We start from the raw sequence: 144,179 nt of genomic DNA, 5'->3' as shown, positions 1-144,179 counted from the left end.
TATCAAAGCACATTAATAGAAAGTTAAGTGGAAGGGAAAAGTGTGGAAGAAAAAGGTGCACAAGCAGCAGGGATGACCGTAGCCTGGAGAGGATTGTCAGGAAAAGGCCATTCAAATGTGTGGGGAGCTTCACAAGGAGTGGACTGAGGCTGGAGTTACTGCATCAAGAGCCACCACACACAGACGGGTCCTGGACATGGGCTTCAAATGTCAAACGTCTTACCTGGGCTAAAGAAAAAAAGAACTGGTCTGTTGCTCAGTGGTCCAAAGTCCTCTTTTCTGATGAGAGCAAATTTTGCATCTCATTTGGAAACCAAGGTCCCAGAGTCTGGAGGAAGAATGGAGAGGCACACAATCCAAGATGCTTGAAGTCCAGTGTGAAGTTTCCACAGTCTGTGTTGGTTTGGGGAGCCATGTCATCGGCTGGTGTTGGTCCACTGTGCTTTATTAAGTCCAGAGTCAACGCAGCCGTCTACCGGGACATTTTAGAGCACTTCATGCTTCCTTCAGCAGACAAGCTTTATGGAGATGCTGACTTCATTTTCCAGCAGGACTTGGCACCTGCCCACACTGCCAAAAGTACCAAAACCTGGTTCAATGACCATGGTATATATATATATATATATATATATACATACATACACACACACACACACACACACACACACACACACACACAGCACAGATTTTTAAAGAGAGAGAGAGAGAGATGTGACCCTTTAACCAAAATCTAAATGTAAATATCAGCAACATTATTTTGCATTAAGTTAGCAAACACTTGCCAGTCTGTTAACATTAATATTTGCAAGCCTCCAAGTTTGCTAGCAAATCTATGCATGATTCCATGGTAAACCAGAGATATTGCATTAGTTGTTTTCCAGATTCGTGTCATTTATCGTACATGCTTCCTTATATTTTTCAGTTTTCAGCTCAGCAACCTCGGTTTTGCATATTCTAAGCTAGCTAGCTACATATTCTGGCTGCTACATTCCCAGTCTTAGCAAACGCTAGCTAGTCTGTTAACATGAATTTTTGCGAGCTTCCAAGCACAGACGTCACACTTTAAATCCTACCTGTTGCCTTTCACCATCCACTTATTAAGCTGCTGTCGCATCCCTTGACATGCACTCTCCTTTTCCCTCTTCCCTCTTTCTTTTTCTGTTTTTAGCCCCCGACAGCTTTTTTGCTATATCCATCTTTGAGTTTTAACGACAACTCACTCCTGCTGCTCACTCAGCGCTCGCGTCGCGATATTACCCTTCTGTCAAAATAAATTCTATGATGGAATCTTGGGGCGCCGGCGCCTACACTAGCCTGTTAGCCCTCTAAATGTATATAACTTTTTTATATTGAACCTATATAACTTTTATATTTTTTTATAAATTAGAATTTTTTTTCGTTTTTTTTTTATTTTTTTTTTACCATCGCTTGGCGCCCCCATGGTGCGGCGCCCCTATGCGCCGCATATAGCGTACCCACTTTTTGCGCCACTGCTTAGATCCAAAAAACAATACAAAATGAACGCAACGTCATTGACCCAATTACTAATGCAATTACATTAAGTTTAAGCGTGATCGCAGATTTGAACTCTGGTTACAGTATGGCTGTAAACTTTATTTTGTAGTTGTTATAGAGGACGAAGATCTCGATGACGCCATGGACAACGGCAATGGAACGCTACCAGTGCCTCTCAGCAACGCGCCGTCCTGAGCACTCTCACATACTTCTGGACCAGCCATTCGTGAAATGCATCCTTCTGCAACGGGACAGTGGGACACTTTCAGCAGGAGAAAATACAGACACCCTTCCCAGTATCAGATTCACACGAGAACCGCATGCGTTTCAGCTGCAGTTTAGTTCCCGCGCACGGCAGTTGCACTTAGCCAACAAACAAAATGCCACAGAGGTGATTTATTACATAGTTAGTAGCTTCTTAGTAGATCAGAACTTTATGTGTGGCATTTGTGCCTATCGGAGGAAGAAATGTGCACAAAAAAGTGCACGAAAAAGTACAGATCACTCAGTACAGACTTGTGATGCACTATTTTAATGATGTTTTCATTCAATTTGGTTTATTTAATTACAAATTTAAATGAAGAAAACTGTACAATGTATTCATGTTTTACTCAATTTGTCTCTCAAAGTTTGGGAAATATAAGCTGCTCCTCTAGAGGCTTTGCATCTCTAGCTCCAGAGGTTTACATGCTTTTATGCCTTATGAAACGTTGCATTATGTGGTTATCACTTTGAAATGCTATGCACATGCTTGATTATTGCCTTGTTAAGCCGTCCTCTTAATTATTATTTTTATTTTTTTACATTATTTGATCAGGTTGATAAAAGTAGCTACAACTTTATTAGAGAATGATAGGTTCACTGAATCTGTGACAGATAATTTATAATGTGTTATATGTTGACTGCATCTAATTTTTTAAAGGACATAACAATAAACTACATTAACCTGAACAATTTCCCCCTGGGTCTTGTCAATGTAAAACCGCTCTATGTATGGCCATTAGATGGCAACAAAACCAAATAAATGAACAAAATACATTTCGTTTGTATTTGCGTTCGTTATTTATTTATTTATTTATTTTTTTGCAACAGTGATACTGGCATTAGACCACGTTTGAAATACACAAACGTTTGATGCATGATAAAATTAATTAGTAGAGAGGGATATAGCCTGGATCTTCACGTCATCCTCACCACACGGCGTGTCTCACCTGTGCATCTGCCTGAAGAAGAGATACAATAGCGGTATATAACCAGTTTAAGGAAGCAACCTACAATTTTGTTTAACACTTCTAATAGGTGAAACATGCGTCCTCTGTGAAGTTGAACAAAGGTTTTATTTATAATATTCAAATGGTATTAAACTTCAATGAAAGCACATCATTCTTTAAATACAGGTAGATGGCTCGACATAATACAAGCATGCTCTGCATGTAGCGTACAATAGGCCTAGCAATGTTTTTTTTATTTTTAACAAACATATTTTAACCCACACTCGTTGATTCCCAGCTTGGTTTCCCCTTCCCATACAAACATATTCTTCCATTACAGATTTATTTACGCTGAGTAGTGTTTGCAGAGATGGCCAGTAGGCTAAATGCAAATGCTGGAATGGCAAAACAGAGACCATGATGACGAGGTATTGACCGAGGTATGCAAAATATACCTTATTCACAGTAGCGCCATATTTAACACGAATGAAATATAGGCTGTGAGGGATAGGCATGCCCTCTCTTTAATGTCATTCACTCTATAAAGCTATCAATAAGCTCCAAGATCACTTCTAATTTTTCACAACTTATGTTGTCTGGAGTTCTTTGTCTACTGATTTATTTTGGAAATATATTTTTCAATGTTTCGTCAATGAAACGATCCAAAAATACACTAAACTACTGTCAAACCCCATTGAAGAGACTGTTCATATATCACTCACAGCCTCGTTGTCATTACCATCAAAAATCATCAAAGATGGCGCTGTTGTGAATAAGGTCTATCCACCTTATTTTTCAGTGAATCTAGTGCGCCATTATCAACCTTGAATGTGGACCATTTCTGGTATAAGCCATTTCCAGCTATTTTAGCTATACAAAAATACTACATTATGCTGCTTTATATTACAGGCTGGCAATAAATGTTGACATATTATTATAATTAATTAGATTTTCATAAACTCATTGGTTTTGAGTGCATGTAGTTCAACCGTTTTTTCGAATTATTCCATCGTTTATTCACACACACACTGTTGCACTGGCAGAATGGATGAAATCAGATGCTTACATGGACATTTCTCCACAAACTTTACACAACCAGCAGAGACCAGAAAGCTGCTGGGAAAATGCTGCTTCAACATTCTTTGCACCAAAACAGCATCTTGTTTCATCTTGGCAAAATAATAAACGTATTACTCTCCGTTCTTGTCAATGAGCATTCTCTCTTTCTTAGCGTTGCATAGTAAACAGACACGCAGATCTCACATTCATCATGGCTTATGTAATAATTAAATAAGGCAACTTTCTCGCATTCAGCGGAAATGCAGCTGCTGCTTACTTCAGCGTTGCAAAATAAGGTTGGTTGAGCTGTTCAGGTTGTAGTCCATAAACCCTGAGTTTTTAGAATTGGCCCTAAGTATCAAGTCAGGTCTGCAGTCGCTGCCTCAATCTGGATACTTGCGAGGGGTTCGCCATGGGTTCCCTCCTGATTTTCCTATATGGGATGTTATAATGTGGTTTTTAACATATGAGCAAAATAAGGTCTGTGGTAGGGTTGGGCGATTTTGTCCATAGTCAGATTGTCCTGTCATCAGCCTGTGAGATTCAAGTTCAAACCGACGAACACCGTTTTTACCACTGGTTGGACGCTAGGTGGTACTATGGGGCAGGGGCACCTGCAGGGTTTAATCTGAGGGTATGCACAAAAATCTGCCTAATAAACCTTATATCTAGTGGGGTCTGGGGGCATGCTCCCCTGGGATAATTGTTTTGCATTTTTGCAAAAAACAACACCAAAGTGTTCAGTTCTGGTGACTTTGAGATTAGCATTTGTTTTATTTTCTCAAGTATGAGCAGCATTAATGTAACTATTGGCTAAAGCATTTCTCCCAGTAACCATTCAGACAGACGTGTTTTTGTGCTAAAAGCAAAATGCACCACAATGAATAGAGCTGAAGGCAGGTGTCTCAAGATGTGTTTTTATCAGCTGAAGAAGTTCTTTTTAACTTGGCACAGCATCTAAAAATACAGCGCTCCTTTGAGAGATGCTAAAAACACAGTAAAACGTGACAAAGTTGTCAAAAGACATCCATCTAGCAAATGTTTACATGGAAAACGATTGAAAAACAGTTCACGCAAAAACATGTTCAGTTGGAACAGCCCCTTGTTCACATGACACAGCACACAGTTACCTCTCAAAAAGACAGACATTTGTTTCAGTTGATTGATGGAACATTTCCACTGTATGCAGCGCTGTTTGTTTTCTGTATTCGTAAATATCCTGAAACTGTATGAGAAACATACATGCTGGATATTCTTGCTTTAGTGATTTTGCATTGAAAATTAAATTCATTTATTTAAAAAGCGAAAAGCTTTTTAATTACGAATCAATTACATTTCTAAATTCAAATTGCAATCCAAACAATATGAAAAAGCAATTAAAATAATGAAGTGATATATATATATACAGGTGAAACTCAAAAAATTAGAATATCGTGCAAAAGTTCATTAATTTCAGTAATTCAACTTAAAAGGTGAAACTAATATATTATATAGACTCATTACAAGCAAAGTAAGATATTTCAAGCCTTTATTTGATATAATTTTGATGATTATGGCTTACAGCTTATGAAAACCCCAAATTCAGAATCTCAGAAAATTTGAATATTACATGAAATCAATAAAAAAAGGATTTTAAATACAGAAATGTCGGCCCTCCGAAAAGTATAATCATGCATATGTACTCAGTACTTGGTTTGGGCCCCTTTTGCATTAATTACTGCCTCAATGCGGCGTGGCATGGATGCTATCAGCCTGTGGCACTGCTGAGGTGTTATGGAAGACCAAGATGCTTCAATAGCGGCCTTCAGCTCTTCTGCATTGTGTTTGCTGGCCAATCAAGCACAGTAATACCATGGTCATTGAACCAGGTTTTGGTACTTTTGGCAGTGTGGGCAGGTGCCAAGTCCTGCTGGAAAATGAAGTCAGCATCTCCATAAAGCTTGTCTGCTGAAGGAAGCATGAAGTGCTCTAAAATGTCCCAGCAGACGGCTGCGTTGACTCTGGACTTAATAAAGCACAGTGGACCAACACCAGCCGATGACATGGCTCCCCAAACCAACACAGACTGTGGAAACTTCACACTGGACTTCAAGCATCTTGGATTGTGTGCCTCTCCATTCTTCCTCCAGACTCTGGGACCTTGGTTTCCAAATGAGATGCAAAATTTGCTCTCATCAGAAAAGAGGACTTTGGACCACTGAGCAACAGACCAGTTCTTTTTTCTTTAGCCCAGGTAAGACGTTTGACATTTGAAGCCCATGTCCAGGACCCCTCTGTGTGTGGTGGCTCTTGATGCAGTAACTCCAGCCTCAGTCCACTCCTTGTGAAGCTCCCCACACATTTGAATGGCCTTTTCCTGACAATCCTCTCCAGGCTACGGTCATCCCTGCTGCTTGTGCACCTTTTTCTTCCACACTTTTCCCTTCCACTTAACTTTCTATTAATGTGCTTTGATACAGCACTTTGAGAACATCCAACTTTTTTGCAATTACCTTTTGAGGCTTTCCCTCCTTGTGGAGGGTGTCAATGATGGTTTTCTGCACAGCTGTCAGGTCAGCAGTCTTCCCCATGATTGTGAATTCAACTGAACCAGACTGAGAGACCATTTAAAGGCTCAGGAACCCTTTGCAGGTGTTTAGCTGATTAGAGTGTGACACTTTGAGCCTACAATACTGAACCTTTTCACAATATTCTAATTTTCTGAGATTCTGAAGTTGGGGTTTTCATAAGCTGTAAGCCATAATCATCAAAATTATATCAAATAAAGGCTTGAAATATCTTACTTTGCTTGTAATGAGTCTATATAATATATTAGTTTCACCTTTTAAGTTGAATTACTGAAATTAATGAACTTTTGCACGATATTCTAATTTTTCGAGTTTCACCTGTATATGTATATATATAAAACATAACCTTTCCATTTACCGTCAGGTAGGTATCCGACTAAACATGTAGGCGGAAAATTATTTGTGAAGACACAAAACAATTATAATGTAAAAATAATGATAATTACTGAAATATAAATCATGGTTCGAGGTGAAGATTTTTTTTATTATTTTATGTTTTAGTCACAGATATATAAGCTACAGAGTATACAATGAACCGCTCTGTGGAAATAAAGTGAATTGAACTCAAAGCAGTTCCTGAGCTGAGATGTCTGAGGTCATTTGCAGCACTCCTAGATGATACTGTTCTTGCAAAATAAATAAATAAATTCAGAAAACAGAACCAAAGAAAGAGTGAGAACCTTTTACATGTTCCACGAGACTGCACGCCTTCATACAAACAACGTTTCATACATGTGCATAGATGGCTTTTCTGTCATCTGTTCTTAACACTATAATAAAATGTGTTTCTTCAAGCATGTGTCTACGGGCAAATTATTTGTAATAATAATTTAATACATTAAATAGGAAAACAAGCCAAATATCATCTTGACATCATCAAAGGCATCTGCTAGGGGATCACTTTGACCATCGTCAATCCCTGAGATCATCATCTATCAGCACAATCCTAGTCTGTGGTAAACATTTCATGATGATATTCTACAACATTTACACACTTTCGTACCTCAAACATAAATTTTGAAGCCCTATTGAATTGCATAATTGTTTTGAAAAACACACTGCAGCTTTAAAATTCACATTTGAGGTATGGAAGACTGTAATTTATGTTGTAGTCAAAATGTTCACGGATCCTCAAGTAAAGTTTACCTTATTTTACTCATAAGTTCAACCACCTCATTATAATAACTTGTAGGAAAACCACGAGGAACCCATGGCAAATTAGACTTCAGGGTTCACCTACAAATTAACGTCACAGCTGTATTGTCAAACGAGAAACTGGCAAAGCGTTCACTTACACATGAAGACAGTGACACTGACCAAGTCTCATTTAAAAAAAACAAACACTTTATTTACATAATATTGTTAATTTGCAAACTTGAACAGACAAAAAGTTAAATATTTGCATAGTCTGGTCACAAAATAATATGACTATTCTAGGTAGACAGAGGCAACCCACCTCAAGCAATTAAAACATGAAGTAAAATTGATTAAAAAAAAAAGTTTAAAAAAGGAGGAAGAAGCATGACCAGGGTCAAATAATGTAGGATCAGTTTTTTTTTTTTCCAATGCTGGTCTAAATAATTGAATGGAAAAAAAAAAGAAAAAAAACAACACTTCACCCACATGACTCCTGGTTTGTAACCAGCTATGATAAAAACAAAGCTCATATCTACAGCCTTTTTTCTCCTGTATGAAATAAGAAGCACTTTGAAAACATTTGGAACTTGCTTCATAAATATACACAATGAGGCCGACACTTGAGAACAAGACACTGAAAAAGTTCAACTTTACAAAAAATAAGAGCCATTCATTTGGTTTAAAAACAGTTGATATAAAAGTAAAGCACATTGCTCATGACAAAGTACAAGTGAAAAAGCATTGATCATGTTGTCAGTAAAAGAAACTGACTAGTCCTTGAATCTCATGTAAAATGTGAACAGTTTAGTGCTTTGATGGGAGTATTTCTAGTCGTAGCAAAACATTTAATTTGTCAGGCAACTCTTATAACAGTAATTTGCATTTATTTTTCATTCTCCCTGATGTTGGTATTACAGCATGATAAAGTTTAACTCTCTGGCAACAGGAACAAATGAGCTGCCTTTTGCTTTTAATAATTGGTTTGCAATAACAGTTGTTATCATGAGCGGAGCTTCCCACAGAGGATGTTGATTTGTTTAAATGAAGTATTGTTTGAATAGAGAAGTTTTAGAGGCAAGTTTTAGTGGAAACTGAAATCCTGTAGCAAATTAACTAGACATTTGCATGACTAAGAGCAAGAGCTCACCTGTTTGTGCTTTGGTACTCTGACATTTAAAAAAAAAAAAAAAAAAATACATTTAAATAGTTATTTTCGTGTAGCCTACCGTCTGGCACAAATAATGACTCCAAAGATGCACAGCAAGCAAAGCAGTGAAGATTAGGACATGACCTTACAGCAGGAAGCAGATACGCACTGTAATTAAGGGGTATGAGTATTTATTTTCCCTGAGCATTGCTTCCATCATGTTCACTAAACATGGCAGTATTATGAAATGAGGAACACACTGGGGAAAGACCCCTCTTTCCAAACTCACATCAGTAACATCATTTGTAATAGACACTTTAAAAGACTAAAATGGTGCTTTACATCAAAGGATAGTAGTGACCTCTTATCTGAGGTGGGATGCTCCATTGGAGCGTCAGTAAAAGTTGCCCTAGAACATTGATCTGACTTGTTTGTCCTATCCTAAGCCTACTTTCAATCACAATAAAAGAAAAACAAATCTAAACAGTTCTCAGGTCAGTTAGCCAGGGAAACTTCTACCAGGACTCTGCAATTCTTTAAGGTCTTCTCCTGCTTGTGAACAATGGGTGTGACTCAAACGTACTCCTTGCTGCTGCTTGGTGGTCTGGAGGACTTGGGATACTTGGGAGATGGTTTACCCTTTGGGCAAGATGAAGCCAACATGACTCCTCCCATTATGTCCAGGAAAGCGCCTGCCCAGGCAATGAAAATGGCTGCACCAAACTCGTACCTATAGAAATATGATTAATTCAGTGGAGAACAATAGCACAATTCTACTTCCCTTTTAACACAATAAAAAGGACATAAACATGTTTGATTATGGTTTGCAGCCATATCTGAACTTACTTGGTATTGACAGGTGTGAAAGGGTTGTAGAAGTCCTTAACAATTTGATTTGTAAACCAGCCACAGGCAACGATGCTACTGAGAGCTGAGGAACAAAAGAAGATACAAATTAGTTCATACTGAATAACAAAACTTTGAAAAGATCCAACAATATCCTCTTGGAAAAAATGCTGCCCTACTCTGTTTCAGCCCACAGAGTGGGGGTGGTGAACATATTTTACATGTTACCTTAGTTACATATTATAATCCAGAGCAATGAGAAACCAGAATGGTCACATTAGGAGAGTAAAGATAAGAGATCCTAAAATGACTTTGAATAGTTTTAACCTGGCAAAAGAGTTCCTTTAACCTTGATATTTAAAAATGTGCAGCAGCTGAAGAAAAATAGTGTATTCTACAAGACTAACAACAATTTAAATGGTATTGAGGCGAACATACCTCCAACTATGAGGATTATACCGCCTGTCATGGCAATGCGAGACTTTTTGACCTTGTCATCACCACCACAGTTTGTGCACTTCATGCCCATGCTGGCCACACCCAGACCCATTACGGTGGCAAGGATCGATACAATCATCAGAGCACGAGTTGCCTGGAGAGCACCTGAAAGAGAGGGTTGGGTAGAGCGAGATTGGTAAATAATTCTGCGGCTACATATTAGAACATTACATTCACAACATGTACATTAACATCTCCTCCTGACATAAAAAAAACAAACAAAAAAGCTATCAGTCATTCTTAATTTGGCAAAGACACCTTATATACTGACCATTGTCCTTTTATTTAAATAAAAACATATAAGGCTGCAGTTATTTTACTTCCTTAATCAGTTATCCAGTGTATCATTGTTAAAGTCAGTTGTGCACCCAAAATGGATAGTGTTTTTTTACAGTACAGTCGAATAAAAGAGATTTAGAAAAGACTAAAGGACTTTGAAACCGCTTGATTCTGCACTGGCTTTAGTTTTTTTTCTCTCCATTTGACACTCGAGAATAGCCCTTCCCCCCTCTACATCTTCAGTCAGGTGCAACAGAGACCGGTTCCAACCGGAAACCTCCTTTGAGAGCTGGGAAGGTTGTACATACATGTTGGCTGCGGTATGCCCTTTAGGTTTACATAAAGAAACTTGTTTAACCAGTCCATGGGAGGCAGTATGAAACATTTGTTTCAATGGAATGATTAATTCACTTTATTTTAGCTCTGAGGGCTTGGCTTCCAAAGTACTGTTCAAAAACTTTTATCATCAAGCAAAACAGATCAATTTATTAGGAAGTTCTTAAATTTGCAAAGTTGCTAAAAATTAACCCCTCAACTGAAGTCAATACCAATGCATACCAGCACAAAAATCTCACAGATGTACAAAATGGCTCCTGGCCATTACGTCACCTGGCCTATTTTTCTTCTCATTTCGTTTTTACAATGGTATACATAATGTCTAATGGTTTATCACCAACAATACTACAGCAAAATATAATTTAATAGCAAAATCTTGTACTTTTGTTTGCATTAGATAATGTAAAACAAACTCCCCGATAAGAATTTGTTAATAACAAGCCATATCAATGATATGGTAGTTGACTAAATTACTTTAGTGCCCTTCAACACACCCATAAAAACAATGACAGGGTGAGCAAAATGAATTTCTTCCATCACTCACAGGTGATTAGACTAAAGAGGTTGAATTAAGGTAGACACTATGGAGTTGGGGGGTGTTCGCTGTATAATAATTACTTGGAGTAAAAGCTTAACCCAACCGTATCACCCTAGGTTTTAGCTAGGCTCGTTCAGTCGTAAAGTTCGCCCCAATGTCAAACTATCAGTTATAAAAAAAAAATTATTTGGAATAAATTCAAAAAGGCTCAATTGGCTTCCATTTATTATTTTTTTTAGATATTCTAGACCCTGCAACAAACAAACAACAACAACAAAAAAAAAAACAATTATAGAACACCACCCAGCTATGCAAGAATTTGAATGATACTGATCAAACGGATTTATTATGACATAAAAACACCAATGTTTCCGAACAAAGTGGATATTTGTATCCACTTACTGCAGCGAACAAGACAAAACACGAGTTATGTCAGAAAGTCATGCAATACAGGTGCGTTTACTTGCTGCGGTAACTTGAGACTATTCGCCGCCAAGTGAGTGTAGGGCGTGGTAAGGAAAAAACTATTTGTGTGCTGGCTTTTATTTTGGCTACTGAAAAAGTCTAGCATCACCATAGTATTATGCAGGTAATAATTTCAACGATATCATTGTGTTGGTCAACACCATTGTAAAGTATTTAAAATTAATAGTTCTAAAGAAAATTAATTACTCATCTCAGTATCACCACAGTGTGAAGACGTAATCTTATCCCACTACTGACAATTACGCGCAATTACTAAGCATTTCTAAAACAGCCCAGACACACTAAAGAAAACGTGAACGTTTGGGAAGTACAACCAGATGATTTGACTTGTGAAGCTTTATATGAGTTTTAACTAACCATCGAGTTGTAGGATGGAGTCATACACCTTGCACTGGATTTGCCCGGTGCTCTGAGAAGCGCACGACATCCAAAGGCCTTGATACATCGCGATTGCTGTGATTATGTTATCTCCAACGTAGGCAGACATCTTCCATTGGGGTAAGATTGTGCCAACAATCAGCCCCATCAAACCGAGAATCGACAGAGCAAACCCCAGAAGCTGCATTCCTTTATTTGCCATTTTCTCGAAGCTTGAAGTTTGCAACTATATCACAAAATTGGGAAGATAGAATTCCGCAAAGACCTCTAGTTGTTCTGAAAAAATGAGAGCAGTTTCCGTAATCCACCGACTTTGAACGGATTAAATTCACCAAAGGAACCCAAATGTCAGAAAATTTTCTTTAAAAATAGTTTTTAAAGCGTAAACAACCCAAAAAATCGGTCCTGAAACTCGTGAGTTGTGGATGCGGTAACTCAGACACCTGTTGCAGGAAGACGCACCTTGAATATGAAATGAGCTGTTGATTTGAGCTTTAAGAGTCTCGTCCTCATAATGGGCGGATACATTTTGAGTTTCGTCTTTGACGGTACGGTTCAAATTGCCAATGTTGTTCAGTAGAGGTTGGGGGTTCGTGACGACACAACGTATCGATGAGTAATGGATTGCGATATCACAATCTAGTAGTGATATATTATCAACGACGCCTTCTCTAGGCAACGATCTCTCGGAACTGACAGATGTGATGTTCTTTAGGAATGGAAAATAATTCTAAAACCACTCTACCTTTAATATTATACTGTAGAAGAGCGTGATTGGATTGTTTTGCTTTTAGTATTTGCTATTTAATCTATTTGGTATTTTAAAAAATACACATCAAGTAATAAATATATTGCCTAAGAACTACATTTGAAGATCAACGTTACTGTTATTTCATAAAATTTAACAAAACCCAGGAATATGTTTCCAAGTTGTGGCAAAACAGCAGTTCAAATGTGAAGTTGGTTGCAATAAAGAATGAGTAGTTAACTTGTGCAAGATTTACAATACTCTAGCTTTAATAATATGTGCTGCTAAATCATCTCTTTTTCTCTCTAATTGTCTTTTTTGTTCTCCCCTGTGCTATTCATTTTGTAATATTTAGTGTCACCCAGAGGTACTGGTTCTTGCCACTGCAGCCCATCTCAGAATTGTTTTACTACTTTACAACCAACCTCATTTCCACACAAACTCAAATACAAACACAAACACAAACACACAAACGTGTCAGATGATGAGGAACAGGGTCATCAGACTTGCATCCACTTCCTATTTCAATGTAAATTATTTTATTTTTTTTACAGACAGACCTTTAGGATTTACAGAGTTGTACTTTCATTCAGTGTTTTTCATTTGTTATTTTAAGTAATGTAAAGTATTATTATTGAAATTTTATTTCAAATGATTTTATTTTTAATTGGCTCTATTCACTTCCATTGTAAGTGCCTCACTACAACTTTGATTTTTGCTTTCTTTTGTAAAGAAAAGGAGGTCTTAGTCAAATACTTTTTGTCACAATCAACATTAAGCAACATATGCTGCCAATTGAGCTTAACTGGTATTGAAACTGGAATATTCCTTTAACATTGTTACATTCTACAGATATAATTGTTTACCCTTTGTCAAATCTACATAGTGTATTCCTGGCCCTGAAATGTATATTTAACCATTGATCTAATAAAAGCACCAGATAACAATGTACTTTAAAAAGATACATACTTATACAATACCTCACAAATAAACACTTTGGTGACTTAATAATTGTGGTACTAAGTCACAAAGGCAACTGAGTCATACCTCTGTAGGATGAGAGGTTACACTCCCCCATCTTAAGACAAGTGGCAAGCACGGTAAGAATGACATTAAAATCTCAGGCTATTAGTTTAGGAGTTATTTTTAGACTCCAATTGTGGCATGTGAGAGATAACTATTAGCCATAGAGAGAAGACAGAAAACCAAATGCCAACTTTTACAGGAAGTAAACCTCACCTTTATACCATTTTAATAAATATAAGAGCTTATGATTGAAGCAGACACAATATTTTTGGCAACATACCTCTCAGTTAAACATGGTGACCAAAAACAAAACAAAAATGTTTCGACTGTACTACAGTCAGTGTACATCTGTGTAGTTTTTTCTGTTTTATGTTCCTGAACATTTCCAATCACCTACTTAATTAAAAAATAACTTTACTGTGAATGAGACATCGTTTTAATGTTTTTTTCAGCAGATACTAGCTTCTGAACTAGACAGAATAACACAGACAGAACTTATCTGATGAAACGGCTAGAAATGTGTGCTGGTGGTTATCTTGATCAGGCATGACGTTGACAGTGCAGACCAGGCTTGATCATTTTATAACCACCAGCACACATTTCTAGCCATTTCTTTAGAAACAGATTAGTTCTGTCTGTGTTGTTCTGGCATTTATTCACTATTTAAGAAGCTCCTATACTTTCCAAAACATGTGGTAAGCTAGACAATTCTTTACAGTTCTAAGTAAATTCTTTGTAGTTCCTCAGATCTCCTGTAGTCATTTACGCCAACTCAAATAGCTTTTCATTGGAATGATCAAACTTGTTTACAAGATTTTTTTCCCCCCATTCATTTTCATTTTCCAATGCACACAAACACTATCACAAACATGAGCAGAGAAAAAGAGAAAAGGGAGTGTCTTTAGTAATGGTACAAACCATGACGTCACAGGTTTCAGTCAGTCAGACAGACAGAAAAAAAGAACAAAATCCTGACTCATACACCTTCATGTATGTGCACATGTGTCCACATGAATCTCCACATAGCAGTAGTGTGTAGAGCTGAAACTACATTTACATCCTTAGCTAGTTTATAAGTATCTGAAACGGTTTAGAAAAGCATTATTTGCTCTGACTCTTGGGGGGAGGGATATGTACTGGTACTGGTCAAACAGGTTTTGCACAACACTGCTCCAACCCTGTGAATTGCCTGGAATCCAGCCACACACACATAACAAAGAGATACGCGCTTTTTATTTCCCTCTACACACACAATCCAATATACACATCCACATATCACATATTCTCTCATACTCTCTTATGCTCTAGTGAGACATTTCACACACCCCACCAGTGACTTTCTCAGCCACATACAGAGAGGACAATTATATCGGAAGTTTATTTTTGACATTGTATCCAAACGCAAACATCCTATTAATATATTCATCATGGTAGTACAAGAATAATCTTTTTATTCCTCTGAGCTTTTTTTTCTGAGGAGAGATTTTAATGTCACCTCTATGTTTGGGGTGGTGGGGACAGGGGTATGGGGGGGATATCTGATTAGACAAACCCCTATAATTGTTTGACTTCCAGTGAAAGTAATTCAAACTGTCAACTGATGGTGACTCATAGCTGGGAGAAAATGGGACAAGTATTGTTTCAGTTGAGAAGCTACTATGCCCAATGATTAATGTGTTGTTTCATATTAATTTTAACTCATCTTATTTTTTTTAGATAAAAATGTATTAACTCTAGGGTGTCTGCATACACATAGCCCTATATTTTGTATCCTGTAGTATCATTATCCCTATGAGTTTTTTTTACCGTTCCAGTGAAGACAGTTTCGTAGAAACTCTCATGCTCGCTTTTTCCTCAGACAGTTTCTACCTTCTACCGCCCCCTATTGGAATGTTCCAGTAGAGGTCAATTCCACCACTAGGTGGAGTCGTTGTCTCAGTAGCTCTGTTCAGGGTCTAAGAGCTCACACAACCCGTGTTGTTTACCTGTCATTTGCGTTGTTCTTTTCTTTATCAGTATAATGAATGCTATATATCACCAAAATGTCTCATTGGCTCTCAGTCTCATTCACCCTCTCTCTTTTTTCGCCATTCTTGGGGTCTAATAAGTACAATAAAGTCAATTTACATCCTAATGAGAACAAGAAGGTGAGACAGATAGAATGACAGAAGAGAATGTGTATGGGAATGAGATAAAAGTGAAATCAATGGTGATGATGCCATGGCCTCAAAGGGAAGGATAATGGAGGACATTAAAGATTAACACTGAGTGTGTTTATGTAGCAAAATACATTCAGTATATACAGCTGTGGCCAAAAGTATTGGCAGTGACATACATTTTGTGTTTTACAAAGTTTGCTGCTTCAGTATTTGTAGATTATTTTTTTCACATGTTTCTATGGTATACTGGAAAACAATGATAAGCATTTCATAAGTTTTAAAGATTTTTATTAACAAAAACACTCAATTTATGCAGAGACAATATTTACAGTGTTGACCCTTGTTCTTCATAACCTCTGCAATTCGCTCTTGCATGCTGGATATTAGCTTCTGGGTAAAATCCTGACTGATGGTGATCATTATTAGTGTTTGGATTTGAGCACAATTCGTGGCCTTCTGTTTCTGGTTCTCTATGGGATTAAAATCCGGGGAGTTGCCTGGCCACGGATCCAAAATCTCAATGTAATGATCTCCGTGCCACTTCATTATCACGCTTGTCTTGTGACATGGTGCTCCATCATGCTGGAAAATGTACGGATCATCACCAGATTGTTCCTGGATCGTTGGGAGAAGTTGCTCTTGCAGGACGTTTTGATACCATTCTTTAGTCATGGCAGTTTCTTTAGTCATGGCATTCTTTTTTGGGCAGAATTGTGAGAGAGCCCACCCCCTTGAATGAAAAGCAACCCCACACATGGATGGTCTCAGGATGCTTCACTGTTTGCACTACACAGGACTCATGGTAACGTTCACCTTTTCTTCTCTGGAATATCGATTTTCCAGATGTCCCAAATAGTCGGAAGGGGGCTTCATCAGAGAAAATATCTTTGCACCAGTCTTCTGCTGTCCAATCCTTTTACTTCCAGCAGAATTTCAGTCTGCCTTTGATGTTTTCCTTGGAGAGAAGTGGCTTCTTTGCTGCCCTTCTTGACACCAGGCCATTGTCCAAAAGTCTTCCCCTCACTGTGAATGCAGATGCACTCACACCAACCTGCTGCCAATATTGAGCAAGCTCTGCACTGATGCTGACATGATTCCGTAGCTGACTCCTCAAAATTTGGGTTTTGTGATAAAGTTTTGGCCAATGAAACTTTTTGCAATTATTTAAAATGCATCTGATCACTCTGCACAATAATCTAGAAACAATGTGAATCAACACCACAACAACTGAAGCAGAAAAACTTTGCGAAACACAAAATTGATGTCACTGCCAAAACTTTTGGCCGTGGCTGTACTATATGTTTGTACGGCTTTGTATATAGTTATGTACAGCACTCGAACAATTAAATATATTTTACTGATTTTCACTGCAGCCAAAGCTGCACACCAAGTTCAACCTCATGTCAGTAATTTGGTCACAAATACAATTTTTTTTTTTTAAATGGGGTCACATGTTATCTCGACTTTCCTTACGTTTGGGGTCCTAAAGACACCAAAAGCTGTATGTCTAATAAGAACGTTTTAAAGAAATTAACTATGTCCCTCACATTTTTTTATTGGTTTTGTCATCATGGTAACAAAGTTGTAAAATTGCATTTGACTTTACACAGAACAAGTTAGTAAGAGATTTTATCACACTAAAATAATTTAAGCACGTATATTGTTTATGTCTTGTGGCTATACTTTTGAAACAATCAGTATTTTAACGTTTATGGATTGGCCCCATTCACTTCCACTGTAAGTGCAACACTGGAACCCTGATTTTTTTCTTTTTTTTAAGAGGGACGAGTAAAATAAATAAATATGATATTAAAAGGAACTCAAGGGTTAAAGCAACACCATAGACAAGAGAGTCTAGTATCAGTTTAACCAAAGAGAAACCTTTAACAAAGCATGTGACCAAATATTTCTCTCACAGTGTGCATTTTCTCCAACAGTTGACGTTCAAGTTGACATGTGGTTGACAATTCAGCGTGTTCTATTTCCACTAGATGGCAGTGTAAACCAGGTCTCGTGCTCGTGCCATTTTGTACGTAGAGTTGAGCCCTTGACAATATTAAGCGGTACTATCTACAGTCTGTGGAGAGTCTGGAGATGTGTTTTCGAGGCCCCAGGGCAGAGCTGGGGGCCTCAGGGAAGAGTTTAAATGGTGTGTATAATGTCAGGTTTGGATGCACACAGTATATAGAGAGAGAAGCTTTGAGAAGATGCCATGTTGGATTAAAATCATCAACTGAGAGACAGAAGTGTGTGTCTGTGAATGTGCTTGTATGTGTGCATGAAAAAACTTGATTCTGGGTACAATATACTTGTAGCCTGTCTGTGTGTGTGTGTGTGTGTGTGTGTGTGTGTGTGTGTGTGTGTGTGTGTGTGTGTGTGTGTGTGTGTGTGTGTGTGTGTGTGTGTGTGTGTTGGCTGAGATGAGGAAGGGAAGCCTCAGTCTGAATGCTGAGCCCAGATGGCAAATGTAAGGAGGAGCAGCATGCTGAGGTGCATTCTCTGACCCTGCCCTCTTCCCTTCATCTCTAGGGACATGTACATGAATAATGCATGGATGAATTATTACTTACATTTTGCTGTATTTCCTCCAGAGCATTGTGAACGCTGCGGGTCCCCAGCAATCTGCATTTTATGTGGTCAGTTGGAAGTCTTGCCATTAGAACATAACCATGGAGAAAAATTCTACTGAGCATTTATCACCCTTGACAGATTTCTGCATGACTGTTTTGGTTTACATTTATCGAGAGAGTTTTGCTGCAGGTGAGGTTTTTTTTTTTTTTTTTTACAACACTGACTCATCATTGACTTCTCTCTTCAAATTCTGCCATTGGAACTCAAAATCAAATTCTGGCAGACTAAAGTTACTGTATGCATATAATTCAATCATATTGCACAGGCACACATACTCTACACAAGTAGCCTACGTGAACGCAATGGCTTAGCACGCAAGCTTAATTTTGTGCATCATTACGTTCCAAAATGTTCATACCACAATTCATAACATAACGCAAATAAGCATTGCAATTTTTTTTTAACATTGACACAAGGGGCGCTGAAGCAGACTTAGGCTAAACTATCCACTTGTACATTTCGTTTTTACTTTCAAGTAAACTACTGGCATGGTAGCGCAACAGTTTTAAGATAATATTTCTGAACAAGTAAGATAATGCCAATATATTTATAGCAACTTACCTAAAAAAATCCAGTTTTCTGGCACAGACTTTTATAAGTAACTAGCCTATTTTTAGAAAAATATTTCAGCTCTGTAGGTCCATACAATGCAAGTGAATTGGTACCAAAAATGTGATGCTCCAAAATGTACATTAAAACAGCATAAAAGTAATCCATAAAACTAGTGGCTAAATCTATATGTTCAGAAGCTATGTGATAGGTCATGTGACTGAATAATTCATTCATAACTGGACTAACCAGTGAACCAGTATCATCACATAGTATCTGTTGGTCATTCTGAAATGCCAGAGCCAAATCCTGTCATAAATATGATCGGCTACAATTGCCTCCCAGAACTGCCTGACATGCTTTCAATCCCAGATATAAGGCATCTGCCACCTATTGCAAACAAACATGAGGTTCATGAGAGTGTTTTGTCTGTGCACTTTAAACTGCAAGTAATTTAATATATTGAACAAAAGAGCCACAGTGCCAACTTTTCCTGGAAAGTGGGAAAAGCTGCTTTATTCAAAATTGTTTGTGCAATATGGAATTTTTGTTTTCCGTGTAAATGAAATACATAATGTGGATGGAAACATGATTGGTGAGATTATTTATTTCCAAATGATCTCCAAAGAGATAAATTGAAAGAATGGATGAAAGTATTAAAACTCCCTTCCCAATAGGTGGCGATATGCACAAATAATAGAAATTGCCATAAACAAAATAAGAATGTGGAGATTTATAGTAAAAAGGACTTAAATATCGATCTGTTTCTCACCTACACTTATATCACTTTTAAAGATATGGATTTAAACACTGGAGTATTATGATTACTTTAATGCTGCCTTTATTTGCTTTTTGGACCTTCAAAAGTTTGGTACCCATTCACTTGTATTGTATAGACCTACAAAGCTGAGATATTCCTCTAAAAATCTTTGTTTGTGTTCTGCAGAAGAAAGTTGGAAATTGGAATTGGTCAAATTGGAAATGAATTGCCTGTATTGAATGAATGACTTACACTGGTGGACAAAATGTATCTTATATCACTACTGTTTACCTAATTTAATATCTCTGTAACTCTGTGCACCTACAGTACTCATACGTGTACAGACTTTCAAAAATCCTGCCTGGGATTTCTACAATGTCTGGGACACTGCTGAATACTAAATTAAACAGAAACTCAACTTCAACAGATCTGATAACAGATACTTTGATATTGACAAAAAGTAGTGTGTACACATGAAATGATCCAATTTCCAATTTTACGCAAACACACAGATGTTGGCGATAGAATCATGCCTTCAATCAGGAGGCGAGAGTGGCAAAAGGGCGGTGGGAGAGAGAGAGAGATGCATGGCTAAGCTTTTGGAATTATCACTGTCAGATCAACACGTGATTAACCTATTTCTAACCAAACTTCTCTCCTTTGGTCTACTCTCTCTCCACTCTGCAGTACGTGTCCAAGGTTATTGAAGAAATCCACTTAATGCCCACAACTCTAGACATTTGCCACTTTGGAGCGGTCTGTAATATGTAGGCCTACAGCAAGTGTCAATCATATTGTCTATGATTGCTTTCTGTAAAAAAGCAACATAGGTCTTTTTCAGTCTTTGTAGTCTCATGTGGTTCTGTGTTTGTCCTATGTTGTTTTATGTTGCACCATGGTCTTGGAGGAACGTTGTCTCATTTCGCTGTGTACTGTACTAACTGTATATGGACTTGAAAATAACATGTTCATGTAAATGCACGATGATGGTAACGATTATCAGTATATTTACACCAGAATCATAGGATTGCATGATGTAAAGTTGCGCACAGTTGATATTAAACAAGTTGCATTAGAAATATGTTAATGACGTGTTGATCTGATAGTGATAATTCCAAAAGCATATCCATGCATCTCTCTCTCCCTTACCCCCAGCCCCTTTGCCACCCTCGCCGAGCTGCCTACTTTGGTTATACGTGCCTGTCCTGAATGCATGCAAGCTTCTATTGCCAACATCCTCGTGCTTGCGTAAAACTGGATATTGGGTAATTTAATGTGCACACACTGCTTTTTGTCAATATTAAAGTATCTGTTATCGGATCTGTTGAAGTTGAGTTTCTGTTTAATTCATCTGCAAAGGTATTCAGCAGCGTTCCAGACATTTTAGAAATCTCAGACAGGATTTTTCAAAGTCTGTACAGGTATGGTTACTTAAGGTGCACAGAGTTATAGAAATATAAAATTAGTTCAACAGTAGTGGTTTTTGATCATTTTGTCCACCCACAGAATAAGTAATACATTCAGTACAGACAATTCATTTCCAATTTGACTTTCTCTACTCACAGGTACATTTTACATTTTTTTTGTACAATTTATATCAACCTCACGATGTCACTGTGGGCTCCAAGCTACACTCTGGAGCACTCTGAGCTCGATTGCTGTGCCTGAAGTGGAAAGCACGCCCTCTCATTACCATACGGATACAGAAATGTAGAAATAAATAAATGTGGATATAAATAAATGTAAAAATAAATACATGAGGAAATATATAAATATGGACATACTGTATATGCATGTAGAAATAAATATATGTAGAAATAAATACATGTAAAAATAAACAAATGTAGAATTTTTTATAATTCTACATTAATTTTTTTAAATAAATACAAAAATAATACATAAATAAGGAAATAAAAGTATAAATACTCATTTATGTCAGATTTGTTACATTTATTATTTATTTATATGTACACTTTTAAAGATATATATTTCTTATATTTTTATCTTGTATTTTGGCAGTTGTGGTCCTCCATAGTTGATATGTGTAGTTATGTGTTATATAGAGTTATTGTTGGTGTTTTTTTTTTGTTTTTTTCATCATATATTTAATGCAGTGGTTTTGTGGTAAATAATTTTCTGAGTGATGTTTTTAACTTTTGGAAAATAAAAATACTTCTCTACAGCAAAATATGCCTTGTGTGTCACGCTAATAGAACTACTCAGAGTGAAGAGAAACGCTTAAAACACAATTCATCACCCAGCTAAATACCTCACATCCCTCATCATTATCTGATGTAAGCTCTACAGGTATGTTCTCTGCCTTTGTGAATTAGTCAAGTTTAATAATATAAACACCGGTAATGTATACATATTAATAATATGTATAAATACTGTAATATTTATACTTGTATATTAAAGATAATACAATTATATTTAGAATATTATGCACATATACTACATGTTATCATCTTTCCGTAAGCATCATAACTGATTTAGCAGTATGGTCCCCTCTTTTAGGATTTAATCTGTTAACATGCTCAGTATGTTTCTTTAACTTGTGATCATTGACTGTTAAAGGGATAATTCACCCAAAATGAAAATTCTGTCATCACTTCACTTTTTGGTACTCAAAAGATGTTAGGCAGAATGTTAGTCTGAATATTCCCTTTTCATTGTATTGAAAAAAAGATTCAGTGAAAGTGAATGGTGACATAGACTGACATTCAGCCGATGACAGAAATAACATTTTTGGGTGAACTATATTTTTAACTACAGGTTTATATATATATATATATATATTTTAAAGGTATCTGCCAAGAACAACAATATAAATGTAAGTCATATATGACTTCATTAAGTCTTGCTGGGAATCAAGTGAATTAAGAAGGGACAAATGTAGGCTGTATATTATAAAATAATTTCATCTGAATAAACTAGAGGTAAGAATTGAGAAAAGTAGACACCAGTGAGATTTAGCTGAGATATTTTCTCACGCTGTAAAAGGGTTTCTGGATATTTAAGAGCACAGAGATCAAACAGAGCGCTGCATGAAGTGGATATTCATTAACAATCGGTTGTGAGGTAACTTTAAGAAACTTCAACTAGTGCTGTGTCACGTGAACAAGTATTTTAGAAATTCTTTTTTAGCAAATAGATACATAAATGTCAATACACATACTGAAGAATATATAAAAATGCCTCTGTAGAGTCACCAGAATTGAACACTTTAGTGTTGTTTTTGCAAAAAAAAATGTAATTAAAATTTAAAAATTCTTACTTGGTAAGGTTCCTGTTCATAACCCCAAATGAGATTCTTCAGGCACCCCTGATAACATGTATATGCAAAGTAAGGAATTAAGTAACAAACAGTAAATAATACAAATATACTTGTATATAAGTATGCAGTGATAATATGCGTACATACAGTTAATGAACACAAACATCCATCCATCCATCCATCGTCAACCGCTTATCCTGTGTACAGGGTCGCGGGGGGCTGGAGCCTATCTCAGCTAACATTGGGCGAAAGGCGGGGGACACCCTGGACAGGTCGCCAGTCCATCGCAGATGAACACAGACAAAATAATGAAAAAAAAAAACATGCTTTTATAGCACTTATATGCCTTGCTGTGAAAATTTGGAAATACTACTTTTGACACATGTGATGGCACCCCTGGTTTGGTACCTTCTTTATCGGTTTTCACTCAAAAAGAGTAGATATTTATGTACAACACACAAACAATATTGTGCTAAGAACATGTTCTCCTAACATTCCGAGATCCTTTATCAAATGCTAATAATGTCATAAGGATGTTCCATTAACATCATTTTAATGTTTGTTCCTAACCTTTTCATAGCTTAAGCCAAAGTTGTTGAATGGTCCTTTTTATATGTGGGTTCTAATACTTTCATCCAGTCTTTAATTTTTATCTATTTGGTGATCTTTTGGAGATAAATAATATCACCAGTCATGTTTCTATCCACGTTGTGAATTTCATTAATGCAAGAAAAAAAATGGAATATTGCACAAACAATTTTGAATAAAACTCTTTTGTTTTGTCACACCTCTTTCTGGGAAAAGTTGGCACTCTGGCTCTTTTGTTCAATGTATTAAATTACATGCGGTTTAAAGGGCACTGACAAAATGCTCTCATGATCCTCATGTTTGCTTGCGATAGGTGGCAGATGCCTTATATGTGGGAACAAAAGCATGTCAGGCAGTTCTGCAAGGTAATTGTAGCCGATCGTATTGATGACAGGATTAGAGATACTATGTGATGATACTAGTCCACTGGTTAGTCCAGTTATGAGTGAATTATTCAGTCACATGTCTTGTTGAGGCAAAGCACATGCCTTTTTGATGCACGTCTAGGAATGTATTATGTAAATGTGATTCCATCGCAGTTTAGGCACATGTTTTCTTATTGAATAAAAATCGATCCGCCTCAAGTGGGCGTATATGTTTTTTTATGTGCATTTTACATCTTAGTGTTTCTTTCCAACATTTGCAAAATTCTCACCAACTTTTATGATTTACTGTATGTCTCACATTTGTAGTCATTTTGTACTTTTCTTAAATAACACACATGCTGCTGTAATCATCCAAGATAAACAACCTGCCTTCGAAATATTCCCAAATATTTTCACAGCAGGAGTCCTTATCTAGAAATTCGTTTTTTGATTACTTTTAGTTAAACAGCAGAGGGATCTGAATTAGATTTTGCTCTCCCACTCTGAAATTCATCTTGAAAACATGCCTTGTGCTTCAAGTTATTTTTACATATAAATGTATCAACTGGCTGTTAATTGAAGTTTGCTTTTAAGAGTTTGTTGGGTATGCAAATGTATCTATGACAGTTATAATTGTATCTCTGCGTGATTATTCAGAAATTACAGGGCCTAGAAGATGATGCCATTTTTTAAAGAGTCTGCATACAAGAGATGGATTCTGTTGTGTGTATTTGGGATTCTGTGGGCTGTGGTTTATATTCCACCCTGCAGTATAAGTTCTCTTGCTTATCTGATTAGGGAGACTTCCTGTTATGCAGTGACATAATGCAGATGTTTGTAGGTGGCCAATGAGAGGATTTGTCAGGGTCTGATGACACAAAAGGGGAAAGTTTAAGCAAGCGTGTTTGTGTGTATGATTGCATTTGTCCATGTGTGCAGCGTGCCAACGCTTCGTGATGGGAGTAGAGGTTGTCTGTCACCTGTCTCTCGCTCTGCTCACCTGTGAGTACATGCAGCTGTCTGTGCCATCTGTTTCCTGCATGCCTCAGATATTATAGATGGTAATTTTTCAAAACCAGGGGCAGACATAAACAAAAGAACACTCAATGACACAATAAACACTTTCTCTTTCTCCCACACACATAATGTGTCTTACACTGTGTCTTAAAGGAATAGTTCATTATTATAGAGTAATTAGTTACTCACTAAAGCTTAAAAAGCACACAAAAGTTTAATTGAAGTGCACAAAAGTGTCAAAAGGTTTTTGATTTGAGCTATGTATACTTAAGTTGATCAACTATTTAATTTGATTTGAGAGCAAATAAAGACTTAAATGTTGGTCTGTACATCATGCATAGCTTATTATATGTACTAGATGAAGACACATTGGTCTCGTAGACTACTTTTGACACATTTTGGGTGCTTTATTAAGCTATAAAGTAAGACATTATCAACCCCTATTGCAAGAAAATATGCGATAGTGACATTCTTTAACCTCCTGAGACTCAAGCTTGACTGCTGTGTGCATTTACCATCCCCCATGATTTGTAATTAGTAACCCCTAAAAAACATGCAAAAAATCTTTAAAATGTTTTTAAAGCGGGACTAAGTTGTGAAATTTTAAATAATTCCAAGCAATGTAAAGTCAGATTGTTTTAAATCAAAGTGTTCATTATGTTTCCAGGAGTGTTAGTTATTCATTTTTTTGAGACGTTACAGATCAGAAATTATCATAATTACTCTTGATTCAAAGTAATGGCCAGCATCATCCAATCACTGACAAGCATGTTAAAATAAAATGTTGCATGAAAACTTCTGAATCTATGTACTGATTACCATTGTCCCATGTCTGCCAAACATGTTGAGTGGCCCAAACATCATCTGCAGCCTGAAACTGAACTCTTGACCGGATATTAGGAGTGAAAGAAGTTGGCTGCATAGGAAAGTTTTAGAATGCTCCCTTATTAGGGAATGACATAGCCTCCAGTGTGCTGCCTATGTACTGCACTGGTCTCAGAACAGTTTGAAATGCACCTTATTTTCATCCTAACTCTGTATACAGCCTCTGAAAGCAACATTTTCCACCTTTAGGATGCATCTATTGACTCTCAATGTGATAAGTATAATTAGCCTATATCCTAGTCCACATATGTGGTAATTGTGTTTAACAGCATGCCGTATCGCAATAAATCTATTACATTGTTAAAATGGCATATTGGATGAAACTAGAGACTCTACATTTATGACTCAAACATGTTTCAAAGTAATCACTTAGTTAAGTTTCTTACCAGATGTAGTTTTGTTGCCGTTTCTCCCAAAGACAAACTCAGCCGAGGTCGCAACATGTTGTTTTGTGACACGACTCGAAAGTGCATAGAATGTTTAACCTTTTAATGAAAGCCTAGAGTCTCCAGAACAGAAATCAGCCTGTTGAAAAGAAATAAAAAATGCTTAGCTAATAGCAAAGCCAAAACATTTTGTCCACGCATGTGGACACGGGGTCTCAGAATGTTTAAATATCTTCTTCTGTGTTCTGCAGATGCAAGAAAGTCGTACGCTTTTGGAACGTCATGAAGGCGAGTACATAATGACAGAATTTCAATTTGTGGTGAACTGTTCCTTTATCTATGATGCAATAAGATTCCAGCAACAAGTAATTTGTCCACACTGAACGCGAAAATGCTGCGCAATGTGACACCAGCCAATTAGAACATATTTGATGTTTAATATACAGTTATGTGGAGCAGGATTTTAGACCAATTATATTTCACAGTGGTGGGGCTTCGAAGCATGATGCTGCTGAAATAGAAACATTGACAAAATGTCATTTGTCAAGGTCACGACTGATTAGGACAATTAATCTCATAATGTCTGGTTAGGGCATTGTGTTACTCATGAACAAACACACAACCTGCACACTTACTTCCAATACAGTCCATCATAGACCTCTTACAATCATACAAATATAACTGTTTTATTCAATAATATGTAATAATATGCCAAGCCACCCCTCCCTCCTCCCAGCCCAGAGATGTATAATTGCTCTAGAAACATAGACAGGGGGCAAGTTCGGAGGCCAGGAGAGGGTGCTAAAGAGATCCAGTGCTCTAGAATAGAGGAGTCCTCTCCTAGTACTTCCATTTAGGGATGCATGCAGTACAAGAGTCCACTCTCCCAGGTGTGTCGGCTTTTTGTTGTCAGAGCAGCATGTCTTGTATCTCACTGCCACACTGCCTTGCTGGTTTGGGGCTCTGAGTGCTTGTAGTCCAAAGCAAATATTGTGAGCAGACAGGCCATTTCTTATTGGATGTTAGGCTATGGTCAGTCCGTGGTGCCATTGAACATGTGTATGTGTATTTCTGTCCTTTAAGTCTCCTTTAAGACCTCCATGCTGTCTGGTGAGGCTGGTGTAATGAACTCTGCCTCCAGTGGCTATCTGAAGAGCCAATTAACTCATACCTGCATTAATTGGTAAGATTGAGGGTGGGGCTAATCAGGAAGCCACTTTCCAGTTGGCAGTTACTGCCACACTCAGACAAGCCCAGGCTAATGGAAGACTTATTTGCATTTTGGAAGACAAGAAGATAGGGAAGAAAGGGATTGGCTTGTTTTCATTTTTGTTTGGAAGACACCTGCAGTAATTCCTGATCGAGAGAAGTGCACTGGCTTTCAGGCTGCAGTTCGAGCAGGTTTTCGCTTACAGCCCTCAAAGTCATTAATGCATCATTCGCTGTGGGTGAGGAGGTTGTAATTAAAAGGTAATTCATTAGTTTGTTAAAAAAAAAAAAAAATCAAAGAAAAGAAAAGAATGTAAATACAAGTCACCACAAGGGAAATATACTTTAACTCAAGCAAATACAAGGTTTCAGCATCCATTTGCATACAAAATAAATACAAATTTAAACTTTTCGTAAATACTTAGCTCAAGGAAGCACCCATAAGGTTATTTTTTTTGTTTAATTTTTTGTCTACTACTGACTCCCTGGATCTTTCTGTATACTGAGGGTAGAAAAATGGCCTTCAGTATTAATTAAAATTACAAGTAAATAAAATTCAATCGAAATAGAAAAAAAAAAAAATCTGTACATTTCCAAAGTCCTAACAATATGGCTCACAGCAGTTTTAGCAAGACCAGGCAGTCTGTCTCCCCTAAAGCACCCACATACAGTACTGTCATCACTTTGACCTTTTTATCATTCATATGACTTTTTTATCATTCTTTTATCTATATACATACATTTTCCTTTTTTACTCCTCTGAGAGATATATAGTATGACATTTTTGTTCATTACAAATATACAGCATGAAAATGTCATAATTGTTCCCCCCTGATCCTTGTGGAACACGCATGTCTGACTCATTTATGCATGCTTGAATTCAGGGCAAATGAAACAGAGGGTGGACTCAATGTGTCTTTGAGAACTTGCCCTGATTTAAAAGAGAGAACGAGAGTCAGGAGAGATCTGAGAACGTAATACTACCAACCAACTTTACACACAGTAAAACCAGGTCTAGGAAAAGAGAGAGGGCACAAGGAAGAAGTTTGGGTTTTAAATAATATTTCACCCTGTGAAAATTCACATATTATTTAGATTGATATTTAAGTTGCTCCAAACCCGTGAGCTTTCTTTTTTCCATTTGTGAATGTTAAGAAGTCTTCACAGGGTTTATTTGGCATATAATAAAAGTGAATTACGAGTCTGGTTTGCCATGCTCGACAAAGGACAAAAAACACCATTAACCCGCAGTAAATGTAATCAATAAGCCTTCTAAAGCAATACAATTGCTTTGTGTGAGGAACAGAATGAAATATAAGTCGTTATTCATTCATAATTGAAATAACATTAATAAAGGCCATTGATCAAAGCGAATAATACCTTTTGTGTTCCACTGAAGAAAGAAAGTCATACGTGCGGCATGAGGTGTGAGTAAAGAATTATAGAATTTACATTTTTAGGTGAACTATCACTTTAAAATTCAAATTGACTCTCTGTCTTAGTATAGTCTCCTCCTACATTTTCACACTGACCAGATAAAGTCTCACTAAAAACTCCCAGTTCATAGTCAGCTAATGTCCTTGGTTTCCTCAGTTGCACAGGGAAATTATTGCTCACAGCGCTGGGCTATTGCTCTCCAGTTTGGCTTTTATTGAGTCAATCAATCGTTACCTCTCTCTCTCTCTCTCTCTCTCTCTCTCTCTCTCTCTCACACACACACACACACACACACACACACACACAGAGCTGGAGGGAAGGTTAATAGCCACTGGCCACACAGGAGAGGGTTTGGGAGACTGCTCAGGAAATGGAGCGTGACTATGGAGCACACATGAGGGGGCATGTTTGCGCCAAATTCGTCCTACCATTCTCAACCGTCTCCATTGGGACAGGTAGCTGGTGTACACATCCACACACACACATATACATCACAATCCCCCATCCTCAAAGGACCCTCTTTCTCTTCCGCTCAATCAGCAAGAAATTTGTTCAGTGTCTAATTCACACACCAGGAGCTCTGCACAGCACTATCTCACTCTCTCTCATCATTAGCACCAAAGAACACGCTGTCCTCCAAAAATCCAACTTAATGATCTTCCAGTTTCCTTCTCATAATCTAATGCCTCTAAAATCATCTTACTCACCTCCAACTTCAATCACTGAGTTGCCCTCAGGACTTTCAGAAACTCTCGCAGCGAGAACGCACTCATACCAAATTTCGTCTCGCATAGCCAAACTTTCTTCAGAGTAATCCATAAAGTCTCTGTCTAGTTACTCATCGACGTACTAGAATTCTCTGTAAAGGAATATTTCACACTAAAATTCTGCCATTATTTACTCACTCTCATGTTGTTCCAACCCCAATTTAATAACTAATTAATTAATTTAAAATAAATTTTAAATAATGTTACGACCGCTGATTTCCATAAAATAACATTTGGTAGTGACTTACTACTTTTGTTTTTGTGTCATGAAGTCTGGTCACAAGATGGACAAGAACCAATAATGTTTGATGTTATTGATGTGTCGCCAATTTGATTGTTTCTTTTCTGTTTATGTGAGTTAATTATTACTTAAATTTCAATCTGTTATTCAACAAAGTGATTGAATGGCTTCAGAAGACTTGGAATAGTCACATGGACTATTTTATAACACTTTCAATAGTTTTTTAAGCTTTAAAATGAGTTGCTATCAACTGCTATTGCATCACAACATTCTGTAAAATATATCTGTATGTGTTATGCAGAAGAAAGATAGTCATATGGGTTTGGAACAACATGAGGCACAGTAGATAATGACAGAATTTAAATTTTATGGTGAACTATTCCTTATGAATTCTTCTTGTAAAAACTTACACTACTACAACTGTCCACATACACATATCATGTTTCAACATGCTAAAACATTCTGCAACATGCACAAACCTTCTTTGACATTTGCTGTACATTCTTCAGACTTTCTATTACATTTTCCTAAATATGAAGTGTATAGCATTTTTCTAGCAAGTCCTTTGATTTAATGTCTGTTACTGTTAATTCAAAAAATGTCATAGTACTTTTGTCTTGTTTTCCAGTAAAACTATCTAATGTTTTTTTTTTTAAACAATTCAAATGCCAAAATCAAAAAAAATGTGTTGAGTTTATTATGCTTTTAACAAGAAAAACTAGAATTAATATCTTGTATGATCATGCTTCTCAAGTGTTTTTTTCTTTTCTTGTTTAAAAGATGTTTAGATAAGGACAAAAATGATCCGTAAGAAAATATTTTTTTTTGCAGAGTTTAGTTGTATTATTTATGTTTCTGTGTTTAGAACAAGGAAGTCGTGCCACAACTCAAGGACATTGGGGTGACCATGACCACACACACACACACACACACACACTCACTCACTCACTCACTCACTCACTCATGAATGCATGACTTTGTTAACACAACACCAGACAAGGTTGCTTACACACCTTTGACTTCTCTGCCGGTGTTGTCTGACATTTAAACCAAAGTACATAAACAATAGCCCGGCGCAGTAACCCTGAACTTCACCTTGTCTGGCAAATGTCACAGCCAATTGGGTCACACATTCTACAGCCCAGAAGTTTCTTTTGGCCATTAAGTGTATAATGTCATAATCAGAGTAGGTCCCTTACCTTAAGGACAAAAAGACACCAGGTATAATATGTGTGAACCACCTTTACACAAATACACACATCGTCACACAACAATTTGCAAACATTTTATGGAGTGGGGTGAGCAGGATGTGAAGTAAGATGCATGTGGAATTACAAAGATCTTGTTTTCTCACAGTTTTCCTTCTGCTTTGATGTCACAGCACTTCCTCTCTGTTATATGTCAATTATGAAACCTAAAGAGGGTCATCAGTCAACATCTCCAGGCAGATTAAAATGCACAGATTCACCTCAACCATTAAAATGATCAAATCTGCCTATGAGCCGAGTTGGGTTGTTTACACACACACACACACACACACACACACACACACACACACACACACACACACACACACACACACACACACACACACACACACGTTGTGTTTCCATGTTTTATGGGGACTTTCCATAGACATAGAGGTTCTTATACTGTACAAACTTTATATTCTATCCCCTAAACCTAAACCTCACAGAAAACATTCTGCATTTTTACATTTTCAAAAAACATAATTTAGTATGCTGTTATAAGCTGTTTTCCTCATGGGGACCGACAAAATGTCCCCACAAGGTCAAAAATTTCGGGTTTTACTATCCTTATGGGGACATTTGGTACCCACAAAGTGATAAATACACGCTCACACACACACACACACACACACACACACACACACACACACACACACACACACACACACACACACACACACACACACAAATAATAGAAGCAGATGTTCAATTCGTGTCATTCTGTCACTTTCACATTCTAACACACTTTAAGCACACACACAGACACAAACAAACTAACGCTTTCAAAAACTACATCATTGATGAGTGCTCCCCAATTTAAATTTGTATATTAAAATCTCTTGTCCACGCTGCTTGAACGAGCTGAACATTTGCGGGAATGGGAGTAAATCATTTAAGCAATCATGGCTGGACTGCCAATGATACTAATGCCACTCTGAGCCCACTAGCCATTAAAAAATAATAAAGTTGTCACAAGAGAATTTAGTTGTTTTTTTTCTTTCATTGATATTGTTTTCTTTTTTGATCTTACAGCCTGCAGGAATATGCCACATATAAATGAAAAATATATGCTTTTGGTTGTAGATTCACTCGAAATTCATTTTCATTATTATCATCATCAACGTAAAACGGCAGATTATCAGTTTATAAACACTTACTTTTCACCCTGTTCCTCAAACAATGCTGTCTTATGACATCAAAACATGTTTACTATGGTCATACATTTTAATTGTTTGCATTACATGACCAGTTGCATTTATAAGCTTGTTAATGATGGTTCAAATTGTGCGGTAGCTCAACTGATAGATTGTTGCACTTACGATGCAAAGCATCGGGGTATGAGTCCTGAAGAGCATGCCAGTGGACATGTGGGACAACAAAATTATGTAGTTGCTTCAGTGATTGCATTTTTCATTTCACATTTGCTTTTTATGACATCATCTGTTAGGTTTAAGGTTTAGGGTAGGAGGTTTGTTCATTTAAAACTCGATAGAACATTAAAATTAAAAACTTCATCAAATTTAAATCGTTTTAAGTGCCACACAGTCGACATTTCACCTTGGAACTTCCATGATACAGTTATGTATAAGGAACCATGTAATAATGTGCAAAAATGTCGCCACAGTCACATCATTTTCATGAGATCAGGCTGAGAATAAAGGGCAGAAGAGCAAAACCACTCTTTTGTTCCATTACAAACTCTGTTTTTGGTTTATAGAATGTGATCCAATCAAAGTGAACTATTTGCTCCCTACTGTCCTATCACAAGTTTGGCCTGATACCATTTGCTCCTCTGGCTGCAGTCCAGCAGAAATCAATCTACACTTGCTGACCAATAGAAATGGATCCTCCTAGAATGGTCCAATAAAAATAATTGTATTGCACTCTCTCCTGTAGTTTAAGCTCTGATTGGCACAGAGAGGAGGCATTGTGATTGCAGGGAAATTGAACCATTAAGGGTATCATCTGCTTGGATCATAATGATGATATTAGGCGATAAACTCTATCTCTCTCTTCTCTCTCTCTCTTATTCTTTCTCACCCAAACAGGGCTGTGTCTAGATGGTTACACCCTAAGTCTCACAAGAGTCTCATTCACTGTTACTAAGTTTAAGTGGTAGGTTTACGGTTAGGTTTAGGGTTTCTGTAGGACTCCAAACACACAATAAATACAGTGTGTGAACATCTTATTCGGCTCTCGCCGGGACGTTACCCTCTAGACACAACCCCAAAACACCTAATTTAAAAAATATCAAGGATCACATATCAAACATATCAAGTAGAAACCTTGATTCTTCAGACAGAATGTATGTTGTTTGCATTTTCCTTACAGCCATTGAAATTTATTGCTGGCTGACACTGTGAGAGAACTAGTGTGGGACGTTTGGGGGCACATCTCTGAAACATGTTTTTGTAGGGGAGTTAGGGGATCATATGGGGGCTCTGGTGGACTGGTTTGCTAGAGAGAGGCTGGAGGTTCCCCTCTCACTGCAGTGAGCCAGGGGCCACGGTCTGATTTTTCCCACTCAGAAACCCACACTGAGCGGCCACTTGTACAGCTCTTCCTGCCCTCGTTGCGTGAAGGAATATGGAGTTCTCGGTGTCAACGTAGACTCTCACCCTCCCTGTGTGCATACCCTGTGCTACGAAGCATCAGCTCTGGGGCCCTCTTTCCTCCCATTCTGGTGGGAGGGGGAGTCTGAAGTCTTTACAGTTTTGCGAGGAGGACTCTGCTCCGCTACAAGCTCATGCAGTGAGGGTTCCTTGTACATGGCCACTGAGGAAGCAAAAGAGAAGAACAAGAGAGATTTATGTTATTTTGGACAACACCAGAAGATCTAGATGAAGTTACTTTTATTTTACTGCTGTTTCCGCTGGCTAAGTGTCAAATTCACTTCACATGCATCCTTATATATGCCAGATTATAACAATCTTCAACATCATTTGATAGTTATTTAATGAATGAATCACTACTGCTATGATTAATATAAAATTTACGCAAACTCTCTTTTCAATAAAATTCAGTTTACACCTGCTTTCCTCGGGCAGTAATAGCACAATATTTATTGCACTGGGCAAATAAGCAGCGAGTTTTGTGAGTGAAGCGTGATCTACAATGAGCTTAATTTACATAGCAAGGAGTCGTGTTTGCATGGAAAGGACTGATAGTGACTTGTGCTGACTTTACGTGGAGTTGGAAATGTCGCTATTATGAGTTCCGAGAACATGGATGACCAAGCAAAGACATATTGTAATGCGTGCAGATGAAGGCAGACGTGGAGTGAGGATCTATTTGCAGGGTTTTATTAGACACGGTGAAAACTAAACAGACAAAACCAGAACAAAGGAAATACCCGCAATGGGGAAATAAAACCAAAACACGGAAAACATAGAAAGGTTGAACAGGCAGGATAAACATAGAAAGAGCACGGAAACAGGCGTCCACAAACATCAACGATCGACAAGGGAATGGAGAACAAACAGGATTTATATACACTGGAGACAAGATGATGACAAACTACAATCAGGTGAGCACAATGACACAGGGCTGGCAGTGATGAGGGCCGGGATCATGGGAAGTGTAGTTTTGGACAAAGACAATTAAAACCCAGGGCAGCCAACAAGGGAATCGTGACATAACCCCCCCTCAAAGGAGCGGCTTCCAGATGCTCCTCAGAAACAAAAAACAAAAAGGGAATACTCAAAAAAACAAAAATCGTCCAAGGAGTGGGGGGCAAACAGACAGACAAGGGAGCACAAGGGGCAAACAGACAGACCAAGGGAGCACAAGGGGCAAACAGACAGTCCAAAGGGGCACAAGACAGGCAGTCCAAGGGGGCACAGAGAGCAGACAGGCAGTCCAAGGAGGCACAGGGGGCAGACAGGCAGTCCAAGGAGGCACAGGGGGCGGTCCAAGGGGACACAGGGAGCAGACAGGCAGTCCAAGGAGGCACAGGGGGCAGACAGGCAGTCCAAGGTGGCCACAAGAGGACTGGACCAGGTGGCCTGGGAGCTGGCCACAGAGCAAAGACAGGTTCAGGAGGCCTGGGAGGCGGCCTCAGGACCACAGCCATGAGGAACTCCGAGGGCGGAGCCAAGGTAGGCGGAGCCGTGGACTGCTCAGGAGACCACGTCGTAGAAGGCTCCGGAAGCGGAGCTGAGGGAGGCGATGACTTAGAAGGCTCAGAAGGCGAAGTTGAGGGAGCCACTGGAGGCGGAGCCGAGGGAGGCTCAGGAGGTGGAACTGAAGGAGGTTCTGGAGGCGGAGCTGAGGGAGGCTCGGGAGGCGGAGACCTGGAAGGCTCTGGAGGCGGAGCCCTGGGTGGCTCGAGAGACTTGAGAGGCGGAGCCCTGGGAGGCACTGGCTCTTGGACGGTCATGGCTGCTGGCGCTGGCTCTGGGACGGTCGAGGCTACAGGCGCTGGCTCTGGGACGGTCGAGGCTACAGGCGCTGGCTGCTTGGCAGAGGTAGGCAGAAGCTGGAGGGCAGAGGCCTTTCCTTTTCTCCTCCTCCTCCTCCGGGCGGATGAGGCTGGCAACGCTCAGGCTTGCTGACCGTGGCTGGCGTGGGCTCAGGCTCGTTGACCGTGATAGGCGTGGGCTCTGGCTCGCTGACCGTGACAGGCGTGGGCTCTGGCTCGCTGACCGTGACAGGCGTGGGCTCTGGCTCGCTGACCGTGGCAGGCGTGGGCGCTGGCTCGAAAGCCGGAATCAAGAGGGGTGGTTCCTCGGCAGCGAGTTTCTTCACAACGAGACTCACATACTCCCTCCACATGTGCTCTCCGGGTTCCGGCGCTTCCCTCCGCCGGCATGATGGTAACCCGACCCAGTAGATGGATTTCAGGGAAGCGTCATCGAACACGGTGTAGATGGCGACCGTGGAGAAGAGATGTGAGTACTCGCGAACGGTCAATTCTGCCTGGGCCAGTTCGGTAAAACCGCTGCTAGATCCATTTTTGGTCGATCGTTCTGTAATGCGTGCAGATGAAGTCAGACGTGGAGTGAGGATCTATTTGCAGGGTTTTAGTAGACACGGTGAAAACTAAACAGACAAAACCAGAACAAAGGAAATACCCGCAATGGGGAAATAAAACCAAAACACGGAAAACATAGAAAGGTTGAACAGGCAGGATAAACATAGAAAGAGCACGGAAACAGGCGTCCACAAACATCAACGATCGACAAGGGAATGGAGAACAAACAGGATTTATATACACTGGAGACAAGATGATGACAAACTACAATCAGGTGAGCACAATGACACAGGGCTGGCAGTGATGAGGGCCGGGGATCATGGGAAGTGTAATTTTGGACAAAGTCAAGTGAAACCCAGGGCAGACAACAAGGGAATCGTGACACATATTTACAAGTGGGAAACTCAGAATTCTAGATGATACCTAAGTTGCTGAGTTGTGACATTGGAAGAGGCTTGTGGGCATGAAAGATAATAGAAAGTAATGATTTTGCAAAGTTATTTCAATGTTAGTGCTTCATTTCAATATATTTTTTTGAAATATGCCAGTCAATTATCGTAAATAACTCATCTGTCGTGGTTTGTTTCATGCAAATGAATTAATAAGTTGTTACCATGCATTAATAAATCACATAGGTCTTGTAAATGTGATTGAGGTGTATTCAATTGATTATTCACAATATAAAAAGAGCTTTTGCCATTGTTCATTTTCTACTTGTTTAAGTTAGTTTAAGCCTCTTTCTTTTTAGTTTCTGACTTAAATGCATGACATTTCATAATATCAAATGCCCGACATGGAGGTAGGAGCTTCCCTGATGCACTTAAGGTGTTTAAAATTAAATAATTTAAATACTCAAGACAGTGTTATTTAAGCTCTGATTGTGCCTGCTTAAAATAGATTGGGGAAGTTAGTGAAAAAGATGCTGGTTTTTGCACCGAAGTACAATGTGCAAAAGTGACGTAACTGTTTAGTGAATTGGCCCCTAAGAATCTGCCAATGAAAAACCCATAGTAGTTGACCACTTATCTGAATATTGGGGAAAACGTGTACCCCTCCATTTCTATAGACCATTTCAAAGATGTAAACAATTACAAAGGAATTATAAAGTTACGGCACATGTCTGGCCCAGAAGCATTTCCAGTAGCAGCATCCAAGAACTGTCAAAATAAAATTACTAGTACATCTTTAGCTAAAACAGAACAAATGAGATATTAGCAAAAAACAATGAGGTATCATATCGTTACAAATTTTCTCAAAGAATATTAAACGTTTACCTGAAGTGACTTATCTAGTCAAGTTGTTGATACTGAGCGCATCTACGCAAGAGAAGTGATGAAATTGTATTTTAGATTAGATGCTCACAATTATTCCCTCAGTGGGGAAATCGGGAATATTGGATCGCTCCTTTTATAATCAATAAAGCCGTTCAATCAAGCTGTCTATGTGACCTGCGGACAAGGAAAGGATTTATTTTTTAATGATAAAAATACTTTTCTTGTCACTTTCTTCTGGATAAAAGTGTCTTCTGAATGAAGTTAATGACTTGTGCTGCTTCATTCATTATAGTCACTTTTAGAGCTCTACCTCTCAAACTTTGTATTATTTGGCATAAATGTAATTCACCTACCAGAGATAAGATGTGTGTGACAGTTGTTAATACAGCACATATCCATCCAACCTTCTCATTTAACCGAATCGGTTCATGCATCCGTTTGTCTTTGCATTTTCTGAGGTCTAAAAATTCTGACCTGGGCATCACAGGAACTGCGCTTGGATTGGTTGAGTCATACCTCGTTGGAAGATCTTTCAAGGACCCCTGGAGAGGAGAGGTGTCCAAGTCACTCCAGCTGACCACTGGTCTTAATCAAGGATCAGTGCTTGGACCCCTCCTCTTCTCAATATACACAACATCACTTGGACCTATCATTGAGTCTCAGCTTGTATCTCTGCCTGCCTCTCAGACATTTTGGCCTGGATGAAGAATCACCAACTTCAGCTCAACCTGGCCAAGACAGAACTCCTCTTGATCCCAGCCAACCCATCTGTTGACCACAACCTCACTATTCATCTTGGTTGATCATCACTATTCAATGACACTAACACCAACTAGAACAGCTCAGAACCTGGGAGTGATGTTAGACCAGCTTAATTTTACCGCCCACATTTCACCATGTAATTTCAAATCTTGCAGTTTTGCGCTCTGCAACATCATGAAAATCAGACCTTTTCTGTCTTATTATGCTGCACAGTTCCTGTTTCATGCTTTGGTCATTTCAAAACTTGACTACTGTAATGCTTTGTTGGCTGGCCTTCCAGCTAACATAATTAAGCTACTGCAGATGCTCCAGAATGCAGCAGTGTGTCTTGACTTCAATCAGCCAAAAAGGGCTCATGTCACCCCACTCTTCTACCTGTAACTGCCCACATCAAATTTAAGGCTTTGACTCTAGCCTTCAGGACAGCCAATGGAACCGCACCCTCGTACTTCAATTCACTTCACCAGGTCTATGCTCCACCTCGCTCTCTGCAGTCTATGAAAAAGCTGCGCCTGGTGGTCCCATCACAAAGAGGCTCAAAGTCTATTTCACGATTGTGCACTTTCTCTGTTCCACTGTGGTTAGGTGGATACCATCTCAACATTCATGAACCAGGTGAAAACACATCTGTTCTGTGAGCACTTAACCAATCCAAACCAATTGCACTTATTATTGAACTTATCTTGTACTTACTGTACACACACACACACACACACACACACACACAAAATAATAATTTTCTGTCTCTTTCTTCTGTGCTAGCACCTATACTACTCCAGCCACCTTGAAAGATTGGCAGTACAACACTGTAGATGTTGTTTAACTTTGTATGACATTTTTCTTGCAATGTAAGTCACATTTTATAAAAGTGTCATCTAAATGATTCAATGTAATTTCGATTAGTTCCAGGTATCCAGGGAGCATTCAGCAACCTAACAACATGTTCCACATTTTGATAATGGCATTTTATGATAATCGTGCCAATGTTAGTAATGTTAATCGTGTTAAAGTTACTATAAACAAAGCGCCTCCCACTGTTGTTTTGAATGAGGGTGTGTTCCATTCAGAAGTGATTATCCCAATGCCCTATACCCTTCGAAGACTTTACCATCCACTGTGAGAGCTTTGAAAGTCTAAAAGGTGTGGGGCTCAAAAATAAGTGTCATTCAGAACTCACTTTTTAAGTCATTTTTATTCAAAATTCAGTTTGAAGCGATCTTACAGCATGACTATTCTCCCTTCAAAGTGCCATTCGGAGGTTGATTTGTCCACTTTCAAATGCAGTCTGAGTTCGGGTGTAGCAGGACATGTTCAAGGAACAAAAAGAGGTTACTTAATTAAACCATCTTGAAATGGTCTATTATGGTTATGTCCCTGCTAGATTGTGATTATATCCAAAGATATTGTAGTAAGTAATCAAAAATATAGATTACTTCTTACCGTAGTATGTTATGATGTAATTCTGTCCTAACTGTATTTCTGCATTTGACAACACACTGGTAATACGCCATTTTAAAATGGTTTGCATGTCTGGCTTGCAGAATTTTGAGCACCTGGTCCACCTAGGAAACCAGCTGGCCGACCAGCTAAACCCCGCTTGGCCAGACCGAGAGAGCAGCTAAACCAGCTTAGACTGGTTTAAGATTTTTTTTTAAGTCTATTTGAAGTCTATTTAAAATCCATCTGATCTTACCTTCAATTACTTTTGGTAAGAAGTGTGCTGCCGCTTTGGTCTTCTTCACACGGTTACCCTTCATCACTTGGCCATCCCGGTTGATGCCGATGTACCACAAGCGTCCCGACTGGCTCTGGCGGTACAGCATAGAACAGTATGTCACGTAGTAGTTCTCAAATACACTCTCTTTGAATTTGCACTCTGGGTTGAAGTTCTCCTACCAAAGAATAAGGGACACAAAAACAAGCTAATAAGTACAGAGTTCTTTCATCTAAAATGTATGCACATACATGTGTGTAAAAACAACAGATAAAGATAAAGATATAGTTACAAACATAAATAACATCATGCTGTACTTTGATTGGTTGGGCCATGCCAGTGGAGAGTAAAGTGAAATCTCATGATGGTGTTTCTTTGAAAGCTATGTTCTCCAGAGAGCAGTATGCACATTATTCTACTCATCAGCTATGCATTCATTTGAATGACTGATGAACTTAGCGCTGTCCCCAAAGGTACTCTGAGTGCAGAGAACTGGTGAGCTCTGCTTAACATACATGGTGGAATGCAAATATAAATATGTGTGAGTCTCATAAACTCAAAAGCAGAACCCACAAATCCACGGATACTAAAAATTTCACAGCCTGAAATGAAAAGAAATGCATTATACTTTCAATTTAAAACTTTAAATCGGCCGTTTCAGAACACAAACTTGTGTTTCCCATTCATTTCTCTTAAGCTTATAGTCTTTCCCACCAATCCAAGCCACTGTAACTGGGTGACTGTAACCAGGAGCAACATGTGTACATCTCTCGTAGTCTTTTTCAGGGTCCTTGCCCTGTCACGGAGCAGACCCAATCACCAGGATTGATTTAGTGAGGGTAGCCAAACAGAAACGGCTTACTGAAGCCTTTGGGCAAGCCAGCGGAGACTGAGAGAAACAGACAGAGAGAGAGAAGATGCTGGGATCTGGAAATGAGTTAAGGGAGCTTTTTTCTTTTTAAATATATTAAGCAGCTCAGCTCAATTTGAGAGTGAAAACCAGCAAATACAACCACATTTCTGCCTGTCTGCTTTTAGTCTATGCAACGCTCTGTATTTTTTCTTGGATTTGTCTTCATCAGCTCTCTCGATCTTTTTTGTTTTCTCACTCTTTATCCAAACCACCCTTCCTCCCTCCTTCTGCATCAAACTAAGCAGCAGTTGGCTCATGTATTTGATGTCCTTGGAATCTCTGATCAATAGATGATCAGCCTCATGGAATACTAATAACAATCTACTCATGTGAAGGTCAACATCATCTCCAACCTTGCATATTCAATTTCATACATCCTACACATGACCTAAGACATACAAAACTTAGGTTTTGGTGGGACCATCTTTTTAAAATATTCTTGCTTTAAAAAAAGCACTTAAACCAGGCTAAAATGGTTTGCAGGTCTTAGGTGGTCTAGGCTTTCTGTTTTTGAAGGTGTTAGGGACACATGTCAGCTGATCTGGCAGGGAGACCAGCTATCTGACCAGCTGAACACCAGGCTCCAAGACCAGCTTTATGCAGTTTAGGGTGGTTTAAAATGTGTTTTTCAGCAGGGTTTGTCCTGCCAGAACTCTGCATAAAGCTTAACTTGACCTCCTCTCTTAAGCCCAAGTTGGACATTGACTCCATCTCCCAAGGAGTTTTCACATGATTAGAGGGCCAAGTGACCTGCAGGCAACCTAGATAGTTACCACCCATCTGTGCGTGGGAGAGTTCACATTGACCACTTTTGATTATGGGCTTAAATCAAAAGTTCTTTCAGCTTCCATGTCCTGATGGAATGGGCTGCAATGAGATGTTGAGAAAGATGTAATTTCTGGTCAGCATGCAGAGAATCTTGACAAGTGTGCCAGCTTCTTTATAATGCAGAGCAGCTCTCCGACCTTCCCCTGGCTCCACCTCTTCTTCTCCTCATCTTCTTCTCCTCCTCTCTGCCTCCCTCCATTTCTCTCGATCCATGTGCCAGTTGTCTGATTGAATCTATTTTACCTGGTCATAAAAAGACACACCCCTTTTTGAGCCTCAGTATGAAACAGATTAACTAGCCCTTTAACCCTGAATACTTTATCCTATTCACAACTCCACATCAGTTCCCCCAACCCACTAACACACTCATGGGCATCTGACTTCCAACCGTAATGGAAAAACGTCTGAGCAAACATGATATGGTAATCATATACTTGTTTTGCACCTATTATAAGGAATATATGGCTACATAAGATGTATGATTAAAAATCTTTACAACTTTTTTTAAAGTACGTAATTACAGATTTATTGACCCATTTTCCCAAAATGTTTTATACTTCAACAGCATTCGCGGAACAGACATGAGAGCAGACTTTTACACTAAACACCTTGATGAGATTTTTGAATAACAGTGTGTATTCAATGTTTTGTTTATTGGATCCGTTTACATTCCTTGTATGTGCCTTACTGCACATGATTTTATTCTTTAAAAAAAGAAGGATAAATCTAAATAATAATCATTTTTGGAAGTAGCTCTTGACCCCTTTCTGTCATCCCTCCTTTCCACCCCTGTAGCCGTCCACTTTTTACATTTGTGCATGCCTATTCAGAGTCTTTTTTCTGTCTGAGGTGTGAACGATTGGTGCTGAACTTGGGGGGTTTCATGTCACTTCAATGTCACCATATTCATTTTCATACAGTTAGCACAGTTTGTGGCCTAATTTATGGTAACACATGATAACGAAACCACATAGCCTACCAATCACAATTAATTAAGTAATCTGAATAGTGGCACATCATACAACTCAAAAATGGACCATGAACTTGGAACTGTTATGAAAACATACAAAGCAAAACCATCTTTACCTTAAAATGTCATTCAAAGATGTTTTGGTTTTTCCTGGTTGAGAAAACCACGTCATCACACAAATGCCCACATAATAGGTTGTTCAAAAAGTACTGTACAGTATATTAAAGTCATAACATATGTAACAGTCTCTTCAAAATAAAATCTATTTAACTACAACTAGCTTCTGTATTTCACATAGATTTCTAGAATCTACAATGTTGCTTAAAAATACGCAAATATTTGTGCTGTTTTAGTGTTTTTCTTGATTTTATTTAAGTGTGCACTCTACAAACAAACATGCAGACTGAACAAAACACATGCCCACACTCCACAGCCACCATAGGGATATGAGCTATTTTCTGAAGACATTTTGTAAACTACTTCTTACAGTTTTTGGTTCAGAGAGCATGAAATTGACAGACGGAGGGTTTGGGATCCGACTGCTGTGTTGTTTCTATCTCCCGTTGAAGTGGAATTAATGACCTTGTTATTGCCACATGGCAAACTTAGAAATACTTTACTTGAGGGCAGTTTACAACACTTGCTGAAGTGCCACAAAGAGCAATCCGTAATGTTTCAGAAGGCCTGTCACACCTTTAATGCTTGTCACAACAATACCTAAAGCAGGAGGAAACATTTTACGGTGAAGTTAAGCTAGCAATGATCTTTAAGACAAGAAAAGCACACAATATAGCATTTTTTTAATCCTCTTTAATGTCCACAAGAGACTATATAACAAGACACATCACAGAGCTTGTTACAGAGGCTTATGTTGAAATTGGAAACAGTTGGAATTTTGCAACACTGCTACTTAGAATTCTTTTTTTCTTGACATTTTTGTTAGAATGAAACAAACATGAACTCTATCTCCTTTAGATTCTCAGCAGAAAGTTCTGGAACGTAACACAATGCTGGAGACACAGTTGAATAATTGATATCAATTATGCTATTTCAAAGACACATTTATTATTCAGTGAAACATTGTATTAGTCAAAAATCCATGACTACAGCTACAGGCGTTCTATTGAGGCGTTCAAAGAAATTGCCCTTCATTTCAATATCATGCAAAATTCACAAAACGAGCATCTAAAAAAATCAATAAATAACAGGATGCCCAAGCTATAATGCAAGCTAAAATTAAGTAACATTTTTCATGACCACACTAGGCACAGTGCAACGTCTTTTTATTATTTTTGATTAAGCACAAGTGGGCATGGGTGGGAGTGTTTGCACTATCTTGGGGTGTATGCGCAAGCTGTGCATGTATTGTATGTTAATGAAGTGGCATAAAGCGCAATTTGCTATTTTCTTGAGTAATAATAGGTCATTGCGCCAATACATTTTAATAGCACGTCTGATTTCAGTGCAAAGTCTAATCTCAGTTCCTGCATTTGCACTTTAGAGATTCCACCTGCAGGTGGTAATTAAGTTCATGCCCAAACAAATATAGGAACATCAAATCATGTCCCTGACAATCACTTTTGTAGCTGTTCCCCAATATAGCCAAAAAGTTATGAGATTTGTGTTAAAATTTCTAAAGGTCATGGCTTATTTGCAATTATTATTATGTTTGTATTTACAGTTGTATTTATGATCTAATTTGTATTGGTATATTTCCACCTGTTGTCATAGATAGAAGTCACTAAAAAAAGGGCTGGTTGGATAGGGTAAAATGATTGGATTTGGGGAGGTGGTTATGTAAGATTTCTTGACCAATTATTTATTTTTATTATATTTTCGATTCATTTATATTTTTCGTTTCATATATATTCTTGTGTTGTAATAAATTCATTTCATTTTTAAAGCAAAATCGACTGGCAGAAGTGAAGTGCATGACAAAATCCCTTGATCCACTGCCTAACCTAAAGGCAGACACAATCACGGTTAATGCTAGCCATGATTTATTTGTCAGTTGATAAATATGATTCATAATTCTTACATTCCCTATAATTGAACAGAGCCTAAATCCAAATCCTGACGAGAACCACATTTTTATGCATATAAAAGGAGCATATCACTGTCATACAAATATGTCTTAATGCACAAGATAATGTAAGTCCATATTATCTATTCTTCTAATTAATTGCATACAGCCCATTTACACAACCAACATCTTTTGAATGTGCTGTCTTTGTTTATATTGCTGGTGCACTTGACCCAGCCTATTAGCACTTTGCTGGAAACCAGACACCACGTCCTTTTAAGTCCTTAAGCGTGATGCACCATTCAGAGAAGTTGGTAAACATTGCTTGAAGATATTTGGAATAAAAATGTACGTTGCTAACAATTTGCTAGGCAAGGGCCACAATGGTTTTCCATTTCATCACGCAAGTACATTCACGTGCTTGTTGTATTAGTAGTCCTTATTGTGGCAGGGCGGACGGCGGGGCTGGGTCGTGATGCTGCACACCCAGCCCCTAATCAGACTAATCAAGCCTCCGAGAGGGATAAAGGCCGACTGAGGGTGGCAGTGCGAGAGAGAGAGAGAGATTTACAGACAGATGTCCGACACGTGTGTGTGTTTGTCTTTTTGTTTAAGGAGGACGGAGGAGTCCAGCCGCCTGGAAGCGGAAGAATGGCCACCGACCGTGAGGGGTGGAGGGGCTCCCAACTAACCGCCTGGAGCGGTTACCACTGCCAGGGGCGGGGGAGACCCCTACTGTTCACCAAAAACGCGGCGGGGTGTTCCGTCCGCCAGGGGCCGGAGGAGTGGCCCAGGACAAGCTACGGTGTATCAGAGAACCGGCGAGTAAGTGTTTTTTTCTTTCTCTCCTCTCTCCCTCCCACTGCCGTCCTCGGTTGGCCCTTATCCCTCTTGGAGGCTTGATTAGCCGGATTAGCCCTGAAATGCATGCCTAGGTCAAAATTGATCCAACCACCTACTTTTTAAATATATTACATTTATATAGATTTTTTTTTATTATACGAAAGTTTGCATTGGAATTAAATAAACGATATATCAACCAATTAAAAAAATAATAACAATCATTAAAATTATCTTTGTAAATCATTTTCCTTGAAAAAAAATAATGAATTCTTGTTATTTTCACCTGGGTCATTTCTGACCCACATATGTATTCTAAGGGGGTAAGGCCATGCATGCATTTTACGGTTTATAAGTCAATAGTTGTTGATCATTGGCAATGCTTCATGCCATGAGTAGTTCATTCCATCACACAAGACATTAAAGGGATACTGTACCCAAAAATTTACATTCTGTCATAATTTACAATTTACTTTTTCTTGCCATATACAGCTTGTGCATTCGGCAGATGTTCAGTGACATGCTACATTGCATTAGTCTATAAAGCATGCAAGGCTACATTGGGACACATCAATGGATGGATGAAACAAATTCAGACAATTCCATAATCCATTTAAGCTCTGCCTATGGTGACACTTTACTAATGGCCACAGAGCTGCTGAGCGTGGGTGCGGTTATAATGACATTCATCTTTGTTTTGAGTGACGAATGGAAAGTCACTGTCAATAAGATTCATGTTATGGAATGTTATGTGACATCTCCTGTTTAGGTGATTGATCAGTGAAGACCTTTATGACAGGCCCCTCCCCCAAACTATTACTAATAAGCGTGGCAAAGACAAAGGGGCCATGGAATAAGGCGAGTACCATGGTTCATAACTGGGCTTATGGGAAATGGAGGCAGATTAAAATGCCGCAGAGGGTTTATGGGGATGAACGGCTACAATCTGCAGTTAATTTCCTGCAAGGGAGACAGGGATGATTACTGAATCACTTATTCTTTCAGTCTCTCTTCTCCCCCTTCTTTGGGTATCTACATATTACACATTTTAGGGGTGATTCTCATGAAAATAAAATGCTGTATTTTACTCCAAAATGAACAAAAAACAGTAAGAAATAATATATTGCACATATATTGAAAATTAAGCCTATTGTTAGGGCCATAAAGTTTGGGCTATTTCTGACTTGGTTATTATAGTATTTTTACAACAATGTGAAAATATATCTTATATTATTAAATTAAGTATTCATACATCTTTGTTATACTCATTTGCCTTTAATTTGAGCTTATTTTAATAATAATAAAAAAAGATACCTATGTCAGAGTGCATTGAAGTCAAAATTAGTTTAAAAAATGTCAAAAGTTTCTCCACTTAGGGTTGCATGATGGGGTGTCACTCTTCCAAACCCTTGTGTTTTTCATCTAGTCATTGTGACGCACTATCCCCATTGAAATCAATGGATTCACAGCGTGCTCTGACGCAGTGTAAACTCCAGTATGTATGCGCTGTTTCTGTTTGTAAGGGAATGCTGGGAATGAGGTGTGTTTTTTAAAGCAATTACATGTGTTCTAGTTTGGATTCATATCAATATGTCTCTGGCTTTTCATTTACCTTTACAAACTACATCACTCTCTCTCTCTCTCTCTCTCTCTCTCTCTCTTAGTCTGCGGTGTGATGGTTGTGATTGCATCAGGAACGAGAGCATTTTGAATCTCAATACCATCTGTGGAGGGAGAGAGCAGTCTATTGAAACCATTAATCAAAACTGAAATAAACACACAGACACACACACACACACAAAACACTGTGCACTTCTTCCTAGAGTTCACACACATGCACCTGCGTTCAGACATAATCATTATACCGCAAGTTCACTTTGTTTTGAGCAAGCTGTCCTAAGCGGTGTTTAAACTGAGGAGCACCCTAGAACCCCATACGATTTAAGAGAATCCGTATGAGACAAAAAAGACCTGTGTATTATTTTTTCCCCCTTTTTTCAACTTCATATGGCATCCAAGAGTCAAACTTGATTTTCTGCAATAAACTTTTGAACACACCCACAGCACACTTTTGTGACTGTCCTCCAGTCGTTATTGCAAAATAAACCCAGACAGTTCTTGTTTAACCCCAAAGGAGTTTCTTTTTTGCAAAAAAGACTGTACATTGTCATGCTTATTACAAAGCTACCTACCAAAGAATTAATAAATGGACATTAAATATTTGGGTTAAAATTATGTTATTATGTTAGAAGTAAGAAATTGCAGAGTCTCCAAAAACAGCTGAATTTAAATGTAAATTTGTGTTCTATTGGTGTTTATTTGACAAAAATGATCATCTGACTGCTCATTATCCAGCTTATTACATGGCTTATTACAAATAAATAAATAGTAGAGCTATCAGAATTAACGCATTAGTGCGTGCGATTAATTAAAAGTTAACGCGTTAATTTTTCTTTATTGCAATTAACGCATTTACCATTAACACAGTAGAAACAATGGTGTGAAGGGTGGAAATTTTGTAATGTGTCTGCACGGATTCATTACACTGACGCACACTTCACAAACACAGCACCAGAGCCCTTCTACCAAGATGAGACTACAAGCCTAGCACAAAACAGCATAATGTGGCGGTCCCATAGACATTGTATGGCCGGAACCTTTATAACACGCTAGTTGACCGTTACAGTCTCTCCTGTGATAGAGCTGCAGAGGTTGTTATCTCATTAAAAAAAAATATCTCTGACGGTGATTCCCTGTTAGTGATAAATTGATGGCTAAAGGACATCTTACTGCTATTTGATGTACAAAACAAGCCTATCTGGGACTTGTGATAGAAATCAAGTATTTTTCAGCCTTTGTAAGGCACATGTGAATTCAAAGCGTTGCACAAAAATGGCTTTGCCGCCCTGACCCGAATCATGAATGCAGCTTCACGATTGCTGTAGGAAAAGAGATAGCCACAGTCATCCAGCAGATTAATATTGTGGGGGATGAGGGTGTGAGAGATTTAATAACCATTTCAATGAATATGCAACCTATGGGAAAATGAGTTCTTTCAATTTGTCAACCTCCCAATTAGACTTTGGGAAACGTTTGATGTGACTTGAATAGGTGATATTTGAGTGCATTTAAACTGTGGAAGGCTTTGTTTGTAAAATATTAATAAAGCATTATATTGCTATATATTGTTTTGTTTTCTTCCTAAGATGGCAATAGATACATTTTGACAAGAAAATAAATATATACTGTATAGTATAAAATTTCAGCTCTTTTAAAATCAGCTAAAACATTTTTCGACTAACAGCACTAATAAACATGAAATATTGATTTTAATTTTAATATTTATTTGCCTACTTATGGGAAGATAGTTGACTTGCAATACCCAAATGGCCTGGTGAAATATCACTTTATCCCCAGATATGAGGTCATTATTCGGAAATATCAGACTACTGGATGGCGCAACTGATCAGTGAGAATCGAGTATTCCAGGGAGCCATGCAAAAATGCTACTTTCCTCTGCTTTCAGTTTTAAATTAAAAATGAGTTTCCTACTCTGAAGTTGCACATAAACACCCCCTCAAGTCGTAAGTACGACAGGTATCCCACACAAGTCCATACAACTCCCCAACTGCAAACCAATAATGAGGAGGTTCCCTCAACAGTCCGTAAAGGTACAGTCCGTACCTAACCCTAACCCTAACCCTAACCCTAACCCTAACCCTAACCCTTCTATGTTAAACAACCATCAAAAGTGTAGCTAAATCTCAACAATTATTGTTTTTATAGACATGCCATATTCATAAGTGAATAGTAATTGAATGTTGTCATAATTGCAAATTTATAGGATTTTAACCTTTTAAATCAGTGCAGCTGAAATGCCCCTTTCAGATCAGATGGAGCATTTTAAATCTTAATGGTCATTACATGCTTTTCAACAAACACTGGATGAGGACATGAGGAATGTCTGCTCAAAGAGATGTATGAAATCCATTATATGGCAGAAGAGCACAATCCCTGAGGCAGCTCTTCTAATTTACGTGGGTTTATTACAATGAGATACTCACAGAGCTTGACAATATAGTGGCATATTATGAATGACCTTCTCTTTAACTGCAGTGAGGAGAGGAGGGAAGGGGGAACAGAAGGTGTGCAGGAGAAAAAAAATGCTCCGGGGAGAGAGGTGTTTCCCCATTGGATGTGGTGACCTCCGAGTCTCTGAGCTTCTCTCTCACCTCTCATGCATTTGGGGGGTACTAAGCAGATGATCATCAAACAAACACATTTGCACTCACTTACAGTATAAACCCACTAAGACAATCTGTAATTAGACAAACAAACATACAAACACAGAGAAGTCCTTTGTACATACACACGGTGATATAATAAAGCCCTGAAAGTATTGCAATGATTTACTGCATCCAGATGTCAGTTAAGCACCATTGTAAACATAAATATAATTCACAAATTAATCCACTTATGTAACCCTTCTGACACTGATTCAAATAAAAGGATCCCATCACACACAATTTTACCTAGAATTTAATCTAATGTCGACTCTACTTTCTCTAATATCACAGGAAGCAAACAAATATATTTGTCTGAGGGCCAAAGACTAGAAAAGGGCATAGAGAGGACAAAACAAGGAGAACGGTTATGGTAGCACAGTAAGGACAAAGATGGCTGTTTAGGACGCGTTCAAATCAAATTAAATGGTCAAAATGACAGGGACAGGACAGGAGAAGGACAGATGGACCAGACCAAAAATGAGAGAGGGAGGAGGGACAGTTTTAGGATAGCATTGACAGGACAGGATGTCCAATGCTCACAGTGCATCAGTAAGCTACACAAGGGTCTGAATTAGATACGTTCCCTTTGAACTAAATGCTGCACTCCATTTCTGAGAAGAAAATCCCCTCATTTCTCAGTTCACAGTGAAGCAGGAGACAAAAACTCTCTCATCCCCGCTTTCTAATCACCAGCTCTGGGATGTACACTCACATACACACATATAGAGTAGATCAAGCTTAACAAACACACACACACAATATCTCTTTCTCTCTGAGAGCTGTCTCATCATGCTCTCGGTTCTCTTTATCCTGCTCTACCCGTGACACAGTCTAAATATCTGCTCCACCTTGCCTGGTAATGCTGCTGCGTTTCCACTCTACCCCACATCAAACACAATTCGGGTAATTGGTCACACTGCACTGGCTAATCCTTTGTTATTGTTTTTTATTTAAATGGGAAAGCTTGACCTTTGGGAGTAGTAAAAGCATGCATCCAATGTAGCAAAAGGGTCTCTAATATACTTTACAGAGGATTCGAAATGCTCCCAGAGCCACTAGAGATTTCTGATTATCCTTTAGGAGTTTGTATTCTAATTTTGTTTCTTTCCAAGTCAGCTTAATCAGTAACAATTTACAATAAGGTAGTATTTGGTACATCTGGACACAGTTTTTCTTGGTTGTTGGCAGATAAGATGTTCCAAGCTTCTTGGAGAATTTGTCTCAACTGCTTTTGTCTCTTTGTGTAATCTCAGAATGACATGATGTTCAGTGGGGGGCCCTGTCGGGCCATGACATCTGTTGCAGGGCTCCTTGTAATAAAGAATGTAATAAATTCAGAGACATAGATAGACTAAAGTTGCCACCAAAGAGATAACCTGAGGAATTCAGTAAAACCGAGAGAACTCAAGGAATATAGCACCACAAATAAAACCTAAAGGTTTCAGTGCCATGGAGAGAATCTGACAAATTCAAGACCCTTGAGAGAACCTGAGGAAGTCAGCACTATTGAGTGAATGTGACAATTTGACTCTATGGAGAGAACCTGGCAAATTCAACACCGTTGAGAGAACCTGAGGAAGTCAGCACCATTGAGTGAACGTGACAATTTGACTCTATGGAGAGAACCTGGCAATTTCAACACCATTGAGAGAACCCGAGGAAGTCAGCACCATTGAGTGAACATGACAATTTGTCTACATTGAGAGAACCTGGCAAATTTAACAGCGTTGATGGAACCTGAGAAATCCAGCACCATGGAGAGAACTAAACTAATTCAGCACCATGTACAGAACCAAAGAATTCAGACCATGGGCAGAACCACATGAAATTCAGCACCATGATCAGGACCACACAGAATTCAGCACCATGGACAGAACCTGAAGATTCAGCATAAAGAACTAGAGGAAAATTTAGGACCAAGGGAAAAGCCTGAGGAGAATAGCACCAAGGACAGTATCTGCATAATCCTAATTACCCTAATAACATCGTGTTTCACACCAGTTTATTTGGCCAAACTCTTTAATGTGAGAAGAGTACTTAAACTCACTGCATAATTATTTACCTCTCGAAAAGCTGCACATCTTCAATTATATATAAACCTTTATTATAGAGCTGCATGGAGGGCACCAGCATAATAATTCTAATTATGATAATCATTGCAATCTTTAAAAGAGCATTCAGTCACTTACGGAGGTGTAGAGGTATCCCTCACTGTTCATGCCCAGGTAGAAGCCAGTCTTCGCTCCCTGAATTGCAACTATCCGCAGGCCCACAGGAATCAAGTTGAACTGTGCTGTGGGACAAAATCAGAGAGAGTCATGCTTAGAAAATGTTTATAAAACACTGGATGAAGAATAGGAATTGGTGGCAGGTATTAGGGAAGTCCCAGACCAACCTATAGAATATGTATCTAGAAATAATAAGTATAGTGGGGACTTTAGGGTTAATTCATATTATATTACCATACAAGTCTGTCGAACCAATATTTTTATGAAATGGAAAATGGTAAATATCACAGTTATTAAGGTTTCCAGAAATGCCACATGTCAGATTTTTTGTTGAGCCAATCAGAAGACATTGAGGCGCATTCTGCCGGCCAGTAATTTTGCACGTTCACAGGGCAGTCCACATATGTGAAGCAAGAATCTTTGGTAGCTGGTTATTAAAGTGTATGATTCAAGTTTAATGCCATATTCAGCTTCATACAACATGATTACACAGGAAGCCGACATGCTGCTTCCGAATGTTCATGTTCTCTGAATTCAACCTCATTCTGCCAAGTTGCTGAGAAGTGGCATCTTTATCAGAAATGTTTGCATCAATTCAAATGTGTTGATCTTTCTCCATGACACTACTTATAGCAAGTTGCATATACAACACTTCACTGGTCCCATGGAAACATGGAAAAAGTTTACTCCGAGTCATGGATTGAAATGGTGAGCGAAATTCAGAGGTTGCATTTTCGCTCTAAAATTACATTTTTATTTCACTGACAGTTGGGTTTAGGGTCGGGGTTTGGGTTAGGAAGTAGGGTTAATAAAATATGCATTCCAGGGGCTTGGTTAGCTCAGTAAAGATGCTGAATACCACCTCTGGAGTCACAAGTTCGAATCCAGGGCGTGCTGAGTGACTTCAGCCAAGTCTCCTAAGCAACCATATTGGCCCGGTTGCTAGGGAGGGTAGTGTCACATGCAGTAACCTCCTCGTGGTCACTATAATGTGGCTCTCACTCTCAGTGGGGCATGTGGTGAGTTATGCGTGGATGCCGCGGAGAATAGCGTGAAGCCTCCACACGCGTTATGTCTCAACAAGTCACGTGATAAGATGCATAGATTGATGTTCTAAGACGTGGAGGCAACTGAGATTCGTCCTCCACCACCCGGATTGAGCCAAATCACTACACAACCATGAGGACTTAGAGCGCATTGGGAATTGGGCATTCCAAATTGGTGAGAAAAGGGGAGAACTTTTTAAAATAAAGAAACAATAAAGTAAAATAAAATATGCATTCCTGTTGACTGTATTACATCATTTGCAACTACAAATACAACTTGCTTTTGGTGCCACCCTGTGGAAATTTCACCTAAACAACACTTCCAGCTTCAACAGCATTAAACATTCTTTGTAAACACACCTAAATGCCATTTCATATCCAGCTTCTGTGCCACCTTGTCAGTGTAAAAATAGCTTTACAGTGTAAATATTTTAAACAAAATGGCATACGATGATACGGAATAACAGAGATGAAAAAAGAGCAACATAGAGAAAGGATGGAAAACTGTCAGAGATGTCAAAAGATAATGGCAGGAGGGAGGAGGGGGTCTATCCAAGAGAGACTATCTGTACTCTGTCTGTTGTCCTTGATAGAAATATGTATTATGTTTGATATGGATCATTTAAAAAAAACACATCAGAGTTAATACTTCTTAGAGAGAGAGAACAAGAAGATAAACAATATGGAATATAAAAGACAATGAGAAAGACTAAGGGAGCAAAAGAATTATAGAAAAAAGAGAAAGAGAGAGGATATTAAGTTAACCCAAAAATGAAAATTCTGTCATCATTTACCTATCTTCATGTCATTCCAAACCTATATGTCATTCCTTCTTCCATGGAACACTAGATATTTAGCAGAATGTCCTTGGTCACCATTCACTTTCATTGTCATTCTTTTTTGTCTAGATAACTATGGAAGAAAGTGTTTGGAGCTACAAGAACAACTATCTCTTTAATTCTCAATGAAGACTAAGGAGCACTGCCTAAATAATGTTATAATTAGTCTTAAGTGAAATGTCCTGCCAGTGTTTGACAGATATATGACAGCATGTAATTGGTGTTGGACAGTATCATAACGATTTAAATTCCATCCTTGAGATCTAATACAACACCATCAATTTCACTCAGTGGGCATGAAGTGTTTAGGATGCTTGTCAGAGCACCCTGTCACAACGTTCATATAACGCTGCAGTTGTATTTTTATTTAATATATGCAACAGTCATTTCAACAGACATCCGTGACATGTAAGCTAGTCCTTAACTGCTCAGACAGGAGTGTGCAATGCTAGCATACCCTCATAACTGTCATCCTGACAAAATACGTCTCAATCTGTTATAGGTACACCCGAAAACACACATAGAGCTACAAAAAGCACAAGGAGTTCAAGTGAACTCATGACACTTCACATGTCTGATCTTGTTGGCATGACTTTCTCTGTCTCACTCTATTTCCCTTCTTGAACAACATGTTATGGTGACTCAACATAAAAACATCATTATCATCACTGTACCAACCAGAGAAGAACTAAGACCTCATGCTGAATTTATACAAAAGACATTGCCATAAAAAAGGCTTCCAGAAAAGCACACGTGTCATAGGTCCAAAATCTTTTGTACAGACGGGTCCTGACAATATACACTCATGTCCATTTCATTAGGTATACCATGAGCAAAATATGTTATCTCAGCGACTGTGGCATGATTGTTGGTGCCACACAGGCTGTTTTGATTAATTCTCTAACTGCTGATCTCCTGGGATTTTCATGCACAACACTCTCTAGAGTTTACTTAGGATGGTGCCAAAAAACATCCAGTGAGCTGCAGTTCTGTGGACGGAAAGCCTTGTTTATGAGAGAGGTCAACGGAGAATGGCCAGTCTGGTTCAAGCTGACAGAAAGGCTGTGGTAACTCAGATAACTCCTTTATACAATTGTAGTGGGCAGAATAGCATCTCAAAATGCACAACTCATCAAAGCATGAGGCGGATGAGCTACAACAGCAGAAGACCATGTCGGGTTCTATTTTGTCTAGCCAAGAACAGAATTGCACAAATTCCCTTAGAAACTAAACTATGACCTTGGTATTGCTAGCACTGCGCACTTCCAGATGAGCAACAGGAACATGATGGTTTTCATGTGGCATCAGGCTATTAAACCCTTTTCAGTTTTATTGGAACATTTACATTTCAGAATTTACAATCGCTTGCAAGTGTGAATCACTTCCAGACATCTGATCAATATTGGTTGTGTCCATTGAAAAATATACTATGATTTTAATCAGGTTATGGAGTGTGAATTGTCAAACTGGCAACAGTGATCATGGGCTAAGTGTTATCCACCTTGCCTGACATACCGGACATACTGTGTGCCAACACTAGGCTCTCAAATTAATTACATCAGACAGATAAATAGAAGATGTGGGTGAGAGACTGGAAGACAGAGAAAATGAATGAGAAGAACAGCAAACACAACGGCCCAAAAAATATGTTTGGGACAATGGAACACCTAAATGGAATGCTTTAACTCACACTTTTCACAATTATATAATTGCGACAGCTGTAATTGTTATCTCGATAATTTTTTAATTAATTTATTACGTTTGATGATGTATTTTTACCTTAATTTAGGTATATCACTGCATTAAAAAGAAAAACAGTAAACACTGCTGAGATGGGGGTTTAAAGGTTTAAAGGGTTACAGTTGCTTAGAGCAAATGGAAACAGAGTAATATTTGCTATGGTCTCCCATTTACTTCTACACATCAGCGATGACAGTATACCAGTACTTTACTATTGGCTACTGCCTGGCAAAGGCAAAGCTCAGTAACTACACAATTTGTCAAAATTAAGTTGTGACTAAAATCAGATTATTTTAGGTTTGACTGAACTATGCTCAGATTCAGAAAAATATACTGATGGAGACTATTTTATAAGCCACATTTGGATGGACAATCAATAGTTTACTTCTGCATGTAAAAGATGTAAAAAGTTAAAAAGCTGTCCATAATGGCCCAACAACTGTACAAGCCGTTTTCTTTTCTTTTTCCGCTTGTCTACATCTTGCATTTCAACTGTGTACATATGTTTTCTTCTCTGTCCTTACACAGATTATTGCAGTAATCTCATACATATGCTGATCAGGAACCTCCACAACAACAGCAAACAATTGCGTGAGGGATTCACATTGATCTCAAACCCTTGCTGCTCAAGAACCATAATAACACCCGCTCATGTTATTGCTTCCTGCATTGCATGCTACATGTTTACTACAGCTTCTTCTGCCAGCAGTGAGGGATTTACATGTGTTAATTGTAAGGAATTAGTCAGGCTGACGGAGAAGGTTAATGAGTTAGAGACACGCATATGAACGCCAGTGGAGGTCAATGAGAAAGAGAAGTCGGTATAGACTTTTTCAGATGCAGGTAGAACAGCGAGCAACACACACACTTTGTTTCTGCTGTAGAGCCACCACAGCAGGTCATTTGGGTGAAATCTCATGTTAGTGTTTCCAATTGATTCTCTCATCTCAGTGATGCACCCACTGAGGATCGTGTTGAAAGTGCCCTTGTTATAGGTTGTAAGGAGCGTGGAAATAGAGACTCCAGCCACTATTGTTCATTACATTTCGGGTGCTCGGGCATCTTACATCAGATCAAATTTACAAGTGCTGGCTAATACTAAATGCAGATATTCTAAAATGTTTATTTATGTCAGCACTAATGATGTCTGGCTTCACGTGTAGGAGATCACTAGAGATAATGTTGTCAAAAACGATATCAGACACTGCAATATGCTCTGGCCCTCACCCTGCTCATCATGGTGACAAGATTTATTGTAGATTAGTGTCACTGAATGGCTGGATGTCTAAGTGGTATTCGGAGAATAGGATTTATAAATATGATTTATAGACAATTGGAAGAGTTTTTGGGGTAGACATGACCTGCTAAAGAGAGAAAGACTCCATGCCTCCAGGAAAGAAGGTGCCACTCTCCTCTCTGGTAATTTGGCTCTTAGTCTTAATAGTGATAGTATTTGACCTACTGGGGCCCAGGTCAGGAAGCATACAAACTGGCTAATCAGTACTGCTGCCTTGAGACATTACACAGGTCACATAAACTACAACACATAGAGACTTTATCACCTAGATATCTAATAGAGACTGTGTTCTTTTCCCCAAACTACCAATTTTTTTTTAGAAAAAAATTGATTAATATAAAACTTGAAAATAGCAAAGAAAATGTAGATAAACATCTTATAAAGTTGGGATACTAAACATTAGATCTCTTTCAACCAAAAATCTAATTCTAAATGATAGTATTACAGATCAAAGTTTGGATGTGCTCTGTTTGATTGAAGCCTAGATTAAAACAGATGAATATATTAGTTTAAATGAGTCTACTCTCTCAGATTATTGTTATAAACATGAGCCTCATCTGAAAGGTTGAGGAGGAGGTGTTGCTGCAATTTACAGTGAAATTGTTGGTGTTTCTTAGAGGACAGGATATTTGTAAATTTAAATCTTTTGAAATAATAATGCCTAATCTCACACCGTCAGATAAACAGTCTTTGTCATCTTTTGCCCTTGCTACAGTATATAGATCACCCGGGCCGTATTCTGATTTCCTTGGTGAATTTGCAAATTTTATATCAGATCTAGTTACTGTGGGTAGAGCTTTGATTGTTGGTGACTTCAACATTCATATAGATAATGAAAATGACACATTGGGATTAGCATTTATCGATATTCTCAACTCTCAGACAAAATGTGAGACAAATGTCAGACAAAATGTGACAGGACCAACTCATCGCCATAATCATACACTAGATTTAATTCTGCCATAAGGAGTTGTTGTTGATACCATAGAAATTCTGCCACAGAGTGATGACATCTCAGATCATTGCCTCGTCTCTTGTATGCTGCAATCAGCTAATGTTACTCAATCTACACCATGCTATCGTTCAGGTAGAACTATTCCTTCGACCACTAAAGATGCTTCACCAATAATCTTCCAGATTTATCTCATATACTCAGTAAGCTAATATGTCTAGAAGAACTTGAAGTAATAACAGAAAATATAAATAGTCTTCTCTATCACTCTTCAACACTCTTCGGTGTTGCCCCATTTCGATTAAAGGAAATTCAAGGAAAAAGCCACACACCATGGTACAATGATCACACTCATGCTCTCAAGAGAGCAGCTTGCAAAATGGAGTGCAAGTGGAATACTACAAAATTAGAGGTATTTTGCGGTGCATGGAAGGATAGTGTCTGTATCTCCTGGTCAGCATATTTTAGCTAAATCATAGAAAATAACCACAACATTCCTTGGTGTTTATTCGGTACTGTGACTAAATTGGTTTGGAATAAAGCCTAGACATAACCAGATATTCCATCGCAGCACAATAGTGACTTCATGAAATTCGTTACTGATAAAATTCAAATCATCAGAAATAAAATTTGAATTAAGCATTCGTCTGTCACAGTACCACAGAAAACAGTGTCTCATATTTTTCCCCACGAGCAACATCAATCCACTGCTGTCATAGATCATGAAGATCTAACAAAACGTATCAAAACATCAAAACCCACAACATGTATGTTAGATACAATACCAACTAAATTCTTAAAAGAGATGTTCCCAATAATCTCAGAACCTCTTCTTTTTTTTCTCACCAATTTGGAATGCCCAATTCACAATGCGCTAAGCCCTCGTGTTTACACGCTGTTTTAATTACAGCGGAAACAACATAAAATTCTCTGTCATTTTGGCGCATACAGATAAGTGTAAGACATCATTAGAGACTATAGAGAGTCTACTTTTATTTGTGTACACTCACAATAACAACAAAACCTTCTGCTTTTGTAAAATAATGAAAATAAAAAGGGTGAGCTTTCAGCAGTCTCTGTGTTCACGAGCATATATCTGACATCACAAAAATTTACTGAAACTCCGTGAATACTTATTACACAAACATGAAAAATATGTCTAAAAAAGCTTAAAATGTCTACTTTTAAATAAAACTATTCAAATTCAGAACAAATATTCTCCTGCAATGCAATCTGTATGAAATTTAGCGAAGTACAGTTACTCCTGGCTCAGCTAATTATCCCTAATGTGATCACACCCATGGGCAGAGGGCGCTATTCATACGGTAATATGCTGAGACGATCAATGCAAATGGTGAACGCCCCGATTGTGTCTTAAAAAGCATCTAGTTCTTTCACTTTTCTACGCATTTGGAAGATTGCACGATACACAGGCAAGAAAGCTCCTGGATTGTAACGAATAGTTAACATTTTCCTCAGAAGAAGAGCGGGACTCCGATGAACGTTTGCATTTTTAAGAGAGACTTGATCCAGCCGAGGATACAATTTCGGATGAGTAAGTCCTTTAGTGTTGCTCTTTTATATAAACATGTACATATTTTACTAGTGGGACTGTTTCCAGACTTGCCAGCCAGGATTCAGAGTATTGAAATTTGAAATATGTCCTAATAGGCAAGTTTTAGTTACATTTCAATGTTGTTTCGGCTAAAGCAGGCATTTAAATTGTATGGTGTATGATATAAATATTATATGAAATATGGTATAAAAATAATATGAATGTTTAGATTATATTTTAACTAGTGTTTATGCTGCCTCATCATCAACAAAGCTTGTGCTTGCAAATATGTGTTCAGGTTAAATGAGTAAAATGCACTTTAAATATGGCCATAGAAAATCAGCATCTTATAATGATTTCTGAATGATCATGTGACACTGAAGACTGCAGTAATCATGCTGAAAATTCAGCTTTGATCACAAATTGCATTTTACAATATATTCAAATAGAAAAATGTTCTTTTAAATTGTAAAAAGAAAATGTATAGTTAGATTACTTATTTTAACTTAAAACTTGATTTTGATCATTAAGTCTCCTCACATTCATTCTCTTTTTATCACATTCCTCAGTGATAGGTCCAGGGAGGGTTCTTTTTCTCCTCATGTGTGAATTACAATCAATATTCATGATAGTTCACGCCTCCTCGCATATGACCTTTCTAACACTAAAAGTGTCTTACAAAAGTTAAATTACTATATTGTTTTGTTTGAATGAGTGATCATGATGGGTTTCACATCATTTTGTAGCAAAAACTCTACACTACAAAATCCAGTTCTCAAAAGATTTGTGGACAAATGTTGAGTATGAGTTATATGGCCTTATTTCAATGACTTAAATTTTTTATTTTTTTAAAAACCATGCATAAACGTTATTTTCTCAATACAAACATGTGCGTACATGTTGCTCACATATTAATGTAGCCTAGTTTGTGGTGAATACAGTGTTATCAGACATTAGCCATTAATATGTTTTTAAAAATGCACAAATGTCAAGGCATGTCAAAACTTCGCCAGGGCCCAAAACACACTCAGACACCAGAGGGTTAAACACTGGCCCTTAACACTTACTTAGTTTACTAATTTTAAACCATGACTTGCACTGCTCATAAATAACTAATATTGGCATTATATTCATGCTGTTTAGCCACAGTGAGCCTTATTTCTCCCAAGGTTATTTTTCTCCATTAGCCAACATCTTATGCAGTTTTGTGTTCCTTGCCACAGTCGCCTTCGGCTTGCTCACTGTGGTTCAAAATACAATTATTATTTAGTTATTTATTTTTATACACAATTTACAATCATATTTAATCAAACTACACAATGATGACTCTAACACTTTATAGATATTACAGTTTCATTTTCTGTTAATGCATGATTTGAAACACACACACACACACACGCACACATGTTGGTGCGGCTATCCTTATGAGGACTATCCATTGACATAATGATTTTTGTACTGTTCGAACTATAGATTCTATCTCCTAACCCTAACCCTACCCCTAAACCTAACCCTAGTTTTTTTAAGCGATTCAATTTATGGGGACACAGAAATGTCCTCATAAATCACATGTATAGCATAATACTCTTGTGATTACCAGTTTGTAACCTGAAGCCAATGTCCTTTTAACCCACACTTACAGAAGCAGCAGTTCTCGTCCCTTGTGCCGTCCATGATGCCATCCGGTAGCATCTGCAGGTAGTAGCCATGCTGGCTGTACAGGCGGGTGACGATGCCTTTTAGCTGTGGCTCTGCTGAGAAAAAATGATCACAGGCACACACTGTTAGCCCAGGGAGAAATCACAGCATTTACTGTACATGCATGACAGAGTACATCAACAGTGCGTAAAGTTACTTATACTGCACAGGGGGCAAAACTAAAGTACACATATTGTGCAACATTTCTCAGGAAATAAACTGTGTTGGGATTAAGAACAAACTCCTCAGTGAAAAATAAATATTAAAACATGCAAAAAAAAAAAAAAAAAAAAATAATAATAATATATATATATATATATATATATATATATAGATATAGATATATATATATATATATATATTCACTCACACACACACCCTTTCATGGGAGTGTATAGCTTTCATATAGTGCTATACTGTTGCTATGTTATTCTGTTCTGGGCATTTGCTTGACATAATACATTCACTAAAATGACATTGGGAGCAGTTGGTTAAAGCAGTCATGACATGCCATATTTTTTAGATATGTTCTTTAAGGTTCACCTATAACACTTGTAAAGTTTTTGGAAAAAAAAACAGTCAATTATTTGTAGAACATGATTATTTCCCACCCTCATTCTGACCCTCTCTGGTTTTTGTGCTGCTTTTCCTTTATGACTTGACAGTAAACACCCACTGTTATGATTGGCTCTCTGCTCTTGACTGACCTGCTCTGCTCACCGCTACTGGGAGGCGCTACAAAAGTGATTAAAGGTAAAGTAGGTGTTGATGTGTTGTTGTGGGGGTGGTCAGATGCAAATGTTCACCACATGTGACATCACAATGTTGAGGAAGTAGAGAACGAGATGTTTAGAGTTCTGAAATTTACAGTATGTTTATATAGTACAATAATCTCTTAGACAAAAGATAAGGTAAAGATAAAAGCTAAAATTTTATTCTGCATGTAAAAACACATTTAAAAGTAAATGCGAAATGAAGAAAAGTGGTAAGAAAAGTGTTTTGTTCAAGTTTGTTCACTTTTCTTACCACTTTTCTTTCATGATGTTCTGTATGTGTAGATGTGACTTGGGATTTTTATCTACAGGTTCCCACACTTTTTGGCCAATGATTTTCCATGACTTGTATAGTCATTTATGATTTCTGGATAAGGATTTTTAGAAACCATTTAGATTCAGACTGATTTGCTAATGAATCAGTTAGATCAGTTTGTAAAATAGTTTGCTGCTGACAAAAGAGATTCATTCAGATTCAGCTTTTTGTTGCACCTATATGCCAATAGGTGGTGACAAATGTGTGTAATGTCAGTTATTGAATAATTGATTCAGATGATTTGTTGAAATTCAAAAGTCGTTTACGTCACAAACAAATCAGTTGTTATGTTCGAGTTCATGACACAGATGCAAAAGCATGAGATATTCCCCAGTAATTTACTCCATAGGCATTTAAAAAATATATTTAATAAATATTTCTTTGCCTTGACTCAAAAAAGAAAGCTCTATTATTAATTAACGACATTAATATTTTTATTTGAAGCAACTCATTTTCACACCAGGTGTTTACGGCCGTCATAGTTATGATCACCGGACACCGAACATTTACGGCAGGCATGGCACTGTGGAGGCGGGCCCACCGCCCCTGCACTCCCAGCTGCAGCACACACACACACACCCACATCCAAGCGGTTGTGGCGAGTCACGAGGATGGTCTACTTCCTCCCCCATCGCTGATCGGTCCTATGGTGGGTATAGGGAGCAAGGTAAGTGCTTCGATGTTCCCCTCAGCAGAGCCATGAGCTCAAGATGCGAGGCTCCTAGATATGTCTCTTGCTCTGCCCCGCCGCGAGGCCTCACCTGCAGGTACGTCAGATGCGATTGTTGTATCTTCCGTGGTATGGTTTCCTCATTGGTAAATCCGCATATTCCTTGGGCAGAGTTCTCTCTGCCACCGGTTGCCATGTTTGTAGAGCTCCGTCCCCTCTGTGAAGGACCTACCATGGGGACTTCCTCCACATGCGATACTGCCGGTCGGTAAGTCCATGTGACATATTTCCACACAATTACGCAGACGCTTATGGCCCCAGCTGAACAATTTTCACTTTTAGGGGAGAAAAAAAAGAGCAGAGGCCACAGCTGGTGTGACCTGTCCCCATTATGTGCAGTCGGCTTGTCCCCGAGGTGCGGGGGACTGTACGTTAGTGCCGAATGCTAGCTACGAGGCATGCAGTGGCTTGCCCTTACCTGCACCATCAATCCATGTAAAACAGTTAAGCTAGTTGTGGCATTTCATATAGGGACCCCTAGTGACACTACATCGACACAACGTTGGGTGAGTGACAGATAAGGAACGTCTTGGTTACTGTTGTAACCTCCGTTCCCTGATGGAGGGAACGAGATGTTGTGTCCCTCTTGCACAACACTGAACTGCCCACTGAAATGGCCAGGTCCCTGTCTCGGCACCTCAGCTCAAAACCTGAATGAGTGGTTAGGAGCCAGCTCCTTTTATACCCGTATGTCCGGGGGAGTGGCATGAATATTCCACTCGCCAATTCCCATTGGCCTTTTCTCAAAGATCAGAGGTGTTGGGGCTCCCGAGAGCGACCCCTAGTGTCACTACATCGACATAATTTTTTTTTTTTTTACAAATACTATTTTTTAGACTAACTTTTCAAACTGCAGGTTATATGTGGACACATTAGAATTTCTTTCTGTTCTGACTGCAGACGCTTTAGCTAGCACGTCCACATTAAATTTTTACTGTAACGATGCAAACGTGCATATGTTCACCATGTGTGAGTTTATGGATTTTTTTCATGAGGGCATCCACATATTAAGGCATTCTTCACAGCAAATTTCTTAAAATACGGGAGAGGTTGGATATGCAATGTTTATTGCTGCTAAGGTTTACAACGGTCCCATTTTTGCCAGACGGTGTCAGAGTGCAACAAAAGGATCCAAATGCAAAAGGTAACTCAAATCAAAGTCTTTAATGGTCAACAACAAAGGAAGTCTGTAGTGGATAACACAGAACTGGAACTCAAATGATGCTCCCCAGGAAGACAGCTACACAGAGGATACTTGTCAGGAGCAGAAAGTTCACTCGAACAGAAGGTACTGGTCCTTGTAGAAAGTAGCTTGAGCAGAGTAAGCCTTGTAGAAACTCACCACAGCAGATAACAGGATACACTAAGACGAGCGCAGCTACACATGACAAGACGTGGTGAGTAACTGCTGACAGACGAGAGAGCATTACACAACGCGTAACACACACAATAATCCGACACAGAACAGAGAGAGCAAACACCACAAGTAGACAGAGTAATCAGACAAGACTAGAAACAGGTGTCACTGCAAATCAGCGCGAGCGCTGATTGAGATGATCAACAGGTGATGCCAGAGTGCAAACATGTAAGTGTGTGTGTGCTGGTGTGTGAGTGAGATGAGTGTGTGAATGAGTGTGTGTAGTGAGAGAGAAACAACCCAGATCCTGACAGACGGCCTATATTTTATCCCATAGAGGATGCCTTACATCCTGTATTGAAATTCCCGGTTCTCCCAATGGCCAGTCCACCCCAGGTCAATTGACAAATATCCTTACAGTCAACAGTCATTCTAAACTCACTTTTTAAGTAATTTTTTATTGAAAATGATCTTGTAATGATCCTACTCTGTTGCCATCATTATAGTTTTCAATTTGAAATGCACTGTGAAGGCATAATTTATGTCGTTTGGAACACTGTATACTGTATGTTTTCTCGTCACACCTGACAAACCAACCAGTTGCCCACAACGAATGATGAAAAAGCACATAAAAATCTGTTCTGTTTATTTTAATCGTTGGTTGGTCATTAGGGCATCCATCAGCAGAAACATAAATCGGCAGTGCATGTCCTTTGAATTTTGCAATGAAGCTGCAAAACAAGATACAACAAATGTGAATGGTGAATAAGGCTAACATTCTGCCTAGCATCACCTTTTGTGTTCCACAGAAGAAAGTTGTACAGGTTTGGAACAACACAAGAGTGACAAAATGATGGCAGAATTTTCACTTATGGGTGAACTATACCTTTAAACTTGTTAATCTAGGACTGCTTGAAGACATTTTTTATCTCATTCTATGTGATAGAGCAATTTTACCTTGAATGCCCTGTCCACCCTTAAGCATTGTATTGACTTTCACCTTGTCTTTTTTTTTAGAGAAGCTTTGGTCACTGCAAGACTAACGGAAGTAAAAGAATGTGTATCCTACTCTATAAAAGATTTATTTGTATCGCACATTTATTTATGAGACTTGAGGAGATGAACCAAAGCTGAATGTTTTATTATTACAGTCCCTCATGCCTACTTTGTGTTCATTTGAGAAATGAGTTGAAAGGGAACGCTGAACAGATTTTATTTGTTTTATTCTGTCAGAAAAAAGGTTTTGGAATATGTAATTGTCACCAACCAAAAGTGTGTGATTACAGTTTTGTGTAAGCACACTAGTTTCAAAAATATGTTGCTGTATCGGTAGTGACAAGGTAAGTTATTTTTGTTAGGATTAGCTGATTTGTTCCCCTCCATGAAGTTCAAATGAAACAAATCTCTCAGGAAAGAGAGAGGTCATTTAAAAGCAGTTATCTGGAGAGGTAGGTTTGCTTACTGTATTATACATTTCCACCTAAAAGGTTTGTATTGAATAATTGTTAGCCTGGTTGAATTATCATCTGCAAGAGTTTGAAATATACACCATTACCCATTCTGGTGTACTATATTAGAACCTTTAAAGGGATAGTTCACCCAGAAATAAAACTTCTGTCATCATTTACTTGCTCTCATGTTGTTCTCTACAATAACATTTTCTTAACTGGATTACAGAAATTGCAATGCTCACATAAAATAAACACCATATAATATTTAGTTTGACCTTCCGAGGTGCCCAAACAAATCTCTCAGGGGCATTTTAAAAGTAGTTATCTAGAGGGGTATTATGAAGGATATTAGTCAAAGGTTTGTATTGCATTATTGTTAGTCTGGTTGAAATATGTGAATGTTTAATACTCCCCTGATTTGTTTAGATCTTCCACTTCTTCCACACTATGTGTGTGTGAAGGACTACATTCTTGAGAGTGTGTGGCCTTTCATCTCTATGTTGTCACTACACCTTTAGCGGTGCAGAGGACTGTGGAATCTTCTGAACTCTTTTCAGGACATGATAAAAGCTTGTATTGATTTCACCCCCACAAATCCTGATAAAAAAAATGTATTGACACAAAGAGGATGCAAAGCTCAAAGTTTGAGTTTGTATGCTAGTCTGCTGCTGTAGTGTTCTCAGATATCAGCAAATATATTATACCTACGTTGTTGCAAAATTATTTTTATGTGGCTCATTGAACATACCACTGCAGTTCCCTGGTGAAATGAACACTAGAGGCACTACACAGCCTGATCTCATTAACCTAGAAAGCCATTTGTACGCTAATATTTGTAAAATTTAAATGTATATGTTTTTACATTTGAATAGACACTAAAACATTCAATATGGATGTTTGAAAGCATCTAAAATGCAAATAGTTTACATATTTACAGCTTTAGAGACTTAAAATATTGAAAAATCCATGACAAATACATTTGAAAACATGAATCTATTATAAATATATTTGACATTTTTATTGTTTTATAGATATATTTTATCCCTTAAACCTACTCCAACCCCTAAACATAACCACTTTTCAACAACATAAAAAGGTGAAACAAGTAGATTAATGTACAGTGACAATCATTTTTGTTACAATATATATACATTTACATACTTTATATTTTACAGTCGCTAATACCAACCCTACTACTAAACCTAACCATGACCATTTATTGAGAATATAAAACACGTAACAGGCTGACAGGGTTTGGAGGGTTACTTTTAAAATGTAATTTGTAACATATTCTGTTAGATTATTCAATTATGAATTATGAAAATTAAATTAAAGCATGCTTGTTGATGCTTAAGGTGGGTGCTACGGCGGATGGAGACAGAAATCGTTGAATAAAAGGCTTGAATTTGGGTATATTCCTCAAACAATTCTATCAGAAGATTTATATTATAAGGAACTAATTAAATTGATAACTTTTATTATTGTTTTATGGTGTTTTTGTGTGAGGGTTGGTCTCCGCCAAGGCTGCGCTTTGTCACCAATCCTGTTTGTGATATTCATGGACAGGATATCGAGGCGTAGTCGGGGTGGGGTAGGTGTGCGGTTCGGTGGGCTGGGGATCTCATCGCTGGTTTTTGCAGATGATGTTGTCTTCATGTCATCATCGGTCCGTGACCTTCAGCTCTCACTGGATTGCTTGGCAGTCGAGTGTGAAGCGGCTGGGATGAGAATTAGCACCTCTAAATCTGAGGCCATGGTTCTCAGCAGGAAACCGATGGAGTGCGTACTCCAGGTAGGGAAGGAGGTATTGCCGCAAGTGAAGGAGTTCAAGTACCTCGGGGTCTTGTTCACGAGTGAGGGGACAATGGAGCGGGAGGTTGGCCAGAGAATCGGGCAGCGGGGGTCCCCCAATCAGAGCTGGTTAATGTGGCTCGGGATAGGGAAGTTTGGGGCCCCTTGCTGGAGCAGCTGCCCCCGCGACCCGACTTCGGATAAGCGGTTGAAGATGGATGGGTGGGTGTTTTTGTGATTTATTTATTTATTTTTTGCATATTCTTAAAACTCCTTTTACCCCTGGTAAACAAAATTGTAATTAAATGCTTAATGAATGAATGAGTGAAGAGTTTTTATTCATTTGAAGATTTTAAGGTTTAGTCTTGGTTAAAGTGATATAATCTTTTAAAACATTGTATAGGGCAGCAGAAATCACACAAAATTGAAAGAAACTTTAAAAATGTCATATTATAATATCAACTGTGTTAAATAAATAACTAATCTAATTGATTATAAATGCAATGCAATTAACTGATTAATTCCATGATTTCATATTAATCGATTAAAACTGTACTCGTTAACATTTGTACCTTTCTATAGGTGTTAATATGTAAAATGAAGATGTTTATATGCTGTGAATACGTCAATATTGTACGTTTCATGTCTGTGCAAATGTAAGAAACTCGTACCAAACTTACATAATACGCATTCTCAAGTTGCGTACAACTTTTATTCTTTTTCACACAAATCATGAGTAAAACGGCAGATTATCAGTTCAAAAACATTTACTTTTCGCCCTGGTCCTCACCCAGTGCTGTCTTATGACATTTAAACACTTTTACTGTAGTGCATGACTTGTCACACCATACATTTTAATGTTTGCATTGCATTTACATTTGCATTAGGTTTAGAGTAGGGAGGTAGGTTTTGTTTATTTAAAATTCTAAAGAACTTTAACCTCAACAACCTCAATTGTTTGTGTGAAAATGTAACTAGTTTTTAGCGCCACATAGTACGAATTTCAGCTCAGAACTGCCGCAATGCGTGTAATGAACCACTCAATATAATTTTGCAAAGATGTTGCCAGTCACATAATTTTTATGAAATCTCTCTCTTTTACCCCAAACTCTCACTCAATTTCTTATAATCACCAGTGTCGCATAGAACTATGATGCATTAAAAAGGGAAAGCAAGTGATCACTTGCCAGACAGGGTGGGGGATGGGTGCATTTTGCATCATTTCTTTAGAGAAAATGGCTTTATATGGTATGTGTTCGATAAACATCAAGTATTTTCTTACCGCCTAATTTGATGAACTGCTCAAGTATGACATGGCTTATTAGAGTCTCCTCTGCATTCCACTGGATCGGCACTGATGGTTCATTTTAGAGTATAAGTGTAACTGTCAAGTTGCAAACACTATCACAGGCTACTGGTAAACAGCATGAAACTGGGGTATCCCAGCTTTTGACCACAGCATCCACTAACTGACATGGCATATCAAACTGACAGCACACATACAGTGATGAACTCTAGCATGTTGTTTTTAACTGTTTTTAATGCAGTATAATATTTCATCATGTCACCTTTCTGTGTTTTGTGTAGTCCTTTTTTTGTGTGTGTGGATGTGTATTTTTTAAGGATGTTGATTTAACATGTTAATTCAGTGCGATTAATTCTATAGAAATAATGTGTTAAAAAAATGCATGCAATTATTCATGTCCACAGACCGTAATAAGGAATATTCCTACCATCAGAGCAATTGAAGTTTAAAGTACCACCTGTTTTCTCCAGGGGCCGTAAGTGAATCTTCAGCTGTATAGGCAATGTGCAGTTTATACAGAGAACAAACCACACTCAGCGAACAGCACAACATGAAAACTTACCACTTATCAAGCACAGCTTGTTTTAGACATGTTTTATACGTTTCAAACTATGTTTAACTTGACACAGCGACCTAAAATCGGTATGTTTATTATACAATGCAACCAAAGTGAGACACTCCAAAAGCATCCATCTGACACAGGTGTATACTGTATTGACGCATCCTTAGAAAGCCCTTATAACAAATCTTGTACTGATTGACGAATTCAATTGTAAAATGGATTGCTGTGAACTGTAGGCCAAATATTGGCTTATGTTCAATAATATGGAAGTAAACAATACCTTGGATTCTAAGCCACATTTTGTATTGTCTTATTAGTGCTTTAATCGTCTTCCACAATAACATAATGCATTTTTAGAATCTGAATATTATAATTTTTTTGAATATATATATATATATATATATATATATATATATATATATATATATATATATATATATATGTATATTTTTTATTTTTTTTAAATAAATTATTTCATCATTATACATTGAATTATTGTTATTTTAGGAGCTTTCTCAGCAAATATGTATACGATATATGTAATTAGTTTGATTAAAAAAAAATCGATTAATAGTAATTTCGATTGTAAAAGTAAAATTAATTTGTAGATGGTATTATTGGGAAAGCATGTCATTTCTTCACCACCAATGGCACCAAATGGAATTGCAAAAACAATATTTGAATAGTGCTGATATTTAATGCATTAATTTAATGTGAAAACGTATATGAAAAAAATAATACAATAAAAATAATCATGCCCCCGACCTGTACGTACATTTTGTAATTAGGAGTAATCCCACTATCTGAGTAATTTAAGCTTGATGTACCACATTGATACAGTAGGGAGCAGTCAGCCCTCCAGCTGTACAGGCAACATGCCTCATCATACCAACGAGCAGCTGGCAGCTCAGCCTTCCACAGAAGCTTCTTTAGCGCTCACTGACATCTGGTCCAAGCACAACAGAATGCATGGATCTCAAGATGCTATTTTCAAAGTTTCAAACTACGTTTAGCTTCACATAGCCTCCTAAAAACACAGCACTTACAACTAGAGGTGCTGAAAACCAGTGAGAAGCGACACAATCAAAGTGAGATGCTTTAAAATAATAGGGTTATGCTCAATGAAATGGAAATAAAACAAACAATATTTTCTCTTTTTGTACTGTCTAAGTGCTTGTCTGTTGCCACAATATAATGTAATGTATTTAAATTATTTGAATTATAATATTTATTAGGCATACACACTTATTGAGCACTTTATTAGGAACACCTGTACATTTACTTATTCATGCGATTATCTAATCAGCCAATCATGTGGCAGCAGTGCAATGCATAAAATCATGATGTTCACATCAACCATCAGAATGAGAGACAAATGTGATCAGTGATTTCGACCATGACATGATTGTTGGTGCCAGACGGGCTGATTTGAGTATTTCTGTAACTGCTGATCAACTGGGATATTCACACACAACAGTCTCTAGAGTTTACTCAAAATGGTGCCATAAACAAAAAACATCCAGTGAGCGACAGTTCTGCAGACGAAAACTCCATGTTGATGATTGAGGTCAATGGAGAATGGCCAGACTGGTTTGAGCTGACAGAAAGGCTACGGTAACTCAGATAATCACTCTGTACATTTATTCTCTAGTCCTTGGTCGAGTATTGTTAATGTAATTTTGTCAAGTCAAGTCAAGTCCTTTATGTTTGTTTTGTTTTGGATTCATGTTTTTGGATTTATTGGACTTTCTAAAATAAAACTTGGGTTCTCACTTCATCATCATCTCGTCCTCGTCCATTTCTGTCTTCAGACTGTCCTGCCTTGGCCGAACGTTACAGTACAATTGTAGTAAGCAGAATAGCATCTCAAAATGGACAACATATCAAACATTGAGGCAGATGGGCTACAACAGCAGAAGACCATGTCAGGCACTTTATTTAGACCACAGTGTTCCAAATAAAGTGCTCAGTGAGTGTATGTATACAGTATATATATGTTCTATTTTTTTATTTTTAAATGAACATGATTGACAGCCCTAATTTTCATACACATTTCTTAAAGACTGCCCATCTTCCAGTGGTTGACAAACAAATCCCGCTCCAAACTCCAATGTTGCTGTGTTGGGCTGGTTGGGCTGGTTGGGATGCTCCAACAAACAGAGCAAAGATTTGAAAGTGCAGCGGTGTTTATATTTTGTAGGGAAATCATCCTACCAAGGGCTTACTAAAAGTTGCTTCTGCATATTAAATGGAGATAGAAAAAAGTATGCTAAAGAGAAAGAGGAAAGAGGACCGTTCTCTGTCTCCCCTCGGGTGCTGTTTATCTGGTGGAGGTGAGGTGTGTGTGGGGAAAGGTAGTGTGTAGTGTCTAGTTCCAGCTTGATACAGATGGTAATTTTGTCAGAAATCACTGAGCTGCTGCCAACTCCACACTGGAGATACAGCAAGTGACGGCTGGTGTGCTGAGCAGAATCCACTCTGCAAGAACCAGCCATCAGCTTTCATTCTCTCTCTCTCTCTCTCTCTCTCTCTCTCTCTCTCTCTCTCTGTGTGTGTTGTTTGCTGGGAGTGGGTTGAGAGTGGTGTTGGGTGAGATCTGAGCTGTGTGAATTCCCCTTGCCTTAATTACGTTTTTTCTATTTATTTTTCCTTGCATGGTTTAAGTTTGATTTAGACTCAGTTTGATTATTATTGTGATTATTGCACAAGGAGATGGCGTCTCACGAGGAGACGCCGTCACTGTCCTTGTGCAATGGCTTCAGGTGTGTGCCAGAGGACGGTGTCACAGTTGAAGATGTGCTCATTTCGACTGGCGAGAAAGTAGGACATGAAAATATTGTGTCCGCTTCTCACATGAATAAAGCCATAGTGGTGTTCTTGAAAGAGCAAAACCTTGTTAATCATTTAATCGAGAATGGCCTTGTTATAAATTACAGTTTTGTTCAGGTTACCCCATTACATGCTCCGACAGCGAAAGTCACGGTATCGAATGTTCCACCTTTAATTCCAGAAGACGCATTGGAATGGGAATTAGTACAGTTTGGCAAATTTGCCAGCGCTTTCAAAACTATAATGCTAGGCTGTAAACACCCATCTCTAAAACACGTTAAGTCTTTCAGAAGACAGGTGTTTATGTTTCTAGATTCCCCAGAGAATACGCTGGATGTTTCATTCCGAGCACGATAAGAAGGGAGAACCTACATGGTGTATGCAACAACTGGTTTTAAAAAGAAAATTTAAAAAGGCAGATAAAAAGAAGTGGCTAAAAGCATTCTTATAAGTGATTAGCCATGCATCACATGGTGTTGTCTTTTTTCCTACTGTTTTCTTCTGCTGACATCTTTTCTCTATCCTTCCTAAACCTATATATGGATCTTTTGAGGGTGGGTGCATTAAATATTAACGGTGGGAGGGATAGACATAAATGAGCCTTAGTGTCTGAAATAATGCAGAATAAAAAGCTACACGTCATTTTATTGCAAGAAACCCATAGTGATATGGACAATGAAACCGAGTGGGGAATGTGGTGGAAAGGTCAGCATATACTTAGCCATGGTGCAAATCTGAGCGATGGAATTGCTCTCCTTTTTTCTCCAGATAGAAGAGTTAGTATTGAGAAAACAGAAGTATTTGTAAAAGGTCGCCTTGTCCTTGTTAAAAATATTATTGAAGGGAACATATTTTAATTTATAAATGTTTATGCACCAAATGTGGGACATGAACGACAACATTTTTTTTAGTATACTAACTAATGTGTTAAAACAAGATTTTAGTACTGTTTCAATGTTGATCTTAACAATGAAGAGCCTCATATGCTTTCCTCCAACTATTGGTCAAGATTAATGAAAGAGGCTGAACTTTTAGATATGTGGAGAATCAAGCATCCAGTAGACAAACAATATACATGGGTTAAAATCTCTGATAATAGAGTTAGTGCTGCTCGATTAGACAGAATCTATGTTTCTAAATTTTTTAATAACAGGGTTATTGATTGTTGTATTTCTCTTATAGGTTTTTCTGATCACCATTTGGTTTTTATTTGAGTTAATATGGTACAGTTTCCAAGAAAATCTTCTTATTGGCATTTTAATGCTAAATTGTTGCAAGATAATTTTTTTCTCGAAACTTTCGTGGTATTTTGGAATTATTGTATGGAAAAAAAATTGAATTTGAAAACTTAAAACAATGGTGGGAGGTTGGTAAAACTCAAATAAAACTATGCTGTCAACAGTACACAGCATACTACCACTCAAAGAGAAACTATTCAAGCCCTGGAAAGAGATATAGAGTCTATAGAGACAGAAATGTTTAAAAAACATGACCCAACCTTTATTAATAACTTACAACAGAAAAAGAAACAGTTAAGTTTTCATTTGAATGAGAGGGTATAGGCAGCTTTGGTGAGGTCACAATTTACATCAGTCACTGATATGGATGCCCCAAGTGCCTATTTTTTAACTTAGAACATTCAGTGGCACAATATAAGCAGATGACATGTTTATGTCTTCCAGATGGGAAGATTACAAATGACATTATAGAAATGCGTCACAATGCTGTTGATTTGTATTATTGTCTCTACAAAGCTGAGCATTGCAATTCTGGTTGTGAAGCACAACTTTTGCATGAACTTCCTCAAATAGACTCTGCTTTGACTGCTTTGGACATGAAAATTACCTTTCAAGAACTCAATATTGCCGTTGGACAGTTAAAATCTGGTCGTTCTCCTGGCATTGACAGGTTGACTCCTGAATTTTATAAACATTTTTGGAAGCATATTGGAATGGACCTTTATGAAGTCTTTTATGAAAGTTATAAAGATGGCATTCTACCTGTTACATGTCAACGTGCTGTATTGTCCCTAATACCTAAAAAGGGAGACTTGACTTTGTTAAAGAACTGGAGACCTGTTGCTCTATTAACAACAGAATACAAAATCCTATCCAAATGTCTTTCTAATAGACTTAAGAAGTTTTTACATTTGATAATTCATCAAGACCAAACCTATAAGATATCCAAAGAGATCTGTAATGGATAATATTTTTTTGGTGAGAGATACCTTGGATATCTGCAAAATGATTGATGCAGAGGTTGGATTGGTCGCTTTAGACCAAGAAAAGGCATTTGATAGGGTCGATCATAATTAACATTTTAGTCTACTTGCTGCTTTTGGGTTTGGTCAGGATTTTATCAAATGAATACAGTTGATATATACTGGAGATTCTTGTATGGTTAAGGTGGGGGGTGGTCTAAGTCAGCCTATTCTGGTTTCAAGGGGCATTAGACAAGGATGTCCTTTATCAGGGCAATTGTACAGTATTGCTATTGAACCATTACTTTTTAATATAAGGAAATTATTAGTTGCAAACTCTTTAGATGCAAACAATTTGGTCGTTTCTGCTCTGTGGCATAAATGTCTTAGACCTAGATTAGTTCAAGGCATTGAAAAGATGTTGGTGAACTTTTTTTGGTCAGGACTGCATTGGGTCTGATCAGCTGACTTTTTTTTGCAAGTGCAAGAAGGGGGACAAGGTCTGGTAGATATCAGATCTAGACTTATGCCTTTCGTCTACAAGCTGCTCAGAGACCGCTGTATAACAATGATATTACTTGGTCTAAAATTGCAGTTGCACTCCTGAGAAAGGCAGGCAAAATGGGACTTGATAAACACTTCTTTTTAATGAACAGTTTTAACTGAATAATTTTAATAGACTTGACTTTTTCTATAGATCTGTGATGGAAGCCTGGAAAGTTTTTTCTGTCTCAAGACCTGCTGGAATACATGCAGGTTTTTGGCTGATGGAAGAGCCATTGTTCCAGAACCCTTTTTTACCATCTAGACACATATGTTCTGCCAATTTGTCATTACGGCTGATAGCTGCTGGATGTGTAAAACTTGGCCACATTTTAAGTATCAGTTTTGATACCCTGGGAGAGAGAACTGGGATCAAATTTATTCTATTTTTGAAACTTACTGATGAAGTGGTTGGAGAGCTGAATTTTGATCATCGACTCTTTATCAACAACTCTAACCATATTAAAGAATGGATAGCTGGGTGTGACTATGATTTTCCATCCTTGAAGATAACTGCTGACGTAAGAGAATGGCATGAGGAGGAACGTCTTATATTGTCTTTTAAAACCCCTCAGCTGGATAGTTTTGAGACTGCTGGAAAAATAGCTCTGTATGTGACTTGTGTGAAAGTGACCAATGCACATCTTTTATATGGAGTAATGTCATCTAGATGGACTGAATTTTTTGGAGTGGACATCTCTCCCAAAGGTAGCTGGCGGTCACTGCTCAAATGGCCAATTGATAAACGGTCTGGTGACTTACAGTGGAGGATTGTACATGGTGCAATAACTACAAACAGACATGTGGTGCACCTCAATCCAAATGTAAGGATGGGTTGCCCTTTTTGTTCTGAAAAAACTTTTTGTGCAATATGTACATTTGGGTAATTTGTTTTCTTTTTTACTTCAATGGGTATCATCTTTAGGTGAAGATTTATCTCATCAATTGTTCATTTTTGGGCCAAAATAGTCTGCTAGTCATACATTCTTTTGGGTTTTATTACATTTTGTGTTTGGAACTGCCAAACTCGCATTTGGAAAACAAAGAAAAATAAGATGCTTGGTAAAGATACTTTAGATCCTTTATTGATGTTTATGGGTTTGGTAGCATCAAGGCTTAGGATAGAATATGCATATTACAAACTGGTAGTGTGCTTACCAATGTGTGTGAATACTTGGGCCATAAGTGGGTTGTTATGTACAGTTAATAGAAAATGATGATTTACTGTTGAGTTTTTAAGTTATAACGTTGTGTTTGTTGTTGTTATTTTACTTTTTAAATCTTTGTTATTTTATTATTTTTCCCTTTGTATTTGAGATTGTGGAATGTAGATCTACAGTATCTCTCTCTCTCTCTCTCTCTCTCTCTCTCTCTCTCTCTCTCTCTCTCTCTCTCTCTTTCTCTTTCTTTACACTAAGAAGCACTGAATAAAATACTGTTTGCAAGGATTTACCAAACCAACTGGAAACTGCAATTAAAGAGAGACATGGTTTAAGTCTGTTTGTTTTTATTTAGTTGGTCTTTTATAAGTTGTTTTCTTTTATATTTCATCTTTTACCTTTTTTATTTGCTGTTGATAAAGGTAAAGTAAACTTGATTGTAATAATATTAGTGCAAGTGTGTAGAAATAGTTTGGCTAGACAACAGTGTGTAAGTTTGCATGTGTGTGTTACATATGCAAGACATTATTTGGCATTGACATTAACAGTGCTTCCTTTTATCATGTTCCGCAACACTGTGGTAATCTTCTGAAAACTATATTGTAGGCCTATGTGTTCGTCATTAGGACTCTTTATATCTCTTTAACTTTCATTTAATTTAAAGTTAATTTTTGTTGATTAGTGTGGTTTACAATTAATTAACTGTACATTCGTCAATAACACATGACATTATTAATGAAATATTGAAACAAGAAATGTATGTTAACATTTTTGTTGATATTATGTATAGTTAATATATCACTGTAAATGGAAGGTCAAGTCAAATACATTGCATTGAACTAGTATTCATTTCCCATTGCAGTGTGCTCTGCTGTACTGTAAAGTTTTTTTTTTTCATTTAGTAGCGCATATTCTATGCATACAGAAAGTTTGCATTCTATGCAAAGTTAACATGTACTCAGAAATTGTTTGAGTAGTGTAGTAGTTTACTTCTCCAAACATAACAAGTATCAAGTTTTTCAACTCTTTCTATTAGTATCAGAACTAAATGCTTTGTGCAGTCTCTACAATGTTACAGATGTCATATTCTCAAATTAGTTTTTGGCATGTTTTGACTTAATTTAAAATATTTAAACACCTCCTTTTCTTCTTTCCTCAGCATCTCGGCACACACCTTACAATGATCCCCTTTTTAACTCTGGCTCTGTCTAATTTAATCTCTTGCATCAATAACTTTTAATTAGAATGATTGGCTGAATGATTTTTGTACTGTTTCATTGTTTTGTTCTTGCTTGCTTATGTCACCCCTCAGTAAAGCAATTAAACGGCTAACATAAATACATGTGACTTACAGAACCACAAATCCTATACTCTATATTTCCCCCTGGGAGCAGAATTGAGCAGTGTTGGTATTATTAGTAAAGCATTGATATTTTTCACATTCTTTGCTGCTGCATTCTTGCTTTGTCTTTATATTTGATTTGTATATTTTTGCCCACTTGCAAAATCACCATGCACTCTGTAAGATGTAAGCTATTTTCTTGAAAGGAGGGGGATGTCCTCTCCAGTTTTTTCATATCAGGAGCTTGGTCTGTTTATTTAAATGCAGCACTGTCCACCGTGGCTCCTCAAAGTCAGACAGAAAATGCAATAACCGAGTCTGAGCCTCCTGTGTGTGTGTGTGTGTGTGTGTGTGTGTGTGTGTGTGTGTGTGTGTGTGTGTGTGTGTGTGTGTGTGTGTGTGTGTGTGTGTGAGCATGTATTTATCACTTTGTGGGGACCAAATGTCCCCATAAGGATAGTAAAACCCGAAATTTTTGACCTTGTGGGGACATTTTTTTGGTCCCCATGAGGAAAACAGCTTATAAATCATACTAAATTATGTTTTTTGAAAATGTAAAAATGCAGAATGTTTTCTGTGAGGGTTAGGTTTAGGGGTAGGGTTAGGTTTAGGGGATAGAATATAAAGTTTGTACAGTTTAAAAACCATTATGTCTATGGAAAGTCCCCATAAAACATGGAAACACAACATGTGTGTGTGTGTGTGTGTGTGTGTGTGTGTGTGTGTGTGTGTGTGTGTGTGTGTGTGTTGAATTATATGTGTGCAGTTTGATTGCCACACTGTACCAGAGCCAAAAGTTGCATTACATTTTTTTCTGATCATGTACAATACAAAGGCTGTTTTGCAGGATCGATAGAGGTTAACTGTATGGTAACCTTATGTGTATGTGTGTGTGCATGCATGGAGTGAGTGTTTGAGTGTTATAGTGTGAGTACGGCACTGAGATGGAGTGTAATGATGTCTGCTTTATAGCTGTGATATGCAGGCTTACTCTGTAATGATAAGAGAGTGCAGAGTAATTACAGGTGCTGCTTCAGCAAGCAGCCAAGGGCATCTGAGATTCCCTTCCCTGAATAAGGCCAAACTACCAGGGCTTCCCTCAACCTTTATTAGGACTCCCCACCAGTCCCCTCACTTTCTACTGTCAGTCTCTGCATCTCTCAGCAGTTTTCCCAACATATCTCTCTCCTCTCAAACTCTTTCTTTCTTTCTTTCTTTCTTTCTTTCTTTCTTTCTTTCGTTTTCTTTTATTTTCTATCCTCTTTTCCTTTATTTTAATTTCCTTTTCTTTCCTTTATGATCTTTCCTCCTTCCTCCCTTCTTTTCTTTCTCTTCTTTCCTTTATTTCATTTCCTTTGTTACTTTCCTTTCCTTTGTTTTTGTTATCTTTACTTTCTTTCCCTTCATTCCTCCCTTCTTTTCTTTTCTTTCCCTTCTTAATTTCTTCCCTTCTTCCTTACTTTTTTCCTTTCCTTTCAATTATTTTGTCCTTTTTCATAATTTTTTCTTTTCTTTCCTTTGTTTTTGTTATCTTTACATTATTTCCCTTCATTCCTCCCTTCTTTTATTTCCCTTTCTTTATTTCTTTTATTGTCTTTCCTTCAATACTTCCTTCCTCCCGCCTTCATTCCTTCCTTTTTTCCTTTCCTTTATGTTCTTTCCTTCTTCATCCATTCTTTTTTCTTTCCCTTCTTTCCTTTCCATTTATTTCCTTTCCTTTGTCCTTTTCCTTTCTTTTCTTTACTTTTCTTTCATTTCCTTTGTTTTTGTTATCTTTACGTTCTTTCCCTTCATTCCTTCCTCCTTTTCTTTTATCTCCCTACCTTTCTTTTCTTTACCTTCCTTCCATCCTTCTTCCCTCCCTCCCTCCTTCATTTCCTTTCTTTCCTTCTTGCTTCCGTCCTTTTTTCTTTCTTTCTTTCTTTTCCTTTATTTTACTTTGTAGGCTGTACCTAACATTGCCTTTTTTTAAAAACAACATCAGGGTGAGCAAATGATAACAGAATTTAATTTCTGGGTGAACTCACCCCTTTCTCTAAAAACACTATATTTAGAGGGAAATCATATGTTGATAAGAATTTCTTTGAAGCTCCAAACCTAACCCTTTCCCGTAAACTAACCCTAAAATCTGACCATCAAGAATGACGAAATAGAAACATGTCCACTCTGCAAATCATGGTTGGAGGCTATTCTTCACCCATTATCAGATCTTCCCTATCTTTCCTTTCTTTCTCTCTACACATCTCGTCCTTTAACCTCTACTAAAATGTTGTGTTAAGTGTATCCACAAAATGGCAGTAAACCAGGCATCAATGAGACCATATCTAACACACACTGTCAAAGGATTTTCTGAAACTAATACATTTGTCTCAAGTCCCAATTTGGGTTCATGTTGAATTAATCAAGTAATATTGAGTGTATATGAATTACACATTTTGGGGATCAATCACTTGGCGTCTTTCAGTAGTCATTCTGTATTTTTGGTTTAAATGTTTGACATGACCTTGTCAGCATTACTAAGAACTGTCCCTTGAGACAACAGCATTGTCTGGTTCATTCGCCATTTGTTATGAACTGTCAAAATAAGAGAGAGAGAGAGAATTGAGAGTGAGAGAGAGAGAGAGAGAGATTGGAAGTATAGATAAACACTGTATAGCGTACAGTTCAGAGTGCAGAATTTGAATGAAAGGTGATTGTACAGGCTGGTTTGGGTTCGATGCTTGCGGTGGTGGACGTGCTCTGTGTAACCATGAAGCAATCTGACTCACTAGGATGACAGCCCACTGGTAAAGGAGCCAGGCCTACTCATGATGTCAACACCAGGCCCTTAAGTGCTCAGAAATGACTGAGGTTTAATGTCTACCTTTTCTGTCTGCTGCTCTTTATCCTCTGCCCCCTTTAACAAACAAACACACACACATACACACTCTTCCTTTGTGTGCCTTCCCTCTTGTTAGAGGTCAAACTCAATCTGTCCTTGTCAGGTTTAATCAAAGAATCCACAAATTCAATTTCAGCTACTGTGTGAGAGAGCCTATTAAGGCATTCTTTGTCATTCGCAATGTCATTAGAGAGTGAGAAAAGAGGGCAGGAGGTTTCCGATTCTGATTCGCTTACTTATCGTTTTAGGGGTAAATAAAGCCCAAGTCCACTCTGACAGTACCAGAAGGCATCAGAATTCCTTCACTCTTTTATACATGATCTGTAAAGGCTGTAATAAGCACACCTTAAAGGATAGTTCACCCAAAAATGAAAATTTAGACATTATTCACCTTTATGTCGTTCCAAACCCGTATGACTTTCTTTCTTTTGTGGAACACAAAATGAGATGTTTTTCTGAATGTTGGGGTCTGACAGTCTTAGTCACCACTATTCACTTTTGTTTTATGGAAAAAAGATGCAATGAAATTGAAAGGTAATTGAAATGGTCCTACTTAATATTTAGCCTTTTGTGTTCTACAGAAGAAACAAAGTCATACAGGTTTGGAACAACATGAGGGTGAGTAAAATCCGAATGAACATTTTTGGGTGAACTATCTTTTTAAAACAGTAATAATAATTTTTTAGCCATAGCATCAACAAAATGAATCACAAAAGTAATCACTGTTTTTAAACAGATTTAAACCCTCACTTATCTTAGAATTTATTTGTGAAAGTATGAAATTATTGTAACTAAAAATTTGAAATGTAATGTTTGTTGTGGAGTGGTACAACATGCATCTTGCAATATGTATGTTAACATTCTTCTACCATATGGAATACTCAGCAGTCAGTCTAAATTATGTAATTCATACAGTGCTGTGACTAAAGATATTTCCACATTTTGACATTGTACCTACTTCGGTGTTCTGCTTCATTCAAACAATTTATAGCATCCAAGGCTCGCAGAGGCTTGACGAAATCCTATAAAAGGGGGTAAGCAGAGCACCAGACGCATGTTTTGACCGTAATTTGACTGTAGCCAAACCAAAAAGCTCCAAAACGATTAAGCACTCTGTATTCTGTTCTTTCTATGCTCTGCTTCCAACCCTTACATTTAGAAATTTTGTCCCAAATAACAAATTCATCACTGCAATGGTATTTTGTCTTAAGTGAAGTTTTCGTTTAATTTTATTGTCCTTTATAGTGAGTATGATGTCATGCTAGTTTGTCATATCTGTTTAAAGAGGATTTTATCCATTATGAGATGAATCCTATATGTGACTCTTTGCTCCAGCATAAATTGACTCTACTAATCACAAGCTAGTGGCATTTATTTCTATGCTGGATCTCGCTCTGATCTCTTTGAACTGATGGAACTTTCCTCCCATCCGCATGTTAAGTCCAGCGTTCCTGCCCAGGGGCAACATATACACTGCTGACATAACCCCTCAAAACAAAAGCATCAATCCCTTTGGCTTTAAGTATCTTTTCATCTGGAATTAATTTCATGAAAGATTATGAAACCCTTCCCAATCTTCGGTTGTGTAACAGCATTAGCTGATGTTTGTATGTTTGCCGTCTTCATTATCAACAAAGAAGTCTGGAAAACAAATCGGATATTCATTTCATACAGATGGTATTTGAGCAGTGATTGCCAGAGCTGAAATTTGTCCAGATTGGGCTCTCAGGATAGTCAATTTGGAAGATGTTTTGGAGTTTTCAGTGTCCCTGGTGATCCACTGTAGATTTGATGTCTTTCAACAACTTTCAGAGCCTATTGAAAATACCAGCATTGCTGGTCACCAGCATATATTGAACCAACCAGTCCTCATATCTAGCTTAATGGGATAATTCACCCAAAAATGAAAATTTGGTGAGCAGAACTTTGAAGGTCCAAAAAGCACATAAAGGCAGCATAAAAGTAATCCATTTGACTCCACTGGTTAAATCCATATTTTCAAAAGCAGAAACAGACCAATATTTAAATATCCACTTTTTACTTCCACATTCTTCTTTTGATTTTGGTGATTTGAATTATTTGTGCATACTGGGCAGGGAGTAGAATTAATAGTAAAAAAGAAGACTTCTGTTTCTCACTCACACCTATTATATGGCTTCTGAAGATATAAATGTAATCTTTGGAGTCTCAAGGATTACTTTTATGCTACCTTCATATGCCTTTTACCGTTCACATGCATTATCTGGACCAACAGAGCTGAGATATTCTTCTAAAAATCAAACCCATCTAAGATGACATGAGGGTGAGAAAATGATGAGAGAGTTTACATTTTTGGGTGGACTATCCCTTTAAAGGAAATTAAAATTATGTAATAATTTACTCACCCTCATGTTGTTCCTAAAATGTTAATGATTTTTCAGGGACAATCAAATCTGTTGCGCATTCCAGAGTGCATTAGAGAAGCACTAAAAACAAAAAAAACAATGCAAGTTCTTGCGTTAACACGTGTGCCATTGTGAACAAACTTCTCTCATGGAACAGAATGCGTAACAGATGTCAATATTTTCACTGAAATTTTTTTTACATTTTCGGTTGTTTCTCCCCAAAACGTATACCTCTAGAAGAACTACTTTTTCAATACTTTTGGGTACTTTTTTAAAGCTTTAAAGTGAAGCACTGACATTCTATTGAAAAGATGTGTTCTGCATAAGAAAGAATGCCAAACTGGTTTGAAATGGCATTGGTGTGTATAATTATGGAAGTATAGTGAGCAACATGGCTAGACCAGAACCAAACCAGCATGAACCAGCTTGGACAAGCATGGAAGTTACACTGATCTAAGCTGGTCTTTTTAGCCAGGATGAAGCAGAGGGCGTAAGCCATATGATGCATGTCAATAACCGACTGCACTAATTATTCAATTAATAGGGATTGTAAGCGAAACTCCAACCACTCAATTCATTTTGGAGAGCCGTTAGCAGAGGATAGAAAAGATTAATGTTGTTGACTCAGAGAATGCCTTAGCTAATGTTATCACCAAGAAAACATGTGCAGTAAAAGCCATTAGTCACATGCAAGTGTTCTTCTCTGCCACATTTTTAGACTCTTTCAGATGGTCAATCACAGAGCATCCCACACGGCCATGACACAAAGATCAATAGTGTTAACCGTCCAGTAACATGATGCCTTGACGTCTTTCGTTTCTGTCATATTCACTTTTCTTTTTCAATATCTCTATCCACTTCTTCCACTTCCTCAGAGCTAAAACCACAACAGTTCATCTTTGTTCCGATTGACCAACCAACTCGTTAATTTACTGCAACTTAGTACATTAATTACTTGATTAAGTGCTGTGTGCAAGCTCAGAGAGAGAGAGAGAGAGAGAGAGAGAGAGAGAGAGAGAGAGAGAGCAGTTTGTTTGTCTGTACCAGCAATTTGATTGTCAATCCAGAAATATTTTTTTTTTTTGCAGAGGTTGCTCTTTCTTAGCTAAGAGACATAATGAACTGCATTTCAGATCAGTTCTTCCTACAAATCATTGAGAGAAATTAAAATGGATATTAAGATATTATTTCTCAGGAGAAACATTTTAATAGCAGGATACATTTGTTCTCCATTTAATCAAATTTTTGTGATATTAAAGAGGTCTCATTTGTAATTTTTCTTTCAGGATTCTATGTTCATACTAGCAGGGGCAGGACTACCTATTTTTGAGCAGGTATGCAACACTAACTTTCATGCCCCTTGTATCTGTCAAATGGGGTGGGGGGCGGAGTGCCAATTGCGCTTCCTTTAGTGAGCTGTAGGAACACTCCTTTACATGGCACCCCTATGTGTTGCATACCTTGCATATGTGCTTTTTGCACCTCTGCATACTAGTTGCAGGACTATGAAATGATTACAAACTTGACTGTAGTATGATTTCTCATTGCAGCAGCAAAGAAATACAAAGTTGCTATCGAAATATGGACAGCCGTTTTAGCAGCTTCCATACACTCTTCTGTATTCTGTGATGACTCGCTTTTTGTCTTTCTGTTCTGTTTCCACCTGCTTTTATCCATTTGGCAGTGCAGATGGTGGGGCCGGATCGGGATGCTACACACCTGGCCCCTAATCAGGCTAATCAAGCCTCCGAGAGGGATAAAGGCCGACCGGAGACAGCAGAGCGAGAGAGAGATTTACGGGCAGCGTCCCGACATCTGTGTGTGTGTGCTTGTCTTTTTGGTTTGGTTTATTAGTAAACTATTATTTATATTGGCAAGCCAGTTCTCGCCTCCTCCTTTCCCTTTTATCCCTTTACAATCCTCTTTCTCCTTTCCTTTCCTCTCCACTCCTCTACCTCTTCCTTCTCTGCCTTCCTTCCTCTTTGCATTACTATCTCTTCCTTTCCTCTCTCTCTCTCTTTCCTTCTGACCCCTGGCACTCTGAGTACATAGATGAGAGGCTACCTAACACTGTGCAGTGTGATCAGGTGTTGTTGAGTAAGCGAGATTGACAGCCCATCTTCAGCGGTCAGCTTAATGCTGTCCTCCTCTAGTGCCACGTCCTCGTGCCCTGAGCGACTCCTTTAGAACGAAGCAGCATTCTGCTTCCTACACATCTGCAGACCTTCTCTCTTACTTTATCTCTCTTTCTTTTCAAAATTTCTGTCTTGTTAATGGAATAGTTCACCTAAAAAGGAACATTATTTCATTATTTACTCAACCTAATTTCGTTCCGAACACTTATAAATTATAATACATTATAAAGGACATTTGTTCACTTATTTCAAAATAAAACTCATATTAAAACTTAAAAAATGACACAAAAGTGCAAACTATAAATGTACTGAAATCAGCAAACAGAATATCCTTTGAAATATCTCCTTTTGTGTCTCACAGAAGGAGGAAAGTCATGCGGGCTTAGAAATAAATTAGTGTCATTAAATATTTTACAGAATTTAAAATTTGGGGTGAACATTTCCTTTCAAAAATGTAAAAAATTGACTTTTGTGACTTTTATTTCGGTTAGATTTGAAGTCATCTGTACTAGTGGTCTCATAAAAATGACCGCAATGTTGCCATTGTCACGATCTCGAAGTGAGAAAATGACCCTTCCACGAAAGCTGTCTCCGCGTGGGTAGCGCCCAAGCACGTGAGGTAGCGATCGTGGCCATCGGAAGCGGAGAGGTAACCAAAAGGCTTCTTCAAAAAGACGCTCTCCATGAGTGCCACAAAATATATTCTTTCAGAGGAAGAATATACTCTTTTAGTCTGCTGAAGTGCCCAGGGTGTTCTCTGCACTCTGAGAGGGGGAGAAGCCACTGTATTGCGCCATAAATCCAACAGTTTTGTGTTGTTGAATGGAATTTCTCTGAAGAGAAAATCTGAATGAGTGGTCCAGGGGAGTGGCATGAAAATTCCACTCGCCAATTCCCATGTGCCTTTTCTCAAATATCAGAAATATCAGAGGCTCCCAAGACACACCGACACAACGTCGAGTGAGTGACAGATAGGGAACGATAATTATAACCATGAAGTTTTACAAATCATTATAACTGTAATAGAATAGCCACACCACAACACATCTATAACAATAAAGACACAGAGGAACGTAGCATTTGGATAACTCTCAGAGCAATATTTTTCTATCTGATGAACGATACAAATATTCACAGCCAATCAAAATACAGGTACATTCTACTTCAAATGGCACGAGCTTGTGCTCTCATTTTCAAAATATTCCAGCACTGGATCGCCACTTATTACACACACAAACAAAATGGAAACTCCAGCTCAAGAACCGGCAATGTTTTTTCTGCATTCTTCTTCAGTATCAATGGAAATTAGATAATGAAAATCTAACGCAAGCTGGCAGCATAAAATTACCTCACGTATCCAGTGCTAATTTTGTACAACATTATCTTGTCTCATTTGAAGTTGTATCCGGCAGTTTTTCTTTTGGTTTCTTTGCAAAATGTAGAGCAGTAGTAGGTCATCCACTGCACAGCCATTTTCTTTAAATGTGAACAAAATGTTATTGTCCGTTGTTGTGGATGCTAATATACTAGTTATAGTTATAGTTCTTGGTGTCAATGGGCCTTTACAGTGAGGCACTTACTGTCATGTATTACCCTGTCGTGTTTCACCTTGCTCCTTAGTTTTCACTTTTGTCCTTTATTTAACTCCATAGTCTCCTTGTTAGCGTTCGTGTTCACTGTCATTGTTCTCACCTGTGTCTTGTTTGTAATCATCCTGCCTTGTGTGTATATAACCCTGCCCGTTCCTCCATTACCTTGTCGTTTGTTGAATGTTGTTGATGTTTGCTTCCATGCCCATGTTCCAGTGTTCCAGTGTTCCAGTGTTCCAGTGTTCCAGTGTTCCAGTGTTCCAGTGTTCCAGTGTTCCAGTGTTCCAGTGTTCCAGTGTTCCAGCGTTTTTGTGTTTTGCTTTCATTTTACCCATCGTGGTTGTTTTGTTTGCTCCTGTTTTGCCTGTTTATCAATAAACCTGCTTTTGGATCCTCAACCTTTGTCTGCCTCCGTCCGCATTCGTAACAGAACAAACGACCAACACTATGGATCCAGCGGTTTTACAGGCCAACTGTAACCTTCGCAGCCTACTGCAGGGAAACCATCCGGTGGAAGAGCACATCCGCGATTTTCTCGCAATTGCCAGTGCCTCCGACTTCCCTGATTCCTCCCTGGTCGTATTTTTCTGGGCTAACCTGAACAGTGCACTCAAGGAGCGGTTGCCACCGGCAACACGCGGCTGGACGCTCCGCACGTTCGTGGAGGAGACTCTACTGACCTGCGGTTCCTCGTTCACCGTGGACATCGTCGAGGAGAACCCCGTAGCTCCTCCCGAAGTGGTAACCCTCCATTCGCCCGTGGTTCGTCCCTTCACATCTGCCAGCGAACCAACCTTCATGTCTGCCGTGATCAAGGAGCCAGCTTCGTCCGCCCGGAGGAGGAGGAGAAAGGCTTCCGCTCCCCAGTTCACGCCTTCTACGGTCTGCGAGCCAGAGCCCACGCATGCCACGGTGAGCGAGCCTGAGCCCTCGACTGTCCCCGAGCCAGCGCCTGTAGCCTCCGATGTCAGTGAGCCAGCGCCTGTAGCCTCCGATGTCCCTGAGCCAGTGCCAGCAGCCATGACCATCCAAGAGCCAACGCCTCCCGAGCTTCCCAGAGCTCCGCCTCCCGAGCCTCCCAGGGCTCCGCCTCCCGAGCCTCCCAGGGCTCCGCTTCTCAAGCCTCCCAGGGATCCGCCTCTCAAGCCTCCCAGGGCTCCGCCCCTCAAGTCTCCCGAGCCACCCAGGGCTCCTCCTCCCAAGCCTCCTGGGGCTCCGCCTCTCAGGGCTCCATCTCTCAAGTCTCTCGAGTCTTCCAGGGCTCCTCCTCCCGAGATTCCCAGGGCTCCGCCTCTCGAGCCTCCCTCTGCTCTGCCTCCAGAGCCGTCCAGGTCTCCGCCTCTAGAGTCTCCTACGGTGCCACCTCCATCGGCTTCGCCTCCAGAGCCTTCTAGGTCTCCGCCTCTAGAGCCTCCTACGGTACCACCTCCATCGGCTCCGCCTCCAGAGCCTCCCAGGCCTCCGCCGCTAGAGCCTCCTATGGCGCCTCCTCCCCGGTCCCCCAGACCTGTCCTTGCCCTGTGGCCAGCTCCCAGGCCTCCTGAACCTGTCCCTGTCCTTTGGCCGCCTCCCAGACCCCCTGAACCTGTCCCTGTCCTGTGGCCAGCTCCCAGGCCACCTGACCCAGTCCCCGTCTTGTGCTCCCCTTGGAATGTCTGTCTGCCCCTCTGTGCCCCCGTGGACTGCTCGCCTGCCCTCTGTGCCCCCTTGGACTGTCTGTCTGCCCCTTGTCCCCCCCTGGATTGTCTGGTGTCCCCTTGTGCTCTCCGTGGTCTGCCAGTCCCCCCCTCATTCCTTGGACGATTCTGTTTTTTTTTTGTTTGTTTGTTTTTAGGATCGTCTGGGATCCGATCCTTTTGAAGGGGGGCTATGTCATGTATTACCCTGTCGTGTTTCACCTTGCTCCTTAGTTTTCACTTTTGTCCTTTATTTAACTCCATAGTCTCCTTGTTAGCGTTCGTGTTCACTGTCATTGTTCTCACCTGTGTCTTGTTTGTAATCATTCTGCCTTGTGTGTGTATATAACCCTGCCCGTTCCTCCATTACCTTGTCGTTTGTTGAATGTTGTTGATGTTCGCTTCCATGCCCGTGTTCCTAGTTCCAGTGTTCCAGCGTTTTGCTTTCATTTTACCCATCGTGGTTGTTTTGTTTGCTCCTGTTTTGCCTGTTTATCAATAAACCTGCTTTTGGATCCGCAACCTTTGTCTGCCTCCGTCCGCATTCGTAACACTTACAATGGCCAATTTTTGGAGGGTTTAAAGGCAGAAATGTAAAGCTTCTAATTTTATAAAAGCACTTACATTAATTCTTCTGTTTAAACTTTTGTAATATTTTAGCTGTAAAGTTGTTTAAATCATCATTTTTACACTTGTGTTAGGGTTGTTGACATTTCATCGTCATAGCAATTTTAAAATAGGATTTTATTCCCTTTTCTCCCCAATTTGGCATACCAATTTCCCAATGCTCACTAGGTCTTCATGGTGGTGCAGTTGCTCACCTCAATTCGGGAGGCGGAGGACAAATCTCAGTTTCCTCCGCTTCTGTTTCAGTCAGCTCACTGGGGCTTGTTGGGCACATTACCACCAAGACTTAGCGCATGTGGAACTTACCACGCACCCATCGAGAGTAAGAACCACTATATCATGACCAAGAGAAGGGTAACCCATGTGACTCTACTCTCCCTAGAATCCGGAAAAAATTGGTTTGCTTAGGAAGAATTGCTGGAATCACTCAGCACACACTAGATTCAAACTCGTGACTCTAGGGGTGGTAGTCTGTCTCATTGCTTGCTGAGATACACAGGCCATGAGTATTTTAAGTTATACAGATTGGCCCCATTCACTTCCATTGTTAGTGCCTAACTGGAAACCAGATTTGTACTTTTTTTAAGAAAAGTAAGTGCAAGTAAAATTTTATTTTTGTGGTAATCAATATTATGCCACATATGCTGATGGTTGAACTTAACTTGGATTGAACCTGAAATATTCCTTTAAGGCTATTGGCTATTAAACAAGCCCTTAAATATGTCCCACCCCAACGTTAAGAGGATGGTGTGTGTATAAGTGTGTGGTTTATGTTTCTATACCATCTCCACCTTGAGTGAAATTGATTGATCAGTATACGTTAATGAGCTGCATCGATCGCGAGACCAGTAGACTCAGCTCTGACCTGAGGGGGTGCGAGACTGCACCGCCATCTTAGAGTGGCGAGGGAACCCAAACCACCAGTCTCTATAGATTCAGAGAGACAGGTGTGAAGGTTGTTCCAGGTACAGCAGAGGCTTGACATTCTTATGATCTATACGGATCACTGACCTGACAATTCAGTAGTATGCTTGTTTAAGCCAAAACTTCACTAAATATTTAGAGTTATGGTTAAAATAATAACAAATTCAAGATAAAAGGGACCCAGGATAGTTAATGAGGAACACTTTTAACTCAAGTAAATTTTTGGCAGGGTAGATTTACTTTTGAAGCCACATAACTTAATGTCTAGACTGCATAAAAGCATCTGAACATTTCCACAGTTATTGCCCAGCAAAAAAGATACTGTTCATTGAATGCACATTGACCTATTTTCTGAAAACAAGACTTAATATCATGTTTAATTTGCTGCTGAATTAAATTGATCTTGTTTTTCCTTGAAAACAAGACAAAATACAAACGAAAAAAGAAAAAAAAGAAAGTTCATTGAGGTATTCAGAAGCACCTGGAAAGAATGAGGAAAAAAACTGGGTAAAAATATCACCTGAGATAATGCAATATTATTTGGAGTTGCCTGAGCCTGATTTTGTGTGTGTTTGCATGTGCAAAAACACATTTGCATTTCAGTGTGCCCCTTAACCACATTATCTGAATGGTACTGCAGAGTAATGTGATAATGTGTTTGGTAGATATCAAAGGAATGTAAATATTACAGAATATTGTCCCAGGAGCACGTTTGGGCTCTCGGCAATACTGCCATAAAAATACACATACTCTCTCACTCTCACTCACTCTCTCTCTCTCTCTCTCTCTCTCTCTCTCTCTCTCTCTCTCTCTCTCTCTCTCTCTCTCTCTCTCTCTCTCTCTCTCTCTCTCTCTTTCTCTATCTATCTACAGTTGTGCTTGTGTTTTGGCCCTGCAGGTTGGCATAAGAATCACAGGGCTTCTGTCTCAGTATCAGTCTGTAATGAGAGAGCACGCAGTTTCCCCCCCTGTTTGGCCATTGGCAAGGTTACTGGAACTACAGCATGGCCGGAATCCAACTTCCAATCTCATGGAGTAACAATCTTACATGAAACACAATTAAAAATGAAGTAGAATACTGTATTAATATGCAGCCATGTGTGAACATCGAGGAGATAGTGTAATAATTATCATCCTTAGGGCAGGTCCTAAGCAACACAGAATAGCCCATGCATGTGGGATACTATGAAAAATGGCAAATCACACCTTACAAAGGACTCGCATCTTCCAGCCCTGTTCATGTCACAAAAAAAGCAATCAAACCCAAATTCCTCCCTTTTAAAAATCAGTATAAATCCCTTAACCCTACCACTTATTGAGTTTAGTGGTTCTCTCCTTTATGTGAGCTATGAAACATTACTTCAAAGAGACAAATGTATTTCAGACCTGACTGTTTTTCCCTGTTTCATCCTTACATTCGTATCACAGCGGATGTAAACTTGAGCCTGACTGGGAAGTCAATCAACCAAGTAACCTTAGGCCAGAACTTTTTACGGGTTACCTTTCATTTTTCCATTGGTAGATTTAGTTCCACCTTTTATAAGTGGTTGAAACAAGAATAAAACGACAGATGAACCTACCCGGTCTTTTGTCGGTTCTTCCTCTTCGGCCGCCACATAATCGAACTTTTGATATGAGAACGAGAATTTGTTTCTGGCAAAGGGACTTGTTGCTCTTGGGGCACGGCTTGCGTTTGTTGGCTATCGGCCGGTTGGCCTGGTCGTCCTTGACTGCCCGTTTTTGTCTGATTAGAGAACTGGCAAGAGCTGCCATCTTCCCCCCTCTCACCTTCAGGAGGGGGGTCTCTGTCTGCCTATGACACTCTCTGGAAGTTCTTGTCTTGTCAAAAGAGTCAAAGGTCAAACCTTGCACGGCAAGCAAATAATTCGGGTAAGCTCCTCACGTGTCCGTTTGTTTCCCTCCAGAAAGGGAAGAGGTTAAGCTCTGGTCCACTCGCAACCTGTCCATGGTTTGTCCTTCATCATGTTTGTTTTGCTAAATACATATTGACACTGACACAAATCCGTCAAACATAAATGGACTCTGTCACATTTCCATGAAAAGATATGTGATGAGGCTGACGAAGTCATCATTGCGACATTGCCGACATATTTGCCCCCCACCGTTCCTCTCTCTTTTCCCCTCCCCTTGTGCCTTCTTCCTGAAGACGAAAACACAGACAAAGCTAAAGTTTAGTGCACGGTTTCGAGAGAAATGATGAGCTTCCTCACCAACACACAGCAGAAAGTTCTTCACAGACCAACAGCAAGATTATTTCGACTCAAATCAGGAGCAGATCCTATCAAAATCAGGCAGATGGCCAGACCGCAGTCCCTATGGCTAACTTTGATCGAGCTGAATAAAGAAATAGTAATAATGATTTAAAGCAGTAATCCAGTGCTCACCACGTCCAGAGGCACTTCTGCTTCAGATGCTGGGATTGACTAAGCCCTGAGTTGCAGAATGGCAGCTGGTAAAAGAAGGATGGACTCCGAGAAATTTCCCTTCTGCCTCTACTGGCACACACTATCTCTCCCCACAGCCCTACATCCTCCCCCCCCCCCCACCCCAAAGCCAGTGAGAGCGTGTGTACAAGTGTGTGTGTGTGCAAATCCAGCGGCTACCACCAGTAAAGGTGACATTCATGAGAGAACGAGGGAGGGAGAGCGAGAGTGATCGAGAGAGGGAAAGAGAGCGAGTGAGTGTAAAAGGGAGAGGGAGAACAAGAATGATGAATGAGAACAAGGGAGGAGAGAAGAGAGAGATGAAGGGAGAGAGGTAACACTTCAGTTCTGCCTTCAGTCTGCCAACCAATACGTCTGTCCTTGATGGGTAGAGTGAAGGAGAGAGAGAAGAGGTGCCAATGGTGACAGTTTTCAGTCACCATGGAAAGAGCATCACAGTGGTGCATTCAGAGTCAGTTATCACTGCCAAAATTCACACACGAACACTTGTCTCCCTCAAATGTCTCTCGCTCTCATCTACACACACTCAGCCTCATGTACACAATCACTTTTACCGGATTCGAATTGTACCACTTTTATTGGTTTAGTGTTCAGTTTCGCGCGGTCCTTGTGCTGGGAGTGCTTCACATTCACTGACGGAATAAAACGCTTTTATCTTTTTTTCTCTGTCATCCTCGCTTTCTTTTTTCTCATTTACTTTATTGCTCTGGATTCTTTGTCTCAAAGCTATTTTTCCCTCAGTGTCCCATCCCCATTCTTCTTTCTGACATCACTGCAGTTTCTCTTTATCTGAGAGTATTTTCCAGTCTCTTGGCACTCTGCAAATACAGCATGTGAAATGAGCGGGAACTGAGGGGCGGTTTACTTAAAGAGACAGACAGGTACTACGTGTGTGTTGTAAGGGGGAAGGGCGATAAGGTAAAGGAGGGATAGGGAAGCCACCCAATTGGCCCACGGACGGTATCCAGTGGCGTGGCTGAAGGTCTCCTGCATGTTCTGTCTTATCATTCGCTTTCACTTTAAGTTATTTAGTTTCTGTTAAATAACAATTATTAATTTTATAATTCTCGTTTATTTGATCTGACTCCAATTATAAAAGTTTGTAAGGATATGTTAATGTTCTAATCTTAGTTATTATTATTAAATTTGATGCAGATCTTAGGTGAGTTTGAAGTGATTCTGAGCTGAAGGGGAAGGAGGAGTGGGGGCGGCAGATGTTTGTGAGTTTTAGGAGAATATGCCTAAATTGGCCTGATGTGATATTTGTGTTTTATTGTCTTTGCTCAGTAGGATGTGTTGACTCAGGTGAAAATGTTCTTTTGTGTGAGAGTTTTTATGAATTGGTTCTCGCAGAGTCCTTTGACTTTTACGACATACTAATGTCAGCCTTACAGTGTTAGGACAGGCACCGTTTCTCTGTAATAATGACATAGACAGGTAGAGACAGAAATAAGTCTCCTCTGTGCCATGCCCTCGGCCATGACAAACATGCTAGATGCCTGTTAACACGAGTACAAAATGAATTCACAAATACTTACACATATAGTACAGACCCGTAAATGTACCGTAATTTCCGGACTATAAGCCGCAACTTTTTTCCCACGCTTTGAACCTCGCAGCTTAAACAATGACGCGGCTAATATATGGATTTTTCCCGCTTTCAAATTTTATTTAAAAAAAAAAAAAAAACATTCTGTGACGTGCTCAGTTTTTTGGCGGCATGAAGCTTTCATTAGACCAATTGAAATTGCCGAACGGGTTAAGGTCAAACAACTTTTTTGTTTACTGTTTAGATTAAATCGAGCGTGCTCAAACTTCCCATCATTCTGATTACGGTAGTCATTTTGTCACCCTCAAGACACGGAGAAATGCATATGATGCAGCTTTCAAGTTGAAGGCGATTGATCTGGCTGTTGGAAAAGGAAATAGAGCTGCTGCACGGGAGACATTGGAAACAGCAGCGTGATGAATTGACTCAGTGCAAAAAGACAACTAAAGCTGAAGCTATTCAACTCCGATACCGAAGGAGATGACTTCAGTGGTTGCATGTGCACAAGAGGAAGATAGTGACTAATGACTTTCTTGCTAGGCTACTGTTTACTGCTAATTTTTTATTTTTGTTACAAGCCGTGTGGCAGCGGGGGCGTGGTCAAGCGCCCGTCCGGGAGAGAAAAGTGGTAAGGGCGCTTACACCTGAGCTAATGTCTAACACCTGTGTCTAATTTCAGTAAGCGTGGGGAGAGCGGCATAAAAAGGCAGCAGAGAGAGTGTGAGTGAGTGAGTGAGTGAGTGAGTGAGTGAGTGAGTGAGTGAGTGAGTGAGTGAGTGAGTGAGTGAGTGAGTGACAGACACACGTCAGTCTAGTGTTGGCGCATAGAAGACCAAGAATTGAGAAACTTTATAAAATTGATTTTAAACATTGCTGTGGCCATTAAAAGCCTTACCTGGAACGTCAAGTGTCCTGCTTCACGTGTCCTTCTTGGGAAAACTGTCACACTGGCACCAGTGAAAAGTACCGCTTTTCTCTCCTGGACGGGCGCTTGACCACGCCCCCTCTGCTACACCGTGTTTCGTTAAAGCCTATTTATTTTTGTTACAAGCCGTGTTTCGTTAAAGCCTATTTATTTTTGTTACAAGCCGTGTTTCGTTAAAGCCTGTGTAAAGTTCATTTGTTTCAATGTACCGGTAGGCACCTGCGGCGTATAGACATGTGCGGCTTATTTATGTTCAAAATAATTATTTTTTTTAATTCAGTGGGTGCGGATTATATTCAGGTGTGCTCAATAGTCCGGAAATTACGGTAGTACATGTTCTTGGATCAACATCTTTGCTGGTCCCAAAGCAATGTTCCCTATCAACCAGTCAGATTATGGTTAGGGTTAGGTTTGCACCGTGTACTTAAAGTGTTGGCAAAGGTGATAAAAAAGAGATAAAATATATCTTTCATTTAAACTATAGACATTTTTTTATAAAAACCAACAGCGACTTGACGAGTGGCAGAATGTATTGTTAGTTGCTTGGTTTCTGTTTCTTCACCGTTATGCCGGGTAGTGCTGACCACTTTCTATAACATACTGTATATTAAACATCACATTCATTCTCTGTGCTGTAAATGTGTCACATATAACAGCAGTTCCCCTTCTGTCACTCACTCGACGTTGTGTCGATGTAGTGACACTAGGGGTCTCTCTTGAGAGACTTGAGAAAAGGCCAATGAAAAATTGCCAAACAGAATTTGCATGCCCCTCTCCCGGACAGACGGGCATAAAGGAGGGCGAATATGGCTGTTCATTCAGATTTTTTCTTCGGAGCCGAGCGGTTGTGTGTTCAGCAAGCTGATTTTTCTACTACTGTTCCACTCACCTCTGCAGAGCTTTGCTGTTGGATCTTACGGCACGTTACCAGCGGCTTCTCTCTTCTCTGCACGCCAGTGCAGTCTACGGCCCTGGGCTTCGACAGCGCTTCTAAAAGAGCAAATAACCTCTAAAAGAGTATTTTCTCTAGAAGAGTACACATTGATGTTGAACGTCTTTTTTGCTTAATCTGAGAAATGCTTATGACAGGGCGAGATGCAACAGTCAAACATCTCCACCTACTGTTAGGGGCTGTTCACACCGAACGCTTTTGCAACCATCCATTTGTTTTTCTATGTAAAAGCATGCTTTATTTTTATTTATTCTGTGTCAGGTGCAGGAGCGCTGTTTTTTAGATGCTGTTTCTAATTAAAAATAACTTTACAAAACTCTTGAGACATTTGCTTTCTGTTAAACTGTATTTTTTTGCACTGTGTCTCCTTTTTTTTTAGCACAAGAATGTGATCAATTTGAAGTCATTATCAGTGTTTGGCACACTTGGATCTTGGAACAGTGCAGTGTGTTCAAATGCACAGTTTTAGCATTCAAATGTGCCTTTTTTTTCTTAAATTCAACGAATATAAAAATTTCGAATTTTCCTTTGACAGCCCTATTCCAAAGAGATGAGGTTTTTAAGGTTAATGCTGTATCGAGGTTTAAAAAAACAAAACCTACCACCTTACTTACATGTATATGCTTCCCCTGGGAGATATTATCAGGAATCGTGGAATAAGTTTCCACTGCTATGCTGACGATACACAACTTTATATTTCTTCAAAACCTGATGAGATTTCACAATTCTCAAAATTAGCAGAGTGTATCAATGAAATAAAAGATTGAATGGCCAGAAATTTCCTTCTACTCAATTCTGACAAAACAGAGGTTCTAATTATTGGACCAAAAAACTCTAAAAATAAGCCACTACAATATAATTTGACACTCGATGGATGTACTGTTACATCATCTTCGACAGCGAAGAACTTAGGTGTTATATTTGATACCAATCTGTCTTTTGAAAATCAAATTACAAATGTTTGTAGAACAGCATTCTTCCACCTAAGAAATATTGCTAAATTAAGGCATATGCTCTCGGTTGCTGATGCCGAAAAACTAATTCATGCGTTCATGACCTCAAGACTAGATTATTGTAATGCATTACTGGGAGGATGTCCAGCAAGATCAATAAATAAACTTCAATTGGTTCAAAATGCAGCAGCCAGAGTGCTGACGAGAACCAAGAAATATGATCATATTAGCCCCATTTTATCGTCGTTACATTGGCTACCTGTTAAATTCCGTATTAATTAAAAAATTCTGTTAACTACGTACAAAGCATTGAATGGTCTAGCTCCACAGTACTTAAGTGATCTTCTACCACGCTATATTCCAACACGTTCATTAAGAATTCCTATTAATAGTTCCTAGAATATCAAAATCCACTAAAGGAGGAAGATCCTTTTCATATTTGGCTCCTAAACTATGGAATAGTCTCCCAAACACTCTTCGAGATGCAGACACACTCTCTCAGTTTAAGTCTAGACTAAAGACTCATCTATTTAGCCAGGCATACACCTAATTTATCCTCCAACCCACAATTAGGCTGCTTTAGTTGGGTCTGCCGGAACCAGAAACATTGAGCATGATCTCTAACTCTGCAATAAATTAAATGGCATCTACGCTTACATCTTTTTATTTGTTTCCCTGTCTCAACCTCGGGACTCCTATCCTGAGGTCACCAGAACCGGCTGGATCCAGCACCATTCCTGCTTCATGTTGGACTCCACTGCTACATGTCGCAGAATGATGATGACTAAATGCAGCCGGTGCCAGCCTAACATCACTTCAGTCTATTATGACGGACTTCAGAGGATGAAATGATGCCAACTCTAACCTGCATCACCTCGGTCTATTTATGGACTACGATCTTGAAATGAAATGCTTAGACTAACTATTGCCAACAAAAGCCTTCATCAGCCAATTAACAAGGACAATTGCATCTATGTGAACTTCTGCAATTAATCAAGATGGACTTCAAAGACTTTGGTCATTAATCTTACAGTTCAAACACAATCAATGTTTAATCACTGACCCTTAACACTTAGTTTAATCATTTTACACCATGATTTTACCTATACATAATTAATATTTACATTCATGATGTTAGCCAGAGGGGAACTGGCCCTCACAGTGAGTCTGGTTTCTCCCAAGGTTATTTTTCTCCATTAATCAACATCTTATGGAGTTTTGTGTTCCGTACAGCTTGCTCACTGGGGTTATTAATACAATTATCATTTAATTATTTTTAAAACACTATTAAAAATCGTATTTTATCTAAATTACACAATGATGATTAATCGACTTTATAGACATTACAGTTGTATCATCTGTTAATGCTGATATTCTGTAAAGCTGCTTTGAAACAATGTGTATTGTTAAAGGCGCTATACAAATAAAATTGACTTGACTTGACTTACTCTAAACCTTAAATCCAAAACCAACCAACAGCGCAATAAAAGGCAAATATGAGATGAAAAGACAGACGAGTTTTTGAAGTTCTATTGAGTTTTTAAATCAACAAAATACCTAGTCCCATAGAATAAACGTTACTATAACTAAATTTTAGCAAACTGAAATTTTTCTGCTGTTTCCTGGCAAAATTAACAAGTACAACTGCTGGCCATGACTTTAAAAGCACTTATTCTTTGCTTAATTTCTCACCCTGCTATGTAATCATTTGAAAAACTATACATTTTAGAGACCCACCAACATTTACACACTTATTCCAATGTGATTTCCTTTTGTGGTAGCTCACCTGATAAAGTGTTGTCCTTTGGACTCAGAAAACCGTGGTTCAAGCCTAATCAAGCACACAAGCTAACAAGTGACCATGTGTCATAGAAGTGACACATGGTCTGCCTCAGAAAATGTACTTTTCATGTCGTGTTTGATTTGAGAACACTATCGGTTCGGTTTAGGTGTTGGTTTATTATCGGGATGTCAGTTTTTTTCACCTCTTATTTTTTTTTTTAAACACTATTGATTAGGTTTAGTTTAACGTTTTAGGTTAGAGAAGTGTTTTACTCATTAAAACCTCTGACTAATATTCACCTGAAAAACCTCTTCTGAATACAACACCATTTCACTTGCTTTTGGTGCAACTGGGAAACTGCAAAACATGTAATGAAGCATGTAATTTCGTTCTTCAAAAATATTGCCACAGTCACATAATTTTCTTGAGATCAGTCTACAAAATCTACCTCCCTAAACCTAAACCCAACCGATAGTGTCATAAAAGAAAAAGAGATGAAAAAATGCAATTACTGAAGTAAACAAGTCATTTTGTAGTGCTTCTATGACACTTCTGACACACTTGTTAACTCACGGGCTATTCTGGATTCATACCACGGTCCTTCACATTGTTGGCTCTGTAATGGAAAATAAAATATACATGTCAGGCGCTATAGTGTTTTGATGTCATAAGATAGCATTGTGTGAGGAATAGAGTGAAAAGCATTTATGAACTTATAATGATTTATGTGAAATTGAATAAAAGTTATTGTTGTTTTTGCTCAACTAGTGTTCATTTCGCAATATGTGCATGGCACGAAAAAATATATTTGTTTCCCTATGTAAAATGAAGATATAGTAATGTGATTCTATGAGACCATGTTGCAAAAACTTGCTCTGTCTCAATGCCCTCTTACTTGAATAAATCACTATGACCTGGTAGGCACAAAGACCCATATCCGTGCACAAAAACCACAAACTACTGTCATATAACAACACTCTAGAGATGCTCCCTGAGGGACAACCCTCTACCATGATCTCTGAGCCTAATTGCTTTGTGATTAGCATCGATTTTATGGATATGCAGTGCTAAGAAGTTTAGAATCTCCTGGCGATTGCAAGATGCTTCAACAACATAAACACTTGCAGCTATTTAGCGCAATCTAAATAAATAAACTATTCAAGGGGCAAGTCAATCAATCAAATTTGATTTGGCATCTTCTCAAAAACCTGCTGTGGAAGCACCTAGAAAGTGCCGTATTGATTTACCATGCATTCAGAAATGACGTTGCCTCAACAAGCAAAGTCACAATCAGTTAATTGCTGATTGTCACGTGAAAGCCAAAGTTCCTGGACGTGGAGGAGGAGGGATAAAATGCAATAATTGAATTAGCATTTTCTTAACAGCTGTAACTGACTAGACTGTAACTCTAACCCCACACCCAAAAGCTCTATAAAGGAGGGAATGCAACACTTTTATAGAAAGGGGTGATCATCTATTTAAATTCTTACTCGCTGTTCTTGATTACTTTTGGCTTTGACCAAAAACTGGCCACAAGCCAGTTTGAGTTCCCATTATGAATACATAAGTATGGCAGCCAACAAAAAAGCAGTTCACTTAAAATGTCATATTTAATTGAGCTTTTCTGAGTTCTACTACATGGTTGTCCAAGGGTAATTTGCAGGAAATTTGTGTCACCATGACTTTAATGTCAAGATGCATCAAAGCAAATTTGATGTCAATGGCAATCAGTCAGAAGACACTCTAGTATCAATGACGTTTGATGTTATTGACCTCAATATATTTTGATGTGCCATTTTAAAATTTGAGAGACTTGAGAATACGTTTCAGTGAAAAGTGATTTGAATTTCAGTCTATACAGGCATACAGGTATTCAAGTTATTGTATACAGTAGCTTCAGGAGAATAAAAAATTAGTGAGTGAGTCATGGACCACTTTTATGATACTTCTATGCAGTATTAATCTCGTCAACAAGAGAAGGCAAGACAAAAAAGACACATCATGACGAAAATCAAATGGTTTTAATTAAAACATACTGTTGACAATATTACAATGGAAAAATATTTTTAAATAATATTTTATCTGGTTTTCAGGACAGGAGTTTTTCTTATGTTGTTTACTATTAACAGTGTTGGGTTACTAAAAAGTTGTAATCCACTAGAAATAAATAAATCACATGACTAATTACTTTACTTTTAAGTTACTATCTAAAACACTTTTCTGCAAAAAAATCTGTATTTCTTGATTATTGTTCACACAAGTCATACACTCAGCACCTCACATTTCTCCTTCACAGTGACTCGTTATGGGGCATTTATCCATGTATTCTACATAAATAATATATTACATATAAGAATAACCCTGTAATGTACTAAAAAGTAATTAAATTGAAGTCAGTAAATGTAATCTGATTACAAGAATTTAAAATGTAATCATTACACTACTTTTTGAATAAAATGAATTAGATTACATTAAATACTTTGTAATTGGACAACACACAACACTGCATATTAAACAGAGGCTACTAATCTTTTATACAGTGCATTCATAAAGTATTCAGACCCCTTCATTTTTTTTCTCAGTTTGTTATGTTGCAGTCTTATGCTAAAATAATAAAAAATCAAATTTTTTCTAGTGCTGTCGCGAATAATCGCATATGTGCTGTGCAAGGTCAGGGAGGACGAGGAGCAAGTCACCCTAGTGGCTCCCTACTGGCCCACCCGGGCCTGGTTCTCGGACCTCGTACTCCTTGCAACAGCCCCTCCCTGGCAAATTCCCCTGAGGAAAGACCATCTTTCTCAGGGACGAGGCATGCTCTGGCATCCGCACCCAGACCTCTGGAACCTCCACGTCTGGCCCCTGGATGGGACCCGGAAGATCTAGCTGGTCTACCACCTACCGTCGTAGACACGATCAACCAAGCCAGAGCCCCCTCTACCAGGCAACTTTACGCCCTGAAGTGGCGCTTGTTTGCGAATTGGTGCTCTTCCCGGGCTGAAGACCCACAGAGGTGCGCAGTTAGGTCAGTGCTCTTATTCCTGCAGGAGAGGCTGGAGGGGAGGCTGTCCCTGTCCACCTTGAAGGTGTATGTTGCTGCTATCGCGGCCCACCACGACCCAGTAGGCGGCAAGTCTTTGGGTAAGCACGACTTAATCATCAGGTTCTTAAGAGGTGCCCGGAGGTAAAATCCTTCCCGTTCAGGCCTGTTCCCCTCCTGGGATCTCTCAGTGGTCCTTTCGAGCCGCTAGAATCAGTTGGACCCAGGGCCCTCTCTCTAAACACTGCCCTGCTGATCGCGCTCGCCTCCATCAAGAGGGACCTGCAAGCGTTCTCTGTCAGCGACTCTTGCCTGGAATTCAGTCCGGCAGACACACAAGCGATCCTAAGACCGCGAAAGGGCTACGTGCCCAAGGATCCTACCACACCCTTCAGAGACCAGGTAGTGAACCTGCAAGCGCTGCCCCAGGAGGAGGCAGACCCAGCCCCTTCGTTGCTGTGTCCGGTACGTGCCTTGTGTACCTACTTGGACCACACGCTCACTTTTTTTCTGAGCAGCTCTTTGTCTGCTTTGGTGGACAGCAGAAATGGAACGCTGTCTCCAATCAGAGGCTTTCCCACTGGGTAGTGGACGCCATTTCATTGGCCTATCACACCCAGGCCGTGCCCCCCCCTTGCGGGTCCGAGCATACTCAACAAGGAGTGTTGCGTCCTCATGGGCACTGGCCAGGGGCACCTTCCTGGCAGACATATGTAGAGCAGCGGGTTGGGCAACATCTAATACCTTTGCAAGGTTTTACAATCTCAGGGTTGAGTCAGTATCATCCCATGTTTTCTCAGGTCCGAGACAATAGAACTCGGTACACGCTGACGGACTGACCAGGTGGATCACTTGCACTTAGCGCCCATTCCCTTGGCCGAGGTAAAACCATGCGCTTTCTCTCCTAGGAGATCAAGTTCATTCGGATCCCTGGATGACTCCTCCCAATCCACTGCGGGTACTCAAATCTACCCTGTACTGGAATAGGTGCTCCACAGGCTGGGACTCCTGCATGGACTCCTCCTGTGTGTATTTTCCACAGTACGGTCCCCTTACTAGTGGACCCGCGTCTCCCTTAGGCTGTTCCAGCTGCCCTCCGGTCGCCGTGTTGAAACAACTCCCCCTCCTTGAGGCTGGATCTACCACCGCGCCATTTTCCCACATGCGACTTGAGTGGCTCATGTGATGTATTTTGCCACTTTACCTCCCCCTTCCTGGGTAGGTGTGGTCTCCACAGAGTCTTATCTCCCTGAAAGAATAGGAAACTGGGTAGGACCTCCTTCCCACAATGCATGTAAGGGCCCCAGCCATTTTTTGGCTCTATGAGAGGAACATAGAGAGAAAAGAGGCCTGGCGAGGCTCGGCCCATTCCCAGGTTGGCAAGCGTCACCTTGTTCCCCTGTTAGGGTAACCAGAAGGATTCCAATGACTTTCCTGGAGCATTGGGGAAGGGTACATGCAGTCTGACACCGCTGGTTGCCTTTGCACGTGAAATACCTGCCCGCTCCTGTGTCAGCAGTACACTTACATGGCTCAGCGCATGGCGTGATTTAAATTGGACCCCTAGTGTCGCTTCTTCGACACAACCTCGACGTGAGCGACAGACGGAGGGAACGAGATGTTGTGTCCTCCCGGCCACGTCGCTGAGCTGAGCCACTGTGGTGGCCGGATCATTTCCGGCGCTTCAGAAAAATCCTGAATGAACTCGACGTATTTCACTGCTTTTATACCCGTATGTCCGGGGGCAGGGTATGCAAATACTGTCTGCCTACTTCTCATTGGCCTTTTTCATAGATCAGAGCACTCAAGAGTGACCCTTGTAGGTGACTTCTTCGACACAACGTCTCGTTCCCTCCATTAGGGTACGGAGGTTACATTTGTAACCTAGACGTTTTCCCATAGATTGCATATTCATTGAAATGGGCATTAAATATCTTTTACTCTCATCCACCACAATATGAATCCGCTAGTAGACTGTGGTTATCCGCTTTGTTACAGCAATCATGAAGATGTGTTCATGATTTGTTTCAGGGCATCAACGCCAGCGTCGAGCAGCACTTTGAGCTCTTGCTGACAATTATTTAACACTTACTTCTGTGGTAATTAAAATGCACCTTTCAATTATTTTATTTATACATAACCTCTGTGGCTCTATCATAGGAGAGTATTACAACAATACCATCCACAGAATGTCTAAGGGACTGCCACGTTAAGCTATTTTATGCTAAGCTTGCAGTCTAAACTTGGTAGAAGGACTCTGGCGCTGTGTCTGTTTGTGAAGTGTGCGTCAGTGTAATGACTCCAGGCGGACACATTACAAAGGTTCCGCCCTTCAAACAAGTAATGCTATATTAACGGCAAATGTGTTTTAACTTTTTTAAACTTAAAAAATACATTTTTAAAGCATTTTAGCATAAGGCTACAACATTACAACATGTGAAGGAAAATGAAAGAGTCTGAATACTTTATGAATGCAAAGTATGTTTGATACACGTTTAAATAATTAAGTAGTTTTTCATTATATATATGGCCATATAGAGGCCTTTTTATTATTATTATTTTCAAATGTTCTTTGATTTCATCTCGAAACTTTCACATTACATTACATTTTGCTAATGGCAGCATACTTTTATGTGATACCAAAATTGATGATAATCGTTCTGTTTTAAATTTAAAATGATATTGTACCAGTTGTAATGCTTCGAAGGGAAACACAAGAGCAGGATCTAGGTGTGGCTTAATATGTTTAATAAAGAAACAAAGTGAAGTATATATATTAACATAGAAAACTCAGGAACATGGCAGAAAAAAGAACTGGGGAATAAACAAAGCATCTATGATGGGAACTAGGTATAACTGAACGGGAGAGAAACACATAACAACTGACAAGGACTGAACAGAAATCAGGGCATTATATACAAAAAGACTAACGAGTTAATGAAACACATGTGAGGAACAACGGGGAACAGCTGGAGGTGATCAGAGCAGCGAATTATGGGAAGTGTAGTCCAGGGGAACAGATGACGGGAGAAACACAAGGCAAATAACAGTGAATCATGACAGAACTGTCTGGTCAGTGAGGAAGGCCCAAGATGGAGCCGGAATCCAAAGTGGCCAGAACAGATCAGGTGGAAGGCCAGGGTACCCAGGAGACCAGAGCAGACACAAACGTGGCTGTGACGTGGCATGGAGCAGACTCAGACGTGTGAGGCTCGGAAGCCAAGATCAGGACAGAGAGGAGGATCCACAGAAGTGAGAGTTTCCCGAGTTAACCTCATGTACTCCTTCCATGTGTGGTCTCCCATCTCAGGCAATTCCCTCCATCGACGAGCTGTTAAATCAGTCTGGTATATTGGCTTGAGATGGGAGTCAGCAAAATCTGTGTGGCAGGCAATGATGCAGAAATGGACGGAATACTCCATAATGGGTAAGTCCTCACGGCTCAACTGAATGAACATCGCCACTAGATCCATTTGTGCTGTCAGTTGTTCTGTAACGCTTCGAAGGGAAACACAAGAGCAGGATCTAGGTGCAGCTTAATAAAGTGTGGTATAAATTGACATAGAAAACTCAAGAACACAGCACTGAGGAATAAACCAACAACAATGGGAACTAGGTATAACTGAACAGGAGAGAAACACATAACAACTGACAATGACTGAACAGAAATCAGGGCATTATATACAAAAAGACTAACGAGTTAATGAAACACATGTGAGGAACAATGGGGAACAGCTGGAGGTGATCAGAGCAGCGAATTATGGGAAGTGTAGTCCAGGGGAACAGATGACAGGGGAGAAACACAAGGCAAATAACAGTGAATCATGACACCATTATATCATGCAACCATAACTCCTTTTATTCAACACTTTGTACAACCTCCCTTTGTCAAGATAACAGCTCTGAGTCATCTCCTATAATGCCTAATGAGGTTGGCGTACACATGGTAAGGGATCTGACATCAAATTCTGAGGTCCACGCTGGTGGACTCTCCTCTTCAGTTCACCCCACAGGTATTCTATGGGGTTCAGGTCAGGGGACTGCGATGGCCATGGAAGAACCTTGATTTTGTGGTCAGTTAACCATTTTTGTGTTCATTTTGATATATGTTTTTGATCACTGTGTTGTGTAGAAGATCCAACCATGCCCCATTTTAAGCTTTCTGGCAGAGGCAGTCATGTTTTGATTTTTTATTTGATGGTATTTGATAGAGTGCATGATGCCATGCATCCGAACAAGATGTCCAGAACCTCTGGCATAAAACAGCCCCACAACATTAAAGATCCACCACCATATTTAACCATGGATATGAGGTACTTTTCCATATGTCTACCTCTCTGTGTGCACCAAATCCATCTCTGGTGTTTGTTGCCAAAAAGCTCTATTTTTTTTTTTTTATCTGACCATAGAACCCAGTCCCATTTGAAGTTCCAGTAGAGTCTGGCAAACTGAAGATGCTTGAGTTTGTTGTTGGATGAGAGCAAAGGGATTATTCTCAAAACCTTCCCAAACATCTTGCTGTGATGTAGGTGACGTCTGATTGTAGTTGTGGAGACCCAAGACCCAACCAATTACTGGAATTCTCCAGCTGTGTTCCTTGGAGAATTTTTGGGCACTCGAACCATCCTCCTCACCTTGCTTGGAGACAATATATCCACACCTTCTATTCCCAGACGATTCTTAACATCTCCAGTTGAATGGATCTTTTAATTATTGCCCCGATGGTGGAAATAGCTATTTTCAATGCTTAAGCTAATTTCTTACAGCCACTTCCCATTTTCTTAAGCTCAACAACATTTTGCTGTACATCGTAACTTTATTCTTTGGTTTTACCCATTGTGATGGATGACTAAGGGAATTTGGCTTGTATGTTAAATTATAGTTATACCCCTGTGAAACAGGAAGTCATGGCTGAACTATTTCATATTCTTAGTCACCCAGGTGTACTAAACGATTTAACATATGAATGGAAATATACTTCAGATATATTTTACTCAGAATTTGTAGTTGTGCCAATAATTGTGGCAAACGTGTTTTGGAGAAAAATATTTATTTAATTATGAGATTCCCCTCCCCCTCCAAACAGTTCACTCAGTTTACTCATGTAAAAATTACATTTTTGTGAATATTTAGAATAAAAGATAAAAAGGATAAACAATAAAGACATTTTTCATACCCTTCTTTGCTCATATTTGCCAATATGTTTGGACACAACTGTTGTCCCCATCCCCATTTGCTTTCATTTGATGGAAATGTTTGGTTAGTCTAAACCTCTATCCAGAGATGTAGTGGAGGCTAAACGCACGTAAACGCCGTTTATGCACCTCCCAAAATTCGGAAATAGCGTTTACCCACCTCCAAAGTGGGTTTATCCACCTCTAAATTGCGTTTATCCACCTCTAAATAGATAGTTCCTAAGACATTTTAAATTAAGCTTATGTCGTTTTAGTTTCATATTGTTCATTATTAGTTTCATAGGTTGTTAAACCCTAAGACGAAGTCTTTCATAATGCGCTGCTGCCAGTGTTTCCCATGCGCGTGCATCGATATTGACTACTACCAGCTATATACAGCGTGCTGACCTCAAAAATCCAGCTGTATTCTAACAATAACTTAGCTCTCCTTATTAGCTAGGCTCCTTGCATGCTGGCTAATAAGTAATAACTGACAGTGCTGTGTTGGACAGATTTATGCAGCGGTGTTCCATGATGGAGAGAGAGTGCGAGAGGTACGGGTGAGACAGAGAGAGAGAGGGACGAGCGAGAGGTAGCCTAGTGCTGCGCGAATGCGCTACGGCTCTCTGCAATCAAATATGATTTTAAATAGGCTTAGTAAAAAATAAAAAATAAATCGAAAATCAATGTGTGGCGGTCAGCGTTGATATTGTGGCGGGCCGCCACAAATAAATGAACGTATGGGAAACCCTGGCTGCATTACTGTCAGTGTTGACCAATCAGCAGGAAGCAGCAGACTGCATCAAGATTCATCCGTCACTCACTAGCCCAAACGTCTCATGTAGAACCACTGTATATTATTTTGTGTTCAAAATGGAACTTATATTGTCTTTCTTCTGTTAATTACAGAAACTGAGTTTCTTAAAATTAAAATATGTGGCACCAGATTCATTCTTCTGTCGTTAATCTGCACTATTTTACTATCTAATCTATTTTGATAATCAATTAGTCGGGTTGAGTAATTTTTTAAGACAAAAGTAAAAAATTATTTGATTCCAGCTTGTTAAATGTGAATATGTTCTAGTATCTTCTCTCCTCATTGACAGTAAACTGAATATCTTTGAGTTGTGGACAAAACGAGACATTTGAGGACGTCATCCTCCTGGGCTTTTGGGAAACACTGATCCACATTGTTCTGACATATTATAGACCAAACAACTAATTGATTAATCGAGAAAATATTCAACAGATTAATCGACTATGAAAATAATCCCAAATCCCTAATCATTATGTACAAGTGCATTGCATTAGAAGCCCTGGATATAAGCCTCCCTCTCTATCTCTCTTAAATATTTTTGTTCTCTCTGTTTTGTCATTTAGTAAACTTTATAGATTTCAACCATATTATTCCTTCTTGGGTCTCTTTAACAAGAACTTAGATTAATGTATGAATTGAATAGTGATTGTGTGACCTATGATGAGGGAACAACCAGTGATACTCTTGGTAGTACCATCAAATGATAGCCTATAGCGATGTCATCAGGATACACATACACCGGTGGCAGTGGCCCACCTTACCGGGTGACCACATTGTGGTCCACCAGAATTTATAGTTTACCCACCTCTTTTTTTACCACTACACCTCTGCCTCTATCCTATGCATCCAAGTCCAGTGCGGTTTATTTTCAAGATTTTGGAGTAGTTTCTGCCATAACAGAATATGATTTTAATCTTCCCTTGCTTTCCCAAGCAATTATTTTCCACAAAGGTCTCCCTGACCTCTCTGACAAACACGGACAACCTGCCTCTCCTCTTTCCCCATGTGCCTGCATGGCTCAGCCCAATCCAGCTGGCCCAATTCTGTCTTTCTGTCTCTCCAAGTTTCTTTTCTCTCCTACTGTCTGTCTCATCTTCTCTCTTTTTCTTTCTCTCTACTCTATTCATCATTGCCTGGACAGATGACAGGAGGTATTCTTCTGTAATCCCCTCTCCCATTATGTAACCGTGCAAAATATCTCCTCTACTTTTTTTCAGTTTTGGAAATTATATTTGTAATTTGCATTACCTCCAGGTCACCATATCATTAGTGAAGAGTGGTGGGAGATGCTTTTCATTTTGATTTGCCACTGTTTATTCAGACAAGCTTCTAATTAGACTTGAGTCCTGCAAGCTGACTGTAATATCAGCAGTGCATGTGTTTGTGATACTGTTTAATTGAGAGTTTTCATGCATGTTCATGTATGGTATATTTATAAATTGCTCTCTCTCCATTATTCTAAGTCTTTAGTGGATTTAGTGGTAGTTTACATCTCCGATGAGCATATGCAAGCACCAATTTCGAATTCATGCATCACTTTTGATTGCGCTCTTTCGAAAGGACTTGTCCACAAGGAGCAAACGTCTTTGAAAGGGTGGAAGTCTGTATTAGTAGCATATCTCTCTTGTAATACCCATCCACCAACCCCCAGACCTCTATTGGGGCTTTTCCACCGCATGGTACAACTCGACTCAACTCGACTCTGCTTGCTTTTTTGGTGTTTTCCACTGTGGATAGTACCTGGTAACTGATACTTTTTTTAGTACCACCTTGGTCGAGCTTCCAAGCGAGCCGAGCCAATACTAAATGTGACGTCAAAACCCTGCAGATCACTGATTGGTCAGGGAGATTCGTCACTACCAGCATCACTGGATTTCCGACACGCGACATCAACCCACTAGTTTTAAAGTTATAAACAGTGATAACGGTATAATTTGTTCACGCGACTTTGGAATTGTGAAAAAAAAAAATAGATTGCTGTGCGCAAAACCATAACATGGTCAATAAACGATGTGCAGACAGTCCATTCGTTAGCGATGAGCGAAACGAAAAAGTCTCTCAGGAAGTGTATCAGCTGTTGGCTGGACACGGCTACCACCGGACCTACCAACAGTGTAGTGAAAAGTAAAAACAAAACTTAAAAGTGACTTCAGAACCATCAAGGAAAAGTGGAAGTGGTTCAACCAAATGGATGCTATCTAAACCAGCAAGCAATGCGAGGGAGAGTGCCCTGGACTGGCGTTGATCCACGATGGAGTATGGTATGTTTTGTTATGTTAACTTTATACTCTGCTTGAAAGCTTCACTTTATTTAGTTGACCAGCTACTGGAAGCTTGCTTCTAAAACAACCAGGCCAATTTAACTGTTACACTTGTGTAAAATCACCATGCAACAACTGCTTTATGCAGCACAATGAGCTATTAGCTAACAGCTAGCGGTTGTGTTATTGTTTTGGTCAGTTTGTGTCGTGTTTAAGATGATGTCACAGCAGTAGAGGCAGCGCAACTATGATGATCAGCCTATAATCCCACCCACGCTGAGGTGGCACTAAACTGCTACGGAAATGCAAGCTCAGAAAAGCGAGTAGAGTTGAGGCAAGTCGAACCGTAACGTGCATTGGAAAAGTGCCATAATAAGAGGCAGATGATGAATCTGCAGTAATTCAGTCACTAAATGTGATAAATAACCAAAACTCTGTTGCATACTAAATAACTTAGTACAGTAAAATTACATAAGCGTTCTTTGACTGGTGTCCATTCTAAAAAATTACAAAGGTAACTATATTTTCAGCCAAATTACTACAATGTTTATACATTGATACCACTGCCATCAGAAAATAAATGAAAGCTACTTACACTGTTTTAAGATACCATGTTACTTATCACAACTTTTACACAGGGCTCTATAGTGTGACAGTTTTGCTCGAAATTACAATAAAAAATTATAATATGCGATGACAAATGATGAATGTCATTTTCTTGTCAAAGATGTCCTTTCCGATTGTCCAATCTCAAGCACTCTAACTTTAGTGCGTTGCTTTAGGGTAACGTGCATTCACTCTCAAGAGTCAATCATCAGTCTACACTCAAAAAAAGACTGTTTACTGTACATGAACACCAGAAAGCAGCTTATTGTGAGAAATCAGGTTATTGCGAGAAAGTGCTGTTTACGTTTACATGCATTGTATATAAGTGGTGTACTCTTTACTCCCTTATACATGCGCGTATGCAGTCAGTGAGCAGCTTTCGCAACAGCAATGTAATTTCCCTGCGATGCTTGTTTAAATAACAAACATGGCATTCATGGAACACTTTGCTATTTTATGCTCTGTTGCTTCACTTTATTTTCCAGATATTCCAGTTGTTGTTGCCGTTTTTATTTTCTTAACTTTGCATTGCGACATGCAACTGAATTGCACTGCAATAGTGGGGATTCCCTTGCGCTGTATATACTATAACAGATTTGTATTTAAATTTGCACTACATATGTGTATGTGTATATATATATATATATAGTCTTATTGTGTATTCTATATATACTTTATTTTCTATAAAATGTTTATTTTATTCTATTTTTGTTTTATTATTATCTCCATCTTGTTGCTGTATTGTATTGTTGTGCACTGGATGCTCCTGTAACCAAGACATTCCTTGTATGCGTAAGCATACCTGGCAATAAAGCTGATTCTGATTCTTATGCAGCAAAAGGAAATCAGTCTTCTCGTGTACATGATATTTCAGAACACCACTTTCTGCAAAAACCCCGGAATAAACCAATTTTATAAGTGCATGCAAAGAGAGCTGCAAAATCTGATGCAATCTGATGCAATCCATAAAACCATGAGATATTATTCTGTTAGCCCTCAAAGTCGGTCAGCATCTACAGTAATTGCTTGATTTCTAGAAGTCAATCTTTAAGAGTAGTGTGCATTTTAATCAGAAATTCAGCATGTTTCTGAAATTCAGATAAGCACCACAGTGAGTCACGTTCCTCTGATACAGGGGTGAGGAACCTTTTTCCTATCAAGGGCTATTTGAATATATACAAAGTTATTTGTAGGTCATACAATTGCTTGCAATATCTTATTGTGGGTTGATTTAAGGTGCATTCTGTCATGCTCCCGCATCAAGAAAATTCTGTGCATCCTCACGCACCAAGAAAAATGGTCATATTTATTCTGTTGGTTCTTGTTTTCATGTCTTTTATTTTGAAAATCTAGTTCCTGTTTTATGTCATGTTATTCCTGTTTCCCTCATGTGATCTTGTCATGTGTTTCCACTGTTCATGTGTCTTGTTTTCATTTGTTCATTGGTTGATTATTTTTGTTTATTAGTCTTGACTTTTCATTGGTTTAAGTTAATTTAGTCTTGTTATCTTGTTTATAGTTTAGTCTTGTGATTGGCTGTCTTGTTTACTTGTTAACCATGTCCATGTATATAATCCCTCATGTTTTCCATTGTGTTTTGTCAGATGTTGTGAATTTATCTGTTGTTTTGGTAACGTCAAGTAACGCCAAGTAACGCCAAGTAACGCCAAGTAACGCCAAGTAACGCCAAGTAACGCCAAGTAACGCCAAGCCTAGTTTTAGTCAAGTCCTGTCAAGTCGTTCATGTTCATGTTTTGTTTTGTTTTCATTCACGTTTAATATTAGGGTTATTGGATTCCACGTTTGAAAAATAAAACTGCACTTGGGTTTATCACGTCATCTTGTCCCTACCGGTGTCCAGCAACGTTACAGAATACCTGACCGCCGGCCATGAGCCCAGCGGTCCGACTCCTGCGCCTACGTCAGGGGAATCGATCCCTGGAGAAATGTGTGAGGGACTTCTGCACTCTGGCCAGTGAGGTTGACTTTAATTAGGTCACCCTCAAAGACTGTTTCCGTTTCGGAGTGAGTGAGCCAATCTCCACCTTGATGCCTGGCAGTCGCAGTTCCCTCAGCCTGGCTCAGTATATCGACCTTGCTCTGTGGATTACCGGTTCTACGTTCACTGTGGGGGAGGTGGTCGACGAGCCAGCGTTCCACGTCATGGTCGACGAGTCAATGCCCACGCCTGCAACGACCAATGAGCTGGAAGCCTCATCCATCCCAGTGCCAGCGTTGCCAGTATCATCTGTCCCAGAGCCTGCGCTGCCAAGTTGGGCCTCCTGGAGGAGGAGAAAGGCTTTTGTTTCCAAGTCTCTCCCCATGTACAGGACCACGGAGGTCATTTTCAAGTCTCTGCCCATGTACACGACCACGGAGGTCATTTCCAAGTATCTGCCAATGTTCACGACCACGGAGGTCGTTTCCAAGTCTCTGCCCATGTACACGACCACGGTACTGGATGAATGGCCTCATGGGCCAGGTAAAAGGGACTTGCGGCCCACCCCTGTTCTAAAATCTAGATTAGTGTTTTTCAGTGGTGTAGGATCTTATGGGCAAAAGAATCTAACATATCTCCACACTGAATGACTTACAACCATGAATGCGGACTGGTCAAGTAAAGTTATTTTTATTTGTATAGTGCCTTTCACAACACACATCGTGAGTGAGCTACCACTGAGCTTTACAGAAAATCATGCATTAACAGAAAATTAAACTGTAATATCTATAATGTCTTAGAGTCATTATTGTGCAGTTTGATAAAATCTGATTGTGAAATGTGTATAAAATAAGTAATTAAATAATAATTACATGGCTGAATGGATCTGCATCTGGCCATTAAATTTGTCAGCGAACAAAGGGAACTTGTCCAGAAGTTTACAGACCAGAAACCCCTCAGGTTAATAATCAATCACAAGACCATCTACAGCATGGGTGTCAAACTCAGTTCCTTGAGGGCCACAGTCCAGCAGAGTTTAGCTTCAACCCTAATTAAACACACCTGAAGCAGCTAATCAAGGTCTTCAGGAGTGCTTGAAGATCACAAGGAGGCATTTTGGAGCAGGGCTGGAACTAAACTCTGCAGGGCTGTGGCCCTCCAGGAACTGAGTTTGACACCCCTGATCTACAGGATACTTCCAAGAGATCTCAGATGGATCTTATTTCCACATTCCAAGAGATAGATAAAGAACCTTAGCCATGGAAAGGTAAGATACTCCTTTGTCCTTCGACTTAGCCATTTTGGCACACTTAAAGTAAGACATTTCCTGTGGAATGCCTGACTGTCATATGCTAAATACCCAACCAAGACAGAAAGAGCTTGATGACATGAAGAAAGAAGGCTTTCTGTGAAATGATCCTTTGGTATTATCTTTTAGCAGGACAGAAACTACTGCTCATAAATTCAAATGTACAAATTAATTTTTCAAGTGTACTGTATCTCAGGACATCTCATCTTAATCTAGGAACTTTGACAGTCGCAAAACGTACTTTACCATAATTTTATCCTGCACATACTCTGCCAAAGTGCCTAGAATGCTCATTCAAGGTTAACCTGATAATAACCCTGATAATTATGTTTTTGTGTTTAAAACTAACAAACTAATTAGCAGGAAGTTTTATCATGCACTATAACTGAATTTTATCGAACTTTTATAAGAAAGTATGTCATGTTTAATATGAAAATACTTGCCCGTTTATGTAGAGAATGTTCATGTTAACAGATGTCATGACTCTTACATCAATTTTATAATATAAAATGTATGATTAAAACATGTACTTTTTCGAGCAGGAAATGGGGCAAAGGAACATTAACTCCCTTCAGAAGGACGGACAGAAAGATGGACACATGGTATCAGAAAAGGCACTTACTGGTTGGCTCGGGATATCTTTGGGGTGTGGCCAGCCTCAATAGTATAAAGCCTACCTGCCTCGGATGAATGCTCTCTTCTTCCTCAGGTCTCTTCCTCTTCAGCTCTCTTCTTGCTCTTCCTTGTAGCCTTCTCTGGCACCCCTCAAGTTCAGAAGAAGCCCTTCTCTTCTCTACGCTAAACTCATCAACATGATGGGTAGTCGCAAATCTCCCTTGTGGAAGGCCTCGCTTCAAAGCCCCACTTCATCATCCCAGCAACAGACATCCATGATCTTAACAGAGGTCCAAAACATTGACAGAACAACCAGAACTTTCTACTGAAACAGCCAAATAACCAAGCAACGCAAGGACACGTAAGTACATCTCCAGACTTTGAACTATAATGTAATTTGAGTTACCCGAGTGCAAATTAAGTTAGACTGAATCAAATATCAATGTTCTCAAAGCATTATCTATAGACTCCATAAAGTTCAATTTCTCTTTGCACATTACAATTTACTTACCAACCTGTGTATCATGTTTGTCTATGTGTTTAGATTAGCAATAAAGTATTGTTGGTATTCAAAAATAATTTGACTGTGGTATATTTTGATAAATAATCTTGTCACTTGATTTTAAGACTGCATTCCGAAGCTTGAAATATATCTATACATATTTTTGATATTATTTTAAATAAGCCATTAGAAAAGTATTTCTCCAATAAGTTAATTCATAAAAGCTTATTCCTTAAAATAGAAATTGTGAGTAGATACAACAAAAATGTTGTATTACATTTTAATGATGGAGAATTTTGTTCAGACAAATAATCTAATTATTTGTCATTTATCCTTCTCATAATGGTGGTTGAAAGTGGCTAATTCCATTATAAAATTCCCTACATGTTATGGTGAAGGTACGCTGACACTTTAATCCACACTGTGTGCATTTATACTACTACATTTCCTTACAGTGGTCTGCTCTTAAACCATTTAAATGAACATGTTCATATTTCCTTGTACATATTTAGATAAAATACATCATGTCAAATAAATCATTCAAAATATGAAATTGCATCAAAATTGTAGAAGTAGTAAATAAAAAAAAGTAAATAGTAAAAAAAAAACAATAGAACAATTGCAACCATTCACTTAGCAGTGTGGTAACAAATTTTGGCAAGTAATAATTACAATAATGTTAAATCTCAGTCAGACAGTATTACATTAAGAACATTAAGCCAGACAAAGATGTAGTCCCAGGCCTAAGCTTATTCCTTGTCTAGGCCTCTATATATATAGATACGCAGTATATATACTGTATATTTACAATCATTGTGCATGTTAATTGCCTCAATCTTACCTGACTTTTAGAGGATACATCAGGGAAACACCTTAACTGTGACCAAGTTTTTTTTAAATGTAAGTTATTCGAAGCAGATACAGTTATATTAGATGCTTTAAATCTAAAGAATCTGGGATGAAAGAGTTCAGACACCATTTAGCAAGAATACTATACCCTGAGGTTACCAGCATCTGTGGTTTCTAATCCTTCATTCCCTTCTTTAGCCTCTCTCTTCTTTTCATTTAAATTAAAGAATTTTGTAAAAAAGAAATTGAAAAAGTAAATGTGAGTGATCAGTTTGACTCTTAATATTCAAAGTCAGCATACAGAGAGGAGGTGCAGCAGCTAACGGACTGGTGTAGAGCCAGAATGTGGACAAAACAAAAGAGATGGTGGTTGACTTTAGGAGACGGTTCCTCTGTGGAGATCGTCAAGAGCACCAAATTCCTTGATGTGTCCTGAGTTGCACTTTAATTATTGTCACTTTATACCTGGCTGCTACCTCAATAACTGCTATGTGCATATAACACAATCTCATAGTATGTTATGTTTACATTTGGCATTTTTAGAAACTGTCATCTTTTGCACTACTGTGTACTGGTTGGCGCTGCACTGTCTCTTACTGAGTCTATTGTCCTGTTCATATTTAGTAATTTATTGTACTGTCCCGTACTTTTTGCACAAGTTTGCATATGCACATTATATAGGCATGTTATTTAGTCTGTGTAGTCTCATGTGGTTCTGTGTTTGTCGTATGTTGTTTTATGAAGCACCATGGTCCTGGAGGAACGTTGTCTCATTTCACTGTGTACTGTACTAACTCTATATGGTTGAATGACAGTAAAAACCACTTCACTTGACTTGACTTGAAAATGGGGAAAAGCCTTCTTTAGTGTGTATGATGTCTCCATTATCTGGGTAAATCTAGAGAGAGGGGCCTTTTATCCCCTTCAAACCACCCCAGCAAAATACAGATTGATATAGAAGAGAGGAAGAACAAGTTAAGCCCCATGGGTGGAGATGTGTTAGTGAATGTGAGAGAGAGAGAGAGAGAGAGAGAGAGAGAGAGAGAGAGAGAGAGAGAGAATTAACACACCTTTATTACAAAAAACCTATACTAATACAATCATTTCCTACCTATAGAAAAAACAAAATATGCACATTCAGTTCAAAACAAAAAAAAATAAAATGTTTGAGCCGAGTCATTTTAAAACATGTACAAATTGTAAACTCTCATTAAAGATTTCACACAAAGCCCTCTTATAGCACCAAATCAATTCAAAAGATATAAGATCCCCCATAGCCTTGTAATACTGAAAGTCTATTAGAATTCTGGATTTCACTAGGTTAAGAAACATAGTTTGTAGATTGATGCTTGAGTTTCGCTCAATTTTTATCTTCCTGGAGTCATAAATAGCCTTCTTTGCTTGACCTAATAGAAAGTTTAGCAGTTGGCAACAGAATCGATGACTCCGAGTATATTTAAAACCACAAATAAAAGTTTCCAAAGAGAAAATCTCATCAAAAAGATCAAATAAACTCTCTAAAATCTGAAACAAAGGTACAAGCCTGTTGCAATACAGAAAAGCATGAAATATATTCTCTTTCTGAAAGCAGAAGGGACACTCATCCTAGTTACGGGGTTTATAACCGAAACAAGAGCATTCACTGCAATAGCCCCATGAAGAATTCTCCACTGTAAGTCCCCCACCTTCTTAGGCAAAGGTGACTTGTATAAAGCTCTCCATTCTGGTTTCACATTCTCCCCTAAATGGAGGACAGAGCGCCAAGGCGTGTCTACTCTTTTGTGTAAAGACTGCTTGTTCAGAGTTTTGACACAGTTCATGTACAAGACTTTTCCAGATACTGGATTTGGACCCATTAACATCAACATGCTAGTTTGTAAAAAAGCACTTTCACATTCTTCAAAGTCCGTCAACAGGTATAGATCAGGAAAGGGGTCATTACAATTTGGAGTGATTGAGCCTTCAGTATACTCTTTTAGTAGTTTGAATTCATCTGACGTGAGTGTTAGCTTCCACTTTTCAAGTAATTTAGCTGTGATGCGTTTTGACTTTATTCCTAAAAGTCCAGCAACTGTATCAGTGTCCTCAAAAGCCAGTCCAGCCAGATTGAGTAAATGTCCAAGTGTTAAAACTCGGGTTTTAAAAAGAATGTCAGAAATTGCAGGAAAAGTCCAGGCGCGATCCATAAATCAGGGGTTCCTGTAGTAACCAATGCAAAGAGCTCGTGGTGCTTGTTCTCTGCACCTTAAACAGAGACCAAACTTTAAAAAGATTTTGGTAAAAAATGGGCAGTTTAGACAGATCCATCTTTTGTGGGTTCAACCAAAATAAGGATCTCCCAAAGTCCAGACATCTGAAATTCCGCAAAATGGCACAAGCAGCGAATTTCCAGCTTGAGTCTACTGGTCCAGTCAAAAGCCTTTGAACAAATTGAACCCTGAAAGCTGCTATCCGGCTCTGTATGTGGATTAAGCCGTGCCCCCCTTCTTCTTTGGGCAAGTACAAAACGGCTTTCAGTACCCAATGCATCTTGTCCCAGAAAAAATCAACTAAAATTGATTGTAACTTTGGCAACAGGTTTCGCGGAGGATCCACACAAATGAATCGGTGCCAAAGAGCAGAGGCAATTAAATTGCTGATAATCAAAATTCGTCCTTTATATGACATTTTAGGGAGTAAAAAATTCCACTTGTTAAGGCGACCTTTAAACTTCTCAACAATTCCATCAAAATTCTTCTGCATGAATAATTTGTCCCCTAAAAACACTCCCAGATATTTAAAACCATCCTTGGTCCAGGATAAACCTTCTGGGAGCCTTGGCTCCATATTAACCCAACTTCCGACTAATATTGCTTCACTCTTGGACCAATTAACTTTTGCGGCAGAAACTCTTTTAAAATCATTCAGAATCTCCAACAAAACATTAACATCTCTCTGTCCCTTGATTAAAACAACAATATCATCAGCATAAGCCGATAACTTAAAAGCATAAGAACATCTTGGGACATGTAAACCATACAACTCTGCTCTTATTTTGTTTAAAAGGGGTTCTATGGCCAAAGTATACAGCATACCAGACAAAGGACAGCCTTGTCTGATACCTCTAAAAACTCTAAAAGGGGCACACAGATTCCCATTAAGTTTCAAAACGCTTTCAACATCATTGTACAACACTTTTATCAAGGAAATAAAATCATTAATAAAACCAAAGGCTGTTAAAACATTCCAGAAGTACATGTGCTCCACTCTGTCGAAAGCTTTTTCTTGGTCGATGGACACTAGACCAAAATCTAATTTTAGGCTTTTGCCAATATCTAGAACACCCCTAATAAAAGAGATATTATCAGAGATTCGTCTCCCTGGAACACAATATGTCTGGTCAGGATGAATGATTTGGCTAAGAACTTCACTTAGTCTATTTGCCAGAACTTTAGAAAGTAATTTGTAATCAGTGCATAACAAGCTCACAGGTCTCCAATTTTTGATCTCATTTAGATCGCCTTTCTTTGGCAGTAATGTGAGGACTGCCCTTCTACAGCTTAAAGGTAGCTGTCCATTGACCAAACTTTCATTCAGTACCTGCAATAGATCTGGGCTCACCTCTTTCCAGAATGTCCTATAAAATTCAACTGGTAGCCCATCAATTCCCGGTACTTTTCCACCTTCCATGTTTTTAAGTGCTTTTTCTAATTCCTCTGAAGTTACAGTTTTACTAAGTACAGCATTGGCTTCTTCAGGAACTTGGGGCAAATTTTAAAAAAAACTCACATCCGTTTCGCCATGTGTTAATTCACTCTCATATAATTTTCTGTAAAAGAGAACTGCCCTGTTTCTGATCTCAGAAGGTAATGACAACAAAATTCCCGACTCAGAGCGTAGAGAATGTACAAGCTTTTTTTGCCCATTCTTCTTTTCTAAATTAAAGAAGAATTTAGAGGGTGCATCCATCAGTTCTATGTTTTGAAATCTTGACCTGACCAGGGCTCCTTGCGTGGTTACATCTAGTAGGTCATTTAAAAAAGTCTTTTTCTCCTTAAAACTCTTAAAAAAGGTCAAATCACCAGTGATATCAGCAAGTAAATGGTTTAATTCTTTTTCTAACATTTCAATCTCAACTTTTCTATCTCTTGTGGTGTTAAAAGTATAATTTTGACTCAGCTGTCTGACTTGTATTTTAGCAAAATCCCACCACTGCTGAATAGACTTAAAAGAGGATTTTTGGGATCTAAAATCAACCCAAAATTCTTTCAAAAGACCTTGGAAAAAGTGATCACACAAAAAATTCTTATTTAAGTGCCAATAAGCACTTTTTGGCTTAACGGAGCTCACTGTCACAGCACACTTAACTAGACTGTGGTCAGAGAAACCAACTGGGATAATAGAACATTCCCTGAATATATTAAGTTGATGCTTGTAACCATAAAATCTGTCCAACCTAGCTAGAGATATTAGACTTAGATATTAGTCTTGAACATGAGCCCAAGTATACTGCCTCTGAGTAAAATGAAAATTCCTCCACACATCAATAATCTCATTAGATTTCATCAATTCAATAAGTCTCTTTTGCGATGGCATATGAGGCTCTACGTGATTTCTGTCTGTGAAATTTTCAGTGCAATTAAAATCCCCCCCTAAAATCAAAACATCCTCTGTGTTACAATTTGCTAAAACCTGACTCAAAGTATCTAAAAAACACATTCTTTCAACTGTTCTGGTAGGAACATACACAGAGATAAGAACAAAAAAACAATTCTCAAACTGAACTCTGACTTTTAAAAGTCTACCTTTTACAATCTCTTCCACTTGATAAGAGAGGGGAATAAATCCCTTGGAAAATAATATAGCAACGCCTCCACTGGTGGAGCTCAAATGACTTAGTATAGATAAGCCATCGAATTCTCTTGCCCAATCACTTGCGTTGATTTCATCACTATGAGTCTCTTGAGCAAATAAAACATCAACCTTTTTCTGTTTAAAGGTTTCAAAAAGATGAAGTCGTTTTTTTCCTTCTCTTGCTCCATTAACATTCAAAGAAGCAATGCATATTTCTCCCATAAATGAAGAAAGCAAAAAAACAATTAGACTCAAATAAAAACTAACATGAATGTATTTCTCGTTTTTCATTGCTAGTATTGGACCCTGATTGAACATTGAGTTTAGCAAGTATTTTCTTCAAACGAAATATTTCTACATTGCTAAAACACCCTTCACTCCTGTAGGCTTTAACTTTGTCAATGAACTGTACCACATCAGGAAAATACTCTTCAATACGGACGTTTCTAGCATTCTTTGTTGCTTTTAAAAAGGATTTGATATCCTCTGCACTATAGTCCCTATTAGAAAAGCCACTTAGTGGCAAACTGCACGTTACATTAAAATCCGAGAGATCACTTTCGCTTTCAGTGTCCGTTTGGCTCAGATCACAACTAAAACCTCTTTTCGCCTGCCGCTTTGAAGGACGATGTTCTAAACTTCGCTTCTGCGGCGTCTTAAAAACACACTCATCCAGCTCAGTCATTATCACTGCTTCATCATTAACAGAAAGTAAGTCTGCGGCATCAGCAACAGCGTCTCTATTCACCACTTCACTCTCTTCACCCACAGTAACCATCATACGTTCATCTTCCACAGAGCGAACTACCTGCTCTGCATCCACTGCCTCTGCAACAATCACAGCAGCTGCTGTCTGCACTGAACTTGGTCCAGCTACCTCATTATCAGTGACAGTCACAACAACGTTCTGATTTTCAGTAACATTCACAACATCTCCGTCATTTATCACCTGTGCAGGTCCCTCATTAGGCCTATCTTGCTTAACGTTGCTTGGGCACGCACGAATCAAGTGCCCCATCTCGCCACAGTTAAAACATTTCATGTTGTTTGTAGTGGCGAAAATAACGTAGTTGAAATCTTCATACCGAAAACGGTATGATAACGTTACTTTCTTTGAAGGTGTAGACAACGGCAGCACTGGTGTAAAAACACCATTAATCACAACACCGTTTTGCACTAGCTCATTTGCAATATCAACAGTTTTCACAAAAATAACAACAGCGCTGTTCATACGGGACGCCGTCACAATGTTCTCATAACCAATGACTTCTCCCACCGCCAAACTGCATCCCTCCACACCAGCAGCTGAAACTATTTTTACACCATTATGCCTTGTCAGGGAGTTAAAACTCCCGCTACCTGGGGCAGCCATGCTCCCGACAAACGGGGGCTGACACCCCAGCTAAGATACAACGCTTGCTTTCCTTTTTACGAAGTAAGTCTACACAAAAAGAAAACTACAATCTGTAACTAAAGAATGGCAAAATAAAGAAGAAAAAAAGAGATAGAGAAAAAACACTCGTACCTCACACAACAGCTACACGCTCACTCCAAACACACGCTCTCCACAGTCACACCGCACATGCGCGAGAGAGAGAGACAGAGAAAAAGAGAGAGAGAGAGAGAGAGAAAAAGAAAGATGGAAAGGTGGTGTGATCACAGAATGCTGTGTTGTAACTCAGAGCTTCTGTGATGCTTCAGTGTCTACAGCAAATGCAGTACATCTTAGGCAGACAGACAGATCAAGAGATACCATATACTTCTGAGACAAAAAGTAAAAAAATATACCATAATGTGAGAGTGACATAATGAACTTTTGAATGAGCTGTTCTGTGATGCTTAAAGTGTGGATGTGTATGCTGCATAATGTTTCAAAGAAACTTAGTCATCATAGACCAATTTATCAATTTAGCAAGTAAAAGTTTTGTCCCATCAACCCAACTTTATAATCATCACGAACATCAAAATGTCTTTGAAAAATATCTGTACTTTGTCAACAGACTGCATCAGATGACAAAATAGACACTTGCTAAATTGAGTATTATGACAGGCTGTTACTTTATGATACATTTATTGCTTGTCTGTAAAAATGGTTCAGTAAAACATCCAATAAATCAATTTCTTCCCTCTGCAGAAAGAATCAGTTAAACTGTAATTTAAAGGTGCACTCAGTCATATTTTTCATATGAAAAAAGTTTTGCTCCTAAAAAATGTAATAGTACTTTTGAGATATAAGCTATATAATCATGAGCACTAACATGAGATGAAGACTCCAGTTACATCCATAAGTTTATAAATGCTGTTTAATTCTACATGGAGAGGGTCCCCTCATGGGGTCCACCCTGGTTTTTGGACACTTTAACTCATAAATTACAATTTTCATGGCTGACTGTGAATAATACATTTTTACACTGGCATAGATAACTAAAAACGTCTCATTTACTGATGTAACCTCCGTTCACTGATGGAGGGAACGAGACGTTGTGTCGATGAGTTGACACTAGGGGTTGACACATCTCTGAACTTGAGAAAAGGCCAATGGAAATTGCCATGTGGAATTTGCATGCTACTCCCCCGGACATACGGGTATAAAAGGAGTGATGCTTCAAACACACATCAGGTATCGCACTGAGGAGCTGAGTAAAAGACCGAGTAAAAGTTGGTTCAGTGTTGTGGCAGGAGGGACACAACGTCTCGTTCCCTCCATCAGGGAACAGAGGTTACATCAGTAACCGCGACGTTCCCTATCTGTCACTCACTCGACATTGTGTGTTGATGAGTTGACACTAGGGGTCCCAATGGAAAACGCCACAAGAGCTGAACCGAGTTACACAGACTGGCGGGGCGAGACGGGCAGACCTCTGTGTGCCTCGTAGCCAGCGCAGCAAGCCGTCACATATCTACCCCCAACACACTGGCAGGCATGAAGCAGCCCCCTGCACCTAGGAGAAAAGCTAACTGCTCAGAAGTATAAGGACTGGCTCACCCAGCCATGGTCTTCTCTCTGTCCTTCTCCCCAAAAAGGAACAAAATCGTTTGGCTGGGGGCCAAATATATGGTCCAAGCTGGGGGGTGTCTCTCCAAAGAGGAGGACACCACGGAGACCACACCCGGCCCCTAGAGGGGGGGGTTTAGGTGGAATACAACACGTGGTCTTACCGGTTAGGAGTGAAAGCACATCGTGCAGAGCGGCGTCGTGGTAGGTCCTACCCAAGGGGGGAGTAGTTACTACAAACACGGCGACCAAGAACATAGGGCCCTCTGCCCAAGGAAGAAGCTGTTTACTGACAGAGAAACCATTTTGCGGAATATACATCACACAGGGTTGCCTAGGGGACAACCAGTGCATGTGGAGCACTTACCTCAGTACGGGGGCCTGGGTGACGGCCTGGGGCAGCAGCGAGCCTCTCCGAAGAATCGACGGCCGCTAGGCTAGGGAGGAAGAACGTCCAGGTTCACACTTCTTGCAAATGCTACTGGGGAAAGAGTGCACGTCTTTTCCTCAAGGGAGGGGAAAGGCGCTATGCACAAGCACTACACTTGGCCAGCTGTCCCGAACTTACCTGTTTGTGTCACCTGATAACACAAAACTGGCTCAACCCTGAGGTTATAAACCTTGCAAAGGTGTTAGGTGTTGCCCAGCCCGCGGCTCTTCATATGTCTGTTAGAGAGACGCCATGGGACAACTCCCAAGCAGCTGCAACACCCCTGGTAGAATGGGCTCGTAGGCCAGCAGGGGGCGGCATTGTGATGGCATCGACAACCCAGAGGGCGATCCTCTGTTTGGAGACAGTGCTTCCCTTCCGCTGTCCACCGAAGCAGACAAAGAGCTGCTCGGAGCTTCTAAAGCTCTGCATGTGATCCAAGTAGAAGCGATGAGTACGCAAAGGACACAGCAACGCCAATGCTGGGTCTGCCTCCTCCAGGATTCCTGAAAGGGGTCGTGGGAACCTTGGGCATGTAGCCCGGTCGGAGTCTCAGGATGACATGAGAGTAAGCCAGACCGAACTCTAGGCACAGTTCACTGACAGAGAATGCCTGCAGGTCCCCTACCCTCTTGATGGAGGTGAGAGCCATCAGGAGGTCGGTCTTCAAAGAGAGCGCCTTTAGCTCTGCTGACACAAGGGGCTTGAAGGGATCTCCCCGAAGGCACTGAAGGACCACGGAGAGGTCCCACGAGGGAACGAGGCGCGACCTGGGGGGATTTAACCTCCTCGCGCCTCTCAGGAACCTGATGATCAAATCATGCTTCCCTAAATACTTACCTTTCACTGCATCGTGATGTGCTGATATGGCAGCTACACACACTTTCAAGTTGGAGGGGGACAGCCGTCCCTCCAACTTTTCCTGCAGAATGGAAAACACTGATCCAACTGCACATCTCTGGGGGTCTTCACCTTGGGAAGAACACCACTGAGCAAACAGACGCCACTTCAGGCCGTAAAGGCACCTCGTTGTGGGGGCCCTGAGTGATCGTGTCTACCACCACGGGTAGTAGGCCACCTAAGTCTTCCACGTCCTGTCCAAGGGCCAGACATGGAGATTCCAGAGGTCCGGTCGCGGGTGCCAGATGGTGCCACGTCCCTGAGAAAGATGGTTCTTCCTCAGGGGAAGTCGCCGGGGGGGGGGGCTGTCGCCAGGAGCATGAGGTCCGAGAACCAAAGTCTTTGTAAAATATATATATATATATATATATATATATATATATATATATATATATATATATATATATATATATATATATATTTTTTTTTTTGCTTGTGTAGAAATAAAAAAGCAAACAAGTTAAAACTGTTTAGTTTTAAGTAGTGTATGCTGTGTTTTAACAATACACACTGTAATTGTTTTGTGATTTTTATGAAAAAAGAATGTAAAAAATTATACTGTAATAATTGCTAATTGGTTAACAGGTTAACCTTACCATGTATGGTAAAAATGTTTTTATTTAACAACACAATAAATATAATTTTACTTTAAAATATTGTAAAAATACATGTGCTTTTGAAGTAAAAAGTATGATTTACCTTCTGATTAACTGTAAAAATGTATGTTTATTAAGACAATCCATGTACTTTTACAGTAAAATATTGTTAATTAGCGTAAAAAACAATTACCAGGCATTTCCAGGAATCCCTGCATGAGCCATTAAATTGAATTATATTTTATTGATACTTACCGGTATTTTGACATCAAAAGCAGAAATGTATGCAATGATTTCAATTCTTATGTAAACCCAGTTTTTTGCTTTGTCTGATTTTTTAAATAACCTATAATAAGATAGCTATGAGCATATTGGTGTGCATGTAAACAATCACTGGTTTATCAAAAAATATTCAGACTTTTGTTTGAGGCACTTAGTAGCAACTAGCTAACTAATATTTTGCTTAATTATTTTTAATTGTTGGTGCTTATTACTATTGGACTTACAGAAATTCAAACTGTTTGAATATTTTATGCTAATTGCTCTGGTGTTGTCTGTACAAGCACTTGCACCATTATTAAAATGTGCTGCCTCTTTACTGCTGCCCGGTCTGTTACTGCTGTTTGAATGATTTCAGATTTACACACCTCTAAATTACTGTAACAGAAAAAAAGAAAAATAACAAATAAATAAGTTGCACCAGATTTTATGACGATAGTCAACTACATGTCACTTTGCTCTTCACGTCATTGATTCTTGCCAATAAATATATTCATACTTTATTTTCTGTAAAATTGGTCAACCTCTTCAGGTTGTTTTCACCTCAATTCATTAGATTTAATTTATTTTAATGATATCTTAGTACTTCAATTAACCATTAAAGTGAAGGGTATTGATAGATCCATATTTGGTGAGAAGGTTCCCCTTGAAATAAGGGTGAATAGATATATGGGGTCACAAGGACAGGCAGAAACACATGTGTGTTTCTCACAAACCCAGAACACTCTTAAGCTAGGGAAAAATGTGACAAAACATAATTGTTTAAAAGCATTAGCAACAGGCACACTCAAGCATGACACATGCAGGATTGAAGAGTGTGAAAGCGACAGGAAAGCCAGACTATTGCAAGTCTGGTCAGCATTACCATGGGAGATTAATCTTTATAATATTGCAGCGCATCAGATCGTTCGTGGGAGTGCGGATGTAATTTGACGAAATTGTGCTGGGCCTTAGCTGTAATGGGGGTTTAGACAAGAAGTTCACATCTGTCTAATCGAGTACAAGCATATCTAAATGCCACTTGTAAACACGCCATGGTGCTCTGCTATTAATAGATACAGGATGCTCTCAAACTGTCTGAAACTATCCACCATTTGGTCAGTGTCAACCACCCACCATTTATGCTTTATTTTTCATTAATTAAAGCATTTAAAGTGCATTATGTAAAGGCATTAGCACTTGCCTAATATGGTGAAAAGCCATTTTAAGTAAGATTCTTTAGCAGCAGATGATGTCAGTGACACAAAGGGCTATTAAATTAGAAAAAGAAGCCAGAACAGGCAATTTAATTGGATGGTTCATTCCAAAATTAAAATTCTGTCATCATCTACTCACCGTCAATTTTTTCCAAACCCGACTTTCTTCCATGGAATATAAACTATGATGTTGGGCAGAAAGACAACCATTCTGCCTATCATCTCCTTTTGTGTTCCACAGAAGAAAGTTATTTGGGTTAGGAACAACTTGAAGGTGAGTCAATTATGAAATAATCATCCTTTATTTGTGTTACATCGAAGGAGGTCACAGAAGCAGGATCTAAATGCAGCTTAATGTATTTAATAAAATGAACAAAAGAAACATCCATGATGGGTAAAAACACAGGAACAGCAAAAACAGGAATGGATAGGGAACAGGAGGTCAAAACACCTACAGGTACATACAACAACTGACCAAGACTGAACAGAAATCAGGGCATTATATACACAAAGACTAATGAGAAAATTAAACAGTTGAGGAACAATGGGGAACAGCTGGAGGTGATCAGAGATGAGAGCAGGGAATTATGGGAAGTGTAGTCCGGGAACAGATGACAGGGGAGAAACACAGGCCAGACAACACTGAATCGTGACAATTTGAGCATCAATGCTTCCCAACCTTTTTTGTCTTATGTATCCCCCACAGAGCCATCTGTATATTGCTCCAGTACACCTTTAATGACACCAAAAATGTGTATGAAATCATAAGTATCCCTTTTACTTGCATTTTACTGGATATGATTTAGAATTACCATTAATATTTTTAAAGTGAACTTTATTGCCATGATTTACTTACTGTATAAACTAAACAATCGATACTGTGGGTGAAAAACAGGTTCACCTAGTAGCTTATTCTCACTTTAATGAGACACTTTAGCTTGTCTGTCTTCCACAAATTTCTACAGTTGTGGGGGTAATTGGATCTGGCATTGTTTTACTATAAACAAGAGAGTAGTGCGAGTGAGATGAGTTAAGAGCACTGCAGCAGAAATCGACCACTGTCTGATGTCTTTATAAATACATGCACATATATCTTTCTATGTATGTAATGAATTGCTCTTGCCTTATACTTTTACATATTATTTTGTTTGCTTTCCAGAAAGCTGAATTGCATATTTTCTTGCACCATTAGTGCCACCAAACAGAAATGCATTGCAATTACAATCCAATGACTCCCCCTGTCATTGGTCAAAAAAACAGATAATCCCACTCCAAACTCATGCCAATGGTTAAGCCAATTTTGCTATGTTATTAGGCATGTCATAAAATCTCAATATATCGATTATTGATTGGCATGTTATTTTATCGATATATTTTTGAGGCATTGATATATAATTTTGGCCGACTTTTAAATTAGAAGCGTAATTTGCATGCTTTCCAAATCACTCAGTTGGTCTTCTGTTGAATATCTGGTGTAATAGCAATGGAAACCACAAGGGGGTGATATAACATTTACTGAATCAGGTCGCAAGGCACAGGTATTACAACATAGGATGGGTATTTTAGAGCTGCTTGCACAGGATGCATAGACACAAAATTGACTAAGGTTTTTCTACTTCAAGAATGAAAGTGACGTTGATGAGTTTGCAGGTTAGTGTATGAAACTTGTTTAACTGCGCAAAACGAACAATCAGAAATTATTATGCAATTTCTTTGTATGTCTTAAAAGAGGTTTCATTCAAGCTGCCAAACCACAAAAAGACATACTTGAAACTGAAAATACATTGTGTAGGCTATATGAAGGATACATATACACAATATATCATCCAGTTACACTAGAGTAAATAATCTTTCTCCTTTGATAATGATTTGGGATGAATTTATTGGAAAAAACTATGTGAGTTACGCTTTGTGGCGCTACAGATTTTTGAGCAGCCTCGAGAGACGGCGAGACAAAGCTGTGTATGTATCTTCATAGAAAATAATTGTTTAGAATTTAAGAACACACCATGTCATCCACCAGATGTGTCGGGTGTGCGACCCCCTTTAATTTACCCTACCGCACACACTTTATCAAAGTTGTGTTGAGAAAAATGGCTGAAATCACAAAAAATATTGTGCAAAGGGTAACCCTTTTTTTTTTTTTATTGGGATTTCATTCAATTTTGATGGAGCAGGTCACATATATAGATTTTTAAAACCATTGGCCAATTAATCATTATCAGTCTTTCTTTTCAGTGACTTTCTATCTTGCTCCTGAACAACCATCTAAATCAAGCAATTCTGTAATTTGGAACTAAAACAATCATTTGGCTCCTAAATGTTTCAGTTTAGGGGCCAATGGCACCATAGTTAATTTGAATCCCAAACACATACCTCTGCTGAGGAATCAATAGTAACAGTGGCAATAGAGACAATAAAGTACGAAGCATTGTGATAGAGTGAGGAGACCAGGCAAGTGAAATAGATGAGCAGTAATGAGGAATGGGCATGTAGTGTTGTGTAATTTCACAGGAAGCTCAGGCTTGAATCCCTGGAGTGAGGTTAGAGAACCTGACACTCGTTTATCCTCTCCAGCACACTTTATTCTCTTTGGCTCTCTTTCTTTGATTATGCAGTCACTCTCTCCCGGTCTCTCTCTCATGCCAGCTTTTTACTGTGACTCATGCATGAATAATTCAAAATCACTGGGCAAATTTACCTGGCGTCTCAATTATCACTTATTTTTTTCTCCTTTTCCACTGCTCTTGATTTCTCTAGTGATTCAGTCATCACTGTTATTGGTTCCCCCACCTCGTCCCAAGCTACCTCAGTCATTTGTGAGTCAGTAGAAGATGAACAGTCCTCCACTTTCATGTCAACTGAAACATTGACAGCTTTAGTGTCCGCTCTCTTCTCCCCAGTCATAATGTCCGGACACCCACGCTAGCACTCAGCAGACACTTTGAAACTCAAGGATGGAAAATAAACAGAACAGGAATACTAGCAACTGCTACAAAACAGAAAAGACTATAGACAAACCTGTTTAGAACACTTAAATACTGACAGCGCCTTTAAATAATCGAAAAAGAGGCCAATTTGGAGGATCCCAAGGTTAAACACTGGGAAAAGGGGAATTACTAATTAGCATTTGTGCAGAGTAAGTCTTTTGCAGTTGCTATGGTGCCTTTGAAAATATCACTTTCAGGATTTATCAGTATTGAGGATGCTACTCATCATTTAAAGTGGTTAAACTACAGTTGAACTGCCCTTTTGAAAGGGTAGTTGGCTATACTACAAGCTACTAACACAAATATCAATTTGATTATACAGATGTCAGATTATGGGTGATTCTCAAAAACCTGTGACGAAAATGTCCTGGTACTATTTTACTCCGAAATCAAAAGAAACAAATAAGAAAATTATTTTTGCATATAAAAATGAAGCCTATTTTTAGGTTCATTAATATTGTTTACTTTGTGATATTATTTTCCTGACATTTACACATATTATACCTTCCAATTCTCATTACAACAAAACAAACAAATGTGGCCATTATGAATAATAAAATAATTATTTAAATTGTAATGTACTTTACATCATAGTACTACACCTTTGGTATTGCCTTTCATTTTCGATGATTTTAATTTAATTTATTACCACTGCATCTTTTGTAATCTAATACCTTAAAAATAGACTGTGTTACAATAATGAGAATAATCTGTGAAAATAATGGGAATAGTATAAGTAAAACATCCAGACACTTTGTGGTAATGAGAATTGGATGGTAAAATGAGAGTAAATGTCATGAAAATAATGTCACAATGAGTCAAAAACATAGTGACGAACAACAAATATTTCACAACAAAAAAATGAATCGGTGAATCGTTTTCTAGAATGGATAAGAACCATTTGAACAAACTGATTCACTGAAATGAGTGAGAGAGAACATTTTAAAAGAGCGTGTTGCTACAAGCTGCATGCAAAATACAATCTTACTTGAAAAGAGCGATATAGCATTTTTTCATGCTACGCTGCTACTTGATGAAAAACTTGATTGTATGGAAAATTATGAGCTACTGTCAGCCGACTGTTTTGTTAGGTCAGTAGCATTGCCACTTTTAGTCAGTTAGCCCCTAACAAATATACTTATGGCTAAATTTATCTGTGTTGCATAGGAGAAAATTAAAACATCCGATTTAAAGCGGTCTGTTAAACTGAAACCAATTGCGTGACATGTCTAACAGACGCTGCCTAACATAAAAAACAAACATAATCACCTTTAATCCTGAGTGCAGAGGTGAAATTAATTCCAGACAGACTAACATGCAGAGTGTGTGTTTGTGTGTGTGTGTGTGTGTGCGCGTGTTGATTATTGAGTTGTCCTGCTTTCCGTATACAATATCCCTTCCATCTCCTTGTTGAAAAACTATTACATAACCTTCCATAAACATTGTGTTCAAGTGAGTCACAAAACATGAACAATGAGTTCAAAAAATCTTATGTATCACAACATTTAACAACTGTTTCATGTTGTTTTCCTCCTGTGGGTTTCAGCTCAGATTTCAGTGCCAGAAGGCAATTTCTGTAAATGTACTTAATAGTTGTGCCACTTTTGCATGCAGTATTTTATTGCAGAAAAACGGAATCTTATTCACAAAAAATCTGCATTCCAGTTTAACCTGGTGGTAAATGGGCTGAAATAGCGATGTGCATCATTGGTGCATAACCCAGTTCTTTTTATGTAAAATAGGCGCAGGGCCGGCCCAAGCCTTTATGGGGCCCTAAGCAGAATTGGATTTGGGGGCCCCTCGGTGCCGCCAATATGATTGAATATTGTCAATGCTTGATTAGTCGCACACTATAAATCTAACACACCCCTTAGCAATTTTATTAGTTGTAGCTGTGTTGCTTACAACATACCAATGTCTGTCTGGCATGATTTTACCCTTCTACAGTTTTAATTGTAACAGTAGCACACCTATATTTACCCAATCTTGTTGTCCCTCTGTTACCAGTTTTGTGGACTTCCTAGAGAACAATTTGCAGCAGAAGCAGTAGACTGCATCATTTCTTTTTGAATAAGTGAGCCAGCTCTGCTTGATTTTTTCCCCCATTAATTAATTGTCTGTAGGTGTAGTAGTAGTGGAAGCTTCGGCCATCAGGTTTTTCAGGGAATGTGAAGTTTTCCTTTATAGGCAGTGGCCCTCTGCTTACCAGATCAGTCCTTTCTGAGTCGGACAGGATAGATGACAACTCAGCTGGGTCAACTGGAGGAGCTGCTGATCCATGGCGTAGGCTGGAAGATGCTAAGGGGGTAGATGTGACATCGATCCCAATGACCACAGAAGTAGAAGGAAATATAAGGAAATTACATTAATAATTATAATTAGAAATATTAATCTCAGGATATTCTACAGTAACTGAGCAAATACAAAGTCTGCTGTGCTATTAACTTGCCACATCCGCTGATGTTGAAACAGACATGGAAGGAATAGTAGGATCAGTGGATGTACATGCTGGGAAGTGCTCCTTGCCTGCAGAGGATGGACCTGATGAAAGCTAGCCATGTTAGATGTCATATTAGAAGGTAATGCAACTGTCTGTCAAAAACAAAAAAAGGTCCACAAAAGGCATGGTTTATCCAAATATATTGATCTGGGATTGTTGAAAAATCATCATCAGATGTAGCACTGGCACTCGGGGCAGGTGGCGTTGGTTGTGCCCCACCTCCAAAATATTTAAACAGTACTCCTATAGTGAAATTTCATAAGAGTACATATTTGATAGAAAAGAATGTTATTATAATATATTAAGATGTCAAGGCTATTTACGGATGTTTAATCAAACGTTCCTAAAAAAGAAGTTAACCTACATAGGCTATGTTAACTAACTAGCCAGCTAATGTTAGCTCGTAACATAGCCTAGCTACTTAACATACCTTTATCTTGCTGTTTTTCTCTTCCTCCATTTTATTCTTTTTCCTTTTCACTGCACCAGAGGATATGTCCTTTTTTGTGATATTGCTGTTTTGCTGTCTGAAAGTGCTTGTATCCTGCAGCCCGTTAACATAAATATTGCTTTTTTGTATAATTACCATTGTCCATTGACATAGTATATCACAAAAACAAAAAACTAAATCAAGCTGTCATTTCATCTGCTCTTAGGGGCCGCTTAGTTTGCTTATGCCTTGGGCCGGCTCTGAATAGGCGTATTTATTTAAGATTGTGGTTCGCGAGGGAGGGGGTTCTCCGCTTTGTGGTCCATTCTGCATAACGTGGCGGCTCATTCTCAAGTCTTAACCATCGAGTCTGAGTAAAGTCTCAAGTCGCAGTGCAGACAAATCAAGCAAGTCAAGTCACTTACCTCAAGCAAGTCAAGTCGAGTCCTGCTAAGTATCAGGTCAAGTCGAGTCAAGTCACAGTACCAAACAGAAATAAATAAATGTTCATATTTGGGCTACATATTTATTTTTACCCTGAAAAGCTGAACTTATATACATATCTTTACATAAATGTATATATAAATGATATAGCTACATAGCCTATCTGTGCTAAATTATATTATTTTATTTTCAGATATTAATCAATCTCGCCATCTTGTGGTATTACACTGTATATGAACAACTGCATTTTATCATGGTCTCATGGTAATACGTATGTATTTGAACATAATGTTTCTAGGTACATACATTTTCTTATGCGATTAAAACACGTATACCAAAAGTAAAGACATTTGCAGTTTGCACAGTGATATATATGAAATTATCATAAAAGCTAAAAAAGTATAAAATAGCATCCTTGATTTAAAAATAAGCAATGCAGTGTCATTAAAATTGTGTTTATATTGTTTTCCATCATTGAAAGAAATGAGTAGAGGCAAATGTCAGCTATTTTCAAACATGTTATTAATCACGCTAAAAATGAGCTTGTGCAGCGATACCTGCGCAGGTGCCGATCAGTGGTGCTAGGGGTTCCGTCGTGGCTTTTTTTTTTTGCATAAGAATGAATTAATGCCACAATAATAATTTTTTTAACAAAAATTGAATTACTGTTTATAATAGGGTATTGGAAATGAAAAACATTGAAGTCATTACGAGACACTACGTTCACAGAAGTGATCTTAACTCACAATAAAAACACTGTTTTGTGTATGAAAACTATTGCTTGAATTGGGGGATATTGAAGCAGAATGTTCATGACAGACTTCCTCTGACAAATCTGCAAATATACAGTAGACAAACTTTTTGGCCATCAAAACCACAGAATTTAGAGGGGGGAGGGGGAAGGGGGGTTGCTGTTATTCATACCGAACACGTTTGTGCTTCTGTTCCCATTGTTTTTCTATGCAAACACGTGCTAGAATGGCATTCAAAGCTGATGTCTAATATTTAGTTTAGCAGGTTTGAGACACTTTAACTTCCTCTTGGACAACAATGGAGCACAACAGCTCAACACTCACATCACTGTGATGGAGGAGCCAGTGAAAAGCAGCTACAAAATATTTCCATCTCTTTCTGTTGTCGAGATTTTAAATATATTATTCGATTGGATTGGAATTTAACTGGTGAGTTTGCTATAACTATTTGTTCTTCTTGTTTTTTGTTGTTGTTTTTGTATGTAAAAATATTGCCTACTGACTTTTAGGCTACCCATTTCTTTGTTTTATGTCATGTTTCTCTTTGTAGTTTCAGTCCTCCATTTCAAGTCAAGTCAAGTCATTTTCTTACTTTAATCAAGCAAGTCGCAAGTCCTGAAATTTGTAACTTGAGTCAGACTCGAGTCAAGACATGTAAATCCAGTCCCCCACCTCTGATTTTCAGTAACAAGCATGCCTTTTTTGTGGCTTGACAGCTTGAATGAAAGACCTTTTTAAGGCTGCATACAGAGAAATTGCATAACATACGTTGTGGAGTTACACCAGTTTCACTCACCTGCAAGCTCATCAACGTCACTTTGTAACTTTGGACTGCCATCTGTGCTGCTTCAGCTCTTCCTGAGTGTGTGTGTGTGTGTGTGTGTGTGTGTGTGTGTGTGTGTGTGCGTGTGTGTGTGTGGACAAACGGGTTTAAGTGGTTTACAGGGACTTTTTTTAGGTTATTATGCTATAAATGTGGTTTATGAGGACATTTCTAGTGTCCCTATAATTAAAATCGCTTAAAAAACATACTAAATGATGTTTTATTGAAAAGGTAAAAATGCAGAAAGTTTTTTGTGAGGGTTATGTTTAGGAGTAGGGTTAGGGGATAGAATCTATATTTCATGCAGTATAAAAATCATTATGTCTATGGAGATTCCTCATAATGATAGCCGCACCAACGTGTGTGTGTGTGTGTGTGTGTGTGTGTGTGTGTGTGTGTGTGTGTGTGTGTGTGTGTGTGTGTGTGTGTGTGTGTGTGTTTATCACTTTGTGGGGACCAAATGTCCCCATAAGGATAGTAAAACCTGAAATGTTTGACATTGTGGGGACATGAGGAAAACAGCTTTTAAATCATACTAAATTATGTTTTATTGAAAATGTAAAAATGCAGAACGTTTTCTGTGAGGGTTAGGTTTAGGGATAGAATATAAAGTTTGTACAGTATAAAACCATTATGTCTGTGGAAAGTCCCCATAAAACATGGAAACCCAACACTGTTAAACAGAGGCCAACTGAGGCCCCATTACATCTTGCATTAACATGCATTTCATTTCCGGATAGTATATGGATATTTTTTAGCTGGACTGACCTTGACCTTGCAGTCAAATGAGTCTCCACTGTGATTGGATAGAGAGCCAATTAAAGTTACCCTCGCAAAATGTAAAACACTACTTACATATTACATTAGATCCTGTGGTGACTAAAAATTATCCATCTTTTAGCGAATGTTAAAAACACTGATGGATAATTCAAATGCCTTCTATCACTTTAACAGTCAGGATTTTTTCTTCACTGAACATTTTTTGCCATACGAAAAGATACATTTCGGGTGGTCAAAGCACATCTAATGATATTCGTACCACGTTCTGTGCTTTGTATATAGCCTGCTTTCATACGGGACGTGCATTATTAGAAAATGGGAGAGATGCAAGCAGGTGGAAATTTTAGGAGATTGAAGTGATATTCCAAGTGTATTCCAATGGACTAATTCATGGAATTTTGTTAATTGTTTCATGCAACAAGACTGCAAGATGGCAGTGTCTGTTGTGTTCTTCACATTACGAAGGTTGAATTAACAGAAAAAGGTAAGTATGCACAACACAGAACTTTACCAATGGATGACTGTAGCACAAGTTCATCAAATAATGAACTACTCTGCTGCCTTGTGCCTCACAGAAAACTGGCTGAGTGAAGCCATTCCGGACAGTGCATTACATCTGCCAGACTTTCAGCAGTTCAGAGCAGATCACATTGCGGAGTTTAAAGGGAAAACGAGAGGTGGTGGAACATGCTTTTACATCAATGAAAGTTGGTGTACAGATGTAACAATGTTAAAGAACATGTACTGTCCAAATTTTAAAGCGCTCTTTATTAACTGTAAGCCTTTCTACTTGCCGAGGGAGTTTTCCTCGTTAATTCTGTTGAGTTTTTATATTCCTCCACACGCGTGTGTAAATGCAGCGCAGCAACATTTGGCTGATCAGGTCACAGACACGGAACAACAATACCAGGACTCACTTATTATTATTCTCTGTGATTTTAACAAAGCTAACCTCACTCGTGAATGGCCAATATACAGACAGCACATTACATGCCCCACCAGGGATAGAAATATACTGGACCACTGCCACACAACATTAAAGGATGCATATCGCTCTGTCTCTAGAGCAGCTTTGGGACTCTCCGATCACTGTCTCGTTCATCTTCTTCCAGCATACAGACAGAAAATTAAATCAGCTAAACCTGTAGTAAGAATTAAAAGAGATGGACCAATGAAGTAGAGCTGGAACTACAAACCTGCTTGACAGCACTGATTGGAGTGTTTTTTAAGCTGCAGACACCAATCTGGACAAACTCACCAATACTGTTACATCATATATCAGTTTCTGTGAGGATATGTGCATTCCTGCTAGGACTTATTTAACGTTCAATAACAACCTGGAGCTCATCACACTCAAAACAGTGGAGATGATTGCTGACTTTAGGAGGAACACCCCAACAGTGACCCCGCTCACCATTCTGAACAGCACTGTGGCAGCAGTGGAGTCATTCAGGTTCCTGGGCACAACCATCTCACAGGACCTGAAGTGGGAGACCCACATTGACTTCATTGTGAAAAAGCCCCGCCACAGGTTGTACTTAATTTGCCAGTTGAGGAAGTTCAACCTGCCACAGGCGCTGCTAATCCAGTCCTACTCAGCAACATCAAAAGACTACAAAGGACAGTTCGGACTGCTGAGCAGATTAGTGGTTGCCCCTTGCCCTCCCTTCAAGAACTGTACACTTCCAGAGTGAGGAAAAGGGCAGGTAAAATCACTCTAGACCCCACTCACCTAGCCCAATACCTTTTTGAACTGTTGCCCTCTGAGTGCCAGAATCGTCAGGCACATGAACAGTTTTTTCCCTCAGGCTATCCATCCCATGAACAGTTAAAACTATACTATAATTAAGTGCAATACACAGCTTTGTCAATTGTATTATTTAACATATCCTACCACTTCTGAATTGCATTCCCTTGCACTGTATATAACAGATTTGTATTTGTACATACTATATGTATATTTTTGTCTTATTGTGTAAGTTATGTATACTAATGTTTCTATTTGCTTTTTTAATTATTATATCTGTCTTGTTGTTGTATTAGTTGTACACTGGATGCTTCTGTCATCAAGAAAAATTAATTGTATGTAGAAGCAATAAAGCTCTTTCTGATTCTGATTTCTCATTCTGATTACGTAGTTGTGTCCAGATGACGATAATGCATTTGCATTTACACCTTCTTTGAATGTGGTCAGAATCCATTCCTGACCACCTCCAAATGTGGTTTCAGCGAACTGATAACAATCATATTCACAATGCATCTTGTGTGAATTTACACCTGTCATTTAATGTGTTCAAGTGCAATCCGATCACTGAAAGCACATGTTAATGCAAGGTGTTAATGGAGCCTGAGTTAATTGGAAAGCACGCCAACTGGGCTTCTAATTTAAATGTCGGCTAATTTTAATATATACATGCCTCAAAAATATACTGTTAAAATAACTTGCAGATAAATAATCGATATATCAATATTTTATGACATCCCATCCAGGCATATATACTTATGCGCTGCATAGTCTATTTGGTGTACTTTCAGCATTTTAAAGATATTCAGGGTCTGGATTGCAATGCTGTCCACTCAAGTCTGCTACATTCTCCACAACGTAGCAAGCTGATCTCATGAAAATTGCATGACTGTGGCAACATTTTACAAAATTATATTATGTTGTTCCTTACACAATGCGGCCGTTTTGAGATGAAATGTCCACTAAGTGGCACTAAACTTGTAACGGTAAGGGAATGGCAAGGTGGCAGCGGGAATAACCAGTCAACAGTCAACATAAACTTTTAATTACATAAATTAACCCTCCCCCCACCCCATCTCTGGAGGGGAGAAGCTGCCCTTCTGACCATTCTGCCAGCCGATTGTTCAACCCGTCTCCTGGGAACCTGGGGAGAGACCAGGGGAGGGAGAGGGGAGAGGGGAGAGGGAAAGGGTGAGGCACAGAGAGAGAGGAGAAAAACTTGCTCTTGTTCGGGGCCCAGGAAAGTAATGAGCTCTCGAGCACATCATCGGAGAGCGGGCTCGTCCAGTCAGACATGGAAACCTCGGCTGGGCTTCCCCCTTCGGGTGCGGTCGCCCAGTCACAGGCTGACGCAGAAATGATGGACATGCTTTCCCGCAAGCGTCAGGCTAGAGTGGAACCCTCCGCTCTCCCCTGAAACTTCGTGGCTTGATGATTGGTCCCTGGGCCAGCGGACGCATACCTCTACATCTCAATTCCACCTCGACGCAGACCCTTCCTGCTGTTTGCGCTCTAGGGCCGGGCGTACTAGTACAAGTCCTCCCTTTCGGCCTGTCCCTGTTCCCTCGCATCTTCACGAAAGCTGCTGAGGCAGCTCTTGCCCCGTTAAGGGAAGTGGTCATTCGCATCCTCAACTATCTCGACGACTGGCTAATCCTAGCACTCGCGCTCGGGATGTGTTGTGTACACACAGGGACCTGGTGCTCACGCACTTCAGCCGGCTAGGGTTTCAGGTCAATGAGGAAAAGAGCAAGCTCCTCCCGGTTCAGAGCATCTCTTTTCTCAGCTTGGAGCTGGACTCAGTCTCGATGATGGCGCGCCTCACGAACGGACGTGAACAGTCGGTGCTGACCTGTTTGAAGGCGTTCAGACAGAAAACAGCGGTTCCACAGAATTTCTTTCTGAGGCTCCTGGTGCATATGGCATCCTCAGCGGTGGCCACACCACTCGGGCTGATGCATATGAGACCGCTTCAGCACTGGCTCCAGACTCTAGTCCCGAGATGGGCATGGTGCCGCAGGACACATCGCGTGGCCATCATGCCGGTCTGCCACCGCCTCTTCATCCCTCGGACCGACCTCACATTCCTATGGCAGGTGGTTACGACGGATGCCTCCAAAACGGGCTGGGGCGCTGTATGCAACGAGCATGCAGCCGCTGGCTCCTGGACGGGCCCGTGGCTACGTTTGCCTATCAACTGCCTTGAGTTGTTGGCAGGAATGAACAGGCATGTGCAGGACAGTTGGCCGGGTGTATCGTTTGTGCATAGCGCCTTTCACCTCCAATGAGCTGAAGATGTGCACTGTTGACTCCCAGTGGTGTTCACAAAATGTTTTTCCTGGATGACTTCCTCCTAGCCCTGTGACAGACGAGTTTGCGGAGAAAATCGCTGCCAGCTCAGTACACGTGCTAACTAAGCCCTGTACTGGTGTAGGTGCTCCGCATGTGCTGGTTCCCCGTAGGTAGCCTCATGTGACGTATATCTTCCGCTAAATCGTTTCCCTGGGGAATTGTCCCCTGGAGGATTACGCTCTGGCATGCCATGTGGACTGAAATGAGGTTGCTCTCAAAGACATATTTAGTTTTGGACTGATTGAGTATATCTCTTTGCTGATGCCAGGCAGTCAGAGTACCCACAGCCTGGCTCAATATATCAACCTCGACCTGCATATCATCGGTTCCATGTTCACTGTGGGGGAGGCGGATGCCGAGCCAGAGTTTCATGTCATATCCGCCGAGCAAGAGTGCCACGTCATGTCTGCCGAACCAGAGAAGACACTTCATGTCCGCCGAGCCAGAGTGCCACGTCATGTCCATCTCACAGCCCTGCCTTCCACTGCTCTGCCCCTCGAGCCTCTTAACCTCATAACCAGCAGGGGGGCGTGGGCGAGCCGTGGGGGCGTGTTTATAATTTTATTACCTTTGTTTTATAACAAATATTCAATCAACTATCATAAACTATGCATCATTTGAAAGCTAAAACACTCAAGAATCATGTTCTGAACTTGTTTTTGCAATCAATACACCAGAGAGGAAAGGGTTAAATTAAATGCTGACAGACCGACCCTGTAAATATGAACAAAATGAACGGCAATACTTATCTTTCATCTCCTATGGTTCAGATCAGTTCAGACGAATCCAAGAAACACCAGCATACATTTCAATGTAAGGGTCTACTCTTCAAAATGCATCCCACTTTTTAATCCAAAACAACAAAAAAATAGGGAAAAAAAGAAATATCCTCCTCAGTTTTCATGAGCTTCCAGTTAGAGTAATCCATCATGTTCACTTTCAATGAAATATCGATTCTAATTTGTATTCCAATGTTCAAAACCATCTCTCCCCGTAGTTTGGACTGTTTCCGATAAAATGAGCCATTCCCTGTTTCTCTCCTTCAATCACAGGCTCTGTAATGACCAAAATATGAAGGAGCGCAACAACAGGCTGCGGGACCTGTCACTCTCGCACCTCGGTTTTTGACTGGATAAAAGCCACCCAATGTCTGGTCAGTAAAATTTTGATGGATGGGAGTATTAACCAACTAAAACACGATTGCAGTGATTGACAGTTTGCTTAGTTTACCTCAGAAGATCTGTCTAATACATAGGTCTAATACAAGTGCGTCCACTCGCATGCGCTCTTCGTCATTTTACGCACAGCGCACAGTTTTTACCATTGTTTTGCTACACGGAGCTCGTTTCAACGCGCAGATTTATTCTAACATTATATCTAACAATCTACATCATGGATCGTCGACTGAAGAGGAGTTTTTGTGGTGTTGAGAGTGTTTTGGAGGTGGTAATGAGGAGTAGCGACGAAGAACAGCAGAAAGACGCAGAAACAGACATCTTAGACAGAGAAAGCATGGTGTCGAGTGTCGATTCGGCTGAAGAGGAGATGTTTCTCCATGGACTCGATCCCGTATTAGATCGGTAAGTTGAAACACATCGTCTTGAGTTTTTATGTTTATGAAGTATTGGCAGTTTTTCTGTTCATATCATGTTTTTGATTATAAAATGACTAGCAAAGACACGAGGCTACACGAGTAGCTGGGTGATAGCTGTGTATTATACATAAAGACATAATATTTATATCACACACACACATTATATTTATGATGCATATAATATAACAAAAATGGAAGGAAAGGATTACAAGAAATCAGGTGAAGATGGTTTTGATTATAAAATTACAGTGGAGAAGACTAGCAAGATATGAGATTATAGTTCTAGGTGTATATGAATAAATGTTTTGTTTGTTCCTGCTATAGTGAGCTATCATATGCATTTATTCTATTTGGACTTTGTTTGTTCTGCTTGGTTTTGTTCTGCTTGTTTGCTCTCTCTTTCTCTCTTTCTCTTTCTTTTGCAGTGGGTGTCTTCTGATTCGGCGCCATTGGAGCAAACGTAAGTACTCACACATGCATACAGTGTTGTAATTTTATTTGTTCTGCTTACACACTTTATCTTTCCTGTCTTTCAGTGGCTTTGGTTTCCAGTTGGTAACAAACCTTGTTAGTGACTGCCTTGGATCAACATAAATACTGTAAATACTGTAATTGCTTTTTTTTCTTTTTAGTAATTGGATATTTATTATAATTATCAGTTTATTGTAATTTATTTGAGTAAAAAACACTGTTGCAATAACAAATGTTGTTTTCTTTTTATATAATTTATTAATTAGTTGTAAAACGATCACTTTTGAAATGCATACATGAAGTGAGTTTTTTTGTTTCACTGTTTTTGCTATCAGAATTGTTCAAAATAAAGAGTATTTTGTTAAAATGTTAAAATGTTGTGCTGAAATAATTTTTTCTTGTGTGGTTTGATGAGCAGAACAGTTCTGAATTGATATACATGTATGTAGTATGTAGTGTTTACTCCTTATGTCATTTGGTTACCAGATGTCCATTTGGAGTCTCCAAATGGCCTTTTGGAAAGGACGCCTAGACTTTCCCTGAATAAAAGCTTACAGAAACTACATTTTTGGGAGTATCATCTTCAAATTTGAATCAGAACATGGTCAGACATTCAGTTTTATCTTTATAGTGTTTTCAGGCCTTTAACATAAAAGTCTGATACATTTTTCCCTAAATGAAGTTCATTCATAGAAATCGTGAGTCACTTTCATGTAAATTTGACCTTGTTTTACTCTGTTCCTATGCTACTTTTGAATTAATATGACTCTTGGGTAACAAAGTTTCAAGTGTCTAGTTTAAAACAATATCAGAGTTATGAATGTGGACCATATGGTTTAGGAGCTACAGACATTTGTATTTGGGTATGTCATTTTCAGAAAATTCTTAAAAATAGGGGTGCTGGTCAATGAGTTTCCATTGACTCTGCCAGCCTCTAATGCCCTCTAGGACATTCTTTATGCACAAGTTTAGGCACGAGTTAACACAAACGGTAAACGCAACAACTCGAAGAGACCCCAAAGAGTGCTAAAGGCAGTAATGTGTCTGGATTCTTCAGCCACAAAGCCTTGATGGTAGGCGCTACTTTGATCAAGAATTGAGAACCATGTAAATCCACCTAGACTGTCCAGCTAATCTTGTATTCTTGGTAATGGGTGTCTGTCTGGAATGTTCTTGCGAATAAATGCCCAGATGTCAACACATAGCCACAAACTACTGTCTTTTTTCTGGACACAGACAACCGGTGAGGAGTAGGAAGATGACAAGTTCTTTATCCATCCTCTGTCAAGAAGGGTTTGGATATATTCTTTAACTTCTTTGTACAGTGGTTTGGGAATGGAATTGTAACATTTATGAACTGGACAGTTATCTTTCAGATTTATCTTTACTTTCAGACTTGGGATGCAGCCTATGTCTCCATCTTCTTGGTTGAAAACATGAGATTCTTCATACAGCATTTGCCTTACAATTTCCTGTTCCTTTTTAGACCAATGTTTTAAATCTACAGGTGGGTGCCATTAGACAGCCTCAATAGGTAACTGGCTTTCATCACTCTCTCCACTCACATAAACTGCACTCTCTCTCTGGTTATTTCCTCTTTCAACACCACAGTTCAGAGTTACTGGAAGGACTTCAGATACTGATGTAATGCTACCCAACACTGTTGGCTGAGGAAGACAAATGTCAAATTGAGTGCAATTGTGGATGGGAATCTTGATGAGTTTAGAGGCACCAATTTCACTGGATTTGTTACATTGATGACAGAGACCATGTCATTTGCAATACTCTGTCTTACATGCATAGTCTCACTTAGCAGAGCAGTCAAGTTTGCGGCCCTATTTGGCTGGTTGATGGTTTCTCTGATCAGTTCCTCAACAACATTAAAGCCAAGTTCAAGGAGTACTTCTATCCATTCATCAAATGGGATGTCAGGGCCATTGGCAGCAGTAATTTGAAACTGGTTGTCAGTAAGCAAGCTTTCTATAGGGTTGATGGGAAAATGTTTAATACATTTTTGACCCACCTCTTTCCGACTTTGCTTACTTGAGCCCCTGTTTCCAACAGCATTTCTGTAGGAACTCCATTTATCCAACAGGACTGCATGCATATTCTGCCAATCAGTTGGGCTGTCAACGTTTGTGTTGTTTACTCTTTGTCAGAGTTGACTTTGCTGGGTTTTGATTAGTAACACAGTTTACTTAAGCATGGGACAGACAGCTTAAAGTTGTCAATGGTTGTCCCTCAACAGTGACCCTCTGGCGTTTCCTATCTTTGGTTCCTTCTTGAGGCAGCCAACTGCTCTATATTCTGCCTGGCTGCTGCAGACACAATGGCAGCAGCCCTGATTTCAGAGCTGGACAGTCATCACATCTACTATCAGGTCTATCTGGGACATTAACATTTGTTAATGGTGGAATGGTTTTAATTCCAGCATTGACACCTGGCTTAATACTTTTTTCAATGTTCTTGAGAAACTTGAGCAGTCAGTTCCACTAAAGCAGTTCGATTTTCCCTAACTTCTACCTCTAC

The 144,179-nt window shown here is 39.1% G+C and overlaps 2 protein-coding genes across 2 annotated transcripts; both read right to left on the bottom strand.

Moving 5' to 3' along the window:
* Window positions 1-7,673: 7,673 nt before the first annotated feature.
* cldn7b (claudin 7b) lies at window positions 7,674-12,474 on the bottom strand. Its single transcript, XM_052118039.1, has 4 exons — window positions 11,977-12,474; window positions 9,921-10,085; window positions 9,483-9,567; window positions 7,674-9,366 (listed from the first exon to the last, which is right to left on the bottom strand). Exons 1-4 carry the CDS (start codon window positions 12,197-12,199, stop codon window positions 9,210-9,212), a joined length of 630 nt encoding a protein of 209 aa, XP_051973999.1. The 5' UTR covers window positions 12,200-12,474; the 3' UTR covers window positions 7,674-9,209.
* A 21,200-nt stretch (window positions 12,475-33,674) lies between these two features.
* Window positions 33,675-91,896, bottom strand: fgf11b (fibroblast growth factor 11b). The gene is made up of 5 exons (XM_052118035.1): window positions 91,386-91,896; window positions 61,172-61,282; window positions 52,064-52,167; window positions 39,994-40,192; window positions 33,675-34,067 (listed from the first exon to the last, which is right to left on the bottom strand). The coding sequence occupies exons 1-5, from the start codon at window positions 91,576-91,578 to the stop codon at window positions 33,934-33,936; spliced, it is 741 nt and encodes a 246-aa protein (XP_051973995.1). The 5' UTR covers window positions 91,579-91,896; the 3' UTR covers window positions 33,675-33,933.
* Window positions 91,897-144,179: the final 52,283 nt, after the last annotated feature.

This window comes from Xyrauchen texanus, chromosome 44 (assembly GCF_025860055.1).
Source record: "Xyrauchen texanus isolate HMW12.3.18 chromosome 44, RBS_HiC_50CHRs, whole genome shotgun sequence".
NCBI lineage: Eukaryota > Metazoa > Chordata > Actinopteri > Cypriniformes > Catostomidae > Xyrauchen > Xyrauchen texanus.
Note: the sequence above shows the minus strand (reverse complement) of the source record. Positions and strands in the feature narration are given on the sequence as shown.

Excerpts from the sequence above, each read along its gene's own strand:
- cldn7b (XM_052118039.1), bottom strand. The coding sequence starts at position 12,199 with ATGGCAAATAAAGGAATGCAGCTTCTGGGGTTTGCTCTGTCGATTCTC. Across the intron at positions 10,086-11,976 it reads CTCCATCCTACAACTCGATG|GTGCTCTCCAGGCAACTCGT; the intron begins GTTAGTTAAAAC and ends CCTCTCTTTCAG. Across the intron at positions 9,568-9,920 it reads TATAATCCTCATAGTTGGAG|CTCTCAGTAGCATCGTTGCC; the intron begins GTATGTTCGCCT and ends TTTGTTCCTCAG.
- fgf11b (XM_052118035.1), bottom strand. The coding sequence starts at position 91,578 with ATGGCAGCTCTTGCCAGTTCTCTAATCAGACAAAAACGGGCAGTCAAG. Across the intron at positions 61,283-91,385 it reads AAGAACCGACAAAAGACCGG|AGCCACAGCTAAAAGGCATC; the intron begins GTAGGTTCATCT and ends TTTTCTCAGCAG. Across the intron at positions 40,193-52,063 it reads AGGGATACCTCTACACCTCC|GAGAACTTCAACCCAGAGTG; the intron begins GTAAGTGACTGA and ends ATTCTTTGGTAG.